Raw genomic sequence first — 144,179 nt, 5'->3', positions numbered from 1 at the left:
TGGCGGAAACAAGCTTCCATGATTATCATACTCGCACCACCTTTTGATTGCCCTACTTCTGTCCAGTTTCCCCCTGGCATCTTCTCTGCTCCTCTTTTGTCCAGCAAAGCGATCCATTTTTAGCTTCAAGCTCTTGCGGGCTCGTGGCAGCGCCTTGAACGCAATGACGCGAGGCGCAACGACGTTCATGGGGCGTCGCAGTGATTCTTATGTCGAATAAATTATTAATTATTATTGTTCTGCGTAAGAGGAACATTTTTAAATCTTTATCCCGGGTATATATATATATTTTAATCAGGAAGGGGTTGGGGGGTCAAATGGGGGGGCAAGGTGTTTTTTGGGAGGGTCTTGAGACCCCCCAAGACCCCCCCTGGCGCCGCCGGTGTGTCTGGTATTGGAGTGTCAACCAACGAGCTGATGAGTTGATTCAAGTGTTATTGATTAGGAAGAGTTGGGAAATGTGTAGTGTTGGTGTGCCTCCAGTAACAGGGTTGGGAAACACTACCCTAGCCTACAAGCCTCCAAAAGACTGGACTAGGAAGGACCCAGCCTCAGTAGGATGCAGCCTTCTGTTTGAGAAGCACACACCGTCTGTTCCAAGGCCGGAAATGGATGGCTCGTCCAAAATGTGTACTATTGGTGTGCCTCCTGGAAGAGGGTTGAGAAACACTTCTCTATAGATGTTGGTCCATGGCATGAATGCCGGGATTTTGATGCCATTCAGACACGGGAGCATTAGTGACTTCAGATGCTGATGTTGGGTAATGGCATGTTAAGAGGATGTTAAACTATGAACATATAGGCAAAATCAATCCTAATATATTTCACTGTATTGGAGCATCATGTACAAATTGTGATTCAATTCAGAGCCTGCTCTAACACACCTGTCAACCTAAACAATTGATTGGCTGGTTTAAATGCATTTTACTTCAGCTGGATCAAAAGTCTGCAACATTGTTAAATATTTTTAGGAATACAGTTGGTGGCTTTATAGTGGGGTGATCTACCTTCCTGTAAAGTTCAGCTCCAAACCTGATCAAACCAGGAAGCAGCTAATTAAGATCTTCAGGAGCGCTTGATAATTATGGACAGGTGTGTTGGAGCAGGGCTGGAACTGAACTCTCCAGGAACCCCTGACTTACACAAATGTGGACTTTTTTTTATTATTATTGTACATTGTATCAGTTTATGAATTTAATGGGAATCAAACTCATGACCTTGGTGTTGTAAGAATCATGCTCAACTGTTTGAGCTACAGAAACATGGCACTCTCTTAACCTAGCTTGTTAAGCGGCTAGTTAGCCACTAAATTTAATTTAAATTTCCCTTTCATCCATGGAAAAGTATTCTGTGTAGTCTAATTTACCATCATGCACCATGTATTCTGAAACAGACTCCTCTGATGTGAACACATTGACAGATTTCAGATGCAGCCCAGATTTCTTGCTCTTTTCTGATTTGGTTGGAACTGGTGACAGGATTAAGTGTTTTTACAGAACGTGTATAGAGGAAAGTTTTACAGAACATGTCTGGCAGCCCCTGGCCTTCTCCCTAGAGCCCCACACATCGCTAACACACACACACACACACACATACATACCACTCACTAACATGCAGGTGTTTGTTTCTAATTGGCTAGTTAGCTGAGAGACGTGTCTTACCTGACTGCTTACTGCTGATGCGTGTCTCATGGCGATGAAGAGCCGGTGAAGCCTGTCAGAACTCAGGGTCCGACACACACAATTTGAAGTGGCACTTTGTCAGCAATTAGCCTAGATTTAGTGTGCTCATGTTGGTGCTCTGATGGGATTGTTAGGAAATGTCACTAACCTCTATTTTTTTAGAGCAAGTCACTGGTTTTCATGGGGTTTCCAGTGGGTGGATTTTACCAATCAGCTGATAATCAAAATATGGAAAGATAAGAAGATAAAATGACATCACTGGAATATGTCAACATAAGAGTGCTCTCTGTTCTTCTCAACAGATTGTGAACTGATGTTTACCAAACCACCAGACTGAGGAATATCCATTATGCTAAAGCTGAATGATATTTAAGCTTATCTAATGCTTGTGGACATGGTGGTTAATGTTTGTGAAATGGTTTGTCCACCACCTGGTGTGTTTGACGTTTCTTAATGGTATATTCATTATTATGTGACATGTATTGTTGTTAGAGGATGTGGTGGAATAGATCCAGAATGTTAGTTTGACACTTTGGCGTGATGTTCTTGTGACACATCATTTGCACAAAGAGACAGTGTGTTCTATGTTTATTTTTCACTTGATGTAAATCAGGTGATGTTTCAAAGCCATATTGTTTTCATCAGCTCCTGAAAACCTTCTGTGGCTGAAGAGTGAATCCATATCACTAGAGGATATTTGACTCTTTCATTCTTATAGGAGTGTCTTGGTGTCACTGTGCTCTTTACAATTGATTTAATAGACTTTGACAATAGCATGTCAAGCTAATAGCGTGTTACTCTAATAAGCCTAAATTCGCACGAATTTTTCGTTCAAAGTTTGTTTTTATTGTTTTTAACAATATAAATCACATTCACAGTCCCCCACCCCTTAGAATAGCGTCCATACTGTCCATTAAATCAAAATGGAATTGTAAGAACCGAGTATACATACAAACATGCTAACAAACATTAACCTCCAACCAAATACAACAAATACATACATAAAAATATATAATAATAATAATAATAATAATAATAATAATAATAATAATAAATAATAATAATACAAAAATGAATAAAGTGGCCATAGTAGTGGCATTATTTAAACAGACTTATCAACATATTTAATAAAAGAGCGTCTCAACTTAAAAAAATGTTTTTCCGATCCTCTTAGTGAATACCTATTTTTTTCGAGGCAGAGACAAGACATCATATCTTTGATCCATTGAGTGTGAGTGGGTGGCAAGGGGTCTTTCCACTTTAATAATATTGCTCTACGTGTGATCAGGGAAGAGAAAGCAAGGACCTTACACATTGATGCTGACAACCATACCTCCTCTGGAGCGACTCCAAATAATGCCACCAGAGGTTCTGGCTCTAATCTATGCTGAAGGACCGCAGAAAGGGTGAGAAATATGGATCGCCAGTAATGCTCAAATTTGGGGCATGTCCAGAACATGTGAATTAATGTTCCCTCAGCACATTGACATCTATTGCACATAGGTTTAGTACCAGGAAACATTTGAGCTAGTTTAACTTTGGATATATGAGCTCTGTGTACTAATTTGAACTGTATAAGCGAATGCCGAGCACATATTGATGATGAATGGACCTGTTTAAGAACACAATTCCATGTGTCTTTGGAGAGTGGTCTATCAAGGTCTTCCTCCCAAGATATTTTAATGCTATCCAGGGATGAAGATGCCAAAATTCGCACACATTTTTAATTATACTGAATCATTATTATCAATACAGTTCAAAATGTAATGAGGTGTAGCCCTATTTATTAACATTTTTATCTCTTTTCATGGAATCTTGGTTGGATGTTTTCAATATGGGGTTGAATTATTACGACTGTTTCCAAAAAAACAAGACCAACAATATCAAATTGCAGAAAACACACAAGGTATTTGTGTATATACAGTAGAATATAATATTTTTTGCTAAATCTGCATATATATATATATAAAATCAAAAATTTTTAATGAATGTTTTTTTTTCGCATGAATACATCGTTCAGTCATGAAACATTTCTGAGCAGATGATTGGTTCTCTTAAAGCGTCTTCGCTTTGGCCAATCGATCTGTTTGTTCTCTGTATGTAACCTATTCATTTCCGTCCCGAACCAGCTCAGTGCAGCACGCCATGGGAATTTTCCCAACCCTCCACCTTCCCCAGCACCACTTACCTAGATCTGCTAGGGGGTTCTCCCTACTTTCTTTGAGCAGCTCACATTCTGTTCACCGCATTTATGTGCATGTTTCGGCCTTCACTCATCCAGCGTCATGTTTTGAGTTTGTTTTCTGGTCTAGTGTTTTTGCTGTCAGTGTGTTTATTGTTTCTGTCCTCCTCCTGTTTCCAAGTTGAATTAAGTTTCAGTTCAGGTATGAATCGTTAATTCGTCTTCTTTTTTGCTGCAACCAGCTCCCGTGACAGTAGCAGATCTAGTCCGCCAAGACTAAGCTTATGCACATTCCATTATATACACAGATATCAGGTAATATCAGACATTTCACATAGGTCACTCAGCATTTTTTTTTTTTTATAAATTTCTTAATTATCTATTGAGTCACTTGTAGAATATAACACCTGGGCATGAGAAAAGAGTAAAACTGTTATTTGTTCTTTCACTTTCTGGTCCAGCCCTTGAGTGATTGCATCCTTCACCTTTATGGCAGCGTTTGGGATATTTTACAGGCTACTCAACTGCCCAAGCTAAAGAACCTACAGCTGTTCCCTTTGTGTTTCTGCCACTCACAAAAAGACATGAAATCACCGATTTTATACATTTATAGACAGCACAAGCTCTTTTCCACAGTCCAGTTACACTCATAAACACAGATGGCCCCTCACTACACTTTTATAATGCAACCCAATCACTTGCACCCGGATGCCAAGAACCACCTCACTCGTGTCCTAAAGACTCTGACAAATGGATGACATTTACAGATAGAGTCGATCATGGCGTTTGGGTAATTTATAGTACTATATACATTGTTGTAAAATGGATAGCTTTGACTATACAATTTTGATTGGATGAGACTGTTGCAGATAAACGCACACCTGTGACCACATTCTACGTTAATGGTTAATAACTACGTTAATTCGAAGTTATTTTAAAGCATATTAAACAGCCTAAACTAGCAAATTATATTACTTGGCATATTTTGTATTACGTTTTAGAGCGTTACATCAACCAGTTGCCTGTATTATAATTTAGATCGTGTTTTATTTTGAACAAAATTGCCTCTAGGTAGGTTACAGAAGGTTTGCTTCAAAGAGTCACACACCTTTAATCCGGGTGCTTTACGACTGTTGCTTGTCAGACTGTACGAACATGATCCCCGGTGTAATCCTTGTAATGATCTCAGTTGTCATTAATGTCAGACGGTACGACAGTTAAGTTGCGTTGAAAACAGATGCACACAAGAAGACTTGTCTGGCGTTTTACGTCATCAATCCGTAAAATGTTCAGTTAGTGTGATTTACATGCGGGATAGAAATGTTGGCTAGCGAACAAAAACAATCTCTAGCGTTAATTTTGATCATGGCTGAAAAAATGTTTAGACGTGTGCAGTGTTGGGGGTAACTCACTACAAGTAACTTGTTACGTAATCAGATTACTTTTTCAAGTAACTAGTAAAGTAATGCATTACTTTTAAAATTTACAACAAAATATCTGAGTTACTTTGTCAAATAAGTAATGCAAGTTTTCCCATTTATTGACTGACAGCTCTCTTGTCCCCATGTTGAGACAAATCGAAGAGCAGAGGCGTTGTGTGTAAACGTGGTGGTTATTGTAATTCTAGACTAAATGTGAGCACGCATTTACTTATCTCACTTGCACAAGAAATGATTAAATATTCCTCAAAATGAATAAAATCAGTGAAATGCAGAATCAGAATACTATGCAAACCTCCAATAACTAATGTTATAACAGTAATTTGTATGCATTTAATCTCACTTTATTGACCAATGTACTTGCTTCGGACTTTCAATGATTCAGTTAAACCATAAGCAAAAATTACTGTAAGTTTTTTTTTTATTATTATTATTTGTAAAGTAAGTGTTAAACTTTTTTCGCCTGCATCCTATTCTTCCGTTATCCAGAATGGCACCACATCTGAAATGTTTGCTTGAGCTGCGCCCTCTACTGTCATTGTGTGATTTTGCATTTCCTTCAGCCTGAGGTTTATTTGGGTCTGTGAGAAAGGGTCTTTAAATTTGCCCAAAAATATAACTTTTTTTTTTATAAAAAAAAAACAAGCCCAGCCCAGGTGAAAAAAATTAACGCAAAAGTAACGTAACGCATTACTTTTATAAAAAAGTAACTAAGTAAGGCAATTAGTACTTTTTAAGGGAGTAACGCAATATTGCAATGCATTACTTTTCAAAGTAACTTTCCCCAACTCTGGACGTGTGTGTGGAGCAAGTGGTGGTTTCCCTTTCAGTCGGTCGCGTTCGACGTTACGTCGACATTCCGTCGTAACGTCTTCCGTTCCCTCCTTCAGAGAACAAGAGTTACATATGTTACCGAGACGTTTGTTGTTGTCTCTCTTATTGCGTTATCAGGTTCTGCATTTCTATTGGTATTTGATTTGATGGTTGTCATAGGTTGACTGACTCAAATTTGTTCACAATGCTAATTAATCAGCTGTCGGCTAACATGTCAAACTAGCAATCAAAGACTTCAGACTTTGGCCCTGGATCAGAGGAATCTTTTAGGATTCACAAAATTTGTCTCAGACGGCCAGATCATGGCCAAAATCAATACAGTGCATCCAGCTTTAACCAAGTTCATTTAACCCTCTGATGGTCTTCGTTTAGCAGTCACACTGGGGGCCTTCCCGGTCATAAATGACCGGACACCTAAAAATGAAACTTCCTCCATCCCAGTAAAAACCAATGCAATTTATTTTTGTTCTATAATATGTATTCTTTCTAATTTAGAATTTTGAGACAATTTGATTGAACTTATTAATATTTATGCAATATTTATAGTCCATTTTTTGCCATTGAAAAAAATGTTTTTTTTTTTGTTTTGTTTTAAAAAAAAAAAAAAAATTCTATGCTTTATTTTCTGGTAAAATAGAGACTAGGCTTTCAGAAAAAAAATAAAATAAAAAAAATTCATCAATTTACTAATCATAAAATTAAATAAATCATGTTATTGCATGGGTTTACCACTAGATGCCTGTATAGCTCTAAATGGAGATGTTTGTGAATTCTAGTTGTTTTTGGACCAAATTACTTACTTTTAAGATGTGGATTGAATGTATTTTTTTAGAAATTCTCAAATAATACTTTTTGCCAAGGTTTATAACATTTTATTAATTATTATTTTAATAATTTTAATAATTATTATATTAATTATATATACATATATTAATTATAATTATTAATTATGTTATGTTTTTCACTCTTGATGTTTTAGAGCTTCACCCCTTCATTGCTGAGCATTTTTTTTCTGCATCGTGGCTGATTTGTAGAGAATTTTTGTGTTTTTGTCAATTTCCCATTCATTTCCTATGGGGGTAATTTTGACCGAAGACCAAAATCATAACTAATTTTTTTACGACCACTTAGCATGCTCGGATCATGAACTCATTTTTTTTGTGTGTTCACATACCTAATGCCAGAAAAGTCACCAAGTTTCGTAATATTCCGATGAAGCTGTGATTTTTAAATATTCAAAACAGATTTTTGTAATCTGAATTTATTGGTGTGTATGTGTATAAAAGTGTGTTTGTGTGTGTGTGTGTGTGGGTGGGTGTGAATTTTTTGCACTCTTGATATTGTAGAGTGTCACCCCTTTACTGCGGTGTACTTTTTTTTAGAATCGTGGCTGATTTGTAGATTGTACAGACAAAACTTCAGAGAATTTTTGTGTTTTTGTAAATTTCCCATTCATTTCCTATGGGTCGGTCATTTTTGACCGAAGACCACGAGTGTGACTATTTTTTTTACGACCACTTAGCATGCTCGGATCATGACCTCAATTTTTTTTTGTATTCAAATACCTAATCCCAGAAAAGTCACCAAGTTTCATAGCCTTCCGATGAAGCTGTGATTTTTTAAATTTCAAAACAGAAAATTATTCGTTCAGAAATGACCGAGGACCATCAGAGGGTTAAGCATGTTTGCCAGCGCCTCTATTTCACTGCACCTTATGCCGAGTTCACACTGCGCGATTTTCAAAGTAGTCAGGTCACTGTTCTTTTCACACTGCACGGCTATCTGGGGTAACATTCAGTTGCTGGTGTGTTCACACTGCATCATGGATCGGCGACAGAGGGTTTCACACTGCATGACTTAACAAAAGAAAACCATCAACTTCTGTCTGGTCCGCAAACTACGTTTGATATAATTTTAAATATATCTATTAAAATACAGATTTTCTCCCTGAACTTCCCGCTGTCCTGTTTCTTGCTCTCTCATTGGCTGTAGGTCATCGCCGATGTATTTTTCGGTCAGAACACACTCACACAGCTTTATTTTGCATGTTAAACATTAACACGTACGCATTGGCTACATTCCTGAAAAGGAATGGGAATTATGAGAAGGTTCACCAAATGGTCACATTTGAATTAGAATTTCACATTTGAATAATACGACTCCGGCAGGCTTCACATTATAGCCCACAAAACCATCTATTCCCAAAACATTTAGCATACATGTTGTTGTAATTAAAATCGGCCTGATTTTGGGGCACCTTCTTGACAGTGGAACTGTTTTTTAGGACAGTTATTATTGATAGAGCATTAAAGCTCAGGATCTGGAACAATGAACAGAAGGTGGGCTCTGTTTTCTTGGTTCTGCTCTGGATGTTACTCACATCAATTATGTTCATGTGCCATGAATTGAGTGTTAAAGGAATAATTTCCCAAAAATTACAATTTGGAGCATGAGTACATGACTATATATCATTGTATGCTTGAATTGTATGGAAAAGAACAGCATGCATATGCTGTTAAATATCCCTACCCCTTTTCTAAAGTGTAAAATGAAATATTGGACAGGTTCTCTATGTATCCCCAAAAGAACACTTTAACCTCAATTCACCTCAGATTAACTTTGAAAACTATAGTTTTTATTGTAACCTTATTACACGTTACATGTACTTACTATAGTAGTAACAGTGCAACTAACCCCAATCCAAATCCTGACCCTATAGTAAGTACATGATGTTAATTAAAGACACCTTGAAATAAAGTGTAACTGTTTTTATCTATCTTTCCGTCCGTCCGTATATATTTAGTTAGTTAGTTAATTACTGTAGTTATTTTTTATTTACATTTAGAGGCATTAATGGGGAGTAAAGGATCAGGAAATCAGTTTCACTTGAACTTGTGTCTCCTTGATGTTGACATTTTTGTATTTTCTGAAGTCTGACATATACAGCACATCCCCACAGCAACATTTCCATATTCCAGATATGATCTGTCAGTGTGTTTTATCTTCTTGGTTTATACATCTGATATGGAAAAGATCATCTCACCCTGAACTGATCATAAGAATATGAGATATGATAGGGGCGCACGGCAAGATGCTCAGGTTTCTGTTCTGGTGGGAATCCCCCCTTATAAAATCAAGCTGAATTTGATGATGGTGGTCCTTATCAAAACAGTCTTCAACAAAGGACTGCTGTAATCTCGCTGCCTAAAATACAGTCTGCACTTGCCAAGATGGAGTTACAGAACATGTTCACGAGAAATGATGATTCATGAGTATTTTTGACCAGTTTATTAAACAGAAGTATTTGTTTGTTTGTTAACTGGACTACACTGGCCACACTCTATGCTTGTTATTGCTAGCAACTAATGATTATTTCTAATTTCTTTGTCTTTGTATTATTTCAAAGCACCCTGACTCAAATAGTGAACTCACATTTCAGATTAGTTTCCATATCTCTTACAGAGTGGCCATACTGTATTATAGTACTCTGTACTTTGTAGTACATGTTTACATATATCTTATATTTGCATAGGATCTGCACTATACTGGTGCATATTCCCAGAATGCACTACATTTGGATAAATGAATCAATTTCTTGTTTACTAATGATCAAAGTATGTGTTCTTTTAAATTATGTATGCTGATTGAGCACGTTTGAGTTTTGTGTGCTAATTGTTGATACCTGTGTGTCGTTGAATTAGCTTCATAATTCTGTGCTAGTGTACTGTCCCTTTTACAAAAATGAATTCAAAGTAAATGAGTAGATTCAGTTTCTGTCTTTTTAAAATATGGACTTTGAATAAGAACATGTTCTCTGTATTTGTTGCAGTTAAATTCAGGTGCTTAAAATGGTTTGATGACAGTCCTGTCAAGAAAAGAAAAAGAAAATTAAAGGCCTGATGTGGTTCACTGCTAAACACTCAATAAGACAAAGTTCAGTAGTCCAGTTCACCTTAATAACTAACCATCACTACACACACTATTCACGCTCTCACTCACAGATTTCTCAGGAAAACATCTGGCTACGTGCCTTTTGCATAGATTTTTTTTTTTTTTTTGTTCAATTACTGTTTCTTTGCACATCAAACAGAAAAGAAAGAACCAGACTTCTCCACATTCCGGCAGCGTGCCTCACTCCGGACTAACTTCACACACCTTCCTTTCTCCGTTTCCAACCTGTTCTCTCTTTCCACGGCCGGCACTCGGGGAGTCGCACATGAAAGAGCCGCCTATAAAAGAGAGCTAATCTCCCAGTTCTTAAAACACGCTGCGTTTATTTTTACAATCTGCAGCTGCACCTCCCCAGAGCCGCCAGTTCCGTGTGCTTGCATGCATGCGTGTGTGTGTGTGTGTGGAAAGTGTTCTGGAGTTGAAATTGAGAAGAAATGTAAGAACGTATGATGGAGAAAAGAGAAAGAGACCTTTATTGTTCTCCAGAGAGGAATTATATTTTCACATTTTCTCAGGCCTTCACAATATCTGCAGTTTAGACGCTAAAAAGAAAACTCAACGTGCTACTTAAACCACGAAGCAGCATTTGCAGTGCTAACGTTTAAAGAAAAAAAAATGTTTAACACTAAACTCTGCTGGGGGAAAAAACTGGGTCTTTGCTGGTCTTAACTTGTTTAAGCTGGTTTGGCTAAACTCACAGCTTGGCCAGGTTAGGTTTTACCTGGTTTGTTGGTTGGTTGTTCTCCCTGACCAGCTGACAAGTGTTTGTACCTCTCTGAAACTGGCAACGTTCTTGAAAAATACAGTATAAACAGGCTGTCCAGGCTGGTTTATGCTGATCTAGCTGGTGGACCATCAGGCTGATCATGCTGTTCTGAAGCAAACCTGAGCTGGTCCAACAGTTTATAAAGCTGGGGTGAGTTTCCTGTACAGCGACTTAACTCACTGCTTCACTACCATTAGTACTATTCATCGTTGAGGAAATAACTAGCTAGTCATGACTGGTTCCCGAAACCGTATTGTTGCAAATTGGTCATTCAGCCACGTTGGTTGATGTCATGCACATGGTGGAGTAATAACTTTTTTTAAATGAATCTGTTTGAGATCTAATTAATGCTAGATGTTTTGCCATAAATTATGGACATGGCATCTGAGGACTATTTCTCATTTATCTCAGTCTCTTTCGCACATGCGCACTCTTTGACACTTTAAATTTCTTGACAAACTAAACAAACTGAATGCCTGCTTGCTTATTTGTCTCAAGATAAGGATTTATTGAGTCCACATGTCATGCAAACAAGAAACTCTGCTTCTAACCACAGCTCGAGAGCTGTCGTCCCAACCACACAACTTTGCGATGCTGTTTGCGAATGTTCATTGGAACGATGGTTTGGGGAAACACAGACTCGTTGAACTACTGATAGCAACAGACCTTGCAACCATAGTTGGCTAACGATTCTTTCGGGAAACGCACCCCTCGAGACCAGAAAACCAGCATCCCATGCCAAACATACCTTATGATGGTGACTAGCAATGCTGGATTTTTCAGCAAGGAAAACAGACCAACTGGCCCTAGCAAACCTGGCCCGGCTGGGAGACCAACTAACCACTTCTTCTTGTCAATAGGAAGTCACTGAAGAAAAGTCTTGTGAGCTGGGACTGTGAATCAGGGTGATTTTCTTTTTCTTTTTTTTTTTTCTCCAAAGACTGTTCTCATGTGCAATGAGAGTCAGGGTTGAGCTCTATGGCCCACATTATGAGGTCCCACCCTGAAATGAGGCCTGACCCTTAAACTCTTCTGGGTTGACACCTGCTCAGTCGTCTACTAAACCCTCTGCGGGGTCACCAGGGTTTTCCTGGCCAGGGTTCAGGGACTATAGCAAAAAAATATGATTCCTCGTAGAACATCTGCGAGAAGATTAAAGTTCATTCGTTGGAGATGAGAAACTCATGGTCTATCTCTTCTCCAAAAAATTCTCCAGTATAACATACAAGTAACATTAGTTAACATAAAAAAAAAATATTCATTACTAGGCACCTCTGCTTCAAATGTGTGTTCTTTTCAAATTGCGGTTTTATTCAAGTGGAATGGAGACAAAAAGTCTTAGATGCGTCATAGATACGTGGGGCACAAAAGTTGTGCTCGTCAAATTTTTCCTGTTGTCGGAAGTAGTGCAATTGTGGACAATGCCAGAAACAATATAATCTCATTACAGTTTGGATCTGTTTTTGTTAAAAATTAGCATGGATTCCCACGATCTCATTTGTACGTTTTCCTGCCTTCTGCTCAGACTCAGTGACAGTTATGTTCATGGTTATGTTTTCTAAGGCCTTGTCCACACTAATACGTCGTAACACAGTTCGTTGTTGTGGGAAGAAGGAGGTGGGAACCAGAGAACATTCACAACTTTAATAATAAATTAAACAAATACAAAATGAAAGTAAAGACAGCAGCCCTTCACGGACGACTGCTGTCACATACAATAAAACCAAAAAAACACAAGTCCAGGCCTGTCCTCTCTCGTTCTTCACTGTCGTCGCTCCTCCTTTTATGCTTCCGCTCCTCCGTGAGTGATAGGAGACCGGTTCGTCGCGCAGGTGTCGCTCATTAGCAATCACGCCACCGGCCTCGCGCCACTCTCTCACGACCCTCAGCCTCGTCCTGCTCGCCACATACGTTTTCTTCTTCATCTTTTTCTCTCTGTTTTGGCCTTTTGTCCACACTGAGAAAGCATTTTTATTAAAGCTACACAAAATTATATGTGCTCATTTATGTGTAATTACTTCCACCAACTAATCAAGTATTCTCGTAAGCGTAGAATCTGCCATTCAGAATACATACGAGCGAGTCGCTCAAATGGCGGCAGCCATCTTGTGCCTCCATCTTGAAAATACATTAGCCAAAGAGGGACATACTGGGAAATTCAAGTTTTGCCTTTCGCTAGAAAGTAATATTCAGTTGGTAGTCATATACAATTTCACCGCTAGATGGGAGAAAATCTTACATAGTGTGTTTTAATGAAAACGAAGCTTTCTGAAAACGCTCTCCAAAGTGGATAAATTTGAAAACGCCATTTTCGCACTGCAGAGTGGACTGTCAAAACGGAGGTATTTAAAAACAATAAGTTTAGTCAGTAATATTAGTCACGACGCATATTGTAACAATTGATATTCATGTTTATACCAGTATTGTGCCTGTTATGTGCTATTCACTTTCACAGTGTTGCTAAAATATGTTACTTTGCACACTCTTCATATCACAGTCCTGCAAAGATGACACAAAATTCACTCGCATCTGCAGCAAAACATGACAGCAGTTCTAGCGTTTTGAGTGAGTGCGACCTGGACGCATCAGTGATGCTGAGATACTGTGCTAAATAAAATTATCCTGCCAGAAGAATTGCGTCATAACTTTATTATTTATTTTTCCATCTGTATCATCTCAGTGAGCTTTTGTGAGGTTTTACGCATGCGCTATAAGGTGGATTTAGCGTTTTCCGACGTTTCAGTGTGGATGACAAACTTTTGGAAAACGCCTGAAAACACTAGTATAGACGAAGAACGTTTTTAAACGAAAATGGCGTTTTCAAATGTATCCAGATTAATGTAGGCGTAGCCAAAGAATCTTACTTTTTTATTTGAAATTGTCATGTCGTAAAATAGTTACGCTTTCCCTTGAAATCGGGTTTGAGGCAACACTTTATTTTACGGTGACGTAGTTACATGTTACTACATGTACTTACTACAGTAATAACAGTAAGTTATGCATAATTACAGCTAACCCTAAACCAGATCCTAACCGTAACTCTATAGTAAGTACATTAATATTACTAGTACAATAGTACAATGTAACTAAAGGTGCAGTCTGTAAGAATGACAGCTAGTGGTCGAAATAGGTACTGCAGTCCAAATTCAAAATATCGGAGATCGGCCAGTTTTAGGACTCGCAACAGGAACGAGCGCAATTGACAATGAAAACTGGTAAATTGGCAACGTGCAGTATTGCACCGACCGAAGTAAAATAACTGGCTGTACTTCGTTTTTTTTTTTTTTTTTTTTCAGAGAAAAGAGTATGTGAACTCAGCATGTTTCCTAAATATCTGCAAACATATTATGGTATTTGTATGCTTTAGTAAAAAAGTTGCATACAGCACCTTTAAAATAAAGTGTAACCCGGGCAAGATTCTCCTCAAATTGTTGCCCTGATAGTAGTTCATCTAATAGAGAAAATTTGATCACAGTAGAAGACATTTTACATTATTGCCCTATATGCTTACATACTTGACACGCTTGAGAACACAACGATATCATATTTGGATGGAGTGTGCTCCAGGCAAGGGACACCTCTCCTTTTATCTGTCCTGAATTTGTTCTCTAATATTTTCTCATTTCAACTCCCACCATCTCTTTATTCTTCCATCCTAGTCCCACAGTTCTTTATTGCTCTGAGGAATGACAGATGTAGTCTGATTATCTGTGCATTTGCATGTGTACTGCACTAAACTTTTCAGGATTCAGTTTGTGAGAGATTCTTTGTGCATACTTGAGTTGAGGATGCATATGCTGGATTTGATGTGAGTGTGATTAATGTGTGTTGCCCAGTATGAAGTGTCTGGGTTCTTTTATCAGGAGTTCAATAAGGCAGGTCAAGTCTTTAGCACATGTCTACGGTTCTCTAGAGCAGATAACACAACCATCACATTGTTGTCACGGTCACAGATAAAACGCTTCACACATCATACATCACTATTACCCACCATGCCCTGGGAATGGACGCGTGTGATTATTAGAGTCACCTGTGTTAGTACCATTTGCACAGTTTGATATGTTTGTAGGTTTGTATTTGCTTCATATGTGTTAATGTGTCTGCCAAACCTAGCCGTATTCTGCAGACAAAATGACTGAAAAATTTCCTCAGGACTTACCTAGAAATTTTTACCTACCAATTCTAAAAAGTTTCTTTTAGCTTTAGGTTTGAGGTAGGGTTTGGCAATGCTTTTCAAACAATTTGCTAGGTTGTGATTTTTACATGGCAAACAGACAAAAATGCCATACACTTACATTAAAGGAGAGACTTAGCAGATAGTTTGAAAAGCAATGTGTGCATGCAGTGGTAGATGATATCCACCAAAACAAGTACTTACTTACTTACTTAAAACAAGCAATAATCTTTAATTAAATATATCAAACTGAAAATAATCTCTCTCTTCTTTTGCTCTGCTCACCTCTTCACTTTCTTGTTCAATGTACCGTGTTGGGTAAATCGTCCACTAAGATTCTGAGATTACCAATAGGACCACACATGCACACATGCACACACACACACACACACACACACACACACACACACACACACACACACACACACACACACACACACACACACACACACACACACACACACACACACACACACACACACACACACACACACACACACACACACACACATATACTTCAGGGACATTGTATTGAGGAAACTAAAGTAAAGTTCAAGTATATTTTCCAAATATATAGTAAGTGTACTAAAATCAAAGTACACTTACTACATAATTGGAAAATATTCTTGAACTTTACTTTAGTTTTCTCAATACAATGTCCCTGAAGTATATGTGTGTGTGTGTGTGTGTGTGTGTGTGTGTGTGTGTGTGTGTGTGTGTGTGTGTGTGTGTATTGAAATAGGACACTTACTTTACAAGTATTCTATTTAAATACTTCTTGGGACTAAATTGTCCCACTTTTTAATTTATAAAAGTATACTTATAAAGGTACTTTAAGTATATATCTCTCATGATCTTAATATCGTACTTACAGTTTATTCATACTATGGAAGAGTTGTTAATAAAATCAGCCAAATGTTTATCTGGTTCTTTGTGAGCTAATAGCACACAGGTCCACCCTATTAAGTCCAAGCTTTTCCTTCCCAAAGCAGACTTGTTACTCTAAACATAAACATGTAGGTTTATCAAAAATGATGTAAAACATATGCTAGAGTACTACCTAAAAGAAGCCAATGTGTGTGAAAAAAGTATTTAATAGGCTAAAAGGAGTGAACATCTATAAGCCAAGCATACTTAGAATATTACATTATACTTTTCTTAAGTATATCTAGATTAAAGATTAAGTAAAAGCATCGGCCATATATACTTCACTAAAAATGCCATATGGATTGGCCAGCTTTATTTCTGGGTGAACATCACAGCTATACAGGTCTTTTCAGCAGGTCCTACACAGGAACACATGTTGGCATGTGTTTTCAAAGACTATTGACTCTCCATTGGACAGCGAATCCCACTTTTCAAACACAATTAGGCCTGATCCATACACACCACGAATGGCCCAATCCATCCCATCCACATGGTCCAATGTGCTTTTCATCTAGAACCAGCACACATCTCATTTCTGTCCTTAAGACCTCCAGAAACCCCCTCGCTCTCACGCATACCTATTAGGGACCATGAACTGTGGTTGTTGTTGATGAGTGTTTGTTTGCAGAGCTCGGTGTCCCTTTATCATGCACACAAGGGGTTTGGTTTAATAGTTGCATTTGGAAAATAAGCCACCATTAAATCCAATGACGACCATTTAAGCAGCGCTAGCTATTAGCATGTGTGTTTTCTGCGAGTGGTAGCACTTGTCCACACAAACAAGTGCTTGAACAAACAGCTTGTCAGGTTTCTCTCGTCCTCTGCATTCTCCCCTCCATTGCTTCTTGAACACCGTTGAGACTTTGGTAGAGATTGCAACCACCTGTTCCTGTAGCCCTTTTAACCTTCCTACCCTACTCCCTGCATCTCCCCACGCAACACTTTTTGTAATTCTGGACGAAATTAATTTATATGTTTCGATAATTGTCCCTAATTGTTTCTTTGAAGGAGACCGAGGCGTTCGGGACATCTGGCCGACACATGTCCTGCAAACACGGGCCGTGCTTTCAAACGCTTATGAGAGGGCAACTTTGTACCCAGCGGGAAATTTGTTCTCTACCGGCCTATGGGGCAAATCAGCGCCGCGTAGGGTTGATCTCTTTGAGTTGAGATGGTGACATTTTGACCCTAGTTAGATGATAAACATTGCATGAAACCGTGGCCCCCTCAGATCTACTGCGTGCTGCCGTTTGAGCCCCAATGAGGAACGAGGGTTCTGGGATAACTCAACCTGCTGACCCCGATGGTTAAGGTAAGGCGCTAATACCCTCATTGGGAATGGTGGAGTATCTCCACAGGGAATAGGTGTCCTCCACTCCATTCTTTTCAAACACAGTTAGGCCTGATCCATGCAAACACAACACGCATGGCCCAATCCATCCTGTCCACATGGTCCTGGTCTGTAGTTCTGGGATAACTCAACCTGTTGACACTGATGGAGAAAATAAGGAGATAATAGTGAAGTTTCTCTGTTTGGAATGTATGTCTGGACCTGCAGTGCAAGCTAAAGGAATGTACAGAAGCTCTCTGGATTTCCCCGTGTGATTATACATTCCTCATGAGAACTGCAACTGACATTCAAAGATCTGGCTCACGCACACCAATAAATAGTGAGAACTGCATCGCTATAAGGCAAAACAAGCGTCTACACGCAAAACATTGTCAGTGTTAGTCAGAATTATTTACGTTAACATATAATTATGTGTGTACACCCCAAACCTGCCTACTGTTCACACACATTTACGACTACACACACGATCCAGGGACCGCTACACATCATTCACTGAATCTGAATGCAACAGAAATAAATATGAAGAGCTAGAGAAACACGGGCCTCCTTTTCTGCTCTCTGACATAAGCTCACATGCTAATAAAACACTCACTCACAGGTTTGCTTTCTCTGCTGCTGTGTGTGAGTGATGTCTCACTCCACTTTGAGTGGCTGTCAGTCACTGGGTTATTTATCCTTCACTGATTCCCGCTCACCATCTGGGAATTCCACTATGATTTTCTTTCCTGCAACACCTGCAGTGTTCCATCCACTCCTCTTATCTCCCAGTCTCTCTCTTTTCCTATTTCCTCCATCTAAATGATTTCAGACCTCAGTAATTAATGGAGAGATGAAAACAGGTTGATGCAATGATGGATAAAAGGACAGATAGATGGACGAATGGATGGATATTGGATAGATGAATAGAAAGATTGATAGACAGATGGATGGTCATAGAGATGAATGGATAGATGGAAGTTGGATGGATGGGGGATGTTAGACAGATGGGTGGATAAATATTGGATGGATGAATGGATGAATGCTGGATGGATGGACAAATAGTCAGATGGATGGATGAATGGATAGACGGTTGACTTTTGGATGCTTGGATTGATTGATTGATTGATTGATTGATTGATTGATGGATGGCTAGATGGATGGATGGGTGATTTGATAGATGGATGGATGGAAGAATGGATGGATGTTGGTTTAACATCTGACATAGATTGACTGACAGATGACTGGTGGATGGATAAATGGAGTGATTGATAAGATGGAGGGACAAATGGATGGATAGATGACTTTGTGACTTCATGAATGTTTGATGGATGGATGGATGGATGGATGGACAAATAGTCGGATGGATGGATGAATGGATGGACAGATGACTTTTGGATGGTTGGACTGAAGGAGGGCTGGATGGATGGATAGATGGGTGATGGGAAAACCTCTCTCTCCTCTAAACCTCAGATAAGTTCATGAATTCAGTTCCTTTTCTCTTCTCAATATGTTTCCAATGAAACTCAATCTGCCTCACTAAACAGAATTAAGATTACACCTCAAACCTGACAGTGTGTGTTGTGTGTGTGTGGTTGAGAGTGAGAGTGTGTACTTATGTAAGTAAAAACACTTTTTATCTAAAGCACAACCCCAAACAACCCTGCTCTGTGTCCATCTCTGACTCCAAACAGGTGGGTGAATGAAAGCCAGAACTTTACAGAAGATCTCTCAAGTTACCAGTTGTTTTTAAAAATGCGATGACGTCAACGTAAATTACAGTTAGGAGACACAGGACTCTCAGAGTGAGGCATCATGGGTACGTGGGGCTACCGCGGCCCTTTGAAGATGAGAAAGTATTTAAAAAATCTGTTAAACGAACAGTAATCCTGAGCAAATGTTCTCCCCAGTGTTCAATGCTGATGACTTACTGAGGTCTCGGGGTGCACATAAAAAGAAGCAAAAGAAAAAAGCGTGAAGCAATACATTCATTGTCTGCGTATAAATTATGACTTTTCAGCGGACTGGAGAGGAAGCCCCATAACTTCATTTGAAACATGCTTTAGTTACTGTTGAAAATAACATTCACAGTGAGAAAGAAAATAAGGCTTTCGTGGAAATGAAACATCTTCTGTCACTATTATAAATCACAAAAATGTTTCCTTTTTTGCTCAAGAACGGAAATGTGCGGTACCGCCCCTGCCAACGCAAATACAACATAAACGTAACATTAACACAATCTAAAACCTACATGATGACTGTAGCGTAACCCATATCACTGAGGCAAAACAGCAACTGAAGCATGTCAGATTCTGCTTTCCTGAGCACTCGGAAAGAAAAACAACAAATATGATCACTTCAATATCTCGCTTGTTTCTCCTAGACAACAATAAGACAGTGGAGAGCAAATTGAATCACATGTGAGTTCCAGAAGAGATGCTCAGATCTGGCCAGATACCAAAGTCTACAATAAAAATATTTTAATATGAACACAAGCATTTCTTCTCAAATTCTTCCAAGAGTTGCTGTCCATGTTAATTGTATAGCTCCATACTCTTACTGTGTGTCAACAATTGATTCATTTGTGTTTATTTGTATTTCCCCCAATTGGATTTTAAAAGAAACATCAGAGACAATGTTAATGCTTCAAAGAAACATATGTGAGATTTCAATGAATTCCCCTGAGCAAAGAAAGAGCAACTTCTGAGCCGTAATATTTCCTCTGGGTAAACAAGAAAACAGTTTTATTGAGCTGCAGATGGATTTAGCGTGTGTGAGAGCGAGTGAATGTTTGTGTATGTGTGTGTAGTGAGATCCTATCACACTAAACACCTCATGGCTCAATGGAGCAGTTCAGAGAGCAGATGAGCGGGTGATGAAGGAGAAGTCTGAAGAAGTTCCTATGTTTGAAAAAGAGATATATACAGGCGACCCACATACATATAAAATCTCTCTCTCTCTCTCTCTCTCTCTCTCTCCCTCCCTCTCTCTCTCTCTCTCTCTCTCTCTCTCTCTCTCTCTCTCTCTCTCTCTCTCTCTCTCTCTCTCTCTCTCTCTCTCTCTCTCTCTCTCTCCTCTCCTCTCCTCTCCTCTTTGGAATGTCAGGCTATATACTATTTTTGAAAGAATGTAGTATTCAGTATGAATGGAGTGGACAGTATGTATTTTTTTATGTGTTTGAGGCGGTGTGTTCCTCAGAGTTCGCTCCTGGGTCCTATTAAGTTCTCCATTTCTTTCAGTATTTTTTTTATTTTCTCAGACATACAGACACTTTTTATCACTCCTTGTTGCTATAACTCTGAATTATCAAATATCCTACTGCATTTGCCAAAATGTTCAGTATACAACAGAGCACAATGCATGACATACTGTATCCCACATTGAAATGTGATCACTTGATCTTCCATTTGAAGTGCGATAAGGTTTTCAAATTTCATTTTGATGTGTTTAAGTTTTAATAATATTTATATTTAATTATAAAATGTTACTTTTTTTCTATTTATTTTATTGTTAGGAAGTTTAGAACTTATTTTGCGTATTTGCAAGGAAACGTTTTTTTTTTTTTTTTAAGTAATATTGATAATTTTATTTATAAGCTGTATACAATTTTAGTAGATATTAACCATATATTCACCGTTTACACATAATTGGATTATAAATGCCAACTATTTTTGTTTTTAATTCAAATGTTACTGGATTCATTATTCACTATGAACGATATTTTGGTTGGCTTACAATAAGAAAGAAAAGAAATAATAATCAAATGAAGTAACTATTGTGATACTATATACACTGTACAGTTATCTTGAATTAAAAACCCATTCTGTGCAGTATGCTAGTATTTAGTTCCTAACAAAGTCTCTGTCTTCCATATGCATGCAGACTTATGTCAGGTTCCAATCTGAGCAGTGACTAATGAGAACAGCGATAAAAAGAAGATAAAACCCAGAAAAGATGAAAGAGAACAATAAAATGTTCTACAAAGCTTCTTTTATTCAGCCTTAGTGATTCACATAATGCTTCATCCTGCTGATTTCCCAGCATTCCCAGCAGTTACAAACCACAGAATGAACCTGAGATTTACACACTCATTGTCATCTTTGTCCCAGTGGACAGAGTCTCTTTCAGCCCGATGTCCTGATGCGGCCCAGATCCAGCCTGAAATCACACTGATGTGGTTGTGTCAGATGCTGGAAGAGGTTTTTTATCAGGTTGGGTTGTAAGTGTGTGAGAGATGCGGTCTTCTATGAGTCATGGCGGAGGCCCTGTGATGAGTTAACCTAACCAGGGGTTGGTTTGAGTCGGAGTGTTTGAGACTGCATACTTCATATTGTAACCATTACTGTATACAGTACAAAGCTGCAGACAGCCCAAACACTGCAAAGCTGAATATATCAAAGATATATTTTTTTCTGTATTCTGACAACTTGAATTGAAACGTTTTATCACCACATGCTCAACAGGAGAAGAGAAGCATTGAGAGATGTTTCCGCTCGTTCAGAATCACCTGTCCTTCCATGTGTTTGAGCAGATGTACGTTATAAAGCAAGCTGTTTACTGTAGGTAAAGAGACCGCATCCTTGTATGCGTATGTGTGAGTGTGTTTGGCTCAGCTTGAGCAGTGTAGCCTTGAGACACAGACAGTTCTAGCCACACACACAATAGAAAATGAGAAATGTGTGTGCGCAAACTCCGATGGCCACATGAGTTGTGGTTTCCTGTCTGACAGATATGTGTTGTGGTATATTAGTGCAGCACCAAGTATGCACTGACACCAAGGCCATTGATTTTGTCAAATGAGTGTGTGTATCCAAATGCATGTGTGTGGTCCAGCAGGTTCAGTGTGACTAATTGAGGGGTCTCAGACAAGTACTCTGTTTCCCCCCTTTTCAGAAACACACATGTACACATACACTAGAGGGTATTATCTTTGAATCCATCCGTCAACGTTACGCTGAGTTATAGCAGCAAGGAGTGACACGGCTTGTCTGTGTGAGAAAATAAAAACAGACTTTAATTTAGAATTTAAAAGGACCCAGGAGCGAACCCTGGGGAACACATTGCCTCAAACACATAAAATAAGAATACATGTCACCTCTTCAGATTTTACATTCTGTGTTTGTACAAATGTTTCTCAGCCACAGCAATATGATTAAAGATGAGTATAATGAAAATCAACAAATAACAAATAATCAGTATGTTTGGATTGGGTGGATAACCACATCTACCTCTCACATCGCCATAAAGATTGTATGGTAGCCAGACGTGGCGTTTTTCATGGTGACGTCTCTCCTTTATCACAACCAGCTCTCACACAACAAAACTCTTTTGTTTTTGACAAAACGTTCCCTGTTTGATGGGATAAATGGCTTTAATTAGACAGATCCATTTGGTTTGAGTTTTTTAGATGGTCATCACATCTTTGATGAAAGGTTTTAGTCTTTGTTTGTTTTTGAGTCTGGGAAATAAGATGATGCCACGGTCCGTGTACTTTTTCGTTCATTCATTATTCTATTTCGGAATGAAAGATGCAATTTAAAAAAGGGTGCAGCTTTGTTTTTTGTTTAAAAGAAAAAAAGCAGAAATGGCTATATTTTGTTTTCCAAATGTATTGTTGTCATCAAATAATAGTATCAGAAAATTGGACGACATTTCTGATCGTTTTTTAATTTGTAATATTTATTTGTACGTTTATTGTATTTCATTTGACTGATCCTATCTGTACCCGGAAGTAAATTACACCGTCGTGCGAAGTCATAGATAGCCGATATGTCGGACATGTAACCTATTAATGTCCGACACGGTCAGACATGTATTTATCATTGAGTTAGTTTATTAGTCACATTCTTCCACTTGAATAAACTTAGAATGAACTATCGCTACTTATATATATATATATATATATATATATATATATATATATATATATATATATATATATATATATATATATATATATATATATGGGTGCGATTTGAGAAAAAACAGAGGGGGGGGGGGGTGTTTTGAAACATTTATTCATAAAAATAAATCATGAGAACATGAACTTCATCACTGCATTTGCAGGAATTGTAAAATCTTTTTTCTTATTAACTCATGAAGTAGCCTAACGCAATATTTTTACTCTAATAGCTTATCTTTCCCAACACTGTGGTCCTTGTTCATTTGAGTCAAACTGGGACTGTGAGTTCTGCTGAAGTTGGGAGTTGCCGTCCATCGTACTTGTAGTAACATTCTCATTTGCATTTTTTTTTTTTTTTTGTGACGGTCCTGTAAAATATGATGATGCTGCTCTGGACCCTTTTCATTGTTCCCAGCTAGCTAGCTAGAGTTTTCGCGCTGAAATATTACATAGGCCTAAATATTTGTACTTGGTGACATTCTGAAAAGCCGTACATGGATCAAAGCTAATGGACAGGATCAGATAAATTAGCCGCAATGTCATCTATTGTCATATCGGCCTCTGCTGAACCACGGATTGATTGCAAAGTTAAACCATCACAGTAGAAACAGTTTTACTGCTGCTGTTAAAGTAATAACGTTAACTTTACATCGCGATGCTGAGATACAGTGAAATGATAGAAAAGACAGATGCATTATAAATCTGTGTTAGTCAATTCGCCTCATTCGCGTCTACCGCTCCGCGCTTAACGCCTCATTCAACGCCTCATTCAGGACATTTAGACGCGTGTAAACGCGTCTTACATTGACTTAACATTGAAATCACTCGCGCCAGACGCTCAAGAGTGAGTGAGCAGTCAAAAAAACTTTGCTTTAGCCCAGGCACGGCGCCAGGATTCCAGTTTTGGATGGGCCAGACCAATTGTGGGTGGGCCTTAAATTAAAAACTTTAAATTAAAAACATTATCCAATCACTGTTTAACCTAATAATAAAAAAAAGACTAATATAGCTTACTGTTATATTATCTGTGCGTATACGTAATCTAGATTTTAATAGCTTGATGCTCTTTAAATATTTTGTTGCATAGTTAAAAGTTTCGGTGCATAGGACGGACCTATCCGCGATCGCTCTCCATGGTTCTGACCAAAGAAGAGCGCTCTGGAATCTCCATTACGCATCATACGCATCATACCTGGGCTGCGTTCTCTTAGCGCGCTACTAAGACTCTTAAGGTATAACTTAACTAAAGGTATACTACCACTAAAGGTATATCATTGCTAGGCGTCTTCAGGGCTATCATCCACTCGCGAGGCAGAGGCGCTGGCGCCCTCCTAGCAACGGCGCTGTTTTTGGTCAAACATGATTTTGACCACTTCATTAAGTTTTTTTTTTTTGTAGAAAACTCTTTTTAAAAGATTTTCGTTTTGTATAAATTGTATCTTAATTTTGATCAATGTTTTATCAACCAATTGCATATTTATAGCATATTTAAGTAGGCTAATTAAAAGAGGCGATTGTCCACGAATGGCTTAAAATGAACAACTAGCCTACTAGTCGTCTAGAAAAAAAAAAATTAGTCGGAGGCAGCCCTTATTCCACATATTTTCGAACCAGGCTCAGGCCATTCTGGGTTGAGCGAGCTAGCGACCCTGAGCGGAATGAGCGAGCGGAGCGGAATATTCAGCTCTCCGCTCACGAGCTCTGATCGGAACAAACCCGAACCTCACTGTCTGCTGAACTTGTGCAGAAACATCATTTAATAAATTTATTTTAATTTTTAAAAATAAAAATTATTAAGCAGAGGCAGGTATAGGTCTCTGCATCAGAACATCATAAAGAGATGGGGTTAACACAAGTTTGACTCAGGGCAGCACACAGCCATTCATGAGACACCACAACACATAGCCCCGCATTAGCAACCAAATTTTCTCTGGACTCAATGATAAATACATGTCTGACCGTGTCACATGTCCGACATATCGGCTATCTATGACTTCGCACGACGGTGTAATTTACTTTCGGGTACAGATAGGATCAGTCAAATGAAATACAATAAACGTACAAATAAATATTACAAATTAAAAAACAATCGGAAATGTCGTCCAATTTTCTATTATTATGATTTGATGACAACAATACATTTTGAAAACAAAATATAGCCATTTCTGCTCTTTTATTTTAAACAAAAAACAAAGCTGCACCCTTTTTTAAATTTCATCTTTCATTCCGAAATAGAATAATGAATGAACGAAAAAGTACACGGACCTGCCACTCAGACATCATTCCATATTAGAAAACTTATCCAATAAAGGGAAATTCCCTGTCCTGTATAATAATAATAATAATAATAATAATAATAATAATAATAATAATAATAATAATAATAATATATATTTTAATTGTCTCCAAGCATTTTAACATCTATAATACATTTATAAAAATGCGAAATTCTACTTTGCATTTTGGAATTGATGTGTACTATTTGTTTTTTAATTATTACAAAAAGATAAAATAATAATCACCGTCCCCAATACTATTACCAATACAATTATAGGGAACAATAGAGGTTTCCATAAGAGATTGCATTTGGTTATGAAGAAAATCAGAAACATTTCTGCCAGAACAGCTGTTGTCACCTTGTTACACTTTTGATTTTCCCTAAAAAATACTGTAGCTTATAAGTCTCTCATTATATACTATATTATCACCCAATATTGGATTCAATCTTTTTGTCAACTTGTTCTCTTTCAATTAGGACTAGTTTTATATTTCTATTTGCATCTAATTAATCATAGGCCTCATTTATCTGAGAGTAGGCATCTCATTTTTTGAGTAAAAAAAAGCATTATTAATGAATAATTTTCACAATATTAAATAAAATATGAAGAAAAATTGCTCTGTTTATCACACTAGTGTGCTTCAATGTTTAATCAGGGTTTTTGTTTTGAAATGCTTTTATTTTGTAAAAAATGGCACATAGTCACACTTGTGGTGTTCCCGGTCAAAAATGACCGGCCTACACTGTAAAAACTAAAGGAGCCTCAAATATCCTGTCGGATACTCAAGGAACTTCAAAATGTAATTTAGGTGCCTCAAAGCTCTTTCTCCTATAGTAGGGTTACTGGAGGAGCAGTGACAATCTTTGAGGTTCTTGCTGGAACTTATGGGATCCTTTAAGCACTCTGTATTTAGTTCAGAGGTTCTGGAGTCACCTTTTCATTACCATGAGACCTCGAAGTGCTTTGGGGGATAATAGAGGAACTTGAATGCGATAGAAGGGTTATTGGAAGATCTTTTAACATTTAAGTGGTTCCTGGAAGATCTCTTATGTTAAAGCCAGCATCTGGAGGAACCCAATGGTTCTGTGAGGCCAGAATAAGATTATTATTATCCTATTATTATTATTATAGGCTATACTTAAGTTTTATTCAGTAGGTTATAGCCTACATACCCAGGTGAAAAAGACGTACTATTAAATGTATTAAAAATGTACTTGAGTGTGTTTTTAGTAGACCTACAATACAAATATACTTTAATGCATTTAGGTTACATTTAACAGTAGCCTACGTCTTTCAGCTTACATTTATTTAGTAGGCCTATAGGCCTATTTTATTAAATAATTTAAACCTTAAACAACAACACAAAATAATAATAATATTAATAATATGAAGAAGAAGAACCAGGAGGAAAGGGGTTTTATTCTGTTTTATTTTATTCGAAACTGCTGCTATTCCTCTGCTGTCGTTGCTTCAGTGATGCTCGCGCTGCTCGCGCGCAACAAAGCTCAGCTGATCGACGTCATCGGGTTTGAACTTTGAAAGTAACGGCTCTCCTCATCAAAGCTTCCGCCGTTTGTTCGGCTCTCCATTACAAGGTTTGTAAACTCGCCAAATATATATAAATACAGAGTATACTCACTATATATTCAAACACACATATGTAAACTAAATTTATTATACATTACTACGTTTGTACAGTGTTTACCACTCGTTTATTGCACAGTATCTGGTATGAAGGTTTTAGCCGCGATGTTAACGTTAACTACGTTGATCTAACCTTAATGAACAGATGGAAATTATTGACTTATTGTCTTAGATTGATTTAGTCATTCAGTTCAACATATTCCTTACAATTGTGTCGTCAAATTGCTGATATAGCCTAATTTAGCTGATTCCTGCTGTCATCACTGGCATTTGTTATGAATAACAAAAGCAGGTTTATATTTGGTCTGTTTTTGTTTAGCCTTACTTTAACTTACTACAGGTGTCCTCATTCTATCAAATACCATTTTAAAGCCATTTATGGTCAATACATATTTTGCTTTGTTCTTTTGTTTCCCCAGAACAACCAGTACATTTCTAAAATAATCTGAACATTTCAGTGACAACATTGAATTACAGTAAGTTACCTGCACCACATGCAGTACTTTATTACTATGAACTTTCTCTGTGTGAAATTGTTTGACTGTGTACTTTTGTTTTTTAATCAGTTTTTCTCTGAAAATCTTCCCTCATGCTCTCAAATCTCATTCATGTTACCCAGAAAAATAATATCACATGTTTGGTTCACAAATAATGCTATGCATTTTTCCTTATATCTTTATCATTTGCATTTGAATATAGCCTAAGACATTTTAACTCTGAATTATAACTTCAAGTTTGTTCTTTTTCTAAAAAAAAAAAGACAAAACTATTATATGGCTCCAGAAGACTTACAACACAACCCATAACACATGAGTTGTGAACTCATTGATTATTTTTAGGATCTTTTCTGGGACATTTTTGGAGCTTAACCATTTTTATATAAATCGTTGCATTGAATTGAACTAGACAAGTGTACATAAGAATGGTTTCATAAATGATTTACAAATTTTTTTCTGCTTGTGTTTAATGCAGTGAAAGTGAATGGTGACTGGGGTTGCATTATGCCTGAGATCTGCTTTTGGGTTCCACAGACAGAAAGTCAAACAGGTTTGGAACGTCACAAGGCTGAGGAAATTATTTAAATTTCACAACTATCACTTTAATAACCTTACTAACAGTACATTTTGTACTTTGCAGGGATCTCGGTAAGCTGAAATACAAGTTTGAAGAAGAATAAAAATCCTCCTGTAGACCTGAAAATCATTGAAGTGCCTGGACCATCCACCAGAAAAGAGGCAAAACAAACGGAAAACGATGCTGTACCTTTTCACTTTTCTAACTCTTTACCTCACACCAACTTGGTCCCATAGTGACATTTTTGACCACAAACGAAATTGCTGATCGTGTGGATTCTTATTGAAATGACTGAATTCACCAGTGAACATTCACAGAACAACAGATCATTTTACTGCACCTTTAATACTGTTTCCAGGTCGAAGCCTCTACTTCCTCTATCTTGCTTCATGAGAATACTCAACAACCATTTATGAACACTGTTGATTCAAGTCACACATTTAAGCTTTTCAAAAGCCATAGTGTACATTACAGTCTCCAGTCAAACGGCATCCCAGACTTCAACATTTTATGATTCAAAATAGCTGAATAACTAACCATCTGAGATTTCGGTATAGAGATAAAGGTTAGGATTATAATTTTCAGGAATATTACAGCACAATGAGTGCATATTAGCACTGTTTGTTTTTGGCATCTGATAAAGCTTTTGGACTTGGAAACAGTGATGTCAGACTTATCATCGGACTGAAACACAAATGTTTTAAAGTTAAGTGAAGATGGACATTTTTAATTAGTCAAATGTACTGTATATTTTTTTTTACATTGTTTTATTTCATGGAATATATGTGTTTCCATGCATTTTGTTGAGATGTCTTTTCTTGTTTATCTATTGTATGGTTGATTATTCATGTTGCTTATGTATTATATTTTTTGTGTATTCATTGATATTAATTGTTAGCTTTTTTTCCCATGTACATGGAAGTGTATGTATAAAAATGAATATCAAATATGTAATAAACAATTCTTATTTTGTATTTGGTTCAATTTGTTTATTATAATAGAAGTCAAAGGTAACCATAGTAACAACATGAAATTAAATATTTAAAAAAAAATGAAATTTGGTTCCTGGAGGCACCCACAGTGGTTCCACACAGTGCCTAATATAAGAGTTCCTCAGGAAACTTGTGTGGTTCCTCAGAGAACCAGCCCTTTTTAAAGGGTGCCTAGAGGATCTACAGACGGTTCCGCCGGTGTGGCAAAGTGAAGAACCCCAAAAGGTTCCTCCAGGCACCTTTTATTTTTACAGTGTACAAAAAATAGCTTATAAATCTCTCATTATGCAATATTATCACCCAATATTGGATTCAATCTTTTTGTCAACTTTTTCTCTTTCAATTAGGACTGATTTTATATTTCTATTTGCATCTGATTAATCGTAGGCCTCATTTATCTGAGAGTAGGCATCTCATTTTTTGAGTAAAAAAAAGCATTATTAATGAATAATTTTCACAATATTAAATAAAATATGAAGAAAAATTGCTCTGTTTATCACACTAGTGTGCTTTAATGTTTAATCAGGGTTTTTGTTTTGAAATGCTTTTATTTTGTAAAAAAAATGGCACATTGTCACACTTGTGGTGTTCCCGGTCAAAAATGACCGGCCTACAAAAAATAGCTTATAAATCTCTCATTATGCAATATTAATCTTTTTGTCAACTTTTTCTCTTTCAATTAGGACTGGTTTTATATTTCTATTTGCATCTGATTAATCGTAGGCCTTATTTATCTGAGAGTAGGCATCTAATTCTTTAGGTAAAAAAATAATTATTTATGAATAATTTTCACAATATTAAATTGTTGATCACACTATAGTCTACTTTAATGTTTCACCAGGAAGTTTGTTTTGAAAAACGTTTGTTTTGTACAAAATGGCACAGAGTTACACTTGTGGTGTTCCACTGGGCCATTGAGGGCCATTGAAAGTGAATGGGAGAGACTGAAAATAAGAGAAAAATGTAGTTTTCAGGAGCATGTTCATTATGTTTATGTACACATGTGCATGTGTGCTAGCAAACATGGAGCCCTTGGACCCGTGCATGTGTGGATACATGCATACACACGCAACCCAAACACACACACGTTAAAAAACACAAACTAGTTTGAGTATTACACACATTCTTTTTCACAGAGAGAAACTTGATCCTACCCTGAATCCATTCATCCATCTGACATTCATACACACACACAGACAGAGACACGTATGCGTGTGATGTTCTTCATCAGATCATTGATCGAGATACTAGTGAGGAGGAGGCGATGCAGGATTAATCTCAGAAGAAAAACTACCTGGCCTCATAGGTGGGGATGAAGACCAGGACAAAGTTCCATCTTTCGACCAGAATGTAACCCTCTTCATCAGAAGACTGCTGCTCATCAGCTGTTTCAAGGTCTCTAGCATCTGGTGCCTCCTTCTTCCGATACATCTTCTTATGCTCCTTCACTGTAAGATTCATTCTGCATCGCCTTCTCCTAACTAATGTCTCGATCAATGATCTGATGAAGAACATCATGCATTGCACAGAGAGCTTCTTCACCATTGTGCTGCTACAAAATAAATGCCAAACAAGACACTGTGAAGCATTTATATGTGTCTGTGCTATAACATCTCTATTTGTATATTTTAGTCCCAAAAGAAAATGTCATAATATTTTGTCTGAAAACTGTGATGAAACGAAGAACATGAAAGAAAGATTCTTTTGAAACAGGGTCACTGCGGACTAAATCCAGTTTGTGCATACGTGTCTGTGAGTGTGTGTGTATGAATGTCAGATGGATGAATGGATATTAGATGTAGTTCAGGGTAGGATCAAGTTTCTTTCTGTGAAAAAGAATGTGTGTAATACTCAAAATAGTTTGTGTGTTTTAATGTGTGTGTGTGTGTGTTTGGGTAGCGTGTGCATGCATGTATCCACACATGCACAGGTCCAAGGGCTCCATGTTTGCAAGCACACATGCACATATGTGAGTAAGTAATTGAAAAAAAAAAAAGTAATTGGCATCACATATCAGTGACACGCAATATCAATCCACCACAGCACACATTATTCCAAAATCCCAAAACATGCTTTTTATGAAAGTTTTTCTTTGTCAAGATTAAGTCAAAAGTGGCCATAATCAAGGAAAGAAAATAAATCATAATGCCAAATACATTTAAATGTAACTTTTCTGTGTAGATTTAATTCTATTTATTCTCATATAATTTCTTGTATAATTTTTACCCTTCTTAAATACATGCCCTCCATTCATTCTCCAATTGGAAAATGGACAAAAACAAATTATTCTGTTCATATGCACTGCTCTTTTCTTTCACTGAAACGCAATTCCCATAATTCCCTGTGTGTTTTTCTGTCAACATTCATCTGTAGAGCGAGGACAGCCCGGTGTGTGAAAGGCTATACGTTTATGCACGTGTGTGTGTGAAGTGCGGACAGGTTTGTGGTGGAGTGCTAATATACTTTGTGATGTTTTGTGATGTGTGTGCTGACAGACCTGAAGGTTTTGCACCATACGCTGTGCTGATGTGTCTATTTCTCCTTTATGCCTTTACCGAAGTCATATAAATTCAATCAACATGTTTCTATCATTCTCCCCCATTTGGCTGTTTTTTTCGGAATTCCCATTTGACATTTTTAAACACACACTCTCTCTACGTCTTCCCTTATTGTGGGGGGACGTTATGAAATGTGTTTGTAGGTTTAGGATAAACCGCCCTGCGTTCACTGGAGACGTACCAAGAGACTGGAATTAAATTGTTGCTCTTTGTAGTTGGAATCCCCTCAGAACGGGAATGTCGGGCTCTCCAGCAACCACTAATAATCCTCAGAGCGGCGGGCTGGCCGCGTGTTCCCCGTGGGCTTCCTGATGAGGGTACGCGGGACAGAGCTCCAATACGCTATGTTTTCTTTTGCAGAAGGATGAAAGTATGGAATTCCGACTCTGGGATTATGTGTTTGGCCTGGCAACCCAAGTCATGAGAGATAAAACATGAAAAATTCAAGTAACTTACTCAAATCTGCCTAGTTCATAAAAGACGGTAATCAAGCTTCCACCTCTTTATGAGAAGAAAATGGATCTGAGTGAGAAAAATTCACAAATTTCCCCGATAGTTGGCTAGACTTGGAGGCACTGTAAAATCACACAGCCATAGGAAAACGTCAGGATAAATGTTTGCTTTGGCTTGATGTAGAGCCATGGAGAAAATGCCTTAAGAATGGTTTGGATGAAGGACACTAGCAGTGTGTGTTCTTGATGTCTCTGCTGATGTAATTGTCTTAGCAGACATGTTTGAAGCAATGTTTTTGTTTGGGAAGATCTGAGGAGTAGAAAGTTGACGAGGAGACCTGAGAACTATAGCTTTCATTCAGCTATTATTATGTCTGACCACACTTAATGCACACACACACACACACACACACACACACACACAGAGAGAGAGAGAGAGAGAGAGAGAGAGAGAGATCGATCTCTTTAGCTCCGCCCACTTCCCATAATCAATACGAATTATGTAATCGAGACGATATCTTTACGCTCTCAAAATACTGAAATGTGTGCATACATATGCTTATTTTGCCAACAACTGTATACAACATGTTTAAATGAGTAGTCTTGGTTCATGGCTTATAAAACTTTAACAAAGACTAATTTTTAAAAAAAAATCCCTAAGGGAAAAATTAATGGGAAAACAAAAAAATACTTTTTGGACCAGCACCGCTGAAAAAGGGGGCGGACACTAGTGGCGAGTCGCTAGCCTATACTGTTCATATCAGTATCACAAGGCCAGCACTCCCATTGGTAGTAGTCCCCAAACGTCATCACTGCTCATTTGCATAAAACGACCTCTGGTGAAGTTCTCATTGAAGGTCTTAAGTCACCAGTCCTTATTGAAAATAAATCAGTCTCTTTGTCTATGAAAATATTTACTGTGAATGTTTCTCTCTGCTATTACATATCAAATAATCTTTAATATTGGTTATACATACATTTACAGTAACTGATAAATTAGATATTTTATGTATAACTGTTGTAAAACACTGTAACATACAGTAGGGGACAGTTGGCCTATTGATTTTATAAATCAATATGATAAAACAAATAAAAGTAACCAAATTAACTAACATCAGTGTGATTATTATTTCTCTTTCAGATCAGTAAATCAAAAGTGACTTAAATCAAAAAGTTTCTGAAACAACATTTTTAGAAAAGATTTATTTTCTAAAAATAGAAATACTTTATCTAATTAACCACTGTAAAATGACACTTATCGGATTCAAAATGGTAGAAAGAAAGAACAATGTCAGTTAGACCAATATTTAATAAATTAATATTTTTTTAATAAATGAAACAAAAAAAAACAAAAACTAACAATTAAGCTAGATGTTGATCAGCCAACACAAAAGGGACAATGATAGATACAAGAAAGTTTCTAAAAGAGAAATAATATTTTTCTTAAAAATATTTAGTCTTTTTCTGAATTGTTAAACTTGTAAATAGACACTTAATTTTAAAATGGCAGAAAGAGCAATGTGACAAAGAGCAAACGCTAAGTCAATAATTAAATTGGTTAATAATAATAATATTCACCTCTTCTGCCAAGTAATATAGTTCATAGTTTTATAACATTATAGTTTAGTAACATGGCTCATCCAATCAGATGTTAGAGGCGTAACTATCTGTTTTATAATAGTAGAATAAGCACTGGGAACCTCACACACATTCTGTCTGCTAAATGAACCCGTCATTGTTGATCCCGCCACTAGGGGCTGCGGCTCTCAGGTTAAAGCAAAATTCCCTTCTCCCCTCTTTTATTTCAACGAATGTCCCCTCTTGATTTATCGCCTCCTTTTCTCTTTCTCGTTGTGGTTGTGGGCCTGGGTTTCCCTTCTTGGTACCGCTCCCTGTTTTTCCATGCAAACACACATTAAACACACTCTTTTCCTTAGATTCCCGACCCACAGGACTCAATGCGGACAGCCATACTTCACATTCCGAGGGTTTAGGAAGGCATCCCACACTACCTGTTACTGTGGTGACGGCGGTCCCGTCTGACTGGACGGGTTGTGTGGTGAGAGGTTAATGATACTCCTGAAGTCAGGGTGGAGACCAGTGTCACCATCCACACACACACACGGGGAACAGGAAACCAGCAGACTCATAAAGAGCATAATTAGAAACGTATATATATATACACACACACACACTGTGATACTGGTTCTCCATCACCGCTGATAAAATAAAAAATTCCAGGACGCTCTTGCAGTCTGCGGTCATGCGTGTGCGAGTGTGTTCGGATGCCAGCGTGGGTTGACACGGAGCGGGATGTTCCTGTGGGGGCTGCCGTGGTAACTCCCTTTTCCCGAGGGAATGCAGCCAGGATTGGGGCGTCAGTGTAGGCATTTTGGGAAGGATGAGGAGACGGGGAGAGATAAACAGAGGAGGCAAGATAGAGACGAAACCCGCAGTTTGGAACGGATGCTGCAGATACTGATTCAGAAGCCACTTCAAAAACCCACAGAGGACGTTCTCACACACACACGCCCTCCCGGCTACGCAGATGATGCCGAGTAAATCACTCGTGTGTGTGCGAAACTCTGTGATTGAGGACGAATTGAAATGTAGAAAGGGTGTGAGAGAAACGGTTCTCGCTCTGAAGTGGTTTGGAAATGGTAAACGGTCCTTTGAAAGAACTTCGTCTGAGTGCAACAGGTTCACTGTCGTTCTCACACCACGACCGTCCCGGTCCTAAAGAGGCAGACTTTCGACTCCTGACTGAAAGTCCGGTCAACTTTGCAGCTCATTTAGGCCGAGAAATGCCCGCTTGAATAGGAAACGATCATCTGAACAACATTTGAAACAGTTTTTTTGGGCTGCAAATTCTGAAATGAAGTAGCAAACAATTGCTCAGCAGTCTCCGGTAATCATTGTACAGACATTGCCGAAGAAACCAAAGCTTCCTGCAATTGTAGATCAATCCTGCTCAATGGTCAGGAGGAATTTTGCACCACTCCTCTAAACAAAACTGTTCCAGCTCTGCAATATTCTTGGGATGTCTGGTGTGAATTGCTCTCTTGAGGTCATGCCAAACCATCTCAATCAGGTTGAGGTCAGGACTCTGGGCTGCTATAGGAGGAGTGCTTTCTTCTGCTGAAGCTATTGCTGAATTTCCCCTGTGCTTTGGGTAATTGTCTTGTTGTATCTACTCGATGTCTGTTGAGCTGAGACAAATCCCTTTACGTTCTCCATCAAAATGTCCTGATAAACATGGGAATTCATGTTTCTGTCAATGATAGCAAGCTTTCCAGGTTCTGAGGCAGCAAAGCAACCTCAACTATGATGGTTCCTCCACCATACTTCACACTTGGGATGAGGTTTTGATCTTGGTGTGTTGTGCTTTCCAGAATCCCAGCTTTAATTTCATCTGTCCACCGGATATTTTCCCAGTAGTATTTTCCCACCTGGTGGAACATACAGCTCTTTTGTCAATTTAGATGAGCAGTAATGTGTTTCTAGACAGAAATGGCTTCATGCAAGGATTTCCTCTGATGAACACTGTTCTTGTTTAGTGTTTTACATAATGTAGACGTCACTGTTCACGTTGAGTCTTGTCACGGACTCTGGGACATTTGGACTTGGCTCGGGCACAACCTACTCATGTCTCGACTCAAATTGAGCTTGTCTCGACTACGACACTGGTGGATGTTACCAGAGGTGTGTTACCATGGTCCAGATGTTTTCTAAAAAATCCTTAGTTGGCACTTTATGATTTTTTTTATGCTAGAAAAAAGTGAGAAACAAGTGAGGAGGAAAGAGGATAGAAAGTAGAAATAAACTGAAAAAAAAGGAACAGAGGAGAAAACACGAGAGATGTAGGATTGTGTGCAAAGAATATTTGTAATATTTCAGCTTATAGTTTGATTAACTCTTACACTCCAGGCCCAGAAAAGTATAATGATTGAGATAAAGACCATTTTGAGCTCGACACTTTTTATCCAACAAGAAATCACTCCCACATGCTTAAAGAAAATGAGTCTGTCCCTAAAATTAAAGACCAATAATCTGGAAATCAAGAAGACTTAATACTTAATTTCTTAAGCTCAGTCTGAATTAAACAGCTCAGAAGTTTAATATTCAACCTGAGTTTAAAGACTTGTCACCAGTTCACACCCAGGATGATAACGATAAAGATATAGCCACACCACAACTATAACGATAACGATAACGGCACAGAGAAACAATATCGTCGGAATAACTTTCAGAACGATTTTTTTTTCCAGCTGATGAACGACAAAAACATTGACAGCCAATCAGAATCCATCCTGCTTTAAAGAGCTCCAGCATTTAAAGCGGCAGACGACAAAACAGAACGATACTGTCCACTGGTGTGGACACTAATATAGTTATTTTAGTTATCGTTCATGGTGTGAACGGGCCTTAACTGATGACTCTAGAACTTAATGTGAACACGTCTGAGATAGAAAGACAGACTGAAACAGACAGATTTCAACAACTGCTTCAGTAAAATGTCATGTTTCTGGAGCAACATCTTTTGTTGGTCATTCCAATAAACCAATATTATAAAAGAAAGAGGAGAATATGGAAAAGAGCCCAACTTGGCATGCAAATCTTGCAAATGGAGCTTGAGGAAAGTAGTTTTTAAGTTTTAGCACCATGTAGTCTTGATCAGCCATTTCATGTTGCAATTTTGTTGGCTAGTCAGTAGACGTAGAGTAGATTGTAGCATCAAACACACTGTGAGATGATCATGCTAAATTTCTGACACTGTCAGAAAATGATCGCAGGCTATATTTGGTCTCAAGACCAATGACCGTCTTTGAAGCCACCGTTTAGGAGCCACAGCCACAGAAATCAACACGACTGCTCAACTTTCATCTGGGACAGCCCAAAATCATACAGTGTGTATCGGGCATAAGGAGTAAAAGTGTTGTTCCTAGAGATCAGAAGTAGAATTTGTGCATTTAGCTATGGATCTCAGACTTAATGAGTAATTACTTTTCTGTCCAAAGCCACACTGAGGCTTTAATTATGCTCCAACCAATGCTTACCAGCTTTAGAAAACAATCATCAACCAAGCATGTCTAATCAAGTATCAAAGCACATCCGATTCCTCAGACACCAACCGTTTCCAAGATCCAAATGTTTATAATTAACTAAAGCCAATGTGATCAAGGGAGAAGCACTGTCGACTGTATCCCATAGAGCACAGCAACATGTATCCTGCAGATGGACAGGACAGGACAGGGAAACATGAGTATTTACCTAAAAAAAACCAAAAAACAGACCGACCAGATTAGTGATATCAGCGATTCAATCGTTCATTCATCCAAATGAAATCCAAACTTTCCAACTTAAAAGTCACAAAATGTTAATCTGACAATCAAACACAAACCTTATGTGAACCTGAATGCTAAATATTGAATAATACAGTTAAACTCGAACAACATTTGAAATGAACAAACTTTACTCTCAACAAGGTTGTAGAAAATTGGCACATCATGTTCTTTGGTCACGCAACATCGTTCAACAATTGTGAGAAATCTGAAACGACTGATGTTGACATACAAACGGACAACATCTATTGAAAAAGGATCAATATGATGGATATACTTTGTTCATGAAGCTCTATACAATTGCACATTTTCATGCTTCCCTCCGATCTAAATCTGATTTGCAGTCATGATTAAATGCCATTTAATCACACTGATCAGTCTTGTGATGATGTGTCAGAAGGAAATGAACTGGTTCTGTACATGTAGATAGGACAGATCACTGGAATGAGTGTGGCCACTCAAATATACCCTTGTGTGTTGTATACCTTTGTACATGGTTTTATACGGCTTGTGTGAATATGTGTATATGTATAGGTGTAGTGTATGATTGTCTATCCCTCTGTCTCTCCGTGGACGTTCTCCATATGGACTTTGAGGTAGTCGTTGCGGGTGAACTTCTTGTGGCACAGGGAGCATTCAGCCATGGGTCTGTTGGGATTATGGGTCAGTTTGTGTCTGATCAACATCTTCTTCAAACTAAAGGACAGGTCACACACCTAGAAACACACAAACACAACCTTTAAGAAAACATGATGTTGTTAATATCTTTATCCCAGTTTGAAGCCAACATGAAATGGATTCTTGGAGAGTAAATAGAGATTTCTTGGTCTTGCCGTCCAGGATTCATCGGTGCACGTTCTAAAGAAAATTAATGTTTTTTTAATGTTGAATTTTTCATTAAAAATTGTCTGACATTACGTCCCTCAGGCTCATGTGGGCTATTGGATAATATTGAATGTGAAAATGTCTGGCTACATTATGGTATGCGCTTCAAAATGGATAAAATCAATTCTCCCCTACATTTTTGTTTGTTTTTTTCTCATTGAATAACCTGTTTCAAATAGGTTACTATTTAAACTCACCATGGACTGTTTGCACTATGGTCAGTTATTTTTCTAAGCCATCCATTCATTTTCCAAACCGCTTGCCTCTATGGTCAATTATTTTTAAGCGACTTACAATTTTCATCTGGCAGACAAATTAGTTTAAAAAAAATAACATAGCACTTTGCAGTTTGATGTGGGTGAAATGATGAAGCAGTTCTGACTGGCTAGTTATTTCTACAACGATGCATTTTATTATGGTGGTTAAGTAATGAGTTACGTTGTTGTGTGGGAAACGCACCCCAGAACACCTTAGAAACCATCCAGAAACCAACTTGCAACATGCTAAAGAAACACTTTAGCCACTGCATAAGCAATGGCCTGGCAAACCTACATTGTGGCTGTGACTTTTGAAGGCTTTTTTCCAGGACAGGACATAATAAATTAGTCTAGTAGCCATAAGTGGATCTACGTTACATAACCCATAAAAAAAGAGCCATAAGAGGAAGGTTTTTATTTTGGAATTGATATTTAGTGAAGCAGCGCTTGTTTACAGACTTCATTCTGTAATGTTTTGTGTGTTAGTATGACTTAATGCCCTGTGACCGCAGAGAGGATGTGAAGGCAATGCTCAATACATCAGACCAGACACACAAACAACCAATAACTGAATGAATAAAAACACAACCAAAGAACTGCAAGCCAGGGTGAAATCCTCTAACTATGCCATATGTTATTGGTTGAGACCCTAACACACACACACACACACACACACACACACACACACACACACACACACACACACACACACACACACACACACACACACACACACACACACAATTGGAAACAATGCTGCCAACAAAACAGACACTCAAAAACAGCCAGTTAGCAAACTGAAGCCAAACCGAGCAGTAAATCATATTCAGTTAAATCCTGCAGTCAAAGCAGCGGCCTGGTGCCATGACACACACACACACACACACACACACACACACACACACACACACACACACACACACACACACACACACACACACACACACACACACACACACACACACACACACACACACACACACACACACACACACACACACACACACACACACACACACACACACACACACACACACACACACACACACACACACACACACACACACACACACACACACACACACACACACACACACACACACACACACACACACACACACACACACACACACACACACACACACACACACACACAAATCCATTTCACATGATTAATCGACTTTATCTCCTCAAGAACACTCAATATTCTTTATCTCCATGAAGAGACAGTGAGAGATATTGCAGCTGTCACTTTCTTCATAAAATGAATGTATTTTTTTTATTTAAACAGCATGAAAATACATTTACCGCCTTGATAGACGAATTATTAGTCTCAGTCTCTCACATGAACTGCAGATATTAATGGCTGTGGGCACAGGATGTCAGGATGTCTGTATGCTGGCCATGTGGTGGTAGAAATGTGTAAACCGCTAGAGATTCTGCTAAACCTCCATGGCAAGAAAACTATAGAATACTCTGGAAAACTGAATCGCAGTCTTTGTAGATTTCAGTTAGAAGTAAATATTTGAAATGAGGAAGTAATTGACTGGATTTGTATCATGTTATTAGTAATATTGTGGAATATTATTACAATTTAAAATAGCTACTTTGTATGTGAATATATTGTAAAATGTAATTTATTCCTGTGATCAAAGCTGAATTTTCAGCATCATTACTCCAGTCTTCAGTGTCACATGATCCTCCAGAAATCATTATAATATGTTATGAATAGAAAGTTCAAAAGAACAGCAGTTATTTGAAATAGAAATCTTTTGTAGCATTATAAATGTCAATTACTGTCACATTTGATAAATTGAATGCATACTTGCTGAATAAAAGTAATAAAAACATCCTACTAACCCCAAACTTTTAAATGGTAGTGTATAATTTATAAATCATTTAGGGGTGAATTTTCAGATAAAAATAACTATACTGTAATATATTTTTCCTGTGACATGGAATGAAATTAATCAAACTGTCATACAAGATTTTGTTCATACCACCCATCTCTACATGCAAGTGCATGTTTGTGTCCTGTATTGCTAGTCGAAAACTTTGAAACGATGCGGCTGAGAAAAAAAAATATAGCAAATATCCACAGATATATATATATATATTGCTGGCCTTTTCATTGTCATGAACAGTGTTAAAAATCCATGTTTCTCAATGATATATCCTAGTGATGACATATAGATGGAGAAGAGCAGTGGTCCAAGCACTGAGCCCTGAGGCACCCCAGTAGCTACAGTAGATGTTGCGACTTAGGCCTCGTTTTCACTGTCAGTGAAATGTGACCCAATTCCGATTTTTTGCTCATATGTGACACAGATCCGATGTGTTCTATGACAGTGTAAACAGGAAAAAAATGCATGCATTCGGATATTTTGAGATCGGTTTCAGGCCTCATTCATATGTGGAAATAAATCGGATATGTGCCAATGCGACTGTCATGTAAACAGGCAGATCGGATTGTCTGAGGCATTAGGCAACGTCTCCACGGTTTAATGACGAGAGAAACTCTGACGCGCTTCTGCAAAGGGACGGATGGCCCGACGAAACGTTGTGTCGCCGTTGGAGAGGAATGTGGACAAACGTTGACACAACATATTGTTGTACACAACAAAATTTCGGACCCACTGCTCCTCGTTAAAGCCAATATTTAAACACAATATTCTCCCACCAGTCCTGAGATCTCTCTCACACACAATAACTGAAGCATATGTGCAATGGTGGCACTTTTCGTCCTCCTTCGCCTCAAAATCATGGTGATGTTTGGCGAACTTCGCATATATCGCAGAGCTAGCATCAAGCATATTTCGCGTCCGCCCATCCGTGCAAGAGAATTTAACCCTTTAAGCATGCGCGATGTTTCAGATAGTATGGCAAGTGTAAACACATGAATCGGATATGGATCACAGTTGAAAGAACGTGTAAACGGACGGTAAGAAAAATCGGATAAAGGTAACAAATCAGAATTGGGCATCAAGACCTGCAGTGTAAACGAGGCCTTAGACACCCCACCCCTGAGAGGTAAGACCTGAACCATTAGAGTCCGGTTCCTGAGATGCCCTTCGTCTTTAGGTATATAGATATATATTGCTTGCATTGTCATGAACAGTGTTAAAAACCTAAAGTTTTTTTTTTTTGCCAACTTCAGTCAGCTTCTGGCCAACACTTGCATTGATTTCAGGGGTCTCGGAGCATGAGTTCTGGCACGTGTGTGTGAACGCGCTAAACAAACCCAGACCCTCTCAGATGTCCACAGCACACGCAGTGTGGTTCACTTGTAAAGATCTTTGTGAACACAACACGCTCAAGTTTCACTTTACTGTCACATTTGTTTAATTCCATTACACAACAGCTATTGCAGGACACCATACAAAAATAATTAAGCACAAATACACTGGAATGCAGTTTATAGGGAAAGAGAAATGTTCATGCTGTAGTGAGCGTACAGAACAAGCAAACACCCAAAGCATCGACAAGTGCTAGAACCCTAGTGTCCTTATATTTCAATGAGAACAAGCTTGTTTAAATACATTCAAATATGTGATTTATGTATGACTTTGAAGTTTGAATGGTCCTTCACTTCAAAGTTGTAAGTCCAACTGAAACACTGTATTGACTAATCAGAAGTCAGGACTTGATCTATCCCTTGTGATAAAGAAGTGTGCTTAAATGTATCGAAAGTGCACTTTAAAGTGTACTCCAAATTTTAAAAATATAGTTAAAAAACTGTACGTACAGATAATATAATATTAATAAACTACTAAAGTGTTCTTAAAGAGTTTCTTAACCCACTTTTTTAAAAAGTGCCCTTCGCAATAATGTCAAATGAAAAGTTCAGAACGATGATCAAAACATAAATGGAGTAGATAGATGTATTTTTCACAAGGGATTCTGTTTTTCTGTGTATGGAAACCCAGCAGAATAACGAGATCAAAGGCAATAAAGTTCTTTTAGAGCAGAAGTGCCGTGATAAACGCTAAAGTGTTTCAAAATGTTCAAATCGTCGTTTTGACATTTCACAAAATAACACCACAAAGATCCTTTTCTTTAACTTCAACAGGAGCCGTGAAAGACAGACATGACCACCCCACAAACCACTTCAAAAGCAGTCAAACACTCAGAGAAAGTGAGTCAATAAATAAATTCGGAGTATAGATGGTTTCTGGCACATTGCACTTCAAAAATTCTACGCATGAAAGAAGTGCCTGAATAATTTGCCACCATTAATGGAAGTCATTCTAACAACCGTCATCAGAGCGCCAGATTTCAGACCAAATCAGTCCAGGCTCAAAAGACTTGTCATGTCAAATGCGGAGAGAAAAAACGAGGAAACAGCCAATTTCATTCTCTTATGGTCTTTAAAACAGTCAAAACTTAGAAAGACATGCTTGCAGCTTGCCACTAAAATCAAATAAATACACGGGGGATGTTTCTCATTTACATCGGTGAAATGTACGTGTAGCGACCGCTCTGTGTGAGAGAGAGAGAGTGTGTGTGTTTAGATTCCTCAAGAGTCTCCTGCAGAGTGTGTTCACTGCTGGCAAAGCGTTTCAGACTGAGAAGAAACTGCTTTTATCTATCGGTTTCTGATTCACGCACTGCCTAAAAGAGAACAATAATAAAGCATTAAATTGTAAGTCTACAGTTGAAGAATAGTAACAGCACACTTCTCCTCAAGCGATGTGATTTGAGGAATCATTCACGTCAGTAGCACAATCAAATCATGCAGCTTTTTGAGGTCGGATGTGCTAATTCTACTGTAAGTGCAACTTAGCACTGTGCCAAAACAACAACAACAACAACAACAATTTAGAACACCTTAGTAACTGCATAGCAACACCCTGGTAACCAGCCAAAACACCCTGGAATCATGGTGGCAAGTTTTGCACTGGGCACCAATGCGATGCACTATAATGCTAATGTTTAAAAAAATAAATAAAACACTGATATTAATATTACACATACGATGGCAAAACTTTACAATAAGCTCCTATTAGTTAATGTTATGTGCATTAACTGACATTGACTAGTACATCTGTTACAGTAGGCCTATGGAATCGAAGACTATCGATTCCAATTATTTTTCGAATGCATTGCGATTCTCTTCCAATGCCTCTTTAGCGCTCTTCTTCGTGAGCATTTGAGCGTGCGGTTAAAAACTAGAGTGCCATCTGCTGTTAAAAAACTAAGCTCAGAATCGATTCAAGAGAATTGCGATGAATTCCGGAAAATTGGAATCGATCCACGAATCGCAATGCATCGATTTATTGTCCCAGCCCTACTTTTTGTAAAGTGTTACCCATCCAATAACATCGTAAAAATCTGATCGCCACTCCAGTCAAGTAGGTGGCAGCATTGCACCTTAACGCTGACTACCACGTCAAAAAACTGAAAAATGAAGACAATACAGTGAGTATCTGAAGAGCAGAGCACTGAAGAGGGGCTTCTGAAGTGACAGAGTGGTGCAGGTATGACGTCACTTTGTAGGCCAATCGGCACTGAGCATCACGCTGGTTCCTTCGAGAAAAAAAAAAAAATTCAAATAGGCTTTTGGGTTACCGCTAAAAACAAGCTCTGTGATCAACAAAAGTTTATGATACTTGCATGTTTTGTCCATCAAGATAATTATCACAGATGAACACAACTTTGATGAATTTTGAAGACTAATTAAATCGTCAGAAGTAAAAAGTTAAAGGCTATAAACAAACCACACCACGGTCCCACGACTTCAACGTCACCATCACTAAGCTTCCCACAACTTCTTTCAGTTCTTATCTAAAAACATTTTCCCAGACCATTTGAGTTAGAATAGTTTATAAGAGCACACTTATAAGCATAACGATGCTGTAAAAGAGGACTGGGTTTACATGTTCAGCGTGATGACGTTTAATCTCCTAGACAGCCTCTGTAGTCCCATTAGCCATTCAACCAAAACCCCATTCAAAAAACCCATTGAGTTCGGGACGATGGAACCGGAAGTGTTAAAATGCTAACTTGCCTACAAAGTGTATCATACCTGCACCACTCTATGAAATGATGAAGTAATGCAAAGACCAAAAACTGATGAACCTCAGTTTTGATGCAATAACATCACAACATTTATTTCTATTAAGAGGTGCATCGATTTTAGGTCAAGATCTTGTATTAACAATGCAAGAGTCCAGCACTCTGTAAAGTCTCCTCCAGCACATCCCACAGACTTTCAATGAGTTTAAGGTCTGGACTCAGAGGAGCATCAATTCATGTGTGATTCTTCATGCTCATCTAAACTATTCTTACACAGTTTGAGCCTGATGAATCTTGATATCGTCATCCTGGAATATGGCCATGATGTGTCTTCCTACATGGTTGTTTAAAAAATTAAAAGCTACACACTCCATCAATTAGGGTTAGAAGAACTGTTGCCAAACATATAACATGATAGAAACATAGTAATCACTGCAATAATGATCCAATCATAGACTCTTAAGCGTTTGTTTTAGTGTATTTTATCATTAAAATCCCATTCACATTCATCTTGACTGAGAGGGCAGGATAGTCCGGGTGAACGGGCAACGCCTGATCCTGGTGTAGCTTCTACTGCCACACAAAATCATGTCAGGGGAGATAACAGGCGAAAGAGAGAAACTCTGCTCGTACTCAAAACCTAGTTCACCAGTGTGGGACTTATTTGGATCCTAGTGAATAAAGTTCAATAAGATCAGTGGCCAGTTGCATAAATGCTTAGATTAGATCATCTAATATTTTCTTCAAGACTGGTCACATATTTTTTTAACTCCGTTCATAAAAAGATATTGGTCTTTCGATTTAAATCTAAAAGTAAGACTGATTAGCCCTAACTAACTGCGAGTTGGTCAGACTAGTTCAAAAGACTCGATCTTAAGAAGATCATCAGTGCAGATTTTGGGTCCGTTCCTCACACAACCCCACCAAAAGACTTAAGAAGACTTGTAATATGATTAATCTGAACCACTTTTAAGGTGCTTGTTTGTGGAGCCTCTTTGAATCTTGAAAGCTACCGTCTTCATTTATTGTAATTGCATGGAAAAAAAGTGGCAAGTACTTTATTCAAAATGTCTCCTTTCATTCAGGACGGACATGAGGGTGAGAAAATGATGAATGAATCATTTGGCTGGACTGAGAAACAGAAGACAGTGTGCATGTGTCCCAAGAAGGTCACCATGATTTGGCCAAGTCAGACGTGTTCCTGGATCATCGTATTTTGGAACATTCCTGTCTGAAAGTTTAGTCCTAACCCAATCCCTACCCCTAAACCTAACCCTAACTATAACTTATCCCTAAATTTAGAGGGAAATGGTAAGTGAATAACACTGATGTGGAAGCACATAACCCTGGTTATAAGCCTAAACTAGACATAAACTGTAAATGTGTTCCTCAAATCTGATTGGTTGATTGGAATGTTGTTCCAGGATCAACAAAGATGTGGATCCAGGAACATGTTGCACTTGGTGAAATCACGTTCGTCATCCTAAGAAACCGAGACAATGACGCAGAATGGACACAAACGTCTTTTCAGGGACAGTCCCATGATAAGAGGAGCTCACAACTGGTGTGTTTTGGAGTGAGGCCGGTCTGATTGTGTGTGTCTAAAGGAGCTGAAAGGTCAGAGATGGGTCAGTTTGTGCAGGGCGGTTTCGTCCTTGTGTCCGCCTGGCAGAACGTCCTTCCACTGCGGCTTTAACACCACAGTAACACCCTCACACACACACACACACAGAGAGATGCAGACAGACAGCTTGAGTTTATGTGGGGCGTTCTGGTTCGTGGTCTGATGCGCGTCACGGTGCTGATTATGTGGACTCAGCGTGGGCCGCGGGGTTAAACTCAAGCCCGGCTTTAGCTCTTCCAGCGGTCTAAGACTGAACCCCGCTGAACGTCACACATTACCCACAAGCCACTGCTCTCTCTCGGCTCTTCCACTGGGATGTGGCTGCGGTGTGTCGAGAGCGGTTGTGTGATAGTCAGCCAGAATCAGACATAAAAAGAGCCTGTGTTTGTGTGTCAGAATGCAACATTATGCAATGTGGTTTGCGTGTGTAACTCACGTCGCACTGGAAGGGTTTCTCTCCGGTGTGTGTGCGCATGTGTTCATCCAGACCGCGCTTCTGACTGAAGGCCTTGTTGCACTCGCTGCATTTATACGGCTTCTCCTGGAAGAGAGAGAACGGGAAACAGACGAGATGAGATAAGATGAGAGCAAATGTCATAATTACCAGTGGGGAAACTTGTTAATTAAAGAATCATGGCAAAAGTGAAATAATAGTTCATAACTAAAGGTGATGTGCGTAATTGTTTTATTGCTTAATTTAATATGTAGAGACAGCTTTAATTCATTTGTATGTTGATTTTCCAGAAAACTGCAGTTTTTCTCAACCAGACAGACAGACAGACAGACAGACAGACAGACAGACAGACAGACAGACAGACAGACAGACAGACAGACAGACAGACAGACAGACAGACAGACAGACAGACAGACAGACAGACAGCAACACTGACTCTTAGGATTATATATCAAAATTATATATAAATATCGTGACCACAAATCTAGATTTCCTTCTTATTAACTTGTTTATTCATTTTCTGTTTTTAGTTAAATCGTGGCTATGTTGTACTAATTGGTTTCCTCATTTTACTTTTGTTAAATCGTGTCCATAAACAAATTAATGAATCATGGGAACGAATAAGTACAACGTAACTATTATTTACCTTAAATGGGGGAACTAATTAATAAATCATGGGAACAAATTTTTCATGGACACATTTTCAGTTTTTTTTCTTCCGTACATGACATGCAGAGAAACACACACACACACATACACACGCACTCTCACAAACAGACACACGCACAGACACACACTCACTCACACACGCGCACTCACTCACACATACACACAGACACACAATATACACACACACGCACACATACACGCAGACACACAATATACACTCTCGCGCACACACAGACAAACACACTCTCGCACACACACACACACACACACACACACACACACACACACACACACACACACACACACACACACACACACACACACACAGGCACATATACCACACACACACACACCCACACACATGCACACATGCACGCACACACGCACACATGCACGCTCACACGCACATACATACATATATATATATATATATATATATATATATATATATACATACATACATATATATATATATATATATATATATATATATATATATATATATAAATATATAATACATACTATATAATATTCTATATCTATATTACAAATCAGTATTTCTTCAATGTTTTTAAATCGACACGTCCCTTCCAATGTCACAACTCATCATTCATCTAGAATTCCAAGGTTTCCTTGTACGGTCATTCACGTATTTGAATCTCTTAACTACATACTATTACGAAATATTTCGGACTCCACCTGAAGGACTCAAAACAGGCAGGTGTCTCTTTGAGGAGGACTGGACACTCCTGATGTAGGACTTTCCTACAGTTAGTGTGTTTTTCAGGAGACTAATGAAGAGCTGATACATTCAGAGAGAGAGAATAATCCCTCAGGCATGAACATACATCTGTATGTTTACAGAAACTAGAGATCGCCGTTACACACACACACACTGAAGATGGACTGGGATAAACAAATGAAGTGCCTTTCATGTGTTACACACCTGGAACTCATTTCACATGGACACACACATACATTTACTTATATAACAGACTAAAACACACAGCACTCCTGTCACACCACAAACACATACACACATACCGAATAAAACACACCTGGACATAATAACATACACCTTTGATGTCCTTTTTTTCACGATTTACCCATTGTGTGAGTGTGTGTGTGTGTGTGTGTGTGTGTGTGTGTGTGTGTGTCCTGGTAAACCCTATGCTATGGGGACAGAATTTCCCCACAAGGACATTTTTGTTCCCATGTGGGAAACAGCTTATAAATCATACAGAGTGATATTGTTTGAAAATGTACAAAATGCAGAAGGTTTTCTGTGATGGTTAGGTTGGGGTCGGGTTAGTGTGTGTGTGTGTGTGTTTGTGATGGGTAGGGTTAGTGTAAGGGGAGATAATATACAGTTTGTACAGTATAAAAACCATTGTGTCTATAAAACATGGAAACCCAATGTGTGTGTATGTGTGTGTGTGTGTGTTGAGAAGCATGGTGAACATGCACACATTGATAGTCCACTCACACCTCCGACACCCAGCTATCACGGGAATGGGTGTTCACAGGAAGAGAGGATCCTGGGAAACGGAGCAGGGCGAGGTGTGGTCACACCACACAGGATACGCAAGGTGCCGAGGATCAAGTGTGTGAGTGTATTTGTCAGAGCGAGACGTAATCAATATGGGCCTGGGCCAGAGTGGACACGTGTGTTTGAGTAAGAGAGGCAAAAAGATTGAGTGTAAGATGAGAGTTTTGGCGATTCTAGAGTATAATCCATCCAGCGTGTTGCTGTGAGGCTCCCTCGCTGAATCAGGTCAGCGGTAAAACCGTCAGCTGGGACCATAAGCAACACGACCCCCACACAAATATGCAAAGGTCAACAGTCACAGACTACGACATACGTACATTAGGACAGATGGGCAATAGTGGACGGCCCATAATGCTTTGCAGCTTTGTCAGTCTACTGGAGCAGGTCTTGCTAGAAAAACAGCGAACAAGCCCACAATAAACCGAAACAAATCCAAATGTTTTATGCTGAAAACGAGACCAAAATATCGCTATCTGCACATGCTCACTTTAAAGCATTAGTTCACCTCAAAATGAAAATTTCCTGATAATTTACTCACCGCAATGCTATCCAAGATGTTCATGTCTTTCTTTCTTCAGTGGAAAATAAATTAAGTATTTTGAGGAAAACATTTCAGGATTTTTCTCCACACAATGGACTTCAATGGCAACCAGAATGTTGAGGTTTAAATCAATGCAGTTTTAAAGGGCTCTGAAGTGCTTCAAAGGGCTCTGAGGAACGGGGTCTTATCTAGCGAAACGATCGGTCTTGTGCTGGTCTGCGACGTGCCACGTATTACGTCATCACGTTGGAAAGGTCCCTAATTGGACCCTAAACTAAAGTGTGACCAAACTTTTTTTTTTTTATCCCTACAAGAAAAAAGCTGCTGAAAACATGGGGATCTGGCACAGCATATAATGATTCTCATTTGCATAGAAAGTCATGTTTGTTAAGAAAAAACTGGCAATGACTTTTGAGTACACGAGGTGCATCGCTCTAGAGTGACATCAAAACCTGGAAGAATAATTCGCCAGTGGTTTCCTCGAGATTCTCCAATTGGGTTTTTTTCATTTTATGAGTGAAATTAGGTCTGTGGTAAACATAACATGAAGATACGGTTTGCTCTTCAGCATTAATGTGAATTTTGAATAGGGCTGGGTATCGTTCAAAAAATTTCGATACCAATACCGATACCGATACCTTGATTTCGATACCGGTTCCTGAACGATACTTTTTTTTTGATACCAATTTTATGAAATCCATTTTAACAAGATTACATAACACATTACCTCAGAAAAACTTTGGTTTTATTTTTTCAGTTTGACTCATGCTCCTTAGTGCACAAAGGAACAAAATATTCCTTATACATATACATAAGGAACAAAATATTCCTTATACATATACATAAGGAACAAAATATTTTTTATAAAGAGCTCATGCTCACCAAAGCTGAATTTGTTTGATCAAAAATACAGTAAAACTTGTAATATTGTGGAATAGTATTACAATTTAAAATCTTATTTGAATATATTTCAAAATAATTTATTTATTCCTGTGATGTCAAAGCTGAATTTTCAAAATCATTACTTCAGTGTCACATGATCCTTCAGAAATATGAAAACAGTTTTTGGAAACTATGATAAATTTTTTCATGATTCTTTGATGAATAAAAATTTCAAAAGAACAGCATTTATTTGAAACAGGAATCTTTTGTAATATTACACATGTTTTAAGGTCATTTTTGATCACTTTAATTTACTGAAAAAAATTCTGACCAACCAACACATTTTTGATTGGCAGTGTACGTTCAGTAGGTCATTATTGCAATATAAACACTGTCAGAGTGATCAACAAGGTATCTCTTCATTTACCAGTCGAAGACGGAGCAACTTTCTGCTCTTATGTTTACTCCGTGCACTGTCTTTGCAGCAATTATTTTACCACAAATACTGCAGGAGAAATGTACCCACACTTTTGATCGACTTTTCCACATCTTTAGGGTATTGTGTGTGTGTGCTCGCGTCTCATTGAGTATGTGTGCGAGTTTGTGTGTGTGTGCTCGCGTCTCATATGAGAATGTGCGTGAACAGTTTGTGTGCCGCGTGCGCGTCTCATATGAGTATGTGCGCAGAGAGTTCCGCGCGTCTCGTGTGTGTAGAGTTTGCGTGTATGTGCGTGAGCAACTTTAGGCGTGTCGTTGTGCATATTATAAGTATTTGTTTGAGCACTGACGTTGACGAGTTAACCCCTTAGGTATCGAAATCTGGTACCGAAAAACAAGTAATTTTTCGATACTCGATAGTATCGAGGCAATTCGGTCGGTACCTAAAAAGTATCGAACTCGGTACGCAGCCCTAATTTTGAAGCTATTATGTATATTTTTAAAAAAGTATGTTTTTAACAAGTAACTAGATAAGACAGTTTGGAGTGTGTGCAGTTTACGTTGTAGAACACAAGTACGAAATCGTACAGAAGTATTGTTAAGTTATGTTTACCACAAGCTTTGTTTTACTCATAAATTGAAAAACCCCATTATAAAACCCCATAGGAAAATCTTGAGGGAACCAGCGGCGAATTAGACTTCCAGGTTTTGATGTCACGACTGCAGCCCTCTATTCCAACACAAGTATTTGTGTCATACAGGCCTAAACGGGAAGAAATACCTGTCACTTAAGAGGATTAGCACAGTTCTGTCACTGCTTGTTCTCATTACAGCATCACGATTGCTTTGTTTTCATATGATGTCTTAATGGCTGTGTTTCTGTGCTGTGTCAGTCCACAGCTCATATGTTATGCTGCAGAATTACAGGATCACGGTCCATATTTGGCAAAGCGCTCTAATGATGTGCTGCGTCTGTTCTGCTTTCTTAGGTTTTCCTGGATTAACACTGATGTTGCCACTCTGTCTGTGTTATAAATCTGAGAGACGCTGCTGTTCTCAATGACTGGGGGAAAGATGGGAGAAGTGATACGGTTCTTTCAGGAAATGATGTCATAAACATCCATGCCATCCATCATCAGAGATCAGCTTTCCAAAAACTGTTTGGCTATATAGCAGATTCTATTCAAAGCGTTTCTTAGCTTCCACTATGAAATTTCTCCACCCAATCTTTGGTAGGTTCATTTACATAATAATTTGAAAATCGAGTTGGTGTGTGCAAACGTGTCTAGTTACAGGTAAATGTTAACAGCCATGCCGACTCAAATCCCTGCTGTGTTGATGATATTACAACCTCTGCGAACATTACATATTTTCAGAGGCTGTCATGGCCTTGGCACTGACCAATGAACCCTTTCTCACTTTCAATTCACATTGAAGAACTCACATACTGACAATTGTGCCACTTTTTCTTCACGCTGATGTGCCAAAATTGTGCTATAATATGTGAAGCGGTGAGACATTTCAGAACCAAATGTCTATTGATCACCCCTCATCCATATATGGATCATCGGCATTTGGCTTTTACAGTAATAACAGGGATGTCAATATTTTAAAAACTCACATCTGTTAAATAAGTGGTGTAATATGGTCAATCATGTGTCTGTTGCTGCTTTTATGTCATGCACATGGACATGTCTGGAAACGCACACACACACACACAGATCAGGTGTTTATGTAGTAGCCTTTTCAGGCAGAGGTTGAAGTAAGTGTATTGCTTGTGTTTTGTTCTGTGGTGAGGAGATGTTTCCTAATGACCCGCTGCTGTTGAACGTTAAAAATATCCACTGTAAACACACAACTTCAAAACTTGATTTTAACACAAGGATATAGAGATAAATTCACTATAGTTCCCTAGTATAATATCATATAATATCTTAGTGTATATAGTTTTGTTTAGTGTATATTCTTAGTATAAAGAAAAAACCTCTCAACTCTTCAGTGCCACGTTATGGACTCTTTCTTTGCTATTGTTTGGTTCTCTTACGAGAGTTCTCTCGTACTGCGTTTTATCAAAACGCTACGGGAAAAGTCTCTTTTCACGAAACACTGAAGCAAAAAAATTATCCTTTAATTTTCATATATGTAAAACGCGTTGCGGCAGCAGCAGTCAGCTATGGCGAGACGGCTTGCTCGCTCATTGGCTGCTCTGCGGCAACTGCTTAAGCCTATCGAGCGAGGCCTGAGATGACGTCAGGCCAATGAGGGCGCTTCGCGCCCTCCTCGCCACTTCCCGCCGAAACGGGCGTGGCTTACCTCTATAAAAGGAGCTCGAGAAGGCTGATTCACTTGATTTTAATCTCTTCAGCGAAGCGCACGCATCGCTGGATCACGGAAGCAAGCGTCGTTCGAAGCAAGCACTTCAGCGGGACGAGCCCTCGAAGCCGCTGGCCAACGCCGCCTTCTACAGCCGTACCTGCTGCGCTTTCCGACGCCTATATCCTTTATTGCTATATTGCTCTGTTTTCTGTGTGTGTGTGTGTGTGTGTTCGCTGCAACACTCACCCCTAAAAGAGCTGCGTCTTTTTCAAGACGCCTTCTCATGCAGCGCTCGCGCTCGCTCCGAGCCAATTGCCTACGGTGACTCTGAGGACTCGCCAGGCATCCTTTCCGAGGCTGCCCTTCCTGGAAGCGGACGGCGGGATTAGTTTTTCTTTACGTTACAAGAAAAGCTACCCTGCCTCTGCACGCGTCATTCACCGGCGAAGGAGAAAAGAGTGTTCTTAGTCCCACCGTTGGTCGGTCTGACCTCTTTTCTCTCACATTTCTCAGTTCCCTGTTCGGCGACTGGAAATATTATTGCAGCAAGTGAGTCTGTTACATGCTTGCCTGCCAGCAAACGCCGAAGAATACATGTTGACGCCGCTTTCAAAGCCTGTATCCCCCTGTGGCTCAGTGGTGGAATTATAGGTTCTCCTCGCGGGAGACCGGGGTTCGGATCCCGGTCTGGCGGCATATATATTTATGCCGCCAATGCTTTGCTCTGTAAGTCCCCTGAAGGCGACTGCAGAGATGCATTTTGCAGCCAGCGAGCGCGTAGTACCCGCTTGCCTGCAACCGAACACCGTTTCTACGGTTCCCGCGCGTCACTGGCGAAAGAGAATGGAGTGTTTTCAGCCCCGCTGAATCTGGGCGATTTCCACTCTTCTCACATTCTGGCATTTTGCAGGCGTTCTGAAAATGCAAATCACTCTGTCTGTTCCCCGAGAGGCAACTGCAGACGTGTTTTTTGCTGCCCACGAGCACGTGGTACAGGCCTGCAAGCAAACGCCAGTGTGGATAATACTCGCGCTGACTTTGTCTATGTATCTTCACTGTGGTCCAGTGGTAGATTCTTAGACTTGCGCGCGGCCGATCGGAGGTTCGAACCCCAGGCTGGCCGGCAGAAAATATTTATGCCGCCGAATGCAAATCACTCTGTTTGTTCCCCGAGAGGCAACTGCAGACGTGTTTTTTGCTGGCCACGAGCACGTGGTATATATGCCTGCAAGCAAACGCCAGTGTGGATAATACTCGCGCTGACTTTGTCTATGTATCTTCACTGTGGTCCAGTGGTAGATTCTTAGACTTGCGCGCGGCCGATCGGAGGTTCGAACCCCAGGCCGGCCGGCAGAAAATATTTATGCCGCCGAATGCAAATCACTCTGTTTGTTCCCCGAGTGGCAACTGCAGACGTGTTTTTTGCTGCCCACAAGCACGTGGTACATGCCTGACAAGCAAACGCCAGTGCGGATAATACTCGCGCTGACTTTGTCAATGTATCTTCACTGTGGTCCAGTGGTAGATTCTTAGACTTGCGCGCGGGGGATCGGAGGTTCGAATCCCAGGCCGGCCGGCAGAAAATATTTATGCCGCCGAATGCAAATCACTCTGTTTGTTCCCCGAGAGGCAACTACAGACGTGTTTTTGCTGCCCACGAGCACGGCCGATGATGCTATATGTGTAGAGAAGATGCCCACTGCTAGTGCCCATCCCTACACACTAGCACAGCCCTTCACACAGGGCCCGCGCTCATATATTCGACTCGGGTCGATCACGCACACAACATAGTGAACGTGCCCACTGCCTAGTGCCCACAAACACTATGTTCTGCATGCCTTGTGGTTTCTGTAAAGACGAAACCTGTGTGCATTCACTCTGCTCAGACAGACAGTGCACTCATTGCAGTAACTGTGCCCGCTCTCCCGCGCCCACACTTACTCACGGTACTTCTGGTGTCCCGGCCACGGCCGATGGTGCTATAAATGTAGTGTCGATGCCCACTTCTCAGTGCCCATCCCTACACACAAGCACAGCCCTGCACTTAGGGCTCGCGCAAATAAAATCGACTCAGGTTGATTGCGCTCCCCACATAGTAAAAGTGCCCACTACTCAGTGCCCACGAACACTATGTCTATCAGATCACAGGTTCTCTGTAAAAACGAGACCTGTGAGCGCGCGCGCTGCTTACACAAGCAGCGCGCCCCAAGCAGTAAATGTGCCCGCTCACAGCCCACATCTACTCGCACACATGAGTCCCATGGGACTCGCGCAGCCCCCCCTCACTCAGCCAAACACTGTTGTAAGGTCAAGGGCGAGCGCTCCGCCCGCTGTATTAAGCGCGCCCCCCGCCTCAAATGCCGCAGGCATAACGCCTATGTTTGTGAGCCCCATAGCACCTCTGTCGCACGGCGAACAGAGTGCGCTCTGTATCCGGCCCTTAGCCAACCATGCAGATGCATGGGCAGCGCTTCCAGGGGTTTCGGACTGGGTCTTAGGCATTATAAAGAGAGGCTTCTCGCTACAGTTTTGTCGACGCTCTCCGCGCTTCACAGCGCGCGTCGAAACTTCGGTTCCGCTGAATGTAGCACACCTACTTCGCCGCCGAAATATCAAAACTGATAAGCAAAGGGGCGATAGAGCTTGTTCCCCGAGTTCAAAGCGAACAGGGGATATACAGCAGATACTTTCTAGTCCCCAAAAAGGACGGCGGTATCAGACCCATTCTGGATCTCAGACGACTGAACAGAGTATTAGTGAAACGCCGTTTCAAAATGCTCGCAACCAGCAAAATTCTCGCGCATGTTCGCCGAGAAGACTGGTTCATGTCGATAGATCTGAAGGACGCGTATTTTCAAATACAGATAGCGTCACATCACAGGCGATTCTTGAGATTCGCCTTCGAGGGTCAGACATACCAGTATACAGTCCTGCCTTTCGGCTTGTCCCTGGCACCTCGTACATTTACGAAATGCATGGACGCAGCGCTCGCTCCTCTCAGACTCAGAGGCATGCGAGTGCTGAACTATTTGGACGACTGGTTGATCCTAGCCCAATCACGATCTCAGCTCATAGAGCACAGAGCCATTTTACTCGATCACCTCGAGAATCTTGGTATCACGGTCATTTGGGCGAAGAGTTCACTGAACCCCAGCCAAACGATTCCGTTTCTGGGTATAGTTCTGGACTCACAGTCTACGACAGCGCGGCTGTCGCCACAGCGCGTGCTGAACATTCAGCGCGCGGCGATGTCTTTCCGCCGCGGCGCTTTCACCCTCGCGTCCCGCGAAAACGCTCACTGCCCCGCATTCTTTTCAAAGACTGACAGCGCGCTGTCCCAAAAGTGGCCGCGCTGCCTGCTATACGCTTTTCCCCCCATCTTCCTCCTGCCTCAGGTGTTGGAACGGGTCAGGAAAACGAAATGCCCAGTGCTGCTTGTAGCACCGTTCTGGAAGAACCAGGCATGGTTCCCAGTTCTGATGCAGTTAGCAGACATCGCTCCATGGCCAGTGCCGTTGAGGAGAGATCTCCTCTCGCAGGCCAGGGGCTCGATCTGGCACCCACACCTGGAACTATGGTCCCTTCATGTGTGGGCGCTCAACGGATACCCGTTGGTCTCGCAGAGGGAGTCATGAATACCATCACGGAGGCTAGAGCGCCGTCGACCAGGCGACTCTATGCTTCAAAGTGGTCGGTTTTCTCCGGCTGGTGTACAGCTCGGAGCCTTTCACCCCTCGAATGTGAGGTAACGGAGGTTCTCTCCTTCCTACAAGAGCTGTTGGATAAGGGCAGATCCCCTTCCACGCTCAAAGTGTATGTGGCGGCTATTTCAGCGTTCTCCGGTTCAACGCTGGGTCAGTCACTGGGAAGGAATGATTTAGTCATCCGCTTCCTCAGGGGAGCTAGGAGACTGAATCCACCCAGACCTCCTTCAGTCCCTATGTGGGACCTTTCTACGGTCCTGGCGGCCATGAAAGGTGCCCCTTTCGAGCCTATCCAGTCTATTAGCCTCAAACATTTGTCTTTCAAAACAGTGTTTTTGATGGCTCTCGCTTCAGTGAAGCGCATAGGCGATCCGCACGCGCTCTCTGTGAGCCCGGCGTGCTTGGAGTTTGGTCCTAATGACTCTAAAGTCATACTCAAACCTAAGCACGGCTATGTGCCGAAAGCCCTCAACACGCCTTTTCGGGCTCAGGTTATTTCCCTGGCTGCCCTGCCGGCATCGAGTGAGGAAGGGGACTCGAGTTTTCTTTGCCCTGTTAGGGTTTTAAGAGCTTATATGTCCCGCTCTGCTGTCTTCAGACAGACAGAGCAGCTCTTTGTCTCGTTCAGTGGACGTTCCAAAGGAATGGCTGTTTCGAAACAAAGTCTATCCAGATGGATAGTTGACGCCATAGCGCTGGCTTATACTGCCAAGGGCATTCCATGCCCGTAGGGAGTTAGAGCGCACTCTACGAGAAGCGTTGCTTCTTCGTGGGCTTGGTCCAGCGGGATTTCCCTACAGGATATATGTACGGCGGCAGGCTGGGCCTCTCCGTCTACATTTATCAGGTTTTATAACCTAGAGGTTCCCGCCTTACAGGCTAAGCTTTTGTCGGTGTAATCTGTTCAGCCGTCTAGTCAGACCACTGAAACCCATGCGCAATGCGCTACCGACTATCTTGGGCAGAACTGTGTAAGACCCACATTTCCCACATTAGTTCAGGTTCCCTACCCTGTCTATGTGATGTTATACTTGCGTCTGTGGACATGTCTATTCTACGACGCTACAGTATAGGGAATTAAGGCTCCCACCCTTATTCCCTGACTCTGTGTGAGTCAATCTGGTGATTATGCACTGTGTGCCTGAAATAGCTTCCGGTGATCAGTGTTTTTATCCCAGCACGCACGGCGTTTTGCAAGGGGTTCCCGTAGCGTTTTGATAAAACGCAGTACGAGAGAACTCTCGTAAGAGAACGTACTCGGTTACTAACGTAACCTCGGTTCTCTCTAGAAGAGGGAACGAGTACTGCGTTCTCTGCCGTGCGTACGGTTCACTCTGGTTCGCTTCGGCGATCAAAATCAAGTGAATCAGCCTTCTCGAGCTCCTTTTATAGAGGTAAGCCACGCCCGTTTCGGCGGGAAGTGGCGAGGAGGGCGCGAAGCGCCCTCATTGGCCTGACGTCATCTCAGGCCTCGCTCGATAGGCTTAAGCAGTTGCCGCAGAGCAGCCAATGAGCGAGCAAGCCGTCTCGCCATAGCTGACTGCTGCTGCCGCAACGCGTTTTACATATATGAAAATTAAAGGATAATTTTTTTGCTTCAGTGTTTCGTGAAAAGAGACTTTTCCCGTAGCGTTTTGATAAAACGCAGTACTCGTTCCCTCTTCTAGAGAGAACCGAGGTTACGTTAGTAACCGAGTACGTTTTCTTTAGTTCCTGTTTCCCTGCTCTGTTTAGTTTTGGTTTCCCTGGTTACTGATTATGTCCTTATTTGTTTCTATGGTTACTTATGATTTGCACCTGTCTCTCATTAAGTTCGCCTTGTATATATACTCCCTGCTATGTTCAATCCCTTATGGGTTTTTGTTTATGATTTGTGTGGTTAGCGTTAATCCCTGCTTGACCTCCTGTGTTTCTCCTCAGTATTTTGGATGACAATAAAGACTACTTGAATCTTCGTCTTTGTGTGCACTTACCACAGTAGCGTTTCAGGCCACATTCACAAAATAATTTAAGGACTCCATTAATTATTATTATTTAGTGTATTAAAATATACTTATTAAACAAATCAATAAAGATATGTTGCTATTGAAATAGCAGGGGATCCCAAACTCTTTTGTCAGCTAAACCCCTTAGTAGTAGTATGTTTTATCTGAAATTATTACAGTTGTAAATTAAAAATGTATAGTAAAATAAAAATATATATATTTGATAATTATAGTAATGAAATCTACTGCAATGCTTAACTCTGAAACGCTGCACATCTGACTATATACATATTTATTTAAATTGCCTTTTATTTGATAATCACACTGTATTGCGAATATCATGCAGCCAATTTTATTTATTTTAATTTTAATCAAATTGCATGGTTTTTTTAACTAAGAATATCTTTCACATACATGCACAAGCAGAGTAATACAAAGGCAATGGACAACTCAGTGAGAGAGAGATGGAGAGGTGAATGTACATTTGTAAGTAAATGTGTGCATGTATGTGTGTAGTCTTACCCGAGTGTGTGTACGTATGTGCATTTTAAGGCCGTCGTTCTTGCTGAAGGCCTTGTCACAGTATGGGCACTGATATGGCCGCTCACCTGAAGACAGACAAGGACAAACAAACAGCAGACTTTCAAAAAACAACTCACTGATAGACATCCAAACACATCTGCTTAATGTGAACAAACAAATAAATAATTATTAGGAAGAAAATAAGATACATATTTTACTTCACACTGATATATAATACAACAGCAAAATGTTATAAGAGCATAAAAGAGTCAATTCTACATCCTCCAGGAAGTAACTACTCTACCATGTGACCAAATTTCAAGATATTACAATTTCAAAGCACTTTGGCGCAGACATGGTGCTGTTAACAAGACATCATTGACTGCTACTGACGACAAGAAGGGGATGGGGCGGCACTAGTCGCGTTTCCATTACTCTTCAAATTGCGCAAATTGAAATTGCGAATTGAAAATATGCCCAAAGGAAACACGAAAATAAATAAATAAATGCTCGTATTTGGTTTTTCAGGCAATTCGAAAAAAGAATATTTCGCAAAACTGCAATGGAAAAAGTTTTTCCGCATTTACAGATCACCTGGCGTTCGTAAAAGTCGATCATTCTTTAAAGAAGGCGCGGTATGTTTGAACAGAAGATCAGACAGAGTTCTTTGATAAACTCATAAAGTATTATGGGTATTATTCTCGCCATTAATGTTGGATAACACGTCTATGTCTCCTTCCATTAAAAATAATGGCTAGTGGTGGCTGAGATTTACATAAACCTACCAGCGTCCGTGCCATGATTTTTGGAAGGACTTATCGCGAGAGTAAAAAATGATGTTTAGTCGCAGAACATCGGTTAATGGAAACGCCGTCATTTTGCAATATTTTTTTTATCGACATATAGAAAATATCCAGAAAAAGTAATGGAATGGAATGGCAACGCTGCTAGTCACTCGTTCCGTCATACTACTGCATAATATCTGACCCTTACATCTAAGCCAGTGTTGGCATAAAGACGCTTGAACTGGAGAAGATTTCCATGTCGAAAAAGGCGGGGTTGCAGAGCCACACCTACCTATTACATCATCACCATGGACCAATGGTGGTTCGAAGGTGTTTAACAGCTGGAGCTTTGGCAAGTGGTTTTCCAAACGAATTTCATTGTGGCCTGATTTTTCTTTCTTTTTTTTTGCAAAATGACATCACACCAGTTTGCTCTTAAATTTCGCTTGAAGTATATCGGTGACTTAATTCAGTTACTTGGATGCTAGAATACATTCTCAAAAGTAAGACTCATAAACAAAGACCATGACGTGGCAGTGGCATGATTCTTTTTGGGGTATTTTTTAGTAACACAGTCAGTTACGTCATTGTTCAAGTCAGTTGGTTTTAACAGAACTCCACAGATCTCCATCTGAGGAAGAGTGCCAACTCTCTAATTGGTGATCAAGGCACATTACGGCACCACGATCACTCTTAAAGTTCTGCATCACTGGAATCAAAGCTTGGAAAACAAACTGGAATCTTCTGCCTTTTTGGATTGAGAATGTTTTGATGCCAGGCATAATTCAGGTTTGGAACGGGAAACTTGGCACAGAACTTCGGAATCTGCATAATATTAAGGACTCCAATATGTTGTGGTATTCAGTGCAGAACGTGTATTGTGCACAGAACCAGCAAAATAAAACACATTTGATGACTTACTTTGAGGGTATAAATTCTGCACCTTAAGGCTGAATAACTTTTGTAAAAATGTGTTCCACGTTTTTGATTGCAAATACATTTTTTAACCTTTTTATGCATATTGATATTTCAATCAGATATATATTTATTCAAACAGAGAAGGCTTTAATCTTTATGAATGCGAATATATATATATGCGATTTGGTCCAAAGAGGGTCTAGATATATGCTGCCTGATCTCTGACTACATAAAGTCTGGAATAATGTGTCCACAAGGAATTTAAAATATAAAACAGGATTTCCAAATCAATACTTCATGCGTCTTTAGATTGCCGGTCTTCCTCTCCAGAAATGTAAAACCAAACACACAGGGTTTTTGTGTCTCTATCTCCACCATCTTGAACCGCAGAGACCTAAAGTGGGTGGAGCCGGTTAGGCCACGCCCCTCCGCGGATCAAAGAGGTGCTGAGCTGAATGGGAGAGATGCTATCGGAGCGCGTTCGGTATCACCACAAAGGAGGAGTGACAAGCTGTCAATCAGAGAGCGGACCAACACGTGGGTCTGCTTAAGATAAAGCTGATCCAGGTTGCAGATAGCAGAGCAGTTATGATTGCCACTCTGCAATCCTGCAGTGTGAGGTAACAACCACTGCTTCGCTGGAAGCCCAATTCAGTAGTTTAGCCAAAGAAAATACTACCAATTAACATAATATCAAAATTGCATTGCAATGTAAATTCTATAAGCATTACACATTACTATAATTTATTACAATAACCTCTGGTTTCACAAACAAGGCATAGGACGATCTCTAATCTCTGTGTGTGAGTGACGTCTGTGTGCTTCAATGAAAGCAGGCATTAATATAGACCAGTGATTAAACTGACTGGAACTACCAGCGCATTTAACCGTTTTAATGCACATCTTCCAGACAATCAGAATCAAGCATTCAGACAGAAACATGGTATAATTAAAAAATACATTTTCCTTGTTACAAATTAGTCAAGAAGGCCTTATTTGACTGACTTTTACCAAATGAATGCCTAAGTACAACTTGAAAAGACGTTTTACATCAACAACAATGTATGGGATGCAGCCATTCCACACAATTCCACTGATTTTTGCCACATAGTCAGTGCAGAAAAAGCAATAAAACGCACAGATAATTTCTTATGAGTGTAATTACAACCTGGACACTACAATGTAAAGTGTGATCAGGCAGTGGCATACTTTAAATAATGTGGTTAAATTCGCAATAAATGAAAATGGGACATCTCTCCATAGATTAAGGCCTGTTTCACACGGGCGTCTGCAGCATGTGTGTGCTGTAAGTGACGTGTAATTCATTTCAGTGCACATATTAACAGGCTACAGTATTCTGCACTCACAAGGCATCGTAGAAACAGGGGCTAAACTGCAAATGAGTTTCAGTGCTGAAAGCTATTTCCAGTGTCACATGCTGAACTGAATAAAAAAAAATGCAATGTAAAAATGCAATACAAATCTCTTTACTGACACAATCTTTTGTAATACATGCTGTTCTGAAGCAACCCATCTGTCTATTACCATTTGTATTATGTATATTGGATCCTAATGCATCCAAATTAGATTTCACGGTAATCAAGTTAGTAAAACTTCTGAATGGCCCACTCCTGATGTTAAAACTGTTACACTGGGAGAAATAAGAATAATATTTGAAACAATTTTCACTAAATTTTCACAATTATTACAAAGAATTGGCAAGTAACACATTGAATTAAACAAGACATTGTTATGTAGAAAGACTAAAATTGTATTTTCTTGTAGAACGTACTCCAAAAATCGCTGTTTTATTTACAATTTTGAAAAACTGCAGTGTATTAGTGTTGTAACCCAAATATAAATTATTTTTCTAAAGCCACAGGTACAGGCTGCAATATTTGACTTGACAGAAAAAGAAAAAGAAACTTTCCGTAGAAGTAGAAACGTTACGCTAATGCCCCCTATAGTGGCACTTATAACCAAGTAGAGAACGTAATGCGTATACTGTGCATTATATTGTGTTTGTCTGATGGATTTATTTTTAAAATCAGGACTACGTGACGTACAAAATAGGCTTTGCATGATGTCAGCAAAAAGATTTCCCCACATAAGACACAGAGTTAGAGATAAAAGTTGGCACAGTTTCAGTCACTCTGGCATGTTGTGTAGGAATTATTTAGAGAGTTTCGGAAAAGACGTAAAATATCAGGCTCACATAACCGTGAGATCCAGCTGTCACTAGCAAGAAGCAGAGAGAAGCCCAGGCACGTGAAACAAAGCTCTATTCTCATTACAGGCCTTTCTGGGCTAATGAAATAAGGGTTTTCTGGATGGAGAATGGCTCCCTTTGGAATAGGTAATGCGTATGGCAATTGGGGCAGCCCCACAGAGAAACGTGAAATGGCAAAACATAACTTAATAAGACACTGCCTTCAGAGAGATGCCAATTGCTGTGTTCCTGTGTGTGTCCTGATTGTGCAACAATCCAGTTTCTAATTCGCTTTCTTGTCAATGCAATCTCTTGAGGGAATATTTGTTGGATCAAGAAAAAAAAACTTTCGTAGATTAATTAGATAAACGAAGAGATTGGCGAGGGAAAATGTATGCTGCCCTTTGAATAATAAGGTTAATTAGCTCAGCTTCAGGGGGAATGCACATGTAAGATGTTCATTGAACATGAGACCGCTCTCCAAACGAGTCTGCCGAGGCTTTACAAATGATCCGTTATGGTGCTGATTGGATGGTGACAAGCTTCCCTTGTACACGTCCAAAATATGGATGTAATGCACAGTGTAAAAACCAATGCAATCCACTTAGCATAGTTCTTCATTTCCAAAAAAAAAAACAAAAAAAAAAAAACAGTGCCTTCCACATACTCCAAAGAAACATCCTCCTGGAGCCACCAACCCTCATCTAGAAGACCAGCTGCATGTGCTCACGACCACGTGCTTTTAGGACAATATGGAAACTAAACAACCTTATACAACTCTATACAGGTGAAACTTGAAAAATTAGAATATCTTGCAAAAGTTAATTTATTTCAGTAATTCAACTTAAAATGTGAAACTAATATATTACATAGACTCATTACATGCAAAGTGAGATATTTCAAGCCTGATTATGGTTTACAGCATATGAAAACCCCAAATTCAAAATCTGTATCCATAATCAACCATAAGCCATAACCATAAGCCATAATCATCAAAATTATAACAAATAAAGGCTTGAAATATCTCACTTTGCATGTAATTTTCTATATATTAGTTTCACCTTTTAAGTTGAATTACTGAAATATATGAACTTTTGCATGATATTCTAATTTTTCGAGTTTCACCTGTACAGTACATGATGACGTTTTTTGCATCTTGAAAGTCTTCATCAGCCACATCTTAAAACCACATATCACATCCCCATCTATCTCTCAAGATTCAGTGGTTTCCTCCTGTATTTTGGTGAGTGTTTCTGCCATCAGGAAACGTCCTCAGCCTGTAAAGCTATTTATAACCATTGCGTCCGTTGCATTTGTCTTGCATGGTTTTGTCTCGCTAATTTGCAACTTTCATTGACAATGTCAGTGTCGGTTTACAGGTCAGGATGTTGACAAACAAGAAAATGTCCTTCGCAGATGTGCTTGGGTACATCAAGTGGAATCCATCATGTATGTAACAAGTAGGGTATTGGGTTAGAGCTTGTCTTAGCCTGAAGGACCTCTGTAGAAGACATTAGAAGAGGGATCCAACAAGACAGTGTTCAGCCCCAGACCCTGGGTCAAGGGATTTGAGCATCTGTCAGGTCTGTAAAACAGGGATTAGCTCAGGACAAAAAGAGCCTGTGCTTTCATAAGCAGATGGTATTGAAGAGGACCGTTCCTGGCTGAAGTTCTGCCACTTCTTCCAACAGTCTGACGGACCATTGTCTTATGATAGGAGTCTCCAATATGCGGAGACATATCAAATACATCATGGCGCATTCCCTTTAGGATATTGGTCTACACCGAGAGCAGCATCTAGCTCCACACAACAGTATACATGGGTGTTCGTACAAAAAACATTGTGTTTTAAAGAAGACACACTTCAAAAACACCTTACTTTGCTTTATAGTTGTTTTTGAACGCAAGAACACGTCATGGCGTGCGTTTCACCTACAACGACACAACTCGCTGCCTAACTACCGTAGTACGATGCATTGTTGAAATCAACTAGCTCGTCACGACTATTTCCCGAAACCGTATTGTTGCAAATTGGTCGTTCAACCACGTAGGTTGATGATGTCACAAATTTGGTGGAGTAATAACTTCTTTTAATGAATCGTTTGAGATCGAATTAATACTAGACTTTAAATAAATTAAATAAACTGCTATTAATTATTTCTCATTTTTCTCAGTTATTTTGCTTCATTTCCAGATTCAATCATAGGCTCATTCTTACGAACTAGAGCACATTCGCACTCTTCAAAAACAACGCTTTAAATCTCTTGACAAACTAAAAGACGTAAATTACATTTGTATGTATTATAAATAAAATATATAGATCGTACTGAATGTCAGCTTGCTTATTTGTCTCAATATAAGGATTTATTGAGTCCACATGTCATGCAAACAAGAAACTCGGCTTCTAACCACAGGTCGAGAGCTGTCGTCCCAACCACACAACTTTGCGAAGCTGTTTGCGAATGTTCGTTGGAACGATGGTTTCGGGAAACACCGACTCGTTGAACTACTGATAGCAACAGAACTTGCGACCATAGTTGGCTAACGATGCTTTTGGGAAATGCACCCCTGTGTGAATGGTCCCTAAGAGTGTGTGTTGTCTTGATAGTTGTTGGATTTAGTACTAAAAGTAAAAGTCTTCCAATAGAGCCACACCGATATTACAATTCTAGACGATAACGATAAGCTGCTAATTATTTTCATGTTATGGCTGATGACAGACAAATGGCTAATATTAAAATTCTTAACTATTTTGCCAAAAACTAAAATAAATTGCTTTAACCTGTTAAGCTGCAACCCCACTTTTGAAAAATCCCCAGAAATGACATACCCAAACTGAAACAGATACAGTTCATGAACCCTTTGTACTAAAAGCACAAGTATGATCTCATTTGAAAGCTGACACCTGGCAGTTTATTGTAAATTAATAAATATAATTAATTATTGTCATAATGAAAAAAATTGTTATAAATAGCTTTAAAGTTTTGTAAAGTTATTAGAAATTTATTTGTATGAAACATCTTCATGAAAATAAAATTGAAGTTGACCCTGTAGCAATCTAGATATGCACTACAGCTAAAGCCACATGTCTAAACATTTTATGTTTAAAATCTGAAGATGATAAGTCTAAAACTCTGTATTTAGTTACATTTCTTTCAAGATAGAAGCACCTAGAGCTAGCTAGCATGTTAGCTTAGCACACCATCAATACATGACAATTTATGAGATTAAAACCATGTTTGTGCTCCAAACTTACTTTAAAACGCAAGTGAAGTGTTTTAAATAATCTTCTGTGATCTAATTTGACATCAGATAAAAAAAAAATCAGACAGAAAATATACTATTTGATCATATTCTGCACAATTATGGTCTATAGATTAGCATTACATTATAAATATAATCTATTATTATGAAAATACCTGGCATGGCTTGAAAAACACAGGTAACTCAAATATCATTGCAATCATGTTTATTGTCTTCAAAATATCTGTATCTGCATGTTACAGCGATCTCTTGTTAGCTTTGTGTGTATCAGTGACGTCCTGGAATGTCACATGATCATGGCTCTTCTTCATGTTCCATATATGGGTTATTATTGTGCATATAGCGCCCTCAGGCTATTGGTATGAATTGAAAACCCAGTAAATGAGAGTGCCAAACGCTCATAAAGATTACATCGACGCATTTGAGTATAAATTCAATAAATATTATTCCTGTCAATAGAAATCTGATGTAAACATATGAGAATCTATCAATATTTCTCCAAATCTGCACATTTTTGAGCTAAAAGCCCTGAGGGACGTTGTTTTGTGTATCGCTGTCATGACGACAGCACAGCAGTTTTTTTATGAATGAAAGCGGCTGACGCGCATAATTCATATTAAAGGTATCGACTCATTTTTTCATTTCATAACTCCTGACAGAAATTAAGAAATAACTGTCGCTATAAGTTTCTCAGCATACAATAGTGGTCAAATACTGAAACTTGAGTATTATATCTTTTTAATGATGTATAGTTTGTCAAGGTATAACATTAAATCTGATAGTAAATTTGAACTAAATAAAAAAAAAAACGCTTCAGTGCGCGGGCGCACTGGCAACGGTTAACAGGTTAAAGGAGAACTCGGCAACTCTAGCGAACTCTAGTTACTTCTTCGCTGATTTTCTCTTTTGTTGCCGCATGTTTTCCCCACGAGCTCCCCCTACAGCTGTGGGGGGGCGTATATTTCACAACACGGTTGTAAAAAACTCGGAGGTGGGTAATCTGGTAAAACATCATACATGCGTGTGTGTTTATGTCGAATTGCCGTAAAGCAATTCGTGTTTCGCGCTCGTTCTCGCTTCTCACGAGACTTCCCATTTCTATCTTGCCGGAACGGTAGTCCCCAAGTTGCAAGGTTGGTTTTCCGCCTGGGAACGCTGGGGGGAGCGGGGAAAGTCACCAATATCACCAGAACAGGTTGTTTAACCCAGGGGTTCTCAAACTATCTGGAGATAGGGACCCCTCAAAGGGCAGAAAAAATTCCAAGGACCCCCTCATAACCGCAACACAAATGTAATAGCTAAATGTAATAGCTAAATAGCTAAAGAGAAAGATGGGATAGGGGCAGGGGCGTTTCTAGGTTTTAAAAACATCAGGGGCTGAGCCTGAAACATTAGGGGCTGGGGGTGGGTTACAAAATAACATGATTCGATACAGATAATAATGTATATTGTAGGTCTATAGGGACAGCCACACCAGCCCACATTAGCCCACAGACACCCGCATTGAAATGTGAGGTAGTTAGGGGGGTTCGGGGGCATGCTCCCCCAAGAAAATTTGGATTTCTCGGAGCTACATGTGCATTTTAAGGTATTTGAAGGCCCCCAAAAACTGGATAACAATAGCTTTAAAAGCATGTCAGTGGGCAGTAGCATAAATTATCAAGCAGATAACAGATTCTTAAACATGAGAATGAGGATAAATGTTGAAATGAATGGTCCACACTGCAAAATGGAAATTGAGAATGTTTCTTCTTATTGTTGACAATACACAATCACATATTCCAAACAGGAATGGCCTTAAATGAGAAATCTTTTAAGGATTATTTTGCATATAGATGTTACATTTCAATCAAACACCAGTGCAATCTTTTGTTTGTTTATTTTATAAATATATATCTATACTTATATTTTGCTTATAGTTTCTGTAATTAGCAAAGAACATCTGTGTTAAATAGGAATACATTGTAATAATGTTAATCAAGCTGACTAAATCACGACTGTGCAGCAGTTCACACTCACAATAAAAATACAATATAATTGAAAACAAAGACAAGCTCATTACAAAGGAAATAATATTACAGATCTAGACAAATTGGGTTGCTTATAGTTAAAAGAATGTCAAGAACGATCATTTAGGCTAGATGTATTTTTCACATTTTTGGTCACAAAATAATTTTTTTATGACACGAGTCAGTTTTGATGACTTTGCAATATTGATCAAATGTTAGAATATGAATAATGAAAAAGTACGCAGTTTTAATCTCCCTTTTGGTTATTTCAATACTTAATTGACGACAGAACACGACGTACATGCTCGTAGTTTCTTTTGCGTGATACAGGGCGCGCTGCATTTGCGCGTGATATTGAAGAGTGCGCGCTGCGAGCACACGGCTGATACGACAGGAAAGTTTTACTGACATATAGCAGCAAAGCAGCAGCAAAGCCAAAGCACAATGAAATAAGGCGACTTATGATTTCGGGGGTTTACATAGGCTATTGTCCAGTTTCATTTTTGTCAGTCAACTTTTCAAAAAACATTCAGGGCTACACTCAAAACATTCGGGGCTGAAGCCCCGGCAAAATCGTTAACGCATGTGCTGAGGGGGTGCTAGATCATTGACAGGGGGGGGGGGGGGCTGCGCAATTATATATATAATAAATTAGCTAAACTTGGCCACTAAATATTTAATATTCAATTATTTTAATGATCACAATTAAAGTTTTAATTTTATTAAATTGAACAAGCGCAACATTCAGCATTCAATCAAATATTCTAAAAGATGTATTAATTAATAATAATGTTATAATATGTGTGCGTACAACAAGCAAGATGTGCATTTGTAAATCCGGTGGCCGCAATTGATTTTTATTACAGTGTCGGCTGCAAAGATGAAGTTGACGATCGCCATATTCGTAGTGAACGCGCCTGTAGAGAGAAATGCACATCATGGATTACATAATCAGAGAGTAGCCTTTTTCTTTTCGTTTTGAATTATTTCGTTTAAAGACATTCCAAGCTTTGTGTATTTGATGTATTTCTCATGTCTGTGTGAGGCATACACTGAGTTTCGTTAAGTTAGGATGAGATGCGCTCCATTTAACGTGCAGTGCAAGTGACCGCACGGGCGCCTCCATGATTATTGTCTGTTATATTTGCATCTTATTCATTAAAAACAATCAATTGGTTGATGGAAAATGTATTAAAATTAAGATACAATTTATACAAAACGAAATTCACTTTAAAGAAAGGCTTTCTACAAAACAAAACTTAATGAAGTGGTCAAAATCATATAACCCGCTCCACGTCTCTCGATATATTGCGCATTCTATCTTACTCGTGCTGTTGCACTTTTCATAAATCAACATAAACGAAACAAAATAACATCATAATATTTGAACAAATATGAAACTAAATGCGCTTATTTAATGGCTACAACAGTATAGTAGGCCTACAGAATCTCTGCAAATTGCTGCACATTCATTTAATTCTGAATTTTTCACAAACAAGTTGAAAGGCATTTGATCAAATCAAGTTCACGGATAATTGTGCGTGCATTTATTAATCCTTATGATACTAAAATCATAACAAAGTAGGCTATGTAAATCAGATGAGCCCAGAATATGAACGCAACGTTCAACGCAACAAATGCATACACGTTAAGCATTTTCCTCCCATAGAAAACCATTATAAGAACGCTTAATGTGGCTTAACGCAGTCACGCAGATAAGAATGTCCCCTTATTATGGCGAATACGAGATATGTCGAAATAACGACTTTGACAGATTGACGTAATACAACAGAGTTTCTATTGGCCCAAAGTTAAAGCGAGGGGAGTGCTGATGAACACAATGCGCCTGTTTAATTGGCTTTTATTCATTCATTAGCTGTGAGACGTGAAATTAAAACCTGAGGGAAATGTTTTGGTAGATTGACGTAATGTAAAAGACGAATGTTCATTGGTCTAACGTTACACGCGCGGGAGTAATGAATGACGATGGGCGCTGCACTTTCTCCGGGTATGTTTATATTTTATAGCGAACTTTCCACGGACCCCCAGGCAGTGCGCCACGGACCCCTAGGGGTCCGCGGACCCCACTTTGAGAACCACTGGTTTAACCATCCAAATGATTTCTAGAGAGTTTTATTAAGTTAAAAAAGTTACCAACTTCTCCTTTAAATGCTACAAGTGAAAGACATCCTGACATGTAAAATGTAAAGTATAAAAAAAAAATCATTCTGAGATTTGATAAAGATTACATTTAACATTGAGCACTAGATGATGGCAAAGTGAGTCTACTCATACAAATTGGGTAAATTAGGAAGCACAATTATATATAAACTCTCTACTATTGGTCAATAACTAATACAGTACAGATGTTTTATACATATATTACATATATTATATTGTTGTCCAGTTAGGACATGTCATTTTTTCAATAAAGACATTTTAATTAAGGAGTGCCTCGGCTACCAGAGATTTTTTCTCCACACTGCACCTTACATATATTACACATTCTTACTTTGAAGGGAAATATTATTAAGAGATATATTCCACCCAAACATGAAAATCCTGAACTCAATATGCTCCAGCTCATGTCGTTCAAAAACTGTATGACTTTTGACCATGCATTGGAAGTTAAGGGGCTCCGATTTAGTTTGTTTCCCAACATTCTTCAAAATATCTTGTTCTGCTGAAATGAATACAGGTTTGGAGTGACATGGCCTCTTTTGCCTTGGGCCGATAAGTATCCACATAGGAACAGGTTAAAAAAACGACTCATAACACTGTAGTGTAGTGGTGGCATATGCAAACATAACTCGCTTCAAAACATAACTTCTTCCAAAACTGTGAAAATCTACTCGTTATTTTGATTTATCTAGTGGATCACTATCTGAGACCCTAGTGTGCGGAAAGGGGGCTAACTGATTTAGCATGTGTTGTAATGCGACACCGTCTTTGTGTGACCCGAATGTCTCTGCTCTCTTTCCAGATCCCCGGCGGTCCCCTGTGGCCCCAGACACCCCCGTCTGCTAATCGATCCGTTTGGCAACCCCCTCGTGTGAGAGTGTGTGTGTGTGTGTGTGAGAGAGTGTCTGGTGAACAGATGGTTGTCCCTGTCACATGCCGAGCATTGTGCTGGTGTTATGGGGAGATCTTTGTAGCTCAGGGCCTTCAGTATGAAAGACATTAGGCCTGTCCATCACACACTCCATCCTGGCTTCCTTTTTTCATTCCAACATCCAAAACAGACTCACCCATGCAAGTTAACACATTCACTCACACACACACACACACACACATACAGTAAATGTAAGCTTGAATGCCGCCGGGTACGGACCAGCAGACTGGAATGGTGCAGTAATACAATATTGATCGGTTCTGACCGATAAGTGATTGACTTTGATCAGTCACAGACACACCCAATCACTTCATACTTGACCTGGTGATTACTGACAGACCTTCACAACTAATGCTGCTGCCGCCACACATGCTTAAACGTTACCATGTACAACTGTGTTCAGTACAAGTATGCAGACTTACACACACTGCCGCCCAGAATGGTTGACTAGTCAGTGAATAGTGATTTTTTTTTAGTGAAAGGTGCTTTAAATTAAATTAAAAGCACAATATGTAAGCTTTTTGGATTAAAATATCCAAAAACCGCAAGAAAAATATTATATTTTGTTGATTTGTGTACTTGCATTATCCCAGATGTTTCTAAGAATGTTTAAATGCAAAGAAATAAGCAGTTTTAACAAGGACACGGACCACGCCTATCAATGTCAGTGAATAGTGACTTCTTTAGTGAGGTGCTTTAAATGAAATTAAGTGTTTTGATTTATTGCTGAATGTTTTCACGTGCTGACAGTCTAAAGGAATGTTCACAACACGAATGTACGGCGCAAAGATCTGAACCGGTTTGGACAAGCAATTTGTCTTTTTGGCCCAATATGGGAAAAAATGGCAGACATTGGGAATTAAGATGAAAAGTCACTCTCTGAAAGCAGGTGGCGCTTATGGAACAATTTGTTGTGATGTATATCAAAAAACACCAAACAACACAAATAACAGTGGCCCTGTCCCAATTGGCCATTGCGTGCATTTGTCCGTTAAAGGATTAGTTCACTTCAGAATAAAAATTTCCTGATAATTTACTCACCCCATATATCATTCACAATGTTCATGTCTTTCTTTCTTCAGTCGAAAAGAATTTAAGGGTTTTGAGGAAAACATTCCCAGATTTTTCTCCATATAGTGGACTTAATGTGGACTTAGGAATAAGGGTCTTATCAAGCCAAACCATCTGTCATTTTCAAAAAAAACAAAAACAAAAAAAACATTTATATAGTTTTTAACCACAAATGCTCGTCTTGCACCAGCTGTGATGCATTACGTGATCACATTGAAAGGTCACGCTTGGCGTAGGCGGAAGTACCGACCTAGTGTTCACAAAGCGAACATGCAAGACTAAGTCAAACGCCCTTTACAAAAAAAATATTAAATTAAAGGTAAAACAACGATGTCGGACGATTTTGAAGTTGAAGGAGAAAATGAGAAAACTTCCCTACATCTTCCGGCTACGTAAGGTTACCGCCTGACCTTTCCAACGTGATTATGTAATGCGTGAAGTCGTTGACGTGCAAGATGAGCATTTGTGGTTAAAAAGAATATATGTTTTTTTAGAAAATGGCCGATGGTTTGTCTAGATAAAACCCTTATTCCTCGTCTGGGATCGTGTAGAGCCTTTGAAGCTGCATTGAAACTGCAATTTGGACCTTCAACCTGTTGATACCATTGAAGTCCACTATATGGAGAAAAATCCTGGAATGTTTTCCTCAAAAACCTTCATTTCTTTCCGACAGAAGAAAGAAAGACATGAATATCTTGGGTGACATGGGAGTGAGTAAATTATCAGGACATTTTAATTCTGAAGTGAACTACTCCTTAAGTCCACAAGACCCAGTTGTCATTTTAGGTGCTCGAGAGCGTTCCCCTTCACGGCCGATACGACCCTTAATTCACACTATTGCTGAGCACGCACTGAAGAGAGCTCCGCATCGGACTTCTACCCAACAGTCAAAGCAACATTACGTCACGAAAGTGTGGAATTTCGTGAAGGCTTAGGGTCCCGTTTGGGACAGGGCCAGTGATAAGAGTGCCTGTTCTGGATTCCTCTTCTGCTATTCGCTGTCGCTTAGCAAAATAGTCTATTCGTGATCACCACCAAGTCGTAGTTTCATGTAACAGCAGGTCAGTGATCAAAGCATAAATTGTATTGGTTGACCTGCTTTTTTTTGCAGTACGATGCAAAAAAATCTGTCGCACTGAGGCCATGTTTGGGTTGGTCTGCAACATGTCATTAAACATGTTTATCGCACCATATTTTCGCACATTCGTCTTGGTGTGAACTGGTCTTAACAGGTACAGGTGCAATTCTAAGTATGTAAAAACCCTCTCAAAAAGTTGTGTATCTAAATCATTAAACCAGTTAAACTGTGAATTTATTGGTCGTTGTTACATTTCACCACTTTTCAGCATCTCTTGATCATTGAGTTTTTCAGGTGGTTTCAAAAATCCCGGGTTCTGTTCCCTTCCGCTGAGTGTCCTATGCAAACGGCTCCTAACAACACTTCTGATATGGTCTATGGTGCACATGATCCTAAATCAGCCTAATTACACATTAATAAGTTTGATTAATCCTTCTGATGAATTTCTATTGAAGTCAACATTTGATTAATTTACTGAACTTCAAGTTCCACGTCAATGTATCAATTCAATAATGTCAATAGACTGCTTACACTTGCTATACCACCATATTTTTTTTTATCTGTATATTTCACAATTTTGTCTTTGGTCATGGTTATCCCCATATTTTAGCTTACAATAAGCCTTATTGTACTGCAACAAAATTGAAAAGCAGGTCTAACCAGTGTAATCCTATGAGAAGAAAATATTTAAATTATTAAATAAATAAATTAAATATATCTCACTTTACGTTTGTGGTGGGTTTCGAGATTGACCATTATTTTTCCTTGCATGAAAAACTTTGGGAGTCCCTAATTTAAACAACCCTCCAACTAATCAACGTTGAAAAAGCTTAGCTTTGCATAGTCCAAATCCCAAAGCTGTCATCAAACCAATCAACAGTGGCAGCTACAGTAACTGAGGAAAAATATTTCCCAAACACATCTTGAATCTGAATTCATTGAAGTGGAAAAAGCTGTTCTGTTGTTTGGATCCAGTAGTAGGCAGTTCAGTAGAGATGTTTATATCACACACATACTCAGTTTTACTAGACACGATGGGTTTCACTTTCCAGATGTGGATGGACAGTGTGTGTGTGTGTGTGTGTGTGTGTGTGTGTGTGTGTGTGTGTGTGTGTGTGTGATTGTCTAAGTGAGCACTGTTAGACTACTGTGAGGACACAGACTCCTGCAGTGAGAACATCCCAAAGAATTACCCATCACTACACACACACACACAAACGCGTGCCTCGGCTTCCTTTAGATACATGTGCAGAACTTCCTACAGCTGTTCCATAACATTTCATTCTGCTATCCTTCCACATCTGAGCACCATAAACATGTCACTCCAGCCCTGAGATAATACGGCTTCATCTCTTCAAGGTTTAATTGTTGTGTGAAATCACTTATCGGATGGAAATCAAGTAAAACGCCTGTCTTAAATCAAGCGAAAACCTTTTGGCTTTGGATTGATATAAAGTCTGGTCCAAATGTGCAGCTTATTCTGGATAAGAACGGCCCACTGCAGTATAAACTATACATCTCATTTTATATAGATATACAGTATATTTTATTTAGAGTCTTTTAGTTTGTCAGGAGAATAAAAAGATGTATAAGAAATGTACAAATGTGAACCCTGGAGTATGACATAAGAGGGAAGCAGCTACTCACGACTGATAACCTAATTTACATACATAATCTAATTTCTCCAACAATGCATCCCACTATGGCAGTTAAGCAGATAGTTGTTGTTGTACATGACACTCATCCCAGTTTGTTTTGTTTTTAACTATATATATATTTTATATTTTATATATATATATATATATATATGTATAAGATATGTATAAGAAAGAACAGAGCCTCTGCTTTTTAACAAAAAATACATTCTTGGGTGAGTTTCATTAAAAAAAAAATAAACATTTTGAGCACATTTTGAAGACTACATCCAGATTGGGATTCAGAACGATGATAAAAACACAGATGGAGTAGATCAACACCCCCTAAAGCTTCACAGTCCTGTATCTCGTCCTGGGTTGACACTTCATTCAGTAACATTATTCAGTTTTGATATATATGCTGTTTAAAGTTGATGATCGCGATGATGCTTACATATGCTATCGCTTGTTACTGCTTCTTCTTCACTTGTGTTTTGATTAGGAGATTCTGTACTCTTTCAGAAGATGTGTAATAGCGCCCCCTACCATATAACAGTGAAACACTCATAAATGACAGAAATTTCCATCAATGGCGGGGAAAGAGTTGAGTGTTATTAAGGGGTTTGTTTATCGTAAACAGTTCATATCACAATAACACACGTTGCAAAAAAAATAAATCAATAAAGAACTGTACAGCATGCAGTCTCAGACTGCACAGCATTGAAGAAATGATCAGAAACTGTGTATTAAAAAGTCAGAATTTCCACCCGTCCAGAAGTAATAAGCACTGACTACTTTTTGGACACACAATATGTCTGACAACGTGAAAGAAGAATTTTGTGTGACTAAAGCCATAGTAACATAGAAAGATTTCATGCAATGAACCTCGCAAACCCTGACAAATCCAGGGATCCGTTCACTCTGAGAAACGCTCGTTCTAAGACCAGTATCCTGTAAACATATCTTTATTTTCCAGTGGGCTGATTAAAAGCTGTGCACTGTGCACCCCGATCCCCGGAAATCATGGAAAGCCAACCCATTAAATTGGAATCAGACGGGATTTTGGGAAAGCTATTGTCATTATTGTGTGTAACATCCATCAAGCGTTCAGTGAGCGGTCCATGGGCGTCTGAGGCTCAGACTAGTGGAACGCCACACTCCTGCTGTTTTACATGGATTGTAATACCTTATTTGTGCAGTACAGAAGGGCATGATACAGATTGTTGGTAGAAAAGAAACGTGGATAAGGAATATTGCTACACTAGTCAAGTTGGCCTGTATAGTTGCTCTGATGTAGGTTCATGTCCACCAGACACTGGACATTTCTTCTGTGTATTAAGTGAATTACAAGTATATTGGTCATAGTCCGACAGAACTTGCTTAGAGATGGTGACCATGATAGCGAGAGTACAGTGATACAATTTGCTGTCTAAGGGAATCTATGAAAAGCTTACAAGATTGCACCTATAGAATTTTCAAAGTTAATGTGTTAACGTTACATCTTAAAGCTGCAGTGCAAACGATTTAGCCAAAACTGCACGTTACTCGGAGAGGAACATTGTTCTGGTGAGTACGTGAGTTGGGCTTTGGCTCAGAAAGGAAAAATATGATGCTGTAAGGTGTAGGTATCATTTTATCAGAGCAAATTACAGTAACAATGCCAAAAATACTTCCCTTTTAAAAGAAAAGACAAAACGTAAAAAATAAACGAATACATGTTCATAACATAAAAGCACGTCTTTTGAGCAGGGAACTGTCTTCCACTTTTGCTCAGCCTCTGACTCATTGAAAGCTGTATAAAAATATATAAATATTAAATGATAAACAAAGTACATACAAATATGAAAGGAAGAAATGAATGGACAGAAACATGTTTAGGTGGAAGTGCTAAAAGTACTTAAACTGGAAAATGGGAATAAATAAAAACTAAAACTAAAAATTAAAACTAAATAGTAATATAAAAAAACAAAAACTCATAAAAATGACAAAAATGGAAACAAATGACTAAATTAAATTAGAATTAATTAGAAAAATGAAGGCTGAAAATATAACATTCAAAATATCAATAAAAAACTAGGCTATAATACTATAAAATAATATTAAAATAACAGTGTTGGATTACACTTTATTTTAAGGTGACAGTTACATTGTTTAGGGTTAGTTTGGTTTAGGGTTAGTTGTAATTATGCATCATTTACTGTTATTAGTATAGTAAGTCCATGTAGTAATGTATAACTACGTCACCTTAAAATAAAGTGTTACCCAGTGTTTTGTACTAGATCTTCAACCATTGTAAATCTACCAGATTAGATAATATTACTACTAAATCTGCTAGAGTTTGTCTAGTGAAAAGCCATCAAAATATGGCATGCTACTTTCAAGACAAACAACATTAACCACACAGCGGCAGCCAGAAAGTAGGTGGAAAACCAAACCAAACAGGATGCAAGACAGACGTAGGACTTTTCTAGTTAATGTCAGAGAAGCGTGTTCAGCTCATGGCTAATGTATCGTGTCACTTTCACCAACGACCATCAATAGCATGAGCACTGACCTCATGGCTGAACTACTTTCACTGATGAGGGCACTAGACTAATGTGGCTTGATCTGTCCTGAGGGCAAACGCATAGGCTTTTCCACAAATGCTCACCTTGTACATTGTGGCTGTACAATGAGTCTTTTCAGTTTCACGTAAATGAGATGTAAAACCAAGGCAACTTTAGCTTCTCCCAGACCTTGACACCTTACATGATGTCATTCAGCCCTTCACATTCCATAAGTGTTTCCTTCAGGTCCTCCTGCATTCCTCCTGCCAACGGCACCACGCTAACCCAGCGGGGTGTGCAAACTAAGACACGCATACGTGCAGACAGAACATCCATTCACGCTGGGGACTTTGGATCTGTTTGGATGGTGTTTTTAGCTCGACCTTTAAAGAGAAACACCCATTCCATCTTAAAACAGCCCCGTCTCCATCGACTTTGAACTTCTGTTCTGTATTTGGCAATCTTTAAGGCCGTGACGCACCAAGCCGATGGCCGGCCCAGCATTAAGCGTCTGTAGGCCTGGTTTTTGTGGTGGGTTTGGCACCAGTGGCACTAGTCGGATTACTATCGGCAGCTTATCGTCCGATTGAGCAAGTTAAAGTGCCGACGGTGAGAGAGATCACTCGGGTGTGTTTCCCAAAAGCATCGTTAGCCAACTATGGTCGCAAGTTCTGTTGTTATCAGCAGTTCAACGAGTCAGTGTTTCCCGAAAACATAGTGAACATTCGCAAACAGCATCGCAAACTTGTGTGTTTGGAACGACAGCTCTCGACCTGTGGTTAGAAGCCGAGTTTCTTGTTTGCATGACATGTTGACTCAATAAATCCTTATCTTGAGCCAAATAAGCAAGCTGACATTCAGTACGATCTATATATTTTATTTATAATACATACAAATGTAATTTACGTCTTTTAGTTTGTCAAGAGATTTAAAGCGTCGACCAACTAGTGAAAATATAGTTTCAGGAAACAGTCGTGACTAGCTAGTTGATTTCGTCAACGATGCATCGTACATCGTACTACTTTTTTACAACAAAAATGAAACATCACTGAACTTACTTAAGCTGGACTGTGTCGCTATTTTCTTCTGGAAGCAAACTTTGTTGCATTATTTTCCGTAAATTATCTCTGTAAAGCTGCTTTGAAACAATCTGTCTTGTAAAAAGCGCAATATAAATAAAGGTGACTTGACTTGACTATGGTAGTTAAGCAGCGAGTGAGTAAGCAACACACCCCTGATTTAGCTTAGCGAAGCAATGCACAAAAGGAAAAATAAGAGTGATTAAAGCAAGCAACAGTCAAGAGGGCAAACTAGAAGGATCTTCTCATGTTTTCATATCCACAGTCCTAGCTTTTTTCTGGTGTCTATTTTTGAATATTTTTTCAATTGTTTTCAATGGGAACGCCGTGAGCGTAACGAGGCACTGAGCGTCTTTTTCACACTGAAGTGCTGAGCGTTCGCCGTTTTTTACTGGTCGCCGAGAGTCGAAGAATGTTCAACTTTGGGTAAAACGCAGCGCTCATCACTGTCACTCACTTTTTACCCAACCGTCCAATCACAGTGGAGGAGGGGCGGGACTAATACCACACCGACCAACCGCAACATTCTGCTTGTACAACGTCAACAGACGACGACAACAAGCATAATAACGGAACAAAATAATTTAAAACAAGAGCCAGAGAAAATACGTTACATTGTATCGACATTTTAATATAGAATTAACACAGAAACAAAATGTGTGTGAAATGAGATACTAGTAACACTTTTGCGGATATTCCGTATCACAACAAGCAAAGTGTCTCAACAGAAAAAAACGCAACGCTGCCAAAATGCTCTCAAGCGCCCATAGCTAGGCGTTTTCAGCTGGCTAAAAATGCTTTGGTGGACACACGGCCTAAGTGAACATAAACAGATTGGTGAAAACCGGATTTGTCAGTATTTTAGATCCTAGGTCTTAAAGTGACAGCAGCCTAAAATACCTGTCTGTGTCATTAATGTTAATCAAACAATAAAAAATGTATGTAAAAAAAAAATGTGTAAGTAAATGTATACATGTTAAATAAACCCACTGTGCCTGAAAATTTGCTTTGTTCTTTTTTATGTAACGAAAGTAAAATAACAACCAACTTGAAAATTTGGGGAACTTTTTCGCCCTCACGTGAAACTCTCGATCATGCAGATTATTATTTTACAGATCAATGGCAAATGTGACCATGCCTTCATTCCAAACCTGTATGATGTTATTTTATTTCTCTGGAATGCTGAACTGAATAAAATTTTACAACTTTGATGGAGGGGAAGATTAACCAGTGAACAAATTATAGACTATTGTTCACAAAAAAACTATTACATGTCTTCAGAAGACTTGGAATATAGTGTGCAAGTCATGTGGACTTCTTCTATGGTATATTTATGGTGCTTATACATTAAATCATTCATTCAGCTGTTCAGCGGTATACAGTTGTGACATTATGAAATGGAAATTAGGTGAGGTTATGTTTTTTGTAGGTAGTTTTTGTACACCGCTCTGGCTAACAAGCAGAATCCCATGTGGCGCCTGAGGATGACATCATCAACACGTTGAGCTCAGTATAACTCACGCTAGACATTTGGAGAATAATGCAAACCCCCCCGGTCAAATCCAAATCCCCGCATTACCAAATAAACAGCCTTGATCACACGTACAGTGCATTCAGCTTTTTCTGCAAAGGTTGTGTTGTCACCACAGAAATGAAAAGGAGTTAAAATCACAGCTTTGTGGATGTTAATGTGCGGGTGGAATGAAAGTTGTGTGTTTAGCTGAGCTTAAATGCGGATCTGAGAAACAGATGGTTGGGTTTATGATTAGGTTTAGATGTTTTAATTAGGTATGATTTCATTTATAGGAAGTACTGGTTTGAGTTTAACTTTGGCAAAAGATTTCGAATCAAGCTTCTAATCAAGCAGGTTAACCAAACAAACAATCATGAGATTAACCCTTTGAACCAGCAGAGAGACTGTCAGCGCTGGGTTTTAACCTCGTCGGGCAGAGGTGAGCTGGGGGAAGGACAGAGGAAGACACAACTGCTACAGAAATCACTTGCCCTGCTAAATCCATTGCTGATTGCTCCAGTGGTTTTGATCTTTCAACACATATAAGCTTATGGAGACCTAAACCACACAAGATTCACCTTACCAAACTGAAGTTCTGGTTTGGTGTGTGGTTATTAGCAAAATATTGCGTGATGTGTTGAATAATCATGATATAATCACAATGAAGTTGCCTGCAATATAAAAACTAAGTCATCTTCATGTTTTCATTTGCAAATACGATTGAGTTAATAGAGTTGTTATAATAGCATCTCTGACACATGAGTAGCAAAAGCGGCCTGAGAGATGAAACAGTGAAAGTTAGTATCGCTGACTCTATTCAAAATTCTGATCGCATTTAATACTTTTTCAGATATTAAAATGTTATAGTAAATATATTTTGTATAGTAACATGTAGAAACTAGCGATATATTGAAGTATTCAAGTCATATTTGACGAGCATCTTACCCTTGTGAAAATAACTACACTTCAGCATACTTTTTAAAAAGTATGAAACTTATACACTTTTAAAGAAAATATAAATGCAAAAATAATGTAATGATTTCAGACACTTAATTGCTTGATATTTACAATTAAATTTATATTAAGTGCAAATAGCTGAACTGAAAAGTGTTTTTGACCCACATAAGTGGGACTTTAGTACATCTTTATTTGTAATTTCATACTTAAATCTATTGTCTTGGAAATATGGTTAAAGTGTACTGCTAAATAAACTGACATTTATGGTAAACTAAAATAAACAAACATATTTGTAGTTACACGTTTGTAATGTTGAAGGTACAATTTAGCACATTTAAAATACATTACTTTAGATTATCAGTCAAGTTGTCAAGAAATTGTGTGTGGTTTACCTCAAGGTTCCATTTTGGGCCCAAAGTTGTTTAACATGTACATAAACGATATTTGTAAAACATCTCAAATACTTAGATTCATCTTGTTTGCAGATGATACAAATATTTTTGCATCAGGAGACAATTTACAACAATTGTGTCAAATTGTTACTTTGGAACTTAAACGTGTTAATATGTGGTTTAAACAAAATAAATTATCACTAAATCTGAGTAAAAGTAAAATGATGATATTTGGCAACTGTAATTCTAATGTTCAGGAAACAATTCAGATAGAGGATGTGGTTATGGAGCAGGTGCATGAAATCAAATTCCTTGGAGTTATTATAGATGATAGAATTACTTGGAACTCTCATATTAAATATATAATGACTAAAATATCAAGAAGTATTTCAGTAATTTCAAAAGTAAAGCACATTTTAAACATCAAAGCTCTGCATACTTTATATTGTTCTCTGATCTTGCCCTACTTACATTATTGTTCAGTGGTATGGGGTAGTACTTATAAAAGCACATTAAAACCAATAGTAATGCTGCAAAAAAGAGCTATTCGATTAATTCATAAGGTTGGGTTTTTGGACCACACAAACTCATTATTTTTGAAATCAAAAATCATGAAGTTTTGTGACATTGTTGAGTTTCAAATACTACAGATGCTATACAAAGTAAGGCACAAATTGTTACCAAGTCAAATACAAAGAAGGTTTCAGGAACGTACTGGTTATTATGAATTACGTGAATAATTAAACTTTAGGATTCAGAAACATAGCACAACTTTGAAAAGTTTTAGCCCTACAGTTAATGGGGTTCAATTGTGGAATAATTTAGAGATGGAGATGAAAAGATGTCCAAACATCAATCTGTTCAAATATAAATACAAACAAAAGATTTTTGAAAAGTATAGAGAAGAAGAAATGAGTTGCCATTAGGGGTATTTCTAGCATTATCAGAAATTTTTTTGTTTTTTGTTTGTTTCTCTCTCTCTTTTTTTTTTTTTTTTTTTTTTTTGTTGTGGTTTCCTTGTTGTTGTTTTGTTGCTTTTGCACTATGATTTTTTGTACTATTGTAAAATGATTTTTTTATTGTATTAATTTGGGGGGTGGGCGCTTATAAGCTCTTTTGCTTCGGCCCACTCCTTTTGAGCAGAATGTTTACTGCTCAAATAAACTAAACTAAACTAAACTAAACTAGATCAAATATCAAGTAAAATTATAATCAAGCACTTCACATGTGCTTTAGTAATTTAGTAAACACATCAAAATAAGTGTACTTCTTTAAAGCACAACAAAACATGATTTAAAATGAATTAAATATTACCCTAAGCACACTTAAATGACCATTTTTTCATTAAAATATCTGCTAGTTTAGTTTTTTAAAACATATATACTTTTAAGATTTGAAGTACACTACAAGTGCACATTTAATACAATTAAGTGCACTTATTTTTCACAAGGGAAGTAATGCTCTAAGTAATGCTCTTGAAGTAATGCATTTAAGTATTTTGGAGATTTCCATTACACAGGCGTCAAGACCAGGTACAAAGATGCTAAACTGATGTTTTTGAGCATGTCTTTTTAAAAGAAGAAGAGCCTATAATACAAGTCCAGTTGAAAGAAAGGAAAGTGGGATTTACAGGCAGCAGAGGTCAGGGGTCACAATGCTGGATGCCTACAAAGAGCGTTCTTTTCTTTCAGGCGCATCACTCGCTCTCACCATGTCTACTGCAGTTCAACACACACATACACTGTTTTTACTCCACTGGGCATGTTTTGGCCTTGTGTGTATGTGTATAAATGTGTGGGGAAAGGGTCAGAAAACAAGTGTGTGTGTGTGTGTGTTGTAGTCTGTTGTTATGGCAGCACACTGGAATGCTGAGCTCTCCACTATAAAGGCTCTTTAATGAACATGCTGTCTGTCACCATTTCCATGCTGAGATGTTCACACAGAGAAAGACAGAGCGAGATGCCAAATGCAATCTATGTGCTGTTGTTGGTTGTATACTATATACGTTTCTTTATCATTTATTTTTTAACTCTGAGGGCCAAATTTGCTAAACAGTGCAAATTAACGTGAGAGTGCAATCCCATAAAAGCACAGATGGGGGTGGAAAGTTCTGCGAGTGATCGACACGCAAATTAAAGAACACAGACGTGGCCGGATCATTTCCATTATGACCAACACAATCTACCAAGAGCAGCGCAAATTAGCTTCTGGTTTAAGACATGCTTTTTTTGGGCGGTGCAAATGGTGCAAATACCAGTAAATTGACTAGCGCAAACCTTAGTAAATCGTGTTGCGATTAATTTAAAGGGGACCTAATTATGCCTGTTTTTACAAGATGTAAAATAAGTCTCTGATGCCCCCAGAGTGTGTATTTGAAGTTTTAGTTCAAAATACCCCACAAATAATTGTAATAGCATGTTAAATTTGCCTCTTTTTGGGGGGTGAGCAAAAACACGCCGCTTTTGTGTGTGTCCCTTTAAATGTAAATGAGCTGGTGCTCCCGGCCCCCTTTCAAGAAGAGGGCGGAGCTTCAAGAGCTCATGCTCCGGCATACCAGCAACAACAAAACAGGACAATCCCACGCACTGAGAATCTCAGAAACTGTCAGTAATTGATGAATTTATGTAATTGATGTGGAGTTAACTATCTTCAAGTCAGCTATTAGCATGTTCTGTCATGATAATCTACAGATCTCTGTACAGGTGCTTGTGTGGGAACTGTTGTAAAATGCCTACAGAGCCAGAGAATATATGCTGCATGGAGATAGAACAGGTATAGTTTAGTTTGATTACGGTTTTAACTTATGTTTTCATCTTGCTTTTATGACATTAGCCGCATTTCAATTACCCTTAAAATTGCGACAACTGAAATTGCAAATTGAAAATACGCCCAATGGAAAAAAAAACATTTAATCGCAAAAAAGTTTTTACGCTCGCATGACGTGTTTTTTCAGGCAATTCGAAAAAGGAATATTTTGCATAACTGCAATGGAAACAGTTTTTTGCGCATTTACAGGTCACCTGACTTAGAAGGCGCGGTGTGTTTGGACAGAATATGAGACAGAGTTCTTTATTGAATTCATAAAAGACAAAAGAATGACAGAAATACTGGATTCTAAACCTCAAATAAATGCCACAATCAAGAGCTTGGAGCAGAAATGAGTGAGAAAAACTCAAACACCTCATATGTGTCACTCACAAGTATAATAAGGGTCTTTCCTTATCATTAATGCTTGGATAACACGCCTACGTTTCCTTCCATTAATAATAATAATAATGTCTAGTGCGGTACATGGCTGTGATATATATAAACTTACCAACGTCCGTTGCCATGATTTTTGGAATGACTTATCGCAAGAGGAAAAAATTAAGTTTTAGTCGCATAACATCGGTTAATGGAAACGCCGTCATTTCGCAATCGTTTTTTATCGATATTTAAAAAAAAAAAAAACGCAAAAGTTTTGCAGAAATGGCGGACTCTGTGCTTCTCAATCAGGTCTCAGGTCACAGTCTCTATGCTAATAGGGCAGATCGTCACCGGCTGTGGGCGGGGCTTCTTCCTAAGATGACTTCACTGTAGGGGGAATCTGAATCCGCTCATTTGAAGAGCTTTTGATTCATGGAAATTATGAAAAAAAAAAAAAAATAATAATAATAATAATTAGTGAGTGAGTGAGTGGATGTTTACCATTATAGGCTGGTTGTTCTCATACACTGCGGACACACATCGGTGTTCAAACACCTTATAAAAATGAATTTTGCATAATAGGTACCCTTTACATACTCTTAAATTATGCATCATAAAAGGGAAACTCCTACAAAGGCATCTAAAGTATCAAGTCTCTAAAGATATTGTTTACTACTGAGTTTTTACATGAATGCCATGACAAGAAAAAATAGCCAACTTCTGAAAACAGATAAATAAGCTCAGGATTAATGGAAGATCAGCATGGAGTGTATGTTTGGCTGGTGAAGAGGACTGACCCGTGTGGCTGCGGATGTGCACTCTCAGAGTGCCGTTACTGGCAAACTTCTGGCCACAGTACGGACAGATCTTCTCCTTCTCTCCTGTATGTGTCTAAAAGGGATGAGAAACACAGTAAAACAGATTATTAACATTTGAGAACGATCCTCTAACTTATCTATATTTGATGAACTGAAGTGATCTGAACTAATCCAGTCTGATGTGATTCACTGAGCTGACCTGAACTAAGGTGATCTGAATGAATTTGAACTGATCTGAACTGATGTGTTTTGAACTGAGCTAATGTGATCAGAACTTTTATGAACTGAAATGATCTAAACTGAACAGAGGTCATCTGACCTGAAGTGACATGAACTGAGGTGATTTGAAGTAAGGTGATTTGGAAATGAAGTGATCTGAACTGATCCGAACTCAAATTATGTGAACTAAACTGACCTGAACTGATCTGAACTGAGGGGATCTGGTCTGAACTAAAGTAATCCAAACTGGTGTGTACTGAAATTAAATGATCCGAACTCAAGTGATCCAAAGTGAGGTGATCTAAACTGAAGTGATCTGATCTGTTCTGAACTGACTTGATATGAACTGGAGTGAGTTGAAACAAAGCGTTTTAAACAAACACCGAACAGAGGAGAGTCTGTGACACGCGGCAGAGCGCGTAATAAAACCAGAATGAACATTGGTTTGGCTTTTCAGAGATGGCGAGAACTGAGGGATTTGGAAAACTAGCAATTATTTATTTTATTTTAGGAATTGCATGAAAGTGAATTAGGGATTTGAAATGTTGTAAAAGTGACACAGATATGATGGTGTTTTTATTACTCAATTATATAGTATTTTATTATATAAAGTATTTTATTGTACTGATAAATTGCCATATGTAGCTCTCTAACAGAGTTCACTGTAAAGCATTGTCTATAGTGAAGGCTCAGTTCATTATGGTTGTTGTAGCGCTGTGCTGGAATTTATGTTCAAGGAAGTACCGTGTGTATTAATGGGTAAAGCTACAGTAACGTCTTCAGCTAGTCAGCTTGAGATCCTTTCCATCTAAACTGGTCATATCCCTCACGTCTTGTAGTGAATGTTTTATGAGCAGTAGGATAATCATATTCATCTGCACACACAGTCACGCAGAGCCGAAGCACAACCAAAACTACGTTCTTCCGCAAAATGCACGCAGTTGTGTTTGTTTTTATAACTGCAAGAGGGCCAAAAGTTACGTAGTGTACCTTTCAAAAGAGCAGAAGTGTGTGTGTTGGACTTGCCGTCTCTACTTTACGCATCTACTATTAAACACATTTCTCCGATTGAAGTTTGGTTATGGCATTTGAAGAGTTGCTGAGCGTTCTTGGTCGGCCAGAGGTGAACTATGTTGCGCGGTCGTAGTTTGCAAGGCCAAGATGGCGACTTGAGTTTCAGATTTGAGAGCAGATATTTCACCTCTGATAGTTGCGGTCATCTCTTCAATGCGTGTGTCAATCGTATGACAAATTTCAACTTTGGTAGCTCGTAGATCCGAACGTAGCAAGTTAATGGCTTCCAGGACTGTAGCATCTGCCAACCGGCCTGCGATAAGGCCTGCCTCCTTCTGCTTTTTGCGGGTTGTGTCTTCGAGCTCGCTTTCACCTTGTAGCCGATGAGTATAAACTAAACTTCAGCTAATCCAATCCAAGGATGCATAAGGATCTTTATGTAGAAATTATTGTTAAAAAAGTCAATTTAATAATAATTTTACGGGAGCTGCAGGGGAGTGCGACCTACCAAACATTAGCTCACTAGCGCATTAAACACATTTCTTACCTACGAAACACATATCACAACATAACAAAGCAACTTGATTTAGCATATGTTAACTTGAACTCTTCCACTTTAAAACGAATCGCAAGTACTTACATTTTGGATTTGTTTCTCATGCAAAGCTACTCTATGGCTTTCAAAGTCCTGAGATAAATGAGAACACGTTTTGAGGCTATTATCATTTATTCACCCTCATGTCATCGCAAACCTGAAGGTTAGTAAATGATAATGCAGTTTTCATTTCCGGGTGGATTATCCTTTTAACAGCCACGGTCACTATAAATGAGGTGCGGAGACCATGTGAAGACTGGTGAGCATTTAATATTTGAAAAGAAAGTCATACCAGTTTAGAATGACATTAAAGGGGAGGTACAGTGGTGTTTCATGTATTCAGAGTTGTTTACAGTGTTAAAGAGATGGATTCTCATGCTTAACATGGCCAAAGTTTTTTAAAAATATTTTGGACGAATAACGGAGAATTTCTGTGCCGAAAATCTTACTTCCAGGTTGGTACAAGTTTCGACTGTTTTTTTTTTTTTGACCGTGGATCTAATGACGTAGACCAGAGTGGAACTCCTTATTTCTCCCGGAAAAGCGCGGCCGCGCACACGTCGACCAGAGGAGAGCGAGACCGCGCACCTCAACGCGCTTCAACAGGAAATCATCGGCAGCGCTGCATAGTGTCTCCAAAGTGTTTTTGGTGAGGGAAAGCTTACCAAAGAACCCAGCGTTAGGAACAGTGGATGCAGAAACGAGTTGTGTAGCTGTTTGTTCCCTGCATTTCGACGATGAATGTTTTATAAACAAAGCCCAGATCGACGGATTCCCTCTATGGCTCTGGCTTCGCCCACACGGCCCGCCTCCAGACGCTCGTTTTTTTCCGGAAAGACTCGGTACAGCCTATTTTCTCTTATAAATATAATAAAACTAAAGACTTTTTGGAGATATGAAGGATGCAATACTACTTTATAGGTACTCAAGATTAACAGGAGATTGAGTGAAAATGAGCATTTCACCCCCCCTTTAACTGGTATGACTTATGTAAAATATGACAGAATTCTCATATTTGGGTAGACTATTCCATCAATCACTTATGTAAACCTCAGAGCCTGTATGTTCTCATGCAGATCTTTATTCATAGCGATGACATGAGCGCTATTGTTAAAGTTGAAGGAAAACTATGAATCATATTTTTAGGCTGTATTCCCATAAACAAGGCTTATCTCACAGCGCTGGAGGGAATATCTGCACCAGCTCCTCCACCTCCTGGTATGTTCTCCATCTCTTTATCTTTTCCCTCTTTTCCTCCCTTTTCCTACTCACTTCCTGTCCCGCCTCATATCTCTCCCCTCCTATCTCCACTTCCTCGCCTCCATCCCTTCCTCTCCTCTCCCTCTTTCTTGAACCCCCCTCTTTCTCACTCACTCATAAAGTGTGGAAAGACAGTTTAAAATACCATTACTCTTTCTGTCTAATCCCTTAAAATGCTCCCTGTGATGTCGTATAAAAACCTGTACACACACGCGCGGACGCTCACACATGTCCACCAGATGCGTCTGTGTACCATTAGTTTGGGGATTGTTTGTGTCACGGAGCGGGACACGGCACTTAACATTTTGTAAGATACTCAAACAGTCCATTTTATGACTGAAATATGACTGAAATATACCTGATTATTACACAGCTTCTTGCAATACTTGATTCTGTTTGGTCAATTGTGGCAGTGACAGTTTTGTATAACGACACTAAACTGTATTATTGATGTATTATACAATACTAGTTTCATCATATCTTTCTTGTGCTCTTCTCACATACACAGTAAAAATAATAATAATACATTAAAATTAAGTAAACAAAATTAATTAATATTTTTATTCATTCTCAACTTTAAAATGGTAAAAAAATTTACCAAATTCAAACAATAGATGTCGTTTTGGCACTCTTTAATATGGCGTGATGTATATAATGATGACAGATATATTACAACTTACTGAAATGAATCCTGTCTCATGTAATCGCTCAATCAGTGTTTCAACTGTGGAAAGATGTCAATAAAACAGCTTGTAGGCTATACAATGTCACTTAACATTAGATTTACCTCAAAAAAACTATTCAATTTCCATAAACTCATTAGTTAGCTAAAAAAATAAGAGCATTTCGCCAAATATATGCACTGTATTACATATTTAATATATTTTTACTTAACATGTTTTTTCCATTATTTAATATATATTGTGGTTTAAATGTTTATATTTCACCAACAAACTGGAGTAAAAACAATTCTGTTATTAAAAAGTAGATCTTAAAACTGCCTTATGTGCAATTTAACTCAGTTTTTGCTATTTGAGTGTTGATTATTAAATAAGTTTGAATAATTAATTGATAATTTATTTATTATTTATGTTCGATTTCAGTGCATTCTGAATTTTCGGTTTCAGCCCATCATTTTAATTTCGGTGCATCAACAATATAACTTCATGCCAGGGTCCCGACCACGCTTTTTGGGGATTATTTTGCGATAATGACCAGCTGACTGCATATTATTTCTTATGTAACCGTATTATACAAACACTCCCATCTTAGGTAGTGAGAACGATCACATTCACTCACTCACACATACGTAATCCTATAATAATACAGTAAAGATTCAGTTGTCACACACTCCATCAGGATAAAACAGCTTTTTGCTTAAAATGTCAAGAAAAGAAAACCCAGAATCCCTCTATCATGACTGTGTGTGTGTGTGTGTGTGTGTGTGTGTGTGTGTGTGTGTGTGTGTGTGTGTGTGTGTGTGTGTGTGTGTGTGTGTGTGTGTGTGTGTGTGTGTGTGTGTGTGTGTGTGTGAGAACATACAACATCACTTCTAAATCTTTCACTGCAACTAAGGACCGAAAAATATTTTTTAGGACATGGACATGTTCTCCATCCATGAGGTCTTAGTTATGCTAGCACAGAAATCATTACAGACAGCCTCAAAGAAAGTGATAATTGGTTGAAAGATTATGAAAACGGACAGGTTTTTTTCCCCCTTTGGAATAATGTATGTGATGAATCGTGCACAATAAGGGACATTCATTCAAAACGGTCCATTTTGATTTCACGATCACAATAACTATTCTTTAATAGTTTCATATCAGTGATAGTGTATCTGGCATGCAGCTGGGCTTCTGTTCTCAGCACGCTGTCAGAAAGTAAATGAATATGGTAAAGGTTCTTTACTCTTGTGCCAACAGTAGGTCACATTTCAGACACAATGTCAAATTCAGCCCATGCTATCTCAACTGCTTTAAAACTATAGTGGAGTTTGGTGTCACTGTGCTACTGTTCATGTTAAGTGGTTTACCTGAAGTATAAATCTGAGATGAAATTGAATATGAAGTTGATGGTATGTGAATACAATCATCCTCTGTGTAGATGGAGCAATAAATCATGATAGAGCTGTGGTACACTATGATAGGAGGGAATGTGCAGGATATAAGATGATTATGGAATTGAGTTTCCCTGTGTGTGAGGAAACACACATTGGAAACGTTACCGTGCTGAAATACATGTGAGCTAAATTAAAAAAATAATAAAGGTTTTCCTAATTTGAACTAAAAGTGCTCTTATTAGAAAACAGAGATCATTACTGCATATTAAAACTGTAATTCCATTTTGGTTCAATAAAACTGGGTATACTGGGTAAGTTTCACAAAATATGTCATATATATGTCATCAGATTGAAGTGGAGGCATCTTGAGCACTCTTTTGTGATGTTGGCCGACTGTACATTATCATGCTTTTAACACAGCTACTTACAAAATATGGATATGCATTACTGATTTGAGTTATTGCATTATGTGTGAGAAGTCAGCGCAGATTGATAAAATAAAAATAAAAATAGCAGTTATGTAGGAAATAGGTGTTCTTTGACCGCAGGATGTCAGGATTGACCAATCAGAATTTCAGGATTAAAAATAATTATATATATAATGGATCTTATCTTGAGCACATGCACTAACCACTGCACCGGTTTTGAAGTCAAAAGTGATTACCCTTTCCATCATCACATATGTGAGCATGCAAACTCATGACCAGACCAAGACTGGATCTAAAGTGATTTAAAGTCCCCCTGTGGGCAATAATTGTATTCCTTAAAACTCATCTCCGATCACCAAAATTACACATTTAAACGTTTTTTCCTTGAAAAAAATGTTCTTCATGCCTTAAAATATCTTGAATGTAACTCTACACCCTTGCCTCATTTAGTATGTGTGGTTCTATGAATATGTAAATGAGCCCCGCCTCCACTCACTCACTCAGCTCAGAGATCCACTGGTTGACGATCACACGTTGATCTGATTGGTTACAAGGTAGTTTGTGACGTCAGAAACACCAGCGATTTCAAAGCGTGTTTTTGAGACTGTCTTTGGTTCACTGCAGTTTTAAGGAGAAAATACTCAGCAATGGTGTCGACTTATGAATTTGCACATAGTTTGTCTTAAATCATATTTAAAAAAAAAAAAACTTGATTTTCACCACAGGGGGACAATTAAAATATAATACTTCACGTGCTTTAGTCCACACATCAAAATAAGTGTACTTCTTTAAAGCACAACAACATATCAAAGCATGATTTAAAATTATTGAAAGATTACTCTCTTTAGCAATGGTGTTGACTTAGAGCATATTAATAACACCACATAGACATATATACAACATCAAAAGCTTGATTTTCACCACAGGGGGACTTTAAGAAGTGTAAAGTGTGTTACACAGAGCTGAGAGTATTTAGACGTGCTCACATTAGCCAAATTTCATGGGGAAAAACAAAGATTCATTGTCTATCGTCCGCAGGGTTGAAAATATCGACTTCTCGATTTTAATCGAATTTCATTTTGATGAACCGATATTGATTCTTAAATCCCAAGAATTGTTCCTTTGGTCTATGCTGTTGATGTGTGAATAACCATAATCTTATTAGTCAGCTAGAAAAAAATAACTATAGAGAGGAGAATTTCGCTAAATATATGCATTAACTTTTGACTTAATCTGTTAAGACTGATAAGATCTTTGTGCTTTAGTACATTATGTCTGTGATTATGAATTCACCTTCTTGTGGCTCTTGAGCACAGACGGCGTGACGAAGGCCTTCTCACACAGGTCACACTTGTACTTCTTGTGGCCATCGTGGACGACCTGAATGTGCACGTTAAGTGTGTCCTTACGCTTGAAGGTGGCGTCACACTGGTCGCACTTAAACGTTCTCTCACCTGGACAGAGAAGAGCAGAAGATTTCAGACAAGACTCCCTGTGAGACACTAAACTTCAGAAAAATGCTGACAGCCATTGTTCCACATTTAAAAGCGCGCCATTCAATCGTAGCTTTAGAGGAACTCGCTTTGTATCCGAATCCACTTTGCTGCCCTCCGAGTCAAAATTGTCCCATTATCCTTTTATGAGCCGCTTTTTCCTTTCGAAAAACGGACGCATGCCAGTTATCCAGTTGTTTTGGAAGATGGAAGGGTATAAAGAGAAAGGATAAATGATCAGGTAGGAAAAGCTGTTCACCTCAGAGGAGGTCACAATCCTTTTCAGAAGATGGCACTCTGTTCATCTTCCAAAGCTTTCTTCAAATCCCACAAAATCGTAAGCGACGCCAAGAAACGTAAATATGTGCTGTGAAAGCAGGCTCTTCTGCTCAAACATGGCTTTCTGTAACAAACACGTAGAGTCGGTGCCAAAACTCTAGTTCTGGTCTTTAAATGGCTGAATGGAGTCCAACACGTCACCACATCTAATCACCAGCAGAACAGAGTGAATGCTGGGTTATAAAAACCTGGACTATGAACAATGTCTTTAAATTAATGGGCACGGGACGGCTGTCATCACATAACATGCTAATCTTCCTGCGTTTCCGTACCAGTGAATCTCTTCATTCATAAGGTGGTTTTGTTGGCATTTGGACGCATGTCAGAGCACATAAAGTTATGAGCTGCGTTCTTGAAAGAAACCGGGTATGATGACGTACTGTAACTCCATCTTTGATCACGCATGATGGGAATTACGTGTAAGCTGGTCTTGTCAGGCCAGCAACTGGATGAAGTCACAATCCACAATCGCAGTACTGTAAGAGATTGCTGGTGTGTTCATTATTTCAAAACAAAACTCCACATGCAAGATATCATTTCAGATCTTTGATGACATGGGGAATTCTGGGAAAGGTGATGGAGGTATTTGCGCTCCTTGGACTGAAAGACTAATATGTGTCCTTTGCCCAAAGCAGATTCGACCACCAACAGCATTCTGCATCAAAACATGTTGGGTAGTTGGTCCAAAATCACTTCGTAATTTGTGTTTTGTCACTTTGTGCAGCATTTCGCTTCAGTGAAAAATCATTTTGGAGTTTGAGTCAGCATAAAATGGCATTCATTTTACTTCTATAATGTGAAACAATATTTAAAAAGAACTAAATGTAAGGCAAGACTATTTCAATCCATTGTTTAGAATGTGAGGCAGAGTCAGATCTAAGAGAGAGTTTGCAGTGAATTGTGGTTTTGTATTTATACCGCAGTTACTTCGCCCCGCTGATAGTCATTAATATGACAGGTGAGCAGAACAGTCATGTGACTGAAACACATGAATATAATGTTCACGTACATTACGGTTCAAAAGTTCTGTAAGGGTTCTGAAAGACTTATGTTTTTGAAAGAAGTCTCCTCTGCTCACAAAAGCTGTATTTGTTTGATCAAAAATATAGTAAAAACAGTAATATTGTGCAATATTATTACAATATAAAAAAATAAAAAAAAGTTTTCTATGTGGATATATTTTAAAATGTAATTTATTCCTGCGATCAAAGCTGAATTTTCAGCATCATTACTCCAGTCTTCAGTGTCACATGATCCTTCAGAAATCAGTCTAATATGATGATTTGCTGCTCAAGAAACATTTCTGATCATTATCAATGTTGACATTTTTTGTGGAAACCATGATACATTTTTTCAGAATACTTTGATAAATAGAAAAGTTCAAAAGAACAGCATTTACTTGAACTAAAAATCTATATTTATAGTCACTTTCAATCAATTTAATGCATCCTTGCTAAATAAACATCTTAATTTCTTTGAATAGAAAATCTTACGGACCCCAAACCTTTGAACGGTAGTGTATATGTGATATAAGATAAACAATTTAATTCTAGCAATTGCAATGCACACATGGAAAATAATATTTTAACACAGTAATTACTCAATATTTGCTAAACATATTTGGAAACAGAAATGGTGAATTATTATATTTTGGAAGTGTTAATTGTTTAGGAGGTCAAGCACAATGGCAATAATAGCAAAATATTGGTTAATTTGTCCATAGCTTCTGCAACGTAAATATTGAACTTTGAAAAAGTGTAAAAGACACTACGCCAAAAGACCCAGATAAAGATCTAAACTACACACACACACAAAAAAACAAATACACTCAAACACACACAAACACAAAGGAGAGTGTTTGTGAAATATTTGTGGAGGACTTACTCCACTGAGCCACTCGGGCCTTTTAAAACGATAATGTGTGTTTAATAGATGGTCACAAAAACAGCTTTATTTCCTAACCAAATATTGACACAGATGGATCAGATTATGTCACAGTGGGCCATAAGTGATCACACACACACACACACACACACACACACACACACACACACACACACACACACACACACACACACACTGTAAATACAGCAGAGCAACACTTTGTTTCTCTCTCTGCAAGTCCTCTCCACCAGATACATAAAAGAGTTTTAGCCGTGTGTGTGTGTGTGTGTGTGTGTGTCTCTGGGGAGGACAGCAGGAAATTCCTCTAGCTCAATAATCTCAGTGTGATCAGTCTAGACTGGGCAGAGCAGAGCTGAGACCCATCCTGGCTCCACGAGCCCCTGCACCCGCAGACACACAGCCCAGGGTTCAGGGGGTGCTGGGGTAAACACAGACACAGAGCACTCGTGTTGCACGCGTGGAACACACACTTACTGTTGTGAATGAGGAGGTGGCGCTGTAAAGAGAACGGGGTGCGGAATAGGGCCTTACACTCTTCACACTGGAAAGGCCTCTCCTCCGAATGTGTCTACAGACAGAAAAGCAGGTCAGAGAACTGATTCAGGAGATTGTTTTTATTAACCGGTCAAAAACAACATAAAACGCAATTCATAATGCGTTTAATTTACATAATCTGAAGTGTCTGGACATGGTGGAGGATTAAGCAGATTAAAAATATCCCTTAAATTTGAAGGTGGATTCTAAGGGATTGAAAGTGGACTGATTGACTCGGGCTTGAACCACCCAGAACACCCTAGAAACCACAAACACACTGGGAAAAACTAGTGTGTGTCCGTGAAAAAAAAAGTGGGTCCTATTGTGCCCTTTTTACGAAGTCTTGATTTAGTTTTGGGGTTGTACTAAAATATGTTTTCATGCTTGATTGTTCAAAAAACACATTATTTTTCACATATTGTACACCTCTCTCGCCAGTCTGGCTCGAACGCGCCGATTTCGATGAAGCCCCGCCTTCGTAAATACGAAATGTGCTGTGATTGGTCAGCTGGCCCAGTGTGTTGTGATTGGCAGCTCTTAGCATGTGTTCGGGAAATGTCCCGAATGTTACACTTCCTAAGTCAGATCAGCACAAAAGTCTTTGCAAATCAACCCCAAAATTATTACATTTCATATAAGTTTTCATTTAATACTAATTACAGTCATTTATTAAGAAAGTAAATGATGCCTTATTATCAATCTAGATCTGAATGTTGATTTTCTGTGCTCTTTTCTCTATTTCACACACTCTCTGGTGGGAGCTGTGTGGTTTTTTGGGCTTCATGTTATCTGCGCGGTGTAAAGGTCAGGGGTCGCGTGGGGTCATTACAGGTCAGGGTTAGGCTGAAGGGTTTGATTAGGCTCCACAGTGGCTGATTGGGCTCCAGATCTTGGTTAAGATAAGATGCCAGAAGTTTATTTGACCAAAAATCTGTCAGATCAATCTATCGGTCTCTCCAACCATCTGTCTTTCCAATTTAATTCTGCCTCTCTGCCCCACTTTAAACTGGAACATCAGAAACACAGGATGCATGCCTCTCAAGACATCAAGAATACACACATAGGCTGATCAGCACCTTTTTATGGTTTTTGTAGACGTTGCGGTGAGCGAACTCCTTCCAGCACACCTTACACTTGTAGGGTTTATCTTCACTGTGGATGATCTTATGAGCCGTGGCCTGATCCAGACGCTTAAAACTTCGACTGCAGATATCACAGGTGTACGGGCGCTTTTCTACAAACACAAAGAGAATGCAAAGCCAACACCATCTTCGTAAACAATGTTTTACTCATGTGTTGGTTGTATATTATTTGTATGTATGTGAGTGCATGTTCTTCACCAGAGTGTGAGATCATGTGTCGCTTCAACTGATTCACGGAGATGAACTTTTTATCACAGGCCGTACAGTCAAAGACCTCATGAACCTGAAAATACACCAACATTATAACATGTAAATACTGTAAATACAAAAAAAAAAATCATTCAAAACAATACTTGCAGGTCTTTAAAGGAGATTTCATGCATATTTTGAAGAATATTGGTAGACAATTTTGGTTACCATTTACTTCCACTTACAGACAAAAAAAAAATAAAATCTCTAAATGTCTTCTATTTCACAGAGGAAAGTCATACAGGTTTGAAACCTCATGAGGGCCCTTTAAGGGCTAAAAAAAAATAACTTTCAATTGCTGAACTTTCAGTGTCACAAATTGTGTTTAGTAACCACAAAGTAAAACACACTGACAGACCGGACCAGAATCGAACGCTCAGTGTATGACCGTAATGACCAGAACACATCTGAAGTCTTTTAATGGACCATTGAGGGTGATTGCTGAACTCTTGGGTGGGATTTAGTTGCCTGTTCTTAGTGTGTGACCTTGAAAATATCCTCAACCCAACTCACAGAGGACAACACACACACAGACACACAGACACACAGATGGAAATGTAATTAAACTTCTGAGCGGTTTTGAATAGCTCCTCTGCTAAATACAATTTCGCTCAATGGGAAGAGTTCTTCGGCTGAAAAACGTTCACATTTCAGTCTGTCTGAACAGAGTCAGATTTCTCACAGGGAATCAGGAGGTACAAATTACAGTGAACTCTAGCCAGTCAGTTTCTGTTGAAAATTACAAACAGTCAATAATAAAACTGTCAAATTTTCTCCGCTACTTCATCCAATATGATGAAAACAAGGCACCACATGTGTCACAGCACTTGATGTAAATCCAGAGTTGAGGTACTTTGAAACACTATCTTTGCGGACTACAAGCTACTAATAATTTAAAGTACATAAACTACAGTCAATTGCTCTTTTGAAAAAGTAATTGCATTACATACTATTATATAGTATTCGTACAGTATTTATTTCTCCCAACAACTAAAGTGTGACCATTATGATTTAAATTAATTGAAATACAGTATAGATCATAAATGACTGATTCAAAAACATAAAATGACGTAAACTGACTAATGAAAACTACTGAGTGACAACTCAAATTAACTGAATGATTTTTTTTAACTAGTTCATTCAAACAAACTGTATGAATAACCTGATTCAATGAAATGAACTTGAGTAAGAAAGCATTCTGGGAGTTCTCGTTTCACTCAGCTCTAAAGCTACAACAGAATGCAACATAAAAAACAAATGTACTGTCTTCATACGCTGAATGTGTTGCTGGACAAGATTTAATGTTTACTGTCAAAAAATTAGCCACAACTATAAATCTGAGGGATTTTTCCAGTGGTATTTTATTGCCCTTCAACAAGGCTTTTGCAGCAATGCCTCCTCATAATTCCGTTTTGTTCAATTTTAAGGTCAAGTCTAGTACATGTAATGCTCAAAAATCGTCTCTGTGAGAACCTATAAAGACTTATCGAGGGCGTATACAGGGTGGGGTAAGCTGTGTCACAAAATGCAGACGTCCACTAGATTAATTTACATATTTGTAAAGGTATAGTTCACCCAAAAATGACATTTCTGTCATTGTTTACTTGCCCTGATATCATCCCAGGCCTATAAGTCATTTGATCATCTTAAATGCCCTGTTCACACCTGGTATTAAGATGAGTTTTGGTCGATCGGATCACAAGTGGATGAGGGAGACACATATCCATTTACACCTGGTGTTTTAATCGTCTCTTTTGTCCACTTTCCACCACTTCTGTCCTGATTTCTTCGAGGGGAGGGACTTAAATGGAAGGGCTTTTTCAGATCTTTCGATCTAATGGACGAAATAAGCTCACGTAATTTACACATGAACGCGACCGAAGATGACGGAAAAACATACGGAGAGCAGCAGCTTTAGTTTCTGTGATACAGTGCAGTGATTGGATTAAAAGAGTTAATTCTCATGAATAATGCGTAGAAAAGCTCAGACACTGATGACGTAGACACGTAATCTCCAGCCACAGCAGCCAATCACCACTCCGGATTAACGCATACACCTCACTTTTCATGACGTTTAACTTAACTTAGCTTTTTCAACCGGAAGAATGAAATGGCTACAAAAAAAAAAAAGGTAAAAACAAATAAATAAACACTTTTCCCTTAATAATTCCCTTCTAAATTATTATAAATATTAATTCCCTTAGTAATCCATATGAACTGAGCAGTTTAGTCCAAGTCTTCTGAAGAGACACAGTAGCTTTATATGATGAACTGATTTAATTTAGACTGTATGTCAAATGTTTGGTTTAATGGATTTCAATGGAGGGACAGAAATCTCTCAGGTGTTATTAAAAATATCTGCATTCGTGTTTTGAAGATGAATGAAAGTCTTATGGATTTGGAACGACATGAGAGTGAATAAATGATGACAAAATGTTCAAGTTTTAGGCAAATTAACCATTTAAGTAAAAACTGGCCCATCTCCTCTGTGAATATATCTGCTTTTGTATGGTGAAATGTGAAATGTCACGATTACTGCACTGAAACTCTTGAAACTCTCTTCTCTCATCTCTTCTCCTATACACTCTGCTCTCAATTCATATCTCTAACAGCTTAGTTTTCTGTGAAACGCTTGGCACTCGTAATCTTCTCGTGCCAGTTTACGAACATATAGAGAAATTGTCTGCATGTGGAAGAGACTCTAAAGAAAGCCGATGAGCTTCCACCCTCACAGAGCAAATCATATTTGCAGGCTTTCCAAATGGCATTGCTGGTACAAATGAACTGCAGTCAGATGGACATGGTCTGGTGCAAAAAGGAAGGTTGGACATCTATTATTCAGACAAAGATGGAGAGAGATGGAGAGCCAGGAAAAAGGTCTGTGACCAAATTGCATGTTTGTATAACGGGCAGCCTAGGAAATCAAGTAAGGCCACAGAGATTTAAACTTCATTCTGCTGAAATTAAACTTAAATTCATCATGCAGTGGGGGAGTATTTCTTAGACCTACATAATGCCAAAATTCTTCCATCAATGAGTTCAGAAAGGTACATGCATTAGTTGTGCGTAAATAACCTAACATTTTAAAAGATTAGCTTCTCCCTAAACTTTCTTTTAGCTGGACAGACTTTCTTTCCATACATTATAAACAGCAACTTAAACAACATCCACACTCTTTTTGCTAATGTAGAGAGATTAACAAACCCTACGAGTCACATTCCCAGTGAACTGCTCTCCAAAAGCAAATGCAATGAGTTTGTTTCCATTAGCCACCATGTCTGATTTTGAGGCAATTGATGGTCAAATCTTGGAAGAAACTGTACAGAATCTTAAAACATCAGCCAGCTCCCTTGAAACACTTCCCACATGTTTTTTTTTTTTCAAAAGTGTGTTTAAGAAGTAGATCTCCTAGAAGTGGTCAATGCCTCACTTCTTTCTGGGACTTTTCCCTGAAAACCACAGTTGTTAAACTTCTCCTGAAAAAGAGCAATCTGGATAACACCATTTTGAGCAACTATAGACCAAAGTCAAATCTTCCTTTCATAGGCAAGATGGTCAATAAAGTGTTTTTTTCAATGAGCAAAGTCCTAAGATAAAAAGGATACTTGAACAACTTTTAATCTGGTTTCCGACTGCATCATATACCCTTTGTACACAGTAGATGAGGGAGACATATTCCCGTTTACACCTGGTGTTTTAATCCGTCTCTTTTGTCCACTTTCAACCACTTCTGTCCTGATTTCTTCGAGGTGAGGGTCTATGGGTGGGTACGAAATAAACACATGTAATCGACCAAAACACATGCAAATACCATGTTTAAATAGGGCCATAGTACAGAGACAGTGCTCATAAAGATATTAAATGACACCTAAATAAAGATACAGGCAAATTAGACACCGTCGATAACAGCATACTTCTTGGCTGAAAAACTGGGTAGGTCTTTATGGGATGGTCCTCAAATGGCTCAAGTCATACTTAGAAAGGAGGGGTTACAATGTGAACATAGGTGACCATAAGTCTAAGTGGACATCCATGACATGTGTAGTCCCACAAGGCTCAATTCTTGCACCATTCCTGTGCAACTTGTATATGGTCTCACTGACCCAGATAATGAGAAAGATCTAAATTGCTTACCACAGTTATGCAGATGACACTCAGATCTACCAAGCCCTACCGACCTAACGACTACAGCCCTATGAATACCCTGTGTTAATGCATTGATGAAATTAACAGTTGGATGTGCCAAAACTTTCTTCAGTTAAGCAAAGACAAAACTGAAGTCATTGCGTTTGGACATAAAGATGAAATTCTCGAGGTGAACGCATACCTTCACTCTTGGGGTCAAAGAAACTAAAAATCAAGTCAGGAATCTTGGTGTGATTTTAGAGTCAGACCTTAGTTTCAGTAGTGATCACAAAGCAATAATTAGCATATTATAGGGCTTGCATAGACTAGTCGAGTAGTCGATAGATCGACTACTTCAACCACTAGTCGGCGCTGTCGGAAACAATCGACTACTCGAGCGTCCATTCACCATAAATGAATTAAAAATGGCGAATGTCACCAACAGACAACACACGTCAGATGTGTGGAAGTATTTCATCAAGCATGACAAAAATATAGTAATTGGCCAACTCTGCAAGAGGCCGTTCACATATTGCATCTATAAACGTGTGCAAAGTGCGGCCGTGCCGCTGTCTCCTACAAGCGCTTGCGCTCCCATGGCGTCTGACGTTGCTATGCAACCAACCATGAACTGCGGTCTCCATGATGACGACGAAGAAGTATCAGCAAAGGATTAATTGATTTCTAGCCCTTGCATTAGCTTTACTACATAGTACTGCCAGCAGGGTGGACTTTTGTAATGATCTCCTTACCGGCCTTCCCAAAAAGAGCATAAGACAGCTGCAGCTCATACAGGACACTGCTGCCAGGAGTCTGAGCAGAACCAGAAAATCTGAACATTTCACACCAGTCCTCAGGTTTTTACTCTGACTTGCAGTTACAATTACTTGTTTATAAATCACTGGCCTAGGACCTCACTACATTGAAGATATGCTCACTGAATATTAACAGATCCCTCAGAACATAAGGATCAAGACAGTTAGAAATCACTCAAAGCAAGGTGACTTTGCTTTTAGCTTTTAAATAAATTTTTAATAATTTACATTCTTTGCTTTTATTGTTATTTTTATTTATTAAGCCTTGCGATATAGAATAAATGTATAAATGTTTGACTAACTGGATAGATGTAAATCTCAATTCAACTGCAGTGTACCACTAATGAATATTCTAAATATTATAACATAACTTTAATTCATTTGAATGTATTTTTGTTTAAGAGCAAGCAAATCTCTAACATAGAAGCACCAAACAGGTTGGATTTAACACTACCTGTGGGACGAATTTTACAGAAACATTAGCATTTCCTCTCTAGAGTAACCGACCGCTGCCGTACAATCAGAAACACACACCAGAGCTGCAAATGCAGATGATGCTCTTGCAGGTTGAAGCCAAATCCGGACAGCTGTGACTGGAAAGGCTCGCTCTCAGAACGGCTGCACTGATAACTGCTGATGAGTGAACGCTGACAGGAGGAAGTGCCTGTTTTACGTCAAGTTTAGGCAAAGAGAGTGACGATAGCATTCTCCAGGCCAAAACAGAAAGGGATGTTGGTTTGGTGGAGCAGTGGAAGCTTGGGATGCATTCCAATTGTAAGAACATTAAAACTGCATTGTGGTTCTTCACCTACCTCCTCCAGTCAGAAACTCAAATTACCTTCATTTGTCCCTCTCAACTCACTCTGCCAAGGTTTAAGTTGCGGTTTCATTGAAAAGCATCTAAAAAGTGGTATATATTTTGAAAAGGAAGCCCACATACCCAAACCATGAATCTTCCCAAGAGAAAATGAACCAGGAACAGTGAAGAGAAGCTCAGAATTCTGACTTTTGTGGTGATTTTGGAGATGGTGATGATGATGATGATGAAGTCATCTATTTGTTTGAAGCTATTTGTCTGATATTTCTCAGGTCTTTTTGCAGAGGGAACCCTGACGCCAACAGGAAGGCCGGGCAGTCTGGTCTCCCAGCTCTTAAATTTCACAAGGGCCACAGGGATGAGCTTGTGAAACAAAAGACGACCTTTCTGTACACACTCAAACCAGTGGAAAACCTTACAACATCCACATGAAGCCCACCTCCTACTGAGAGACAGAGAGATGGACAGCATACAAGAGCGAACCAGAGTCTAAGATGGCCAAATTTAATTTTTTTTTCTAGCTTTTCAAAAACAATGAAACTGATGATGAGAAAATTATGTATATGGATCATACAGCAGCCAAAGAAATAGAAAAAGAGGAAGTCGAAAACACAAGCGAGACATGAGAGATGGACAAACAGAGGCCTTGTCAAATGGCACACTTGACATGGATTTATCATCTAGTGACCTTCATTTGTGACTGTAAGATGTCCCATTTGTCATTTTAGTATGCTGTTTTAGTCATATTTAAGTGTGAATTTAATATAGATTAGAATAATTGTATTTTTGTGATTATGCCGTTTCAGTGACAGATGTTGTTTGTGTATATGTATAGTAACATTTGGTGTCACATGTATATTTGGCAGACATGTTCACAAGTCCCAAAATGCTAAGTCCTAGTCATCTCTTAAGTCTTTGGGTCCAAGTCCAAGTCAAGTCTCAAGTCTTTGGGGTCCAAGTCAAATCTCAAGTCTTTGGGTCCAGGTCCAAGTCAAGTCTCAAGTCTTTGGGTCCAAGTCCTAGTCAAGTCTCAAGTCTTTGGGTCCAAGTCCAAGTCAAGTCTCAAGTCTTTGGGTCCAAGTCCTAGTCAAGTCTCAAGTCTTTGGGTCCAAGTCCAAGTCAAGTCTCAAGTATTTGGGGTCCATGTCAAGTCTTACATATTTGTGTCCAAGTCCAAGTCTCAAGTCGTTGGGTCCAAGTCCTAGTCAAGTCTCAAGTCTTTGGGTTCAAATCCTAGTCAAATCTCAATCTTTGGGTCCAAGTCCTAGTCAAGTCTTAAATCTTTTGGGTCCAGGTCCTAGTCAAGTCTCAAGTCTTTGGGGTCCAAGTCAAGTCTCAAGACTTTGGGTCCAGGTCCAAGTCAAGTCTCAAGTCTTTGGGTCCAAGTCCTAGTCAAGTCTTTGGGTCCAAGTCCAAGTCAAGTCTCAAGTCTTTGGGTCCAAATCCTAGTCAAGTCTCAATCTTTGGGTCCAAGTCCTAGTCAAGTCTTTAGTGTTTTGGGTCCAGGTCCTAGTCAAGTCTCAAGTATTTGGGGTCCATGTCAAGTCTTACATCTTTGTGTCCAAGTCCAAGTCTCAAGTCGTTGGGTCCAAGTCCTAGTCAAGTCTCAAGTCTTTGGGTTCAAATCCGTGTCAAATCTCAATCTTTGGGTCCAAGTCCTAGTCAAGTCTTAAGTCTTTTGGGTCCAGGTCCTAGTCAAGTCTCAATAATTTGGGGTCCAAGTCAAGTCTCAAGTCTTTGGGGTCCAAGTCAAATCTCAAGTCTTTGGGTCCAGGTCCAAGTCAAGTCTCAAGTCTTTGGGTCCAAGTCCTAGTCAAGTCTCAAGTCTTTGGGTCCAAATCCAAGTCAAGTCTCAAGTCTTTGGGTCCAAGTCCTAGTCAAGTCTCAAGTCTTTGGGTCCAAATCCAAGTCAAGTCTCAAATCTTTGGGTCCAAGTCCTAGTCAAGCATCAAGTCTTTGGGTCCAAATCCTAGTCAAGTTTCAAGTATTTGGGTCAAAGTCAAGATCCATTTCCAAGTCATGTCTCAACTCTTTGTTCTATTTTTTTTTTTTGCAATAGTTCTATCAGCTAGTTATTGTAATTAACAGCTTTTTTAAACATTTAAACTGATTTCTGCTTCAAAAGCACAAAAAAATATTACTTAAAATCATTAATTTAATATTTTATTCACAACAGAAAACTATTACTTTCAATCTATATAACATTATACCTTTTTGGAACGCAGGGACAGTCACCACGAGAAAAAAAAGGCATGGAATTGCCTGGTGCTAATTGTTTTCAGCACTATATTTTTGAGCATGTTTGTTCCATTACCTTATTTGCATAATTCCTTTAGTGAATCAGATGCTAGAAGCATGAACTCAAAGTATGGAGACCTGCAAGGGCTGAGGGTGCCATTTGAGACAGGGCCAGAGAAAGGACAGATGGATAGATGGCATGACAGAGGAGAAAGATTAAAGACAAAATAGACGAGCGAAAGGTAAGAAATATGAAGAGATGGATTGGATGAACGATAAGAGGAGATTTATGGAGGTGTGATCTGACCTTGCGGTGCTCCTGCAGGTTGAGTAAGGATGAGCACTTCTTACTACAGATGGTGCATACCAACTTCCTGCGAGCACTCCCTACACACACACACACAGATCATACATCACATCAGCGGTAGATCCTAATGGCATGAGGAGATGCTAATGGAGACACTGCATCAGTTCAAACAGTCTTTCAAATAAACATCAGGAAGCCCTTACATAAATCAGCTCCTGGTTCAGCATGAAGTACACAACCAAGAAAAAAGGAAAAACAACTATATTTAACAGGGGTGAAAGGTCAGCTAAAATGTATTTCCAGTAGAGTGGATACGAGATCCGTCAATAACAGTTCTTAAACCACTGGTATTTTAAAAGGCTTTAAAATGCCATATTCTACCCTTTGTAGCACTGTATTCTGTTATAAATCCACTTTAATGTCAGTAAAGGTTTCTTGCAGTAAAAGCAGCCGTAATTTAGGGATTATTACACGACATTGATGGAAGAAAATGGAAAAGTTCTTCCTTTGTGTTTTTGAAAACGATCCCCATTCACACGGATCCGTGAAAGCGACTAAAAACGCTGTATTCTGCTGTCAGGTCAGTAGTTGGCGATGTCACTTTGTTAAGAAACACTATGCATCTGCGCACTTATGCATTCTTCTACGTATGAAAAAGTATGTTTATCTGGAGACGATACCAGTATTAACTTAAAAAATGTGCACTTTGAAACCCATTTTCAAATGTTTGTATTTTCAGGCCCTCAAAACGCAGTTGTCGTGCAAATGAACGGCCAAAGTGCATAAGACATTTTCTGTTTTTTGTTGTTGTGTAAATGCCTCCTTAGTTATTATTAGTATATATTTAGTTATTTTCCACCCTCTCACTGATCCATTTACTCATTTTTTTGGTACTGTATCTTTAAAATTTCAATATGTAAATAACCTCTCTTGTGATTGGTTAATTTCAGCATACTGGCAAGCTGTTAAAATGTAAGTGTTGCTATGTAACTGTGGCCTATCACATGTTAATGAGGTAATGCCTGTGATTTCATAACTAACCATAATGATTTCTGAGCAAGCTGTTTTTGTGTACAAGTGTTAAGGCACAGTCACATTATCGAAATTAGGTGAAATTTTGCGAGCAAAGAAGGTCTGTTATACATGAAACACTGCTTATTCAAAGGTCAGTTTCAAACTAAGCGGCATTATATTGTTCAGCACAGCGAATTTGCATCTTAAAACTTGAATATGGCACAAAATCTGCATGGGTAAATTCCAGACTGCACGGATTCCCATTGAAATAACTGCATTTTGCCCATGGAATTTTGCCCACAAATTATAATTACTGATTATGTGCTTTATTTAAAGTTAAAATAATAAAATTTGAGTTTGAATATAATTTTGCATGACCCTTATAGCCATACAGAAAGCGATAATGGATAATTCACCTCGGATCTTAAAAATATATTAAAGAAAACAAATATTTAAACTGTGAACAAACAAGTGTATTCTCTGACAAAGATTGTTTCAGTCACTCAGTATTTATTTAAAAAAAAATTAATATTAATGAATTTGATTATGTGCTTATCTATTTGGTTGCGGAGAGACTTCGCCCACACGCTCTTCTGATTGGCTGTGGCTCGTCTGGTTAGGACACGGTGTTACTCGTGGTTTTGAGGATATTTTAACATCCAGAGTGATTCATCATCTTCTTGAGTTGGCTTTAATGTGAGCGTCAGAAATTATTTAAATGAATAACAAATACAATTTCAAACCATTCACGTAAATTATATTTGTAAATAAACATTTTTACTGGAAACAGGTCAAATAAAGTGTCTAGAGTATCTGTGCAGTGCGAAAAGAATAGTAAGGTGGTGTCCGTAAACTAAATATGAGTTGTTGGCATGCAAAGCGAGGTTGTTTAATAAAAAAAAATGAATACTGAAAACTTGACGCAGTGAGGGCACTATTCCATCCCTCAGTGCCTTTAATATTTACAGCCCAGAATGCACTGAACAATGGAGAAGACTAGTGAGAGAGTTTGCATTGTCAATGTTTACGTCTACATAGTACACCAAACCTTTATTTCAAAGCAGCAAAAAACTCCTGCTTTCCATATCAACTTTAAATGCTCTTATTATAGCAAAACACGCACAATCATTTATGTGCCTACAAGCACTTCCACAAGCACTCAGTAAATCGTTCAGCTTTACACAGTTTGGATTCATTTGCAAATGACTGATTGACTTGCATGTGGCCAAACTGTCCAATTATAATTACTGACAATAATATTGAAAACATTCTGAATCATGCTTTCATCGGCCGATTAGAGGTCTTTGACTAATTTCCTCAGTTGTCTGCGCTTCTGCCTGAGAGTCTGGAGAAAAGATGAGTGCAGAGAGGGAGGGAGCGCTTAACGTTTATCTGACAGACAGAGGGGATGAAGAGCGGATCAGAAACCAGGAGATTAATGAAGATGTTAAACAGCCGCTGATTAGACTCTCATTACAGACGGGTAATTTCACACTCGCCTCACTCTCGTCTCGTGTGTGTGTGTGTGTGTGTGTGTGTGTGTGTGTGTGTGTGTGTGTGTGTGTGTGTGTGTGTGTGTGTGACCAACCTGTGTGGACGTTGCCTTTGTGTTTCTTCAGGGCGTCTTTACTTTTAAATCTTTTCCCACAGCTCTCCGACTTACAGATGAACCGACCGTCTCCTTTACACGCCTCTTTATGCTGTTCAAAACTGTCACACACAAACAGAATTTTTGTTCAAAATCAACACAAAACACTGTCTCCAACCAACTGTAATGCTCCTGTAATTCCAGGTGAAACAGAATATTCAATGCAAAAATGTACAGATGGTGAAAAGTGAGCATTGTGCATTAGAACGGATACGTCTGATTGCTGCATCAGCCGGTTTGGTACGGTAAGGCGACTCCAGATTGGTGTACCTGGACTCTGAACAGAAAGTGCTGTGACACAGGACACACTGATGAACTTTTGAAGGGTCTTCTGATGAAGCTGAGCTCTCTGTACAGTGAAGAACACTACCAATAAACAGGATATCAGCATTACCACACATGAGACACTGTGTATACCATGAGTGTGAGTGTGTGTGTGTGTGGTACTGACTGGCGCTGCAGGGCCTGTTTGACAGGAAACTCTTTTCCGCAGGAGCGACATTTAAACTCTTTGTCCTCTGTACTTCCTCTCTGATGAAAGCTCTGAAGATGCTCCGCTAACATGTCTTCACTGGGGAAGTTGTTCTCACACAGCAGACATGGGTAATCTTCATTCTTAATCACCAGCTCTGCGCACACACACACACACAGATCTACAAACTACTGCTCGACTGATGTGAGTTTTACAATGGCAGATAATGCCAGCATTCTTGGATTAAGCACAATATTACGTTTTTTTTTCAGTTTGAACCCATTTTTGTCACATTGTCATCTATCCTAATAAATCTATCCTTTTTTCTTACAAATAATGTTTCAATGTGATTTTATAAAGTCTAGAGTAGAAAAATTCAAGCAAAAAAAGTATATCTTTATATCTAAATGATGACTGATTATGTTTGATTAACCCAATAAAGTCTACTTTATCATACTTGAAAAACCAAAAGTAAACAAGAATAACATATCAAATTACTATTATAGTAAATCCTTTATTAAAAACTGTATTAAAATCCATTTCAGACACACTGAACACACACCGGTTTCTGTGCTGAGGTGTTGGCTCTCTTTACTGCTCTCCTCTTCCTCTTTGATGTCCTGATCTTCCTCCAGGTCCTCCTCTTCCTCCTCCATGTCACTGTCCAGGTAACCAATCAGGAGCTCCGTATCTGTCGCAATGTCATCAACAGCCAGATAGAAGATGTTTTCTCCATCCTGTTAAAAGAAACAATGTCAGCTACTTCATTCAGCAATAATATGATATTTCTCTAAAAAAAAAAAAAATTGTTCTTTTGAAATTTCAATTCATCAAAGAAACCTGATAAATAAATCACGGTTTCCACAAAATTATGAATCAACACAACTGTTTTCAACATTGATAATAATCAGAAATGTTTCTTGAGCAGCAAAGAAAACTCCCACGTCCCCAATCATGTTTTCTCAACTTCACTTTGAAATAACTTATTCTCTTTGACATAAAATACTATTTATTTTGATTGTGATTGAACATTTTTTTTGTTTAAATCATTAAATTAGTTCATGTCCCTCAGTTCACTACAGTCCACCAAATTGCCCTTTAAAATCTTAAGCATATTCCCTAAATCACATGACTTGCAAGACGTGACATCATTTCCTTAGAGGGAAAGCAACTCAAAGGACAAAGTATTAGTCATACACTTTTCCCCTCATAAATCTCTTCTCCTCATTTTAGGTGACTTGTCTAATAGAGTAAAACATAACATGTCCACCATGTTGAGTCCGGACATTTCCGGATTTTAAATATCTACTTAATTTCTTCCTGTTAATCTTCTGCTAGCATGTTGTTCCTTTCTAGCTAGTTTATTATTGGCCTTTATTATCTTAAAACGTCCACCCTGTTACATGTTGCATTGTAAAAATGTCATGTAACAGGGTGGACAAATGCCATAGAATGTGAAATTTGAAATACTTGGTCAGGATTTTTAGGTTATACTAGCCTGAGCTTGACTAGTATGTTTTTTTTTGTTTTTTTTTTTTTTTATGATAGACAGATATTTTCTCTCTCTCTGACTAGACAAAAAAAAGAATTGAGTTTTAAAAATGTTTTCAACAAACCTGCTCAGTCCAAAATCCACCAAACCGTAGGAATGACCTAACAAACATAAAAATCAGCTCTTGGTATTAGACGAATTTCTATATCAGAATCTTTAACAAAACTTGTGAATTTTTAAATTGTTGATAATTACTGGATATGATTATTATTATTATTATTATTATTATTATTATTATTATTATTTTTACTGAAACACTGAAAAGAAGGACTTTCCATTTGTCGGCGTCAATCCTTGAAGTTAGATTTAACTGACCCCATTAAATGTCTCCAGTCATAAGTTATAAACGCCAAATGATTCAGCTGGTCCCTGTGTGTTCAGAAATTATGACTTTTCCATAACTTTTAACATTGTTGTATTAATTTCCAGGCTTCTGAAATCACCTTATTTTCCCAGGTTTTCCATGACCATAGGAAACCCGTGCGAGTGAACGCCTACACTTTATTAACTTGAGTTAAAGCAGTCAGCAAAGTTTTGTCTGGTTCAATTTCAATATATAAAAGCACTACTAGCATAAATTGTGTAAATATATCAAATGTGTCTTATTACAAAGGGAATAAACTGAATTAGACATCGAAAAGCAAAGATCCAGGTGTCGTCTGACACTGAACAGACAACATAACAGAGAACCGCTGGGAGGAGCAATCAAACATTCACACGAGGGGAAGCGTAAGATCAACAGTGCATCCTGATTAAGGTCAAAGGGCAAACACTTCAACCTCTGTTTAATGGCTTTATCAGACCTTCATTTCCTAAAAGGTCATGCAGAAATAAGCACAGTTGCTGTACATTATGTTCCAACCGGAGCCGGAGATTTATCCACAGGGAGATGCTGAGAGAAGTGTCATGTGTGATGAAACGCAGACTCAGTTCTCTTGATTTGGTTGTAATGGCCATCAGATCGTCAACGTCTCAAACTCACCAGAGACCACAACTGGCAAAAAATTATTCACAAGCACTGTGATGCTTTCGCAAATGATTCTTCATCCATCTATGCAAAAAAAAAAGAATCATGATAAAAAATGTTAATGTAAAATTTAATTAAATGATTAATAATTAGGTTAAAGCTGCAGTCTGTAACTTTTTGGGGTTAAAAATTATCCAAAATAATTGTTTAACATGTACATAATCAGCCAGTGTTCAAAACTCTCTGCTTGCCTTAGCTCAAATCAAAATGGTAGGCTTGTAATAATGTTTTTAACTCCAGTGGTACTGGTGGATTTCCACAGGAAATTCGAGCATGTCTTTGCGTCATTACGTCAGATCTGTCCACATAAAGAAGAGTCTCGGCTAGTCGGCTATGAGTGTGAGGATGCTGGAGGTGGAGATTTATAGCCTTTTCTCACAGCACTTGATGTAATTAAACTTATCAGTTTGATGGCGGATCCAGAAAGGTTCAAACGACAATCACCAGTGACAACTGGAGATTCACCCTCTGTAAAATGCAAAATACTTCGTAGTGGCTTCAGAAAAAAAAGAGAATGCACCCGGAAACATCCATGCGAAAAAAATGATTAATATTGGAAGGGCATTAAATGTAGTCAGATTTTCCTTGATATTTTTACATATAAGAAGACATTGTACTATAAAAATATCCTGTAAGTTTCAGGACTCAAAACTTCCTTTGTTAGTCGAAAAACAGCTTTTAACTTCCAAGCGGCCAAAACAACTCGCTTTCAGATAACATCATAATAATTCATGAAGAAATTTCTAAAATGGCCGCAATCATGATTGTTATTCATGATTATAATTTTTGAGCAAAATAACTTTAATTATCAGTGTAACCATTAACATGCAACCCTAGGAACACGTCTAACATGCAGAATCACACCGCACATGTCCATACTATCTTTGTAGCGATCAGTTTTACAGTGTTTGCTATAGGTTTAAGCGTTCTTCACGTGTTGAGATGAGTTGTGAAATCATTGTTCCATCACAGCATTATTCCCATAATTGCAACTGAATTATGAAGTGCTCAAGGCGCATTAACACCGACTGTGATTGGGTGACAGGAGATTGCCAGGTCACCAAACTATTGATAGACACTCAACTGCCGTATCCACCTCATGTCACCTCAAATGTTTATGCCTACATGTGTACGCCCACATTGCGCGCATGTGTGTGTCTGTATGTTTTATTCATCTAAGGCTCATTGCACTTCTCTTATCTCCGCACTCTTTGGTGTTTTCAGATCTCTGGCACTGTGAACGCACATCACCACCACTAGACATAACAAACAACTCACTCCATCTCATTGCCTCCGCTGTCTGTATCTGTTTCAAAGCCTTATGCAAAGCTGCTGTCACACTCTGTGGCTCTGGTCCAAAACCTAATGAGTGCCCTACGTAGACAGCATTTTCAGGAATCATAGGTGCCCTCCTAATGCGAAGGCTGTTGCAAAAGGCAAGCAGTTATGTTAAGTTATACAATTTTAAGGCTGCAGTGCATCGTTTGCGATAAGATGATAAGAATGTAAGAACTGATCGCAAGAAATGATTAGAATGTAAATGTGGACCTTGAAATGCAATGTAAGTCACTTTGGATAAAAGCGTCTGCCAAATGCATAAATGTAAATGTAAATGTAATGTGTTCCTCACTGAAAAGACAATCATAGTGGAAAAAATCCCTCTAAAATGTCAGAAGTGAGAGAAATGAGAAATTAATAACAAAAATATCTAGAAAAAATGATTCAATCAAATTTTTTTAATCAATGCTGCAAAATCATGTGACAAACTTGAACTCGTTGCAAAATCTGCGGGAATCTTTCATCTTTGCAAAAAAAGTCATAATCATGAAATCTGCGTGGGGAAATCGTCTCAGGTTATAACCGTAACCATGGTTCCCTGAGAAAGGAACGAGACGCTGTCTCCAATGACGACGCTAAGGGTAAAACCTCGCCATGACTGCGTCTGAACCACATGTGCAACTATTCCAATTCTATATAAATATATAAATAATTCAAATTATATATATACTGTATATATATATATATAAATCTATATTCTGAGCTATAAAGGAAACCCGAAAGTTCAGGAGGAGACAGCGGGGCGTCCAACAGGAATGATTTATCTTTCTCCTTAACGCCAGAGAGGTTCAACCGAATCCTTGGTGGCCCGAAGAGACGGGTCTGGGGCCCGACGCAGTTCTTTAACTGGTCAGGCCCAACCCTCTCACCTTCATCCAGGTCCCTCAGCAGGTCAGCCTGGTGACTCAAGACTCAAAACACATCTGTTTAGCTATGCATTTAATGAATGAGCACTGTGCCAATGTTCGGCCGACAGGTACGCCAAGGTACACCATTGTACTGTACTGTATTTTATTTTTTATTTTTCTAAACTGTTTTAATTATTCTTTTTTTTATTATTTTAATTTCTTCTATGTAAAGCACTTTGAATTGCCATTGTGTATGAAATGTGCTATATTAATAAACTTGCCTTGCCTTGCCTTGCCTTGCCTTGCCTTGGTGTGCCTGAAGAACTCAAGACCCACTGCCATTTAAGCTTTGCCCACCAAAGATAACGTTGTTCTTCATGGTTTGGTCAGCAAGGTCGGGGCCATGAGGGTCAGTGCAGCTACGGGGGAGAGAGTGCTAGCCAGCGTCTCTAAATTTTGGGGCTAGAGATATGAGCCTGGTTTATATGAGAATGGTTTATTCCAGGACCTCGACACCTCAGTAGCCGCGTTTCCAACGGGCTGTGCCGGGCTAAATCTGCCGGGCTAAAACGAGCACCGGGCCCAAAATCTGCTACGTTTCCACTGTCGGGCCAGAATTTGCATGCGAAAAAAAAAAAAAAAAAAACGCGATATGTGAACGGCACCAAAGTCATGAATCGATAAGCGGAATCGAAATACGTGCGTCTCATCGAATTCCGTCTCAATGAAATTTGTTACCGGTTCTAAAATGGAACTGGTTCTCAATTCCCAACCCTACAGAGCGGGCTTCCGGATCCCGAGTGAAAGCACTGGAGCCCGCAGGTGAGAGCTGAGAAAGGGACGGGCCCGTCCTGTTCAAGCTTCTTTGCGAGCTCCATCTGCGACCCCCATGATGCGTGAGCCTGACCGCTCTCATCAAAGAGCGGAAGCCGATCACAGTGAACACAGTCCTCGCTCTGCTCCCAGGCAGCGATCACAGAGATCTGAATTGCTTATTTACCATTTCATAAAGCTAAAATAGATCAATATAGCCGTACGGGACAAACGAACACCAAATAAGACAGAAGCTAATGCTGCTTATAGCTTCCACAGTACGCCATAGCGTCGTCATTGGATGCAATGTGGAGTTCCCTAGAAAGAAAACTTTCCTCACGCAACATTCACAATGCATGGGGAAATCTTTCGTCCTCACGTGAAAATCATACTCACAAATTCTTCGTGGGGAAATCTTTTGCACTCAAACGAAATACCCAGTGTGGATTCCTATTGAAGTGATTACATTTTCACCGAACAATGGTATATGTGACTGCACCTTTAGATGTGGAGTCCAGCTATATTAAAATGATTTATGAGTCAAGCCTTAGTTACACTGGCATACTTTGATGCACAAACTGTTTGCCTGTGTAGAGTTTTCCAAACTCAAATAAAGCACACAGCAACAGTGTGTGTTTGAGAGAGAGTCTGTGGTTATCAGCCTGTGGCATCTTGTCATACCTGAATGGCGGCCAGGTTCTTCTGCTCCTGTGAAGGGGCTTGATGAACGAAGCGAAGCCAGTTAGCATGACGAGGGCTACTGGCGTCCAGGATATACAGCACGTCACCTTTATTCCCTCGAACCTGCAGACGCACACAGATTCAAAGGTTACACACAGGTTAACTCACAATATTAGATCATTTTTTAGGCCACGCCAAAGGGATTTCAATCTCTCCAACAGACAAAAAATGCCTGAAACGCCTTGATTGTAGTTCTGTGACGTAGCTACTTCACCATGTAAAACATTTGCATAACACCCGCCCACTGGCTGCTTTGGTCCGCCCACAAAAAAATTGTTGGATAAGTGATTTTGAGGAGACGCTGCAAAGGCTTCCAATACTGGCGGAATATATATATATAATACAGTATATCTGGAACATTGCTCACTTCCCACAGACATGCTCTTTGCCCAAATCTGACGAATACCTATATTTCACTGTTTATGGATACAAATTATTATTGTGAGCCATTTCTCGGTCTTAGTCTTAGTTAAACGCCGGCTAATAGTGACTTATTCTGACTGATCTTGAAAGGTAAATTCCCTGAAATTGCCTGCATCATAACACACGAGCAGCATGAAAGAGCGGCACAGTGAAAGATTGCACACTAACATGATATATCATAATAATTATATGCACAAGTGTGTAATTTAAGAGTTAGGCTCACTATACTTTAGGCAGAAAAGTGTCATCAGGGCAGGCAGATCAGTAAATCACAGCTCTAATGTGGCTGAACACGACCTGATCTTCACTATAATTAAAACTTTAATGCAGCTGAAAATAAACTCAAATCTTTCAAGAGCAGATATTTGATGGGATATTAGATACGGCGTGCACTGGGAGACGCGTCTCGCTCCCGTAGCTCTGTCTGGCCTGGGAGAGTCAGTGTGAGTTGAGTTCATGCTGGCATGTCTCGTCCAATGAATCGTTGCCTGGAGACGAGCAATGATGCGTCTGTCTGAACAACAGGGGCAACAACTTCTCCAAGATGGTTAAAATTCAGTCAGACCTCAACGATCTCCGTTTGCAAAGACAAACGCCACTTAGTGATTTGAATAAATCTCTACCCAAAGTATTAAACTTTGGTGTGTAACGCATCTCGCACTGTTTGCGTCAATACCTCAAATCATGTGACATGTTGATGAGAGGTGGTTTTTGTTTGGTGAACAATAAAATGGGTGAAAAAGTCCCATTTATTAAAACAAATGAGAGAATTTAGAGTGTTTTTTGACCCACTTAAGTAGGACTTAAAGTCCCCCTGTGGTCAATAATTGTATCCCTTAAAACTCATCTTTGATCACCAAAATTACATATTTAAGCGTTTTTTCCTTGAAAGAAAAAAAAAAACTTCATGACTTAAAATAGCTTGAATGTAACTCGACACCCTTGCCTCATTTAGAATGCGTGCTTCTATGAATATGCAAATGAGCCCCGCCTCCACTCACTCACTCACTCAGCTCAGAGATCCACTGGTTGACGATCACACGTTGATCTGATTGGTTACAAGGTAGTTTGTGACTCAAAGCGTGTTTTTGAGACTGTCTTTGGTTCACTGCAGTTTTAAGGGGAAAATATTCAGCAATGCTGTCGACTTATGAATTTACACATGGTTTGTCCTTAAATCATATTAAAAACACCACATAGGCATATAAACAACATTAATTTATTCTGTTGTCTTTGAAATATGGTTAAAGTGTACTGTTGAATGTACTGACAAGCATTTATGGTAAACTAAAATATACTTTACAGGGCCCTACAGTGCGAGTATTTCACTCGCATTTGCGCCTAAAAATAGTCATGTGCGAACTTGAAAAATAATTTACGAGCACAGTGCGCGAGTGACGGGCTGTTCTCAATAGGCCTAGACTGAACAACAGTGCGATGAAGCGAAGCATACCATTGATTTCACATGGAAAGCAAGCAAGAGGACGGGGTCGCAACTGCGCGATGTGAACATGAAGACGCGCTTAACTTTATTCAAATTAGAGCGACGATTTGAATCGCAACCAATAAGCCAATCACTGAAATAGTGTGGGAATGTGCGGGAACTGCTGGATTTTAAGTGAGTCAGTCAAGTGAATCCTCCCAACAGTGCTAAAAATAAACGTGTGAGAGCGTGTTATTGGCTATATGTCATGTTGTAGCCAGATATGATGACGCTACTGCAACACGCATCACGACAGACGATCGAGCGATCTATTCATCAAAGCCAACGCGCAAACTGCCGTAAATGAAAGTGAAAGTAAGTCGTAGACGCTCGGCTCAACACACAATCATATTCAAGAAATGATATGATATTAATTAGGCTAGTGCTGCTGTCGCTCTCTCCTATCGCTGATTTTGAAATGAGCTTATGATCATTATGCAGCTCATATCTGTTGCTTTTGGTGACGTGAACTCTGCATAGGCCTACATTAAATCTGCATATAGCGCGGGAATAGAAGATCCGATTTATATCAGTTTTGCGGAAACACACTTATGTGACTATGTCTGGCCCAGAAAGCGAGATCGGAGGAGAGAAAAAAATATGATCCGAATCGAACAGTGGAAACATAAAAACATACAGGACATCATTAAAACTGCAAAAAGTGTTTAGCCTACTTATATTTGTGTAAAACACAACATTGTGCTTTTGTCAAACTGTAACATACAACTGTCACCCAACCAAAATCACACACACACAAAATTATCTCATCTTTTGGACATTCATCATATTGCATTGGTTTTCATTTCTTGTCCTAAAACAAAGCACTAATCTGTTTATTTAAGTTACACATTCTAAATTAATTAAAAAAGAAAATCAAATGGTTTTTAATGGTAGTATTATTTTACACAAAATAAATTATTTATAATTCAGATGAGAATAAAGTTAAAGTTAATTAAAATTTTAAGGAAACAAATATATTGATATGAAATATAGCAAATTAATTTTAAATTCATTCAGGTACAATTACCAAACATATCTCAAGGTCTTTTGAATAAAGGGTGGCAGTCTTTCATTATCAACTGTTGTTGTGGACTATACTGGAGAAGTATTTGTTCTCCATTTGAGTGAGATGTTTTTATGTGGCTAATTGAGCAAAGTGCTTCCATATATTTTATTATTATTAGTATTAGTTCAAGAATAAAATAAAAATATCGGATTGATATTGGTATCGGCAAATAACCAAAGCTGTGGCATCGGTATCGTATAGGAAGTGAAAAAGTGGTATCGGGACATCCCTAGTTTTGATCAGTAAAAAAGCATAAAGTGACCAGGTGTAAACAGGCCCCTACACCATAAAAAAAGTCAAGTAAACACTTTTACGCAACACAGTATGACGCCTATAGTCATTATCTCAAAAGACCAAGTGCAAAAAACAAAACAAAAACAAAAACATAACAAGGAACTCCCGCACAGTGCAGAAACTGAAGTTACGACCAAAACAGTCGACACTGAGGACAGGAAGACGACAAAAACTCATTTTTGAGGACAACTTAAGGTAGCCTACTGCAAGTACTGCAAAGAAAAAAAAGCAAGCGGGCATTTGTTTTGCTTTTAGCACTTTATACTTTATTAAGGTGTTCATTCTTTTTATATATTTTGAAGTAGGCTAAAAATAATAATTGCATAATTATTAAACAGGTAGTTCACCCAAAATAGAAAATTCTGCCATTTATTACTCTCCATCATGTCGTCCCAAAATCGAAAGACTTTCACTCATCTTCGAAACACCAATGAAGAACTTTTTGATGAAATAGAGAGATTTCTTTCCCTCCATTGACAGCCTACACAACTACCACTTTGATGCTTCAAAAAAAGTTCATAAAAAGATCATAAAACCAGTCCATATGAATTGAGCAGTTTAATCAACTTTTTTCACTGTGCTCCTAAATTTCTTTGTGTGCTCCTAAATTTTTTAATTTAGGAGCACATGTACTCCTTGGGAAAAAAGTTAGCGTAGAGCCCTGCTTTAATGTCATAAATATTAAAAACATGCATGTCATGTTTTAAAAGATATTTGTGATTACACATTTATAATGATGAAGTTGCAATTTAGTACATTTAAAATGTATTCTGTTTAAACTGAATAACACACTACAGTTATTCTAAATAAAATCTTCTACTAAAATTCTTCTTAAAGCATGACAAGTGCGCATTCAATACAATTAAGCACACTTCTTTTTCACAAGGAAATCACAGAGACAGAACACTAGCTACAAACTAGAAAACCATACGTCAACACATTTAAAACCAGTTAAGACACCTTAGCAATTGAATATCTCCCTCTGAACAACCACTCCCAACAGCCTAGCATAGTCGCGGTGAGTTTGCGCAAACACTCACAGTCTCTTCAGAAAAACATAAATGTTGTCCAGTCATAAAATAGCCAAGAAATAAACTAGCATCTAGCATTGTAAAGACGTTTTTATCAGATATGGGTTGCCTTTGAAGTGCTCCCAAGTGACACAAAAACAAAAAGCTTTGTGGCGACACATTGCAAATGTATTGTGGGTAAAGCGATGGGATCATTGTTGAGTCTAGTCACCCACCTCCCACATCAGTCGTGGATCCATGCTTTCATCCAAGTCACTCAGCATCCGCTTTTCACCTGCAAACGGGCCGAATTTCTCACCCTGTGGGGAAAAAAGAGGAAGTTTGTGTGAGAGTGTGTTGTAGGATTGGGCTTTGATGCCACAGTTTCTGGAGTGTCTGTGTGGGATCTGAACATGATCAAGGCTGATTCTCAACTCACAGAGACTTCACACATTTAGGGTGTATTCACACTTGTAGTTCGGTTGGCTTGGTTCGTTTAGTCCTGATCCGCTTAATGTTCACATTGGCATTTTTATCATCGAAACTTAAGGCATATGGATATGTTCACAACCTGATTGGTCTGCTTCTATAATGTATATTTTGTGACGGAACATCAAAACAACGCTGTGTTCTGGGGTAAATGCGCTCGTTGTGTGTGTGTGTATCTACATATGATGGTATTTTGATCAGCTGAGAACTCATGAAGAGCTTATAAAACGGTTAAAGGAGACATATCATGCTTTTAAATTGTTCCTTTTTACATATAAATCATACATTTGTAGTCTATATAAAGCGGAACTGCAATGCTTGGGTGTGAATTCCTCATTATTATAGCTCCACGGGCCCCTTTTCTACCCCTTTTCTGATGTGCGTCTGAGAGCAACTCGTTTTGGTGCGGTCTCTTTAAATACAATTGAGACACTTCATACCCCGCCCCTTCTCAAGGTTGCAGAGGTGACACTCGGTTCAACTCCACCCCGTTCGGCCATTTTTGAAGTTTGATAGCAGAGATACGATTATCTAGCGGCACAGAAACTTTTTATTCACACGTTATTAACAAAATGTCAACAACGGAAGACTTGTCCAGCCAGCCTTACATGTTCGAGCCAGCGTTGGAGCCGGAGCGAGATGAAAATGAAGACGACGAACCTGCAGAACAATGTCTTCATATGGATGTATCGCAATGGTGTGTACTGTATTTACACATGAAACTTTGGTCTTCCGACCTTTTACCACCGTGTCGATTTATTTTGATTAATATGTGCGAGGGAGAGAGAGCAAGACAGCGTCTAGTTTGGAGACGGTGATGTCTTGTTTACACTTTCGCCTGGCTCTGAAGAGAGAGAGTGAGCGCGCGCGCGACCGGGTCTCTCTCTCTGCTCGTTCTTTCAGTTAAACATGCGTCCTGACACAAGCGCGGCAGTTCATCTACATTAGACGGTGTAATGAAGCGTGTGGGTTACTACATCCAACAACCGAACATTTTAACTTACCCTCTCGTAACTTCTGCATCCTTTAGCTTGGACTACAAAATTGCAGCGAGAAATAAAAATGGCGGATTGCTCGAAGTGTTGGGCTGGAAGTCAATGTCCTTATTTGGCAGTTCCGCTGCAAATACTGTGACGTAATAGTACACAAAACGTCATAGATAACAGAAAAATCGGAACAGGTTGAAAAATATGACCAAAACAGAATATAAAGATATCAACGAAGCACCTGAAGAGAATAATTTCAACTTTTCTGTACTTCTAAACACTCCAAATATACAGCAAAATGCATTTAAGGGCTAAAAAAGTGGATTCAGCATGATATGTCCCCTTTAAATGAGATAAAACAGCGTCAGGAATCCCTCCGTCACACAAATGAAGATCTGCTGTGAGGAGACCCGGTTCTGATCCTGAACTGAACTGTGATGGGAAACACCACGACTATGATACATAGTCTTTACATGTCTTTGGTCAGTGTCGTGGACCAAACCGCACCAGAGTTTGTTTGGAAGTGGACTGAGACTGCTTTTCAGAGTCCCGGTTCTCTTGTTTGGTGACACCAGGGTTCAGATGGCAGCGTTCACACTTATTCAAATGAACCGGACTAACAGAGCAATCGCACCAGAGTTTGTATTAACTGAACCAAACTGTGAACCCTTAGAGAGAAGACAAGTCTCACAGGCCCTGTTTCCACCTGGTATTAAAGGGACACTCCACCCATTTGCATTAAGCTTTGCATTGTTAGAAACCCAGTCATACTATTGAATGGTCATGCAACACTCTCTCATTTTCCCTTGAGACGGGAGAAATCTGTTATTTACCTCTTACACTTCCTCCTACAATGACGCAAAAATCGTCATTTTGCGTCATTGTAGGAGGAAGTGTTAGAGGGGGGGATTTCTGTTGAGACTACAAGCACTAGTTCCTCATCTTTCCCAGGGGGCGGGACCCGCTCACGCTACAGACCTATTACAGATCAGTGGGTGGGACTTTACTCTCTGAAACTGAAAGCAATATCCTCCATCTTGTTTGAAGCTAAGCTAACAGGCACTGTGGAGACAGATGTAAAGTTATGACAATAGCGGAGGAGAGTGCTCAATATGATATAGAAGAAGAGGATTTCGGAAGTCTGATGCTTGAATCAGGTGTTTGTGGCTACCTTTACAAGCCGCATTATAGCGAAGAGCAGCCGAGGCAGAAGACCTGCCTGCCGCGGACGAGGAGCCCGGACTGGCTCGAGTTAGGGCGGACTGGTGGCGCCGGTGATCTCACTATGCAACTACGAACCGCTACGAACACAGAGATAGAGTCCGTCTGCGGCAAAGAATTTCAACGATGACAATTTCTCCTGGACGAAATCTCTGAATCAGACGAGGACACGGACGTTTGTGTTGAGAACTATCCTAGTTTCGCACCGCATATGTTCTGACTGAACATCCCGGTACCATGCAATAATTCACCTTTTCGAAAGAAATACAAACGAGGAGTAATGCACTATATGAGTTCGCCAACTAACTAGACATTTTGTGTGAATGTGAAATGAATTTCAAGCTCTGGTGGTAGCTAGCCTTGTAGACGGAAGAGTGATTTCTCTTATAGGCAGATATGCGCTTTCTGGATAAGTGGGAGTGGCTTGCGGAGCTGTGCAATGTGGTGCATTGTGGGAGTTGTTGTCTTTCATACAAATGCGTCCTGAAGTTATTTTTTGTCTTTCCTCGGTCACGAAGGCACCAAATTCAAAATTTATTTTACATTTCGACTACATATATGACCCACTTTAAATAAAAAACAATGTTCAAATTAGGCTTGGGTATCGAGTATCGAGTATCGATTGGAACCAGGACTAGCTTTGCGATTTTCCCGGAATCGTTCAAAAGTTTAAATTTCGATTCCTAGTTTCGATTCACAGTCCGCCGACTGGAAGAAGAAACCGCTGTCTAAGTTACCAATTTGATCATTTCTAGCCCTATTCTGAACTGAAGTAACTACCTAATCGATTTCAAACTGACAAATGTTAACTCGCTGAACACTGACAGCTGTAGCCTACTTCCCCACATTAGTTAAACATTTGTAAACTGTAACGTAAACACGGCATGGTAAATGCGTGTATTACTAGCACAGGTGTAAGCGTATATGGATTGTTATGCTAAACTGCGAACCGATATATTTTATAAGACGCTGTGTGAGTTGCCTTATTAACTCACAGCGTCTCATAAAATGTATTCAGAGCAAACAACCCTGACGTTAAACCTTAAAAACCTACTTATATGATGTTTTCTTTTTCTTCGGTATCTTGCAAGTCGCAACCATATTCTTTCGTCCTCTGCTCGTCCGTTTGAAAACTGTGCGCGATGCCGGCGAACGTAAAACACATGAGTGTAAACAACCTTATTTAGCCTATTTTACCTGATAGCCCATTTTAGCTGTGAAAATAGCAATTGATGGAGAAGGTCAGACTATTTCCTTCAGAAAGACCTTTGGTTAGCTAGCTCATATAAAATGTCCTAAAATTTTGTTTAAAATAGATTTGATATTTATATTGTAGTTGAAAACAGCCCTGTGAGAAATTCATAGTAAAGTTCATAAAAAGTAAAAAGTTCATATAATTAAAATTGATCTAAACTTTTTTGACCCTGCCTCTTAAAAGAATCGGAATCGAGAATCGTTAAGAACCGGAATCGAAACAAGGAATCGGAAACGGAATAGGAATCGTTCAAATTCAAACGATACCCAACCCTAGTTCAAATGGGTGGAATGCCCCTTTAAGATGAGTTTTGGTCGATCGGATCACAAGTGGACGAGGGAGACACATTCCTTTACACCTGGTGTTTTAATCGTCTCTTTTGTCCACTTTCCACCACTTCTGTCCTGATTTCTTCGAGGGGAGGGACTATGGGCGAGTAAATGGATGGGCTTTTTCAGATCTTTCAATCTAATGGACTAAATAAGCTTGTGCAATTTACATATGAACACGACCGGAGACACGGAAAAACACATCTTAAGTTTCTGCTCTGACAGACACAAGACCAGCCGAACGCTGTGAGTGTGTGTTAGAGATCAGGAATGGTGAGAGAACATTGTGCTTGGTATGTTTTTTGTCTTCAAACCAAATTTTAGTCTCCAGCCGACAGTTTAAACCCCGTCTGTCTAGAGCTCTTCTCATAATGTTACGCATTAGTTCAGGAGACAGAGAGAAGACGGTCTTGTGTGTCTGTTTGAACACATTCGACCAAATGAGCGTTCACACTACTGAAGCAATCCGGTTGAATGCGTTTTTGACTACCTCTGGAAGTGGTGGAAAGTGGACAAGTTTAAAACATATCAGACCCTTTTTACACCTGTAAAATCCGATCCAATCGACCAAAACGGGCGTTTCACACCAATAGATCGTTTGTTTTGTTCCGAAACAGGGAATTGATTTGTTGCAATGTTGCATTTTCTTCTTCATTTTCAAAGCGTACCAAAATGTGATCACGCAAGTCACGTGCGAGTAACTGTCCTCTTATTGGTCAGTTTCCTCTGCGTCATGGCTTTATTTGTAACTGTCAAGACACACGCGAACACTAGACGAATGTTATAATGCAGCTAGAGCAGGAATCAAGTCTTCAATGGGACAGCATTCTCGCACAGGGAAGCGCAATTACACAACATTTAAGATGAAGACGCTCTTTTGGTTTTCAACTGTGGTAACTGATGTGCTCACTCACAGAATCAGACACTACTGCTTTTTATCTAGTACATTTATAATATCATCTGGTTCATTGGTCTGTTGGGTCGGACTGCTTTCACACCTCAAGCGAACTCAGAGTGGTGCGGATCCGAGCGCGATTGCCGTGTTCACACATGCCTAAACGAACCGAACCAAAGGGAGAAAACACTCAGGTGTGAAAGCACCCTTTAACATCAGGTGTAAACAGGGTCTAAGAGTCCTCAGGCACGTCTCAGAACATGCTATATTACACAAAAATCTTTTGTTGTGCTTTAAAGAAGTACACTTATTTTGATATGTTGACTAACACGTCAAGTAATTGATTATAGGCTAATTATACCTGTAGGGTGTTGTTTGATATTACAATAAAGCTAGCCTATATGTAATATTTTTAAGTACACAATTGTGATGAAGTTGCAATTTAAAACATTTAAATTTAAATATAAATGACATTAAAGTATATTTTAGTTTGCCATAAGTGTGTCAGTGCACTGAAGTACACATTCAGCAGTACACTAACCATATTTCAAAGACAAGAGAAGTATTTTTGAAATTACATATGTACTTAAGTCCTACTTTAGTGGGTCAAAAAAGCACTCTAAAGTTCAGTTAATATAGGCTAAATGTAAACTATAATAAATGTTCATTTAATAGTAAATATAGCATGCAATTGAGTGTGTGGATTATTATATTATGAGATATATATATATATATATTCAGCATAGTGTATTTTCTTTTGTTGGGCTGAAATATGAGCAGGACATGTTCTTTCAGATTATGTGATGTTCACACACTTTATCTTGTAAACTGAAGAGGGTAAAAGTCCTGCTGGAGATGTAGAGCCCTTAAACAATTACCACAGTAAATATATATATTATTTTTTTTTGCTGAAAAGTCATATAATAAGTTTAGCTAGGCTATATCAAATCTTTTTCAAACAGTGTAAAAAAAACTCTTTCTGCCATTTGTTTCATTTACTTTTAATGACAGCGGGGGCTAATATCACATAAACCGCAGTTGTACTGTAATAACAACAATAACAATAACTGTAGTAACTTTATGGCGGAAACGGAGGCTGGCATGGTGAATTTTTGGCGGAAACTATGGTTACCATGGTGATTGTTTGTAAGGGACGTGGCAGCCCACGTAAGCGCACACACACACACAGAGGAATGCAACTACAACCAGGCGTTTATACTTTATACACTATGAGCAAAGTGAAAATAGTAATAAAAGAAGTCTTTCTCCAGAAGTTACTACAGAACCCATACTTTATCTTTCATGCTGAGAGTTTGTTTTATGCACGAACCTTCTTGACTGCCCTGGCAGTGTAAAGCCCCATCCCGTCCTGAACTTTAGAGGACTTCAGCACGAATCTGTCCGGCACGTACATGCCCAACATTCTCATCACTTCAGAAAGACGCCTTTCTTCCAAACAAAGCACATGAAACGCGCTCGGAAACACAGGTTAGGGGCTGGTTTGATGTTCTCTGCAGGCTGTGTTTGTAAATCTCAATCCAGGCTGGTCTTCCATGTTACTGTCTGTACATGAGAGCGACGCTGCGTTCCGATTGGCTGTTGGCCGTACAGGGAATGCGTTTCTGCGCTCTGATTGGTTGAAAGTTTAAGAACGTCCACGTTAGTGTCAGTCACAGAGTGAGTTTCTGCGATCTGATTGGTCAAAAGTTTGTTACCGCGAGCTACATATTTTACTTTCCCGGGAAAAATCACAACATCATACTAAATAAACTAAATAAAACTAAAATCACGAATACTACAAATAATGTTAACACTTTACAGTAAGGTTCATTAGTTAACATTAGTTAATGTATTAATTAGCATGAACAATGATCAATACATTTGTTACTGTATCATTGTTAACGTTAGTTAATAAAAATCCAGCTGTTCATTGTTTGTTCAAGTTAGTTCACAGTGCATTAACTTATGTTAACAAATACAACATTTGATTTTAACAATGTATTAGCAAATGTTGAAATTAATATTAACTAAGATTAATTAACGCTGCAGTAGTATTGTTTATTCTTAGTTCATGTTAACTAAGGTAGTTAACTAATGTCAACTAATGAACCTTATTGTAAAGTGTTACCCAAATAACAACAATATCAACAACAATAATGGTGTTGCTACTTCTAATACTACTACTAATAATAAAATAGATGATGTGCATTGTGCAATAATACATTTTTGAAGTAATTTTGGGGTTTAGGTTTGTCGGGGACATCCAATCCTTATGACAAGGAGAGCCTCTGAATTTAAGCGATGGTCCAGATTTAAACATATAACAGCATTAAATTAAATTAACAATACCCTTTTACTGACATGTTATATTTTCATCTAACATCCAAACAGAGCTAATGCACCTCAGTATGAACATTAGCCTCTGGTCTGACTGTGTGGCCATGTTTCATGTACACATTGTGTTTTCTTTAATTGATTTTCAAAGCCATTTGATTTAACGCTCTATAAACAAGGTGGTCGCACAATCAGCCACAGTAAGGGAGGATGGATGTGCATAGGAGTCTGTGTTTGTGTGTCACGTGTTTAGATGCTGTTTACTGGCCCTTCATCAGTAACCCATCTGTTTCTGCAGAGAGAAACTAAGGAAAATGGACATACAAACAGCAATGGATGATGAGAGAGGACACACTCATATCACACGGGGCTTTTAAGGCCAGGCCCATTAGACTAAAACCAATGACTCTGGGTAATTTGTACAGTCACTAGTACAGGTTATGCTGTCTGTACAATCGTGAGTTGTGTGTGTATTAAATATCCAGTCATATCCACAACCACTTTAGTCAAGTAGGGCAGGCTACATACAGTGCATGAATTTCAACCTTCTGCATGATAGGTTATGAAAACCAGTGGAGTTTGCTGTCATTAAAGGAGTAGTTCACTTTTAAATGAAAATTCTGTCATCATATAGCCTACTCACCCTCATGTTGTTTCAAACCTGTATGAATTTCTTTCTTCTGCTGAACAGAAAGGAAGATATTTAGAAGAATATCAGTAACCAGACAGTTTCTGGGTCCCATTGACTTCCATAGTATATTTTTTTCCTACTATGGAAGTCAATGGGACCTAGAAACTGTCTGGTTACTGACATTCTTCTAAATATCTTCCTTTCTGTTCAGCAGAAGAAAGAAATTCATACAGGTTTGAAACAACATGAGGGTGAGTATATGATGACAGAATTTTCATTTAAAAGTGAACTACTCCTTTAACATGAAGAGTGTCAAAACATCTCTTTTTGTGGTTGATGGAGAAATTAAAGTGAGGAACTGAGCATCATATACTAAATGATTGAGGATCACACACTGGAGACTTTCAAGCTGTTCTGACAACAACAAACTCACACAGAAACATGTGGCTCTTTGCTAGGGGACGCATGACAATTGAAAACAATATGTGTTCTAAAATCGGCTAAAAATATCAAACTGAGACCGCTGATTGGATGGATTCATAGTCTGAAGCTAAAAAATATGTGTCCATCATACGTGATTTTCTGTCAAGTTTGCCAACTCCAGCTGCCCAATATCTGAAGACTGATTTTTGGCAACTATAGCATCAACAAAATCGTTGTGTAGTTTATTCCAATTAGTTATTTTGGTTTGGAACAAAAATAAAATGAGTAAATATTGACAGATTTTTTATTTTTGGCTAGTTTTTTTACTATGTCACAGATGTGCTGTTCACTCATTTTATTGCAATTGTTTAGTTCAACAGGGTCATCCGACAGCTGTTGCCCTAGGAAGTCCATAATTTCATGCAATTTCAATTTCGACCGTTTGCATGCATTTTAAAGGCAGTTGATCTATGTGAATATAAAGAAATACTTGAGTTATACATTGCTTAGAATATGGTTAGAATATTGTATTTGATGGCTACTTTGAAATGGGGAACCATCAATGGGGATACATGATTTTTGCCATCATAATGGTGTAGTTACTGCATCTGCCAGCAGGGGAGACAGAAACCAGTCAGTTTCTGAGCAGCTGTTCGTAAGAAAATTCTTTAGCAAGCATGTTTATTTGAGACTTTTGTAAACTGGCATAAACATGAAATCCTTCTCTAGTCATGTGTAACCATGAATAAATAACCACCAAAGACTTTTGTTGTTCAATGTGAAGGAGACCAGAGCTTTAGAAGTATTTTTTCCATTAATTTCTATTTGTTGTTGTTTTTTTAGAAAATCAGTAAAATAGACAATACAAGACATTTTTTAAAGTGCCCCTATTATGCTTTTTTCGAATATTACCTTTCGTGCAGTGTGTAATACAGCTGTTTGAGAATGTAAAAGGTCTGCAAATTTTCAAAGATCAAAGTCTATAACAAATAAAAATTATTGTCTCCTAAAATAAATAATCAATTCTGAACTCTTGAAACGAGTCGTCAGCAATTATTGCCTCACTTCCTGTTACATACCTACAAAACATTGTAACAAATTTGCATAATACCAGTCTATGGACTTCATTGGCTGCCCGCGAACAATGTCTACTTTGACCCTCAAACACTGTAGTTGTAGCTGAGACTGGAAGAGTTTGGTTTGTGTTGTCAACATGTTAAGAAGAAGCTGTTTTCAGCGCTGTGAATTCATTTTGCATGAACTTGAAAAAAAGAGAACTCGAGCTAAAATTGATACGGAAAAACCGACATCCTTCATATCACTGTGTATCAAGAGTTGAGGAAGATCCAAAGTTAAAATTCAGATATGGTAATAGGCATTTGGTTTCCAACATGCACTGTAAGCGGTCGTCACAACAGACTGTGCCCCCTGACCAATCAGAGCAGAGTAGACCAATCACAACAGACTGGGCCATCTGACCAATCAGAGCAGAGTAGACCAATCACAACAGACTGGGTCATCTGACCAATCAGAGCAGAGTAGACCAATCACAACAGACTGGGTCATCTGACCAATCAGAGCAGAGTAGACCAATCACAACAGACTGTGCCCCCTGACCAATCAGAGCAGAGTAGACCAATCAGAGCAGAGTAGACCAATCACAACAGACTGAGCCATCTGACCAATCAGAGCAGAGTAGACCATTCACAACATGGCTTTCAGTCCATGTCTTGTATGTTTGAGATATTATAAATTAACTTTTAGATATACATATTCATCTTATTTTCTTTTGGGAAAAGAGAACAAAAATAATGACTACGTTTACATGTGCACCAATAATGTGATTATTTTTAATAATCAGAGTAAGGTCTTACTTGCAGTAAGATGTTTACATGACACTAGCAGAAGTGTACATTCACTGCAGTCATGGTATTTTCCTTATTCTGATTATTTGCTAATAAGTATGCTTATACCACACTCAGACAGGCACACAGTATGCATGTTACCAGCCATTGATTTAATCTACTCATCAAATTCAAAATACATTTTCATGGACGTACTGGATATTATTCGGCGCCGTGATGAACATCGCAAAGCCGGGTTTGTAGATTATAGTTACTACGATTATGAGCTTAATCGCATTAGTTTGATCGAAGTATTGTGTTTACGTGAGGTAAAGTTTAATCGCAATATTGACAAAATCCCATTATAATCGCATTATGAATAGTCTTGCTTGTAAAAAATCCACAGTGTTCAAACCAAATTTATATAGTTTACTCCACTTTCCCACGCTGCAAACCATGCAGCTTTGATATATTTATTTTTGAACGTTCTCCCCCTTTTGGATGGATATGAATGGAAGTGAATGAAACACAGAGTTGAATATGAAGGACCATATATAAGTCCCGCCCAACTTCCCATTTCAACAGGAAATACGTCAACAAGGGGAAGAAAACTGTGCTTTTCCGACCATGTCATGGAGTCTTTGAAAGGCTACTGAATGCATGTGTTGAAGAGTATTGGAGTGACAGAAGTTGTGAGAGTGATCTCTGTGTGGCCCGTCTTTTTCGATCCCCTGACCCCCAGTGACCTCCGGGACCCTCCCGACCCCTGTTGTCAGTGTGCCTGCAGTGAGGACTGTGAGGAAGGAGAGTTGCGACGATTAGGACTCAGTGACCCTTGACCTGACCCTACACACACACACTTGAGCATCAACTTTTACTCTCTCTCTCTCAGCTAGAGTCACTGATCACAGACTAATTCTGACCACACACACAAACACACACATGGAATGATGAAATATTTCCTTTTGAAACATTAGAGGTAGGATGTCAAAAGCCTTGTCATTTTTGTAAATAGCCAATAGCCATTATTTATAACATAGCTCAGCAAAATCATGACTTCCTTCCACTGGTCAATGACAGGTGGTTTGGGGGAGGGACATTCTTACAGAGTATTTGATTGGACAAAAGCAATTGATTCATTCAAAGCAATTCATATTTTAGTCTGTTTTCCCAGAATAGTTGCGTAAATATGATTCATTTACATCAAAATTTACAGGAGTTACTATATAAATGGCTTTTGACTCAATCCTTGACTAAATTGATAATTAATACATATTATATAGAAATGTTTGAACTCATATTGAGGCGTATGACTTGGTACACACCCTGTAAAGCTCTTGAGATCACTTCTAAACTTTAGTGAGAGTGATCTCAAGTCTCTAGCTCCAGTGTCTCTAGCTAAGGAGAGTGTGTGATGTTATTAAGATCTCTTCTCAAACTGGAGAACATTGTGACCCTTATTCATCAATGCACACCATTTAAGTCAAACACAATACATGCATAATGATTAATGTGTTGGCATTGAAGACAAATTTAAACTAGTAACCCTTAATATTCTGAAATTAATCATTTAAATGTAACTCTGACTGAAACACTTTTCCAAAAATGCTATTTGAAAAGGATTTCAAACCACTTATGAATTTTGCTTGAAAATCACATTTCATGTGATTTTCTTTTTGCCGTTCACACTTGCTGAGTCTGATTGTGTTTCAGACGGTTTTGCACAACAAATCAGATTTGGACTGACAATCTGAGCCAGGCTTAACACTGTCCGTGAACTATTCGAGTTGATGTAATTCTGCATCTCTTTCTGACTCAAGAACCCACAGACTGAGGCTGGAACCAGATCCCAACAGAAGTACGGACCAAAAAAGAGTTCTCCCTTTCTCTCTCACTCCTCAGGGTCTCTATTTCTTTGCGCAAATATTTTCTCTGCGAACAAACCTCATTTTGGCAGTCCACACAACCGCCTTCAGGGAGGATTTTCCCCAGCGTTTTACCATATTTCAGAAACACTTCTGAAAACTTGATACTGAGAGATCTCTTCAAACTTGAGGTGTCTCCATCATCCAAACCTCACTCCAAACCAACCCTTAGTCTCTCCAACGTCCCAATGAATGCTATTCCTGGCCTGTCCTGCACTGCTGACATTACTATACACACTGTGTTTTACTTTGTCAAGCCCCCGCTGGTTCTTGAGGGCCACCAGGATGGGAAGCGTTGATAGAGAGAGAGAATGAAAGGGTGGGTAGAGAAATAGTCCTGAGAGACAGAGAGATTACAGTGAAGATAAAGCGTGAGAAAATGACTGCCACTAACAACAGACATCTGATGAAGGACAACACAGACACCAGACCACCCTTTATGAGGGTGTAACAATACTCTGTCTCCATTTTACTAATGTGTACTCCCTTAATGCAGATGGAGACAATAATACCTCATATAAACTCTTAAAAAACACAGATTGTTCAATGGCTCTTGGGTTCAGAAACTAACCCTATTCCTGTCCAGAGCTATGCAGTTATTGAGGTGATACTAGTTCTTGATGTTTCATTAGGCTCTTCACATCACTGTGGTTTCTGAGTTCTTCAAAGCATTCATTCACTGCCAGGAAAAAAAGTGAAAATTGTACCCAACAGCTTGTCACTGGGCAGTGCACATTTGTACCTTATATACCCCTAAAAAGTGCATTTTAGGACCTTGGAGTAGTAACAAGCCCTTATGGAACTACTATAAGCTTTTTACAGGTAAATAAGGTTTACAAAGATATCACTTTAAGGGCATTGGCCTTGTGACGAGCTGTTGTACCTCTAAAGGAACAATTTTGCACATGTCTTTTCCGAGAGTGTATAGAGGAGAATGACGAGAAGAGAATGGTTCTCCTGTGAGATCACAGCAGTCAGTTGCATAAACATAGACACTACGTGAGGACTGTGCCTTAAGAACTAGTCTGACCTCCCTGATGAAAACCCCAGCATTGCTGGTCACCAGCATAAAGTGTGTTTTGCATGCTGGGATCAGAATGGGATGCTGGTTAGCTCAGTTTTGCTTGAGAACAGTATGACTTTGCTGGTCCACCAACATAAAACAGTTTTGACCAACATGGAATTAATGCTGGTTTATGGTGGATTATTCAGCAGGGCAACTATCAGTTAGTCAAGGGGCAATCATCAGTCTTACTTTTTGGATTCAAGATTTACTTTATGTAACTGACATAAAAAAGTTATGACTGCTGTCTTAAAGAAAAAAAACGACATGACAAACTTGAAAGAGTCTAAGCAGTTTATGCAACCGACTACAGGGTACAAACCCCTTTTTGCCAACTGTAAACTTTAATTTTAGATGGCATACATATAAATTATTGACTTTTCTTGAAGGACTATTAATGAAACTTATGCACCAAGTCTACATTGTTAAACATATCATCAAAATTGTCCATGTGACAGTATAAGTCTTCTAAAACAGTGTAACTTGACGCAAATTCAAGCATATTCCTTTCCACCACAGCTCTTAAATGTCATTCTCATTTTCATGTACCACTTACCAGTCACACGACATATGGAAACCAATGGTGTTTTGAATCACTGGCAACAGATCTGACACAAAATGTGGCAGTAAATCAATGAAATACATTCTAAACGTTCTGGATCTCAATCGACTTACCTTGAAAGGTTATTTATGATGCCCAGAAATCAAGACCTTGGGAAGCGTTTTGTGAAATATCCACCAAACCAGCAGTATTTGTTGTTCCCCCCATTTTTGTCATGATGATGAACCACATTGGACCACACTTTAGAGGGAGTTTTTGATCCTTGTGAAGAGGTCTTTAGGTACAGATGGTCTGACCTTAGATGAACTGCCAGGACTGTGGTTTGTGAGATCTTTTGATAGTATCAGCATTTCTGTCTTACCGAACACCATCACTGGATGTTGAGCGGATATGTGTGTGTTTGTGTGAGTTATTTCAGACTCTTCTTCACAAACTATCTTCAAAAGTGTCACTGAGCTCTAAGGAACTGAGACGCAAGCTGCATGCACACAGACACACGCATGCCAAAGATCAGATAAGAACAAAGTTCAACGCTAAAAGCTGAAACCCATCACTCTGAGTCATGGCTTTCATTCCTATATTTATTTAATTCACTGTTTTCTCTGGCTTTATATCTCTCACTCTTCCCCCTAACAACCACATCTCTCTCCTTTTATAGTCCCCAAGGAGCAGGCGGCCAGCACGAGACCGTTTATTCTGTGTATTTGAGGACTTTCCTCTTTTACAACACCAATGTGAACTGCTTTTACAGAGAGAAGACCTGTTTTGATAGCGCTGTTATCATCTTACTCTGAGTGAGTGTTGGCGGACAACTTCAGCAACCGTGGCTCATAAGAATTCCAGAATAGAGGATACAACAAGGTAAATGGAGTGAGTGTGAGTGTAAAGACTGAGTGGGAGGGAAAGCTACAAAAGTTCAAAAGATAAACATAAGCTCTTTTCCAAAGTCTAATGAGCGGCCGAACTTGATGGAGTGCAACCAATGCCAAGGCGCAGTACAGTTATGCTTTTGAAGACACCTGTTTATCAGCACACCACATATCCTTTGAGAAATAAAGCAATCCCAGAAAATCATTGCGAAATACTTGTTACGAAACAAAAAGACATCCAGTTTAATGGCACAGTCATTTGTAGTTCGCAAGATAAGTATGTACAGCGAATGTTTAGTATGTACAATATGCGCAATGCAGTGACCACACGTTTACATCTGACTTGAAATAAGCTAACTAAAAACTTTTAAATAAAAATGACATTGATTGTGAGTTGAGTCTCTGGTGAATAGTTTATGTGAGAGTGTCTCCCATGTGCTTCACTATTTGTGTAATGCACAGTGTTGCTGCCAATGTAGTGTTCTAGTTCAGCCACTTATGAGGGTTTATTTCAGATTTCTACCTTAGAAGGCAAGTGGCTATATAGATTGTAGTGAGCAAGGGTGTTCACTAGGGTTTGGAAAAGAAAAGAAAAGAAAAGAAAAGAAAAGAAAAGAAAAGAAAAGAAAAGAAAAGAAAAGAAAAGAAAAGAAAAGAAAAGAAAAGAAAAGAAAAGAAAAGAAAAGAAAAGAAAAGAAGGAACATTTGAATGCTTTGGCCACCTCTTCTTTTGATTGACTTGGGATCCAGGGAATTTTGGTTTTATTAAAAACACATTCAGTCTCCAACTGACCCTCTTTCTGTGAGCTTTGCACACACACACACACACACACACACACACACACACACACACACACACACACACACACACACACACACACACACACACACACACACACAAACACACACACACTGCTGACGTTCTCATTAGCCTCTCTGTAAAGGGCTATCCATGGCATTCCCAAACCATTGCCTCAAGCATTCCCAAACCATTCCCACACCATTCCCAATGGTCTTCCTCATTATTGCAGGGCAGAAATGAGGCTAATTTAAGCCAGCCAAGGTTCTGCCATGTCTGCAGTGATTGACAGGCTATGAAGGGAGCTCAAACCAAGCTCTTCGGTAAAGACACTAGACTGACAGTGAGAAGTATGATTTGGTTTGTGCATCATGTACAAATTCTCCTATATATTTGTGTGTGCAAGTGTTTGTTAAGGAGAAAGAGAAACAGTAATAATGGGAAACTGTTCTTATTGTGTAAATATGCATATCTGAGTTGACAAAATAATTGTATTAGTTTAATTTAAGTTGTATAGTGAAGTTGACAATATTTTGCATACTTTGCAAACCTGGTGATTATATAAAATAATCAAGTAAACTAGTGGCTAATTTTCTGAATAGCATTGTGGGATAAAATATTCCCCACACAAGTCTGTCCGAAATCAGTTTCTTGAGGGAATATGTGCTCTGTTGTAAACTAACATTTAGATATTCTATGTATGCATGACATGCATTGCTATGAGTCACATAGATTTTTATATTTTTAAATATTTAGCCTATATACATAGATGCCTCATTAGTGTCGGTTTCAATGGGCTGCTATACGTATACGTCCGCCATATTAGAGTGGTCAAATCCAATCCGTGAACATTCGAGAACAAGTTAAATGAGCTTCTGCAACCTAGTTATTCACATGTATGAATATCTATATCTGCAATAGACATCAGCAAATGATTTTCACAACATTTCGCTTGTCATTAATGTTATAATTCTGCATAAGGATATTCCAGATTGAGTTGTACATAAAAACACAAACCAACACATTCTCACCTCTGAAAGGTTATCCTCTATCCGTCTGGAATTTATAGCTCAGTGGTTTTTACAACATTAGACTGAAAATGCGATGAAAACGCATTGATTTGTTAGTGTGAGTGATGAACAGCTTCATGTTAACAGTTCCAAGATGGCGGAAGCTTCGACGTGTCTGGAGCGGCCGAATGTGACATCTACAGTATGTAATACATATCCATGATGAGTCATGCGAAAGATCCTTTACTTCATAGCAGAACATACATCTCATTCATGTGGGTATTTTCCAGCATGTATATAATACTGGCAGAGAAACACAGAACCACTGGGATTACAGATGTCTATATTTAGTGTTTTATGTACATGAATATTGGCAGAGAAAATCTGTACATGTGACAAAGAGATGGGACACATTTACACACACCAGATTCACAAACTGAGATTATACACACAAATTGACAGTGGGGAAACAACGTTGACTTTCATATAGATTTAAAACACATTTTTACCACTAATAATTGTTGTCAATAACAAAAAAATAACAGTTAAAAAAATAAAACATTAAGAAGTATGAAATAATTTAAAAAAGTCTTCTCAACCATGTTTTAATACAGGGCAGGACAGCGGAGAGGAGGAGTCATGGAGCTACCTCTGCGATGGCTGGCGTAATGAACCAACAAATAGAACGTAGACATAAGGCAGACAAATGGTGCATGCAGTGGCTAAAAGAGAACTGCAACTCCTCCAAACTCCCATTTCCATGGCATTGAGGATGCAGTACAGGGACTCTTTGCATTGCAACAGCGATGGCACCCCCTGAGAACAAACCTTCAGGTGCCTAAGGTCGATTGAGAGCGCCTGACTCGACTCGACTCGGTAATGTAAACATAAATACAGAGGTTGATATCTCACTCTACAGGCAGTTCAGGAACTGCGACACATGCAGCGTTAGCATTAGCATTGTGCGCAAGTAGTCAGTCTGCAAAACTCTCCTTAGTAGAATATCACTTCGAGTTAAATAAACTTCTTTTTTCTCATTATATATATAATATATTTACTTCTGTGCAGAGTCTGTGCTTCGGAGTCTCTTTTTTTAACAGTACTTCCTTGTTTTCACCAGTTTACTCTGGTACTTGACTGAGTGCCCGCTGTGTCCCACCACATAAACATCCAGGAGGTAGCTCTTTCCCGCCTCGAGGCCCGTTATGGTCTCTGTGGTGACGGCTTTCTGCAGGTTGGCGCTGTGGAAGTACTTGCAAAGCACTTTCTCAGGCTTGCGACGGCTCTCTGGTCCAGCACACTGGTTCTGCTCTCGGCGCCGATGCTCTTCGCCGTAACTTTCTGAAACCTCACGTTTGTAAACACAGTACTTGTTGCGCTCCTGTGTGCCAAGCCAAGCCACGGTGACGGAAGAGCAGGTACGCAACTTATCGAAAGCCTTGATACGGGTATCCTCAGGGAGCGCAGGGAAAGGTTGCTTTCCTCCGGCACGTGTGCTAGCCAGTACTTTCAAGGTGGAGGCGCCCTTGCGGGACCCCCGCAGACGGATCAGGTACTTGGCTTTGGGCTTTCCGCGGAGCTGGAACTGACGGACGCCCTCCACATTCTGAGAGAGGACAAGCTTCCCATCACGCCGCACCTGAACTTGCACTGCATCCAGACAGGCATGCACAAAGAGCGTGACGCGCTGGTGAGAGGAGACCGGTGCAAAACGAAGGAATTTGCTGCCTTTCCTCTTAATGAAGACGTCAGTTACTTTCCCATCCTTGAGCTCCACTGTCTTCTGCTTGGCCTCTTCCTTGGTGCGGGCGAAAGTGCCCACGTAGGCAGTACTCATGTTGGTGCCTGTGTTGACAGCGAACACATCAAAGTAAAATTGCGTGTCTGGCTTTAGGTCTGTCACGGTAAAAATATTCTTGTTGCCTATGCAGATTTTCTGTATGTCTGCCACTTTTGGCTTGGGGATATATGTGCGACTCATCTTGTTGCTCAGAGCTCTGTTGGTGGTGAGGGAACGATCTTTATTGAAATCATTCTCAGATGGGATAAAACCAAAATGAGCAAAGTCAAAGGGGCTGAAGTCCCGGCCGGGTTTTGGAGCAATCATGAAGGCATCATCCAAGCTCATCTTGGCCTCTGCTGCACATAAGCTCTTGAAGTTGTGCTCTTTGTTAATAACCACACAGTATTGGATCGGCTGGCCCAGTACGGAGCCAGTAGGAGTGGGCTTCCAGGCTAGTGTGACAGTAGTGCGACCCAGCGCGGTCACATCAACCCTGGGGTCGTAAGGCAGTTCAGGGTATGGCTGGTCGGACTCGGGAGTTGTGGTTGAGTAAATCTTGAAGTTGCTGTCCTTTTCGGTGGAGATGATTTCTATCTGGTACAAGCCTGAAGGGGAGCTGGTAGAGATGAATGACTCAACATCATTTCCCTTGTAGGTAAAGAGTTCGGTTCCCTCATTGGCCGTGACCTGCTGTTTCTGCTGTTCCAGAGGTTCTGGCTCACCTGAGACACAAAAATACACAAACATTCACAAAATTAGACCTTGGGAAACAAGCACAGAAAATCAAGAAATGGTGGGGAAATTAGTCTCCCTCACAGAACAAACCACAAACATAAAAAAACATGGCCCATTTTGTTGGGGTACAAAGGCATGGTGCTATTTGGAGATGCACATTTTGACTTGTTTAAACCACACACAAACACAAGCCACATAAACTATCAAACAAATGGATGTACACACTTAAGCTCTCTCTGAACATCAATCACTGGGACATTTAACGTTAACTGCCACATAATGACGCATTTCCCTCACCACTCCAAATCCTCTCATCTAGTTGTTTACTTTCCACTTCCTCCCCACATCCCAATTATCACCACTGGAAAAAAGAAGCAGCAATTTCCATCTTAACAGAAAGAGCATAGTTTAATGTGTGAATCCAGGTGAGGTCATTGGGAGCTACCTGATGTGACGGACAGTTTGCCACTCGTCTGCTGCCGGCTGTGTTTTGTATCCAAACAACCCTGCACATCAGAGGGTGACTTTCACTTTACTTTCCCCGGGAACTCTAAGCTACACAGAGATGCCTTGTGGCCTCACTGTTCCTTGAGTTCCTTTCCAAGCCCTCTCCGTTCAGCTGGGCGAGAAAACATAATATTATGTTTGTCAACCAGAGAGCTAAATGAACACGAGTTACACTCAAAGACAGGCTCCCAGTGGATATACTCCGCAAACATGGGAAAAGACTTGTGTATAAGTGTATATTTACAGTGACTGCTGTACTGTAAAAAATAAAACGCTTCCATGTCCTTGTTTGCATTTCATTTATAATGTAGTGTATTGCACAGGAGTTGCTCTGTTGTAGCTCAGGAGACTAAATCGAGTTCTCAATTATGTTTTAATGTCAACTTTGTCTCAGATGTATCTCCTGAAATTCCTTAGGGGAAAAACTGAGACAATTGTTGACATTCATTAAGCATTCATGCAGCTAAAACAGTGAAGCATGCTACTGGCAACGCCAAGGTCATGGGTTTGATTCTCAGTCAATGCAAGGACTGACAGATATGTGTATACTTTGAATGCCATGTCAGTTGCTTTGGATCAAAGCATCTGCCAAATGCGCAAGTCAGTGTTTAGAGATGTAAAATCAATGTGGATAACACAGTTCAAGAAATTGTTGAGATCTATTCTGAAACTCTCAGGAAAAAAAATAATCTGTGAATCAGGAGACCTAAAGACCAAGGAAAACGCATATAGGTGGTCTCAAAAAGACAGACTGCCACTGCCATGATTTTATTTATTCACTTCAAGTGTCCATTTCCTTTCTGTTTGATCTAAGTCTTGAAACAAATGAGATGAAGAGATCTTATTTGAAATGTTCTTTCTTATGGTGTGTGTATGTGTATTTGATTTATTGCAACTGTGAATGAGTGAATGGGTACAAGAGTGAGGAAATGAGTCCGAAGAAGGATATCATCAACTGTGAAAGATTTGTTTTTCAGGATCTCCCAATCACAGCCAAGTCACGCCATCAGCTAAGCAAGACGAGCATTACACGTTGTGTTTTGTAAAAAAAAAAAAATAATCGAAATCCTTTGCTTAAAACCCAAAGGTACAGCAGTGAATGATGGGGGTCTCTGCATTTCATCAGCCAGGACAACCATACTGGGCCACAGACCGCGAAATAGAGGAAAACCCAGGGCCTGGGAGTCATTACTGCACAAAAAGTCAGAGATGATCAGAGAAGCTTGTCGTCTCACAGGGAGACACTTGTGTCTTTATGTGAGCTCACACATGGACATGTTCTGCACACACGCTTCTGACACGGTGGCTTCTGCCTCGTTTCGGTCCTATACATTAGGTTTCACAGATGCGCTATAACTGAAACTGTTACGCTGCTCCATGTGTCTGGAATGAAATACAAGGGTGTTTTGTGGAACTTTATTGATTTCTTTTTTAGGATACTGTCCAGATGGAAAAAGAGAGATGTAGAGAGAGCGTGATGGGGGGAAAAGAGAAGAAACTAGAAAAGTACCAGGAGGGAGAGCAAAAGAGGTGGGAGTACAGCTGAGAGAGAGAGAACGAGAGTGCAAGCGCGAATCTTGCTTTGAAGAAATGCGTCGGTCACAACCTTTTTTTTCTTTTGAGTTGATGGGAACAGTGAGAGGAATCCTACGGCTGTGATTGAAAGCATGTCTAGGTCACATTACACACAAAAAAAGAGAAGTCATATTTTATATTAAGAAAATGAAGCCTAATTTTATGATAATTACAATTTGTTTCATTATTTGCTTAACAAAACGTTTTTGCTTTAGTTTCACCATGAGTAAGCACATGCAGGTTTGACAACAGAACAGAAAAGTCTAATTCGCCGCTAGTTCGTTTGAGGTTTTCCTATGGGGTTTTATGATGGGGATTTTCAATTTATAAGTAAAATAAAGTCTGTGGTAAACATAACTTGATGACAGTTTAACAGTTTGTTCTATGACATACACAGCACACACTCACAACCCAAACTGTCTTATCTAGTTACTTATTAAAAATGTACATTTGCAAAAATAAACATAACAGCTTCAAAATTCATGTTTTCTCTATGGGTGTGTGTGATTTTAGTTGTAGAACAAAACGTCAAAGTATAGTCAAGTTATGTTTACCACAGCCTTTTTTTTTACACATAAATAAATAAAAAAAAAACATTATAAAACCACAAAGGAAAATCATAGGGCATGAATATAGAGATAGGGATAGCTGAAGGTTCGGAGTATTGGGAATGCCGAAGGTAGGGGCGTTCCAAAAGTTGCACAATGCTACAACAGAAACTAACCCCTTACCCTACCCCACACCTTACCCTACCCCACACCTTAACAGGGAGTTTTCGAGACCAATTCAGAAGACCTTTCGACACACCTATTACTCCGACCTGCAGATACCCACACTTGTAAATATAGACTTCATTTTCTTTAAGTAAATATTATATTGTTTATATAGTTTGGTCATGAAACTCCAGAGTGTGCTGCCTGACAGGTCCTTTACATGCAATCCTCAAGCAATCGCATTATTACCACATGGCACAAGCTGATTGGCCTCTGCTGATCCTGCAGCCAATGAGATCGCTTTCTCAATGTTTAAATAGTCTGGGTCATTGTTTGGTGTAAGCTATGCTTGTTTAACATTTAAATAGTCTGGTTCCTTGTTTGCTGTAGGCCAGTCCTGCTATCAGAGTTCCTCTGTACCCCTCCACCTCCCCAGCTCCACCTGCCTAGATCTGCAACAGGATTTATGTCTGTCTATTTACAGTATGCACCAGAAGCATATCTTACATGCAGTCTGTGTATCTAATAGCAGTAGAAGCATTGTTTTTTTGTCTTTTCATTTTGGGGTCATCTGGACATTCTTGATAGGTTTTGTGAGATTATCCCTTATATTTCCCAATACAAGATTTTTTTTCATTCTTGCTCTCTAGTGAGTCGGCAGACATCAGATGCAGTCCATTAGCACACCAGGTGCGGTCACACAGGGCCCAAATTCACACGTGCTTACCAACACACATTGACGCAGAAGCGTACACTAACAGGACTAATGATTGACCACGCTGGAAAGCACTGACCCACACTGGACACGCTCCACAGTACTTCACAGAAAACACATATTTACCTGAAGCCACGCTGCTTTGCTATTTCTGTAGAAAACTTTCCAAGGGGGCATCTATAGGACACTCAATTTGACTTTTTTTTTTGGTTAAATCTGAAAACTTGCAAACACTAATAGCCTGTTACAAAACGTAGTGAGCTGCCTTGCTGTCTATTCCCTACATAGGAAGCATCTTAACTGAAATGTAACCTCATAATACATATAGTGCTCCTCAAACTATGCAGACAGGAGACTCAACTCAACTTTTTTTGAGTATATTTTAGACATTTCCCTTCTCCTCATCTTTTGTCACAGTGCATTGTGGGATGCTTTCTCTGTAAAGGCTAGAATTAGCATTTTTAGGACAGCCTTAACACTGGGAGATTAAAAAGCTGCCTATGGAAGTTGCGCACTAGGTTTCGGGACAGAGCCAGGATATTTCCTATCAATGCACTTAGTAGTTCTTATTTTACAGTTTTTTTTTTTAATCTTTTCAGTTTATCTTATATATATATTAGTTGAAAGGAATTCCCAATCCTCAATGATTGAAATGATTCCTAATTTAGGAATGACTTCTTTCCTAATCAGGTTCAATCCTATGGAGATAAATGGAGGGAGATACCACTGCCTACTTTAATCCTTAAGCTGTATTGAATGGCTTTGGGAGACGCTCTCTTGTTCCACAGATCTAAGGCCAGTTTTTCTAATAATAGTTTAGAACTTTTACATGGAAAACAAGTCTTAAATTACTGCAGACTTGCAACATCGATTGGGAGATTTAATTCGGATACCTGATCCTTCCCCACTGCGGTCCTCTGGGAGCTCCTGCAACGTCAATCTCCACTCAAGAGGAGCATCGCAAGGTGTCACCGTCACCAGCAGAGGAGTGTTGTCTTCCTCCACCACAAAATAATACCTGCAAAAGCGAGGAAAGTTAGCATGCACTCCAAACATAGGAATTATGCAGGAAATTAAACATGACTCATTGTATGTTGTAGCAGATGTGCTCTTTGTTTGGACTAAACCGGTTTTGATGATTGTGTGAAAACCAGCCATCTGTATGCACTTATATTTTCAGGTTTTAGGTGCACTTTTAGCATAAAATGACATAAAAAAGGCATGCAAGAATACTTTCTATATCAGACCATGAAAAAAAAACCACAACTCCCTAAGTATAAGACTTCCATTTCAGCAAGGTTATTCATAATGGTGTTGCTGATTTAGCCCGTCTGATTGCAGTTATGTTTAGTCTTTAAAAGTACTTGAGGAGATATATTAAAACCCGTCCCAAGACACAATGTACTGAAATTAGAACTAGCTGGCCTTTCAGAGGCCGCTACCGAATTAGGACCATATTCCCCAAACACAACGTTGCTACACTGGCTTTGCTGTCTCAACACATTTCCACTGTCTTTGTTAGCGTTTTTAGCACTGTGTTGCCACTGAATTAGTGTGCTTTTGACAATGCATTGCACATGGGAGGTGTCTTATAAAAAGCACACCAAACACAGCTAGTGTATTTCAGCTGTTAACTATTTATAATGCCATTTTCAGAGTGCCTTCCCTTTTTCTTTTTATCAAAATATAACTGTATCATGCAATTATAATAAACATTTCAATTAAAATGAGTTCCATGACCACATTATACTGTATTATGTTGAGTTTTATGAACGGTATCTATTTCACTTTTATGGCTGTTCATAACAATATTACGTTTTGGTGAATTGGTACGAATTTGTATGATATCATGCATTGATTTTCATTCGATCTGCTTTCGCCGTTTACATTTAGGCGTGGACCAACATATGTTTCCATACAAGTCACATCGTACGAATAGAAACAAAATCTTTGAAAATAGTTACATTTTCTCATTATTGGGCTGGTCCATTCATAGGAAATATAAACTTTTAAACTGTAATATAATATTAAAAGCAATCTTAACATTTGTTCAGACCCTCTGTGAGCAGAAACACCTTACAACTCCATGTTTTGCAAAATAATTATGACAGATGTATGGTAGACTTCAATGTAATCAGCTATATTTGAGAACACTGCAATTCATTAGCAGGACACGACATTTACAGAATCACTGGCATGGACATCAAATGGAAAACTGGGAGATTCGTTATTACTGTAAAGTGTTTTTAAATTGCGAATAGCTCAGTATATGACCATCTGTGGTATGTACGTTCTGATTAATTCATCCAGG

General features: G+C 39.0%; 2 protein-coding genes across 2 annotated transcripts in view; both read right to left on the bottom strand.

The window, feature by feature from the left end:
* Positions 1-37,488: 37,488 nt before the first annotated feature.
* prdm5 (PR domain containing 5) lies at positions 37,489-125,951 on the bottom strand. Its single transcript, XM_081387411.1, has 16 exons — positions 125,711-125,951; positions 119,442-119,525; positions 114,870-114,992; positions 109,173-109,347; positions 108,590-108,767; positions 108,409-108,504; positions 108,079-108,200; positions 105,477-105,556; positions 97,124-97,208; positions 96,860-97,017; positions 95,724-95,817; positions 92,806-92,966; positions 85,917-86,010; positions 59,367-59,452; positions 46,743-46,847; positions 37,489-38,241 (listed from the first exon to the last, which is right to left on the bottom strand). Exons 1-16 carry the CDS (start codon positions 125,807-125,809, stop codon positions 38,077-38,079), a joined length of 1,905 nt encoding a protein of 634 aa, XP_081243537.1. The 5' UTR covers positions 125,810-125,951; the 3' UTR covers positions 37,489-38,076.
* Positions 125,952-136,068: 10,117 nt separating this feature from the next.
* The window catches only part of ndnf (neuron-derived neurotrophic factor), an 18,554-nt gene continuing 10,443 nt past the window's right edge, over positions 136,069-144,179 (bottom strand). The window contains exons 3-4 of the mRNA XM_081387738.1: positions 142,762-142,886; positions 136,069-138,345 (exon numbers count right to left, since the gene is read on the bottom strand). Of these exons, the coding sequence (XP_081243864.1) occupies positions 136,934-138,345; positions 142,762-142,886 (1,537 nt within the window). The 3' untranslated portion in view covers positions 136,069-136,933. The remainder of the gene's footprint in view (positions 138,346-142,761; positions 142,887-144,179) is intronic.

The sequence above is a fragment of the Scardinius erythrophthalmus genome, assembly GCF_964197995.2.
Source record: "Scardinius erythrophthalmus genome assembly, chromosome: 15".
NCBI classification, from domain to species: Eukaryota; Metazoa; Chordata; class Actinopteri; order Cypriniformes; family Leuciscidae; genus Scardinius; species Scardinius erythrophthalmus.
Note: the sequence above shows the minus strand (reverse complement) of the source record. Positions and strands in the feature narration are given on the sequence as shown.

Excerpts from the sequence above, each read along its gene's own strand:
- prdm5 (XM_081387411.1), bottom strand. The coding sequence starts at position 125,809 with ATGAGAATGTTGGGCATGTACGTGCCGGACAGATTCGTGCTGAAGTCC. Across the intron at positions 109,348-114,869 it reads AGAACCTGGCCGCCATTCAG|GATGGAGAAAACATCTTCTA; the intron begins GTATGACAAGAT and ends TTCTTTTAACAG. Across the intron at positions 59,453-85,916 it reads GCACATCCGCAGCCACACGG|GTGAGCGGCCATATCAGTGC; the intron begins GTCAGTCCTCTT and ends GTCTGTCTTCAG.